The sequence below is a fragment of the Tachyglossus aculeatus genome, chromosome 11 (assembly GCF_015852505.1).
Source record: "Tachyglossus aculeatus isolate mTacAcu1 chromosome 11, mTacAcu1.pri, whole genome shotgun sequence".
Classification (NCBI taxonomy): Eukaryota; Metazoa; Chordata; class Mammalia; order Monotremata; family Tachyglossidae; genus Tachyglossus; species Tachyglossus aculeatus.
This window is the reverse complement of record NC_052076.1, coordinates 48,844,968-48,988,427: the sequence shown is the minus strand read 5'-3', so window position 1 is coordinate 48,988,427 and position 143,460 is coordinate 48,844,968. Positions and strand designations below refer to the sequence as shown.

Below are 143,460 nucleotides of genomic sequence, written 5' to 3'. Positions count from 1 at the left end.
TTCCTGTCGCTGTTATATGCATTAGATTGCAAGCCCCTCAAGAGCTGGGGCCATGCCCTATACTTAGTGGTGATGATATAATAATAATAATAATAATGATAGCATTTATTAAGCGCTTACCATGTGCAAAGCACCGTTCTAAGCGCTAGGGAGGTTACAAAGTGATCAGGTTGTCCCACGGGGGGCTCACAGTCATCATCCAGGAGACCAGGAGGCCTTCCCAGACTGAGCCCTTTCCTTCCTCTCCCCCTCGTCCCCCTCTCCATCCTCCCATCTCACTTCCTTCCCTTCCCCACAGCACCTGTATATATGGATATATGTTTGTACATATTTATTACTCTATTTATTTATTTTACTTGTACATATCTATTCTATTTATTTTATTTTGTTAGTATGTTTGGCTTTGTTCTCTGTCTCCCACTTTTAGACTGTGAGCCCACTGCTGGGTAGGGACTGTCTCTATATGTTACCAACTTGTACTTCCCAAGCGCTTAGTCCAGTGCTCTGCACACAGTAAGTGCTCAATAAATACAATTGATGATGATGATGATGATGATCATCCCCATTTTACAGATGAGTTAACTGAGGCTCAGAGAAGTGAAGTGACTTGCCCAAAGTCACACAGCTGACAAGTGGTGGAGCCGGGATTTGAACCCATGACCTCTGACTCCAAAGCCCGGGTTCTTTCCACTGAGCCATGCTGCTTCTCTAAATGATGGCATTTGTTAAGCACTTACGATGTTCTAAGCACTGTGGGGGGATACGAGGTGATCAGGGTTGTCCCACGTGGGGCTCCCAGTCTTCATCTTCATTTTCCAGATGAGGTAACTGAGGCTCGGAGATGTTAAGTGACTTGCCCAAAGTCACACAGCTGACAAGTGGTGGAGCCAGGATTTGAACCCCTGACCTCTGACTCCAAAGCCCGGGCTCTTTCCACTGAGCCACGCTGCTTCTCGATATTCATTGACTACTGTGGGACGAGGACTGTGTGTACTATGTGATAGGGCATGTAGCTTGGTGGAAAGAGTAAGGGCTTTGGAGTCAGAGGTCATGGGTTCAAATCCCAGCTCTGCCAATTGTCAGCTGTGTGACTTTGGGTAAGTCACTTAACTTCTCTGGGCCTCAGTGGCCTCATCTGTAAAGTGGGGATTAAGACTGTGAGCCCCCCTGTGGGACAACCTCACCACCTTGTAACCTCCCCAGTGCTTAGAACAGTGCTTTGCACGTAGTGAGCACTTAATAAATGCCATCATTATTATTATTATTATTATTGTAACCTCCCCAGAGCTTAGAACAGGGCTTTGCACATAGTAAGCGCTTAATAAATGCCATCATTATTATTATGTGCAAATTAACCAGATCAGACACAATCCCCACCCTACATGAGGCTCACAGTTTGAGAGGGAGAACAGGTATTTTATCCCCATTTTACAGAAGAAGAAACTGAGGCACAGAGAAGGTAAGTGACTTGGTTCACAGCAGGCAAGTAGCAGGGCGAGACTAGAACTCAAATCTCCTGACTTCCTGTGCCATACTCTTTCCTCTAGGCCAGTATGCTCCGAGGTGCTTAGGACAGCACCTACTCAAGGGGAAGCACTCTACTAAACATTTGGGAGAGTACAATAGAGTAAGTAGGCATACCACTGCCCTAAAGGAGCTTACAATCTAGTTGGGGAGAAAGATGCTAAAACCATCTACAGATAGGAGGAAGTAATATAAATTAAAGATATGTACATAACTCATAATAATAATAATAACGTTGGTATTTGTTAAGCGCTTACTATATGCCAAACACTGTTCTAAGTGCTGGGAGGATACAAGGTGATCAAGGTTGTCCCATGTGGGGGTCACAATCTTAATCCCCATTTTACAGATGAGGGAACTGAGGCCCAGAGAAGTTGTGACTTGCCCTAATAATAATAATAATGACAGCATTATTAGAACAGCAAAGCACTGTTCTAAGCACTGGGGGGGAGACAAGGTGATCAGGTTGTCCCATGTGGGGCTCACAGTCTTAATCCCCATTTTCCAGATGAGGTCACCGAGGCTCAGAGAAGTTAAGTGACTTGCCCAAGGTCATACAGCAGACATGTGGCGGAGCCGGGATTCGAACCCATGACCTCCGACTCCAAAGCCCGGGCTCTTTCCACTGAGCCACGCTGCTTCAAACATCTGTTGCATTGGCCGGGAATCGAACCCGGGCCTCCCCCGTGGCAGGCGAGAATTCTACCACTGAACCACCAATGCTCACATAAGTCACACAGCTGACAAGCGGCGGAGTAGGGATTAGAACCCGTGACCTCTGACTCCAAAGCCCGGGCTCTTTCCACTGAGCCACGCTGCTCATGGGCCACACTGCTTCTCCAGCTCCCTCCTTTCCCCTGAATCCTGATCCCTTTCCTCCTGCTGCTGGAATACCCTTCCCGGAACTCACCCATGCATTCTTTCCCAAAGCTTAATAGACAGTAGGTGCTCAATAAACACGATTACTACGACTTCAACTCCACTGAACCCTCTCTCAAGTTCCCAAGTCATCATCATCATCAATCGTATTTATTGAGCGCTTACTATGTGCAGAGCACTGTACTAAGCGCTTGGGAAGTACAAATTGGCAACACATAGAGACAGTCCCTACCCAACAGTGGGCTCACAGTCTAAAAGGGGGAGACAGAGAACAAAACCAAACATACCAACAAAATAAAATAAATAGGATAGATATGTACAAGTAAAATAAATAAATAAATAAATAGAGTAATAAAAGCTGGCATTCTCTATGAAACCTTTCTTGCTTCGAAGGGAGGAAAGGCCTGGTTTCCTCCTGTCTCCTCGCTAATAATAATAATAATAATGGCATTTATTAAGCGCTTACTATGTGCAAAGCACTGTTCTAAGCACTGGGGAGGTAACAAAGTGATCAGGTTGTCCCACGGGGGGGGCTCACAGTTTTAATCCCATTTTACAGATGAGGTAACTGAGGCCCAGAGAAGTGAAGTGTATATATGTATGTATGTATATGTATGTATATATGTTTGTACATATTTATTACTCTATTTATTTTATTTGTACATATCTATTCTATTTATTTTATTTTGTTAGTATGTTTGGTTTTGTTCTCTGTCTTCCCCTTTTAGACTGTGAGCCCACTGTTGGGTAGGGACTGTCTCTATATGTTGCCAATTTGTACTTCCCAAGCGCTTAGTACAGTGCTGTGCACATAGTAAGCGCTCAATAAATACGATTGATGATGATGATGATGATGATGATGATGAAGTGACTTGCCCAGAGTCACACAGCTGACAAGTGGCGGAGCCGGGGTTTGAACCCATGACCTCTGACTCCAAAGCCCGGGCTCTTTCCACTGAGCCACGCTGCTTCTTGCTACTCCCCCAGTCCCTCCCTCCCCTGGCCCCTGCTGCCCACCCTGCTTCTGCTCTGGAGACGGGGAGCCATAAAACACAAACAAACTGACCGCAAATCAGTAAACCCATAAATAATGTACACCTTTAATCTTTATTATTTATCTACTCAGTTATCTCTAAATCTTGGCCAGGATTGTTCCAGGTTTTTCTAGGTGACGGTCAGACTGTGCCCCTGCGGAATCAATCAATCAGGGGTATTTGCTGAGCGCTTACTGGGTGCAGAACACGCTTCTAATCACTTGGGAGAGTCCAGTACAACAGAGTTGGTAGCCGCGTTCCCTTCCCACCCTGAGCTTCCAGTCTAGAGGACTTTATGTTGGATTTCAAGGTCCGGGAGGGCCAGGACTAGGCCCATCTGAATTGTTCTGCTAAATAAAACATCTTATACAGCACTGTGCACAGCGCAGGGGCAACTTGAAGTCATGGGAAGCAGCGTAGCTCAGTGGAAAGAGCCCGGGCTTTGGAGTCAGAGGTCATGGGTTCAAATCCCGGCTCCGCCACACGTCTGCTGTGTGACCTTGGGCAAGTCGCTTCACTTCTCGGAGCCTCAGTTACCTCATCTGGAAAATGGGGGTGAAGACTGTGAGCCCCACGTGGGACAACCTGATCACCTTGTATCCCCCCAGCGCTTAGAACAGTGCTTTGCACATAGTAAGCGCTTAACAAATATCATCATCATCATCATCATGGTAGTCGCCAAAAGCCCGGGGAACTTCCCAAAGTAAAATGTATCCCTCCCTCCCACCCACACTGGAACACGGGGGCAGTCCTACTTCTGGGCCTGGGTTTGCTTCTCTTCTTTGCCAACTTGTACTTCCCAAGCGCTTAGTACAGTGCTCTGCGCACAGTAAGGGCTCAATAAATACAATTGATTGATTGATTGATACTTCCTACCCAGCAGGGGTAAGAAAGAGCAGGTGTGGGGAGCGGGGGCCGAGGGGATGACTGCCACAGGATGGTCCTGGGGCAGCTGCACCTTCTTCCCAGGTGGCAAAGTGGGTTGATACGACTGTTTAATAAATAAGAGAAGCACAGTGGTCTAGTGTCTCACGGGCCTGGGATTCAGAAGGACCTGGGTTCTAATCCCAGCTCTGCCACTGGTCTGCTGTGTGACCCTGGGCAAGTCACTTCACTTTTGTGTGCCTCAGTTACCTTATCTGTAAAATGAGGATTAAGACTGTGAGCCCCATGTGGGAAAGGGACTGTGTCCAACCTGATTAGCTTGTATTTTCCACAGCGCCTGGCATATAGTAAGTGCTTAACAAATATCCTCCCCAAAATAATAATAATCCTTGTCCCCAACAGGTCTTTCTAAGCTTTTGGGAGGTCAGGGAGACTGTCCCACCCACCTTCAACTTGTGTGTTGTTCTCATAAATTGAGATCATCAGACTTCAATGCCGGTCCCCACAGGAATAATAATAATAATAATAATAGTATTTGTTAAGCGCTTACTATGTGCAAAGCACTGTTCTAAGCACTGGGGAGGTTACAAGGTGATCAGGTTGTCCCACAGGGGGCTCACAGTCTTCATCCCCATTTTATAGATGAGGCAACCGAGGCACAGAGAAGCTAAGTGACTTGCCCAAAGTCACACAGCTGACAAGTGGCAGAGCCCGGATTAGAACCCATGACCTCTGACTCCCAAGCCCAGATTCCTTCCGCTGCTTCTCTAATAAAAGATGGATATTTTTTTAGACATCTTCCATTTCAGTTAGCCAAAGGCCATTGGAAGAAGCTGTCTGTCTATAACTATAAATCCTAAAGAATATGCAGTAATCGATAGTTCTATATTGACGGAGGCACATGCGGATGACATCTTTTTTTATAATCTCAAATTTTAGGAGAAAAGAGGAAAATAAGTTTCTCAGTCATTCACAACATTCACAGTACTTCCTAGGCAACTGAACTGTCCGAATAGCAGCATCAACTGCTACGCTACCAACCCTACCCATTCCATTCAACTAGGGGGTTGAGATATTCATAATTTTATTTATTTGTATAGGAGAAGCAGCGTGGCTCAGTGGAAAGAGGCCGGGCTTTGGAGTCAGAGGTCATGGGTTCAAACCCCGGCTCCGCCAACTGTCAGCTGTGTGACTTTGGGCAAGTCACTTCACTTCTCTGTGCCTCAGTTCCCTCATCTGTAAAATGGGGATGAAGACTGTGAGCCCCCCGAGGGACAACTTGATCACCTTGTAACCTCCCCAGCGCTCAGAACAGTGCTTTGCACATAGTAAGAGCTTAATAAGTGCCATTATTATTATTATTATTATAAATGTCTGTCTCTCCCGCCCCGCTAGGCTGTGAGCTCACTGTGGGCAGGGAATGTCACTGTTTATTGTTATATTGTACTTTCCCAAGTGCTTCGTATGGTGCTCTGCACACAGTAAGTGCTTAATAAATGACTGACTGAATGAATTAACTCTGTCACATTGTACTTTCCCAAGTGATGTGACCTGCCCAAAGTTATGCGTGGCTCAGTGGAAAAGAGCCCGGGCTTTGGAGTCAGAGGTCATGGGTTCAAATCCCGGCTCTGCCACTTGTCAGCTGTGTGACTGTGGGCAAGTCACTTCACTTCTCTGGGCCTCAGTTCCCTCATCTGTAAAATGGGGATGAAGACTGTGAGCCCCCGAGGGACAACTTGATCACCTTGTAACCTCCCCAGCGCTTAGAACAGTGCTTTGCACATAGTAAGCACTTAATAAATGCCATTATTATTATTATTATTATTATGCAGCAGACAAGTGGCAGAGCAGAGATTAAAACACCCATGCTGGTCTTGCTGCTTCTAACTCCTGTGGCTACAAAAACCACTGACTTATTTGACCCGTAGACTTTGAAGGTGACTCTCTCAGACACCCATGGCTTGACCTGGGTAAAAGATGACTCCTTTCTGCCGGGAAGCTACCTTTTTAAGGGCAGAACCGTGCTGTCCCAGGCTGAGGCTGGAGGGGAGGGAGGGGAAAGGAGAAGTGGAAGAGGGGAGGAAAGGAGGACAAAGTCTCAGGAGTGGCTAAGGTCCAGTCAAAGCCAATACCTATGCAGGGAGGCTGATGAGGGCGGTGGCAGTTGTTATTTCCCTCATTCAACACAATGCCAGCTCACCTCACCCCACCCAAACCTGCATTTGGACAGTAGTTGTCCTAACCCAACTACAATTTTGCAGTGGGGGCCTGAAGATTGGGTTGGGGAAAGCATAGATGTGAAGGATTCCGAGGAGGTGGTGAAACAACAGCTGTTGCAGCCATGGAGGAGGAAGAGGAAAAGGAGGAAAAGAAAGCTACCCTCTGACAGACCAGGAGTCCCATGTGAGACAGGGACTGTGTCCAACCTGATGATGTTGTAGCAACCCCAGAGCTAAGTATAGTTTCTGGCACATAAATTCTATTAAAAACAAAAAATCCAACACTTTTGTCCCTCTTCTCCTCTCTCCCATATCCCCTTCCCTCCCTTCCTTTACCCCTACCCTACTCAAAGTGACCAGATTTCTTGCCCCTTCACTCCTTTTTATTTGGGAGAGGCGGTAAGAGTGAAGTGGGGGGAATACTTTTGGCTCCCTCTTCAAATAAACATCAATCTAGGAAGTTTCTAGACTTATCAGACTTGATCGTCTTGTCTTAGAAATGCGAGTAGACATTTTTCCTGGCTGTTATTAGAACATCAAGCAAATAAGCAGAAACCAAATGCCAAAAAAGGATGATTCATTTGGCTTGCCATTGCCATACTTGTACATAAAATCATGGCATCCCAGAGCTGGAAGAAGGCATGAAGGATCATTCAGCACACTCCACCTCCCTGCCCATTCCCTCAATCAATCAAGGGTTTTTGAGTGCTTACTGTTTTCAGAGCACTGTACTAAGCACTTGGGAGGGTACAACAGAGGTGGTAGACATATGAACTGCCCACAAGCAGCTTACTGTCCAGAGGAAGAGTTTCCAGTAACATCAAACCAATATGGCATACTCCCTGTGTTCATTTCTCCAGAGAAGAAGCATGGCTCTGTGGAAAGAGCCCGGGCTTGGGAGTCAGAGGTCATGGGTTCAAATCCTGGCTCGGCCGCTTGTCAGCTGTGTGACTTTGGGCAAGTCACTTCATTCATTCATTCAATCGTATTTATTGAGCACTTACTGTGTGCAGAGCACTATACTAAGCACTTGGGAAGTACAAGTTGGCAACATATAGAGACGGTCCCTACCCAACAGCGGGCTCACTTCTCTGGGCCTCAGTTACCTCATCTGTAAAATGGGGATTAAGATTGTGAGTCCCACATGGGACAACCTGATCACTTTGTATCCTCCCCAGCACTTAGAACAGTGCTTTGCACATAGTAAGCGCTTAACAAATACCAAAATTGTTATTATTATTATTATTCTCCCTCTGGATTTGCTAGGATGGACGGCTATCTCAGAACCTCACCACTTCCCTCGGTTTTCTATCCCAGGATCTCAGCGGGAGGGTCAAATTTGCAGGTCTGCTCCATCCTCACCTCCCATAACAACCCTGATACTGGTCGGGGAATCCCTAAACTGGGAGGACAGCAGCCTAACCCAACGCAGCTCCCGACCAGAGAAGAGTTCCCAGGATCTCCCGCTATTATTATTATCATTATTATGACACTGGTTAAGTGCATACTATGTGTCAAGCACTGTTCTAAGCACTGGGTTAGATACAAGTTAAGTTGGACATGGTCCCTGTCCCACATGGGCTCACAGTCTAAGTAGGAAGGAGAACAGGGATCGAATACCCATTTTGCAATGGAGGAAACTGAGGTATGGAGAAGATAAGTGTCTTGCCCAGGATCACATAGCAGGCAAGTGACAGATTTGGGATTAGCAGCCAGGCCCATGCTTTATCTGCTAGGCCATGCTGCTTCCTTAATTAGGGAAGGCTTCTTAGAGGTGGTCGGATTGTTAGGAGGGCTTTGAACCTGGGGAGAGCTGTGGTCTGGCAGATTAGAGTGGAGAGGGGGTTTCAGGTCAGGGTTCAGAGCATGAGAAACGGTGTGGCCTAGCGGATAGATGAACTTTTATCTACCCCAGCATTTAGAACAGTGCTTGACACATAGTAAATGCTTAACAAATATCATTAGAAAAAAAACAAACTTGAAAAACCTTGAGTCATATCAACTCCACAGCCTCCACTAGCATTTATCTTTTTACTTACCTAATCAACTGTATTGTTTCTATTGTATTTATGCTACTTATTATGATTAATCTCTTGGCAACAAGTTATGTTGCCAACTTGTACTTATGTTGCCAACTTGTACTTCCCAAGCGCTTAGAACAGTGCTCTGCACACAGTAAGTGCTCAATAAATATGATTGATTGATTTGCTGGTATTTCTATATCTGTCTTCTTCTGTTAGAGTATAAGCTCTTGTGGGCAGGAAATGTGACTCACAGATCCATTATTCTTTCTCAAATTATTGGTTTCATGCTTGGTGGATGCCTAATACATTCCATTATCATTATCACTCATTACTTCCCTTTCACTCTGCTCTCCCCCTCCCTAAACTGACCAAATTCCTCGGGATATAAGACAGTGCTGGGTGGGCTTTCCAAGGAATGTGGCTGAATAAAGCAGGGGGAAGCAGAGAAGGGTGTAGAAAGAGAAAGAGAGATGGGGGAAAGGAAACCAAGAGGGAAAGATGAGAGGACAGAGTGGGAAAAGCAGGAAGAGGGAGAAATTGTTGGGACAGAGAGAGTCAGATCAGCTCCAGTGGCAACAGGGCCAATATTCACTATTTCTGCTGTTGAGAAAAAGGGAAAAAAGAAGAAGGATTTACCTAACTTCCCACTATACTGCCACCTCAGGTCTTTCAAGTGGTGGAACAAAGCCTCAGAAAGTGTGATAATGTCGACTAAATAGGGCTTCTGGTCACCCTTCTGTTCCCAGCCCACCTGCCCTCTCATGACTGAGGTGCCCTGAGCTATCCTGCAACCTGAGTCTGACAGGCTTATCCATGTGGCTCCCGGGGGATTCATAGCCAAGAACAAGCGGCCCCAACAGGATTTCTTGTTTACCTCTCAATCAAATGCACGCTGGGCCTGGAAAACCCTAGATCTGCATCTTCCCCATCACCTTGGGAAAGAAACAGCTGAACCATGACCGCTTTTCAGTCTCAGAGGAGGGAGAGGGCATCAGTAACTTGCCCAGAGACTTCTCATCCAGCAGCTAATGGCAGGATAGAGTCTTCACTCCCCAGCTTCATTCCTCCCACCCAAGCCTCAGCCCTCACCACACCTAAACTCACACTGTGCCAGAGTCAGGAAAGGGAAGATGAGATCTCCTCCCAGAAGCTGTTGAAGCAGAGTCAGCCACACCTGAGAGCAACTTTTCTAGAACCTCAGGTGACATGAATTGAAACTGGCCCAGCCTGCCCTCCTCTCTGCACTGAAAACTTTTGGGATAGGACTCAGTGTGATTGGAAACAGGGGGGAAGGCTCGTTATGGGGGAAAAAAACTGGAATGTTCAATCTTATGGGGATTTCACGTGTTTTAGCTGGAAATCAGAAATTGATAGGTCTATTTCACACCCCTGGCTCTGTCCCAAGCCTTAGTTCAGCACACACAGTAAGTGCTCAATAAATACATTTGACTGATTGATTTGTTCTAGGGAATATACTAGTCAGTGTCCGCCCCTATTCTATAACCCAGAAAACAGCTCTGCAGGCCTCACTGCCTGACTAAACCCAGCCAAGTGGACCAAGCTTAGAATTTGAGTATACAATCAATCAATGGTATTTATTGAGTTCTTACTCTATGCAGAGCATTGCACTCAGTATTTGGGAGAATACAATCTGTTCCCTGTCCATAAGGAGTTTATAGACTAGAGGGATTTACTACTTCATTTATATACTCATTTTTGTTGCTATCAGTTGCATTTGTTAAGTGCTGGGTTAGATACAAGCTAGTCAGGTGAGACTCAGTCCGTGTCTCACTTGGGGCTTAAAATCTTAATCCCCATTTTACAGATGAAGTAACTGAGGCACCCTTTCACCCAGCCCCCCAGCCCATTGGCTGTCCCACCCACATCTTGAAACCACTGGTTGTTCCATTCAACCCTCCAGTCCATGGCTGCCTCATTCAGACCCCCAAACTAAATAACAATAATAATGATTATCATATGTATTAAGCACTTACTATATACCAGGCACTGTACTGAGCACCGGGGTGGATGCAAGCAAATCGGGCTGGACATGGTCCCGGACCATGTAGGACTCACAATCTCAAATCCCATTTTATAGATGAGGTAATTGAGGCATCGGGAAGTGAAGTGACTTGTCCAAGGTCACACAGCAGACAAGTGGTGGAGCTGGGATTAGAACCCATGACCTTCTGACTCTCAGGCCTGTGTTCTCTCAACTATGCCATGATGATGATGGCATTTATTAAGCACTTACTATGTGCAAAGCACTGCTCTAAGCACTGGGGTAGATACAAGGTAATCAGGTTATCCCAGGTGGGGCTCACAGTCTTAATCCCCATTTTACAGATGAAGTAACTGAGGCACAGATAAATCAAGTGGCTTGCCCAAGGTCACCCAGAAGACAAGTGGTGGAGCCGGAATTAGAACCCACATCCTCTGATTCCCACACCTGGGTTCTTTCTACTGAGCCACTCTGCTTTTCCATCCATCCCATTGGCTGCACCAGCCAGACCCCCAAACTAGATAATAATAATAATTTTTATGGTATTTATTAAGCACTTACTATATGCCAGGCCCTGTACTAAATACTGGGGTGGATAAAAGCAAATCAGGGACAGCATCCCTGTCTCACATGGGGCTCACAGTTTCAATCCCCTTGCATATTTGCAAGGGTCCAGATCTGAAGTGGAGTGAAAAGAGGATGGGAGGAGGGTGGCGGAGGGGCCCGGGGAAATAGGAATAGTGACTGGCCGCCTCCTTTCCTGGGAGGGTAGGGTTTTTTTAAAATATAGCATTTATAGTAATGTGTCAAGCACTGTTCTAAACACCAAGTTAATCAGGTCAAATTAATCAGATCCCATGTGGCGCTCACAGTCAAAACAGGATGGAGAACAGGGACTGAATCCCCATCCCAGCGCTTAGAACAGTGCTTTGCACATAGTAAGCGCTTAATAAATGCCATTATTATTTTAGCAGTTGAGAAAAGTAAGGCACAGGGAGGTCCAAGCCCCAGAGCAGGCAAGTGGCAGAGCCAAAATTAAAACCCAGGTCCTCTAACTGCCAAGCCCGGGCCTTATCCACTGGGCCATGCTGGTTTCTGCTTGAGCCAGAAGGAGGATGAAATGCTGGGGAAGCTTCTCTCAGGGGGAGATTCTGGGATCTGAAATCTGGGATTTAGGATCTGGGCTCTGGTCCCTGCCTCTGTCGGGCAGCCGCCCATGGCCTGTCCACAGAAAGGGCTTTGCTGCAGTTTGCTTTCACCCCTTCCCAGCCCCAGCTGGGCCCAACCCATAACCTCAGATCCGCTCCGCCCTAGGGGATGGGGGAGCTGAAATTTCCATTTGCTCTTCTTTATTTTGCTTTTTCTCCATCTGCTTCAGCTTGGGGCAAGGGTGGGGGCAGCCCTCCTTGTCCCCTCTCACCACCCCGCAGATCAGAGTGGTGGCCCAGCTGCCCACATCAAAAACAATGTTCATTCAATCATATTTATTGAGCACTAACTGGGTGCAGAGCACTGTACTAAGCGTTTAACTTAAAAACTTGAACTTAACCAATTTAAAAACTTAAAAAACTTAAAAAAGTTTTAAAAAATTAAACAACTTAAAAAAGTTTTAAGATCTTAAACAACTTAAAAACAATAGCCCGCCCTCTCCTTCTTTGCCACCATTTCACCTCCTGTCCCCATCAGTTCATCTCCTTCCTCTCACCTGGGTTTCAGGGAACCAGGACCTGTGTTCTAATTCCAGCTCCCCGACTTGTCTGCTGTATGACCTCGGACAAGTCACTTAATTTTTCTGGGCCTCAGTTGCTTCATCTGTAAAATAATAATAATAATAATAATAATAATGTTGGTATTTAAGCGCTTACTATGTCCCAAGCACTGTTCTAAGCACTGAGGTAGTTACAAGGTAATCAGGTTGTCCCACGTGGGGCTCACAATCTTCATCCCCATTTTACAGATGAGGGAACTGAGGCCCAGAGAAGTGAAGTGACTTGCCCAAGGTAACACAGCACATAGTAAGCGCTTAATAAATGCCATTATTATTATTAAGTGGCAGAGCCGGGATTAGAACCCACAACCTCTGACTCCCAAGGCTGTGCTCTTTCCACTAAGCCACGCTAAATGGGGATTAAGACTGTGAGCCCCATGTGGGACATGGACTGTGTCCTTCCTTCAATCGTATTTATTGAGCGCTTACTGTGTGCACAGCACTGTACTAAGCGCTTGGGAAGTCCAAGTTGGCAACATCTAGAGACGGTCCCTACCCAACAGCGGGCTCACAGTCTAGAAGGGGGAGACAGAGAACAAAACAAAACATATTAACAGAATAAACTAAATGGAGTGTCCAACTTGATAAACTTGTATCTACCCCAATACTTAGCACAGTGCCCGGCACACAGTAAGTGCTTAACCAATATCATTTAAAAAGAAATAAAAAGAAACCGAGGGGCTCCTCCAGACCCTGGATTGGCCTTTGTCCCAAATTGTGTGTAGTGTCATCAGGGACTCCATGAGAATCTCCTCAAATTGCTGCAGAAACTGCTTGAAGCCAGATGCCCGCCCACCCCAGGGATGTTGGGATTTTCTGGGCACAAGGTGGTAAAGCCCAAACCCACTGTGGATTGTGGCCTTTAATAATGATAATAACAATAATGGCATTTATTAAGCGCTTACTACATGCAAAGCACTGTTCTAAGCGCTGGGGAGGTTCCAAGGTGATCAGGTTGTCCCATGGGGGGCTCACAGTCTTCATCCCCATTTTACAGATGAGGGGACTGAGGCACAGAGAAGTGAAGTGACTTGCCCAAAGTCGCACAGCTGACAGTTGGCGGAGCAGGGATTTGAACCCATGACCTCTGACTCCAAAGCCCGGGCTCTTTCCACTGAGCCACGCCTTTCATGGGGGAATCACACGGGCACCCTGACCTGAGCAAGATTCAGGCACCAGCTCAGCACGACCTTGGTACAGTGCTCTGCACACAGTAAGTGCTCAATAAATACGATTGATTGATTGACTGACCAGCTTGTGGGGACGGCTGTGGGGGCCCCCTTTGGGAGCAGGAGTCTCCCCCAGGTCAGGGACCTGCTCCCTGAAGAGGAAGGATTAATCTTGTCTGTGAACTCCTTAATTGATAGTAATAGTGGTAATAGGACTTAAGCACCTAATTGTAGTATTTCTTGTAGCATTTATTAATTGCTTACTACTGCCAAGCACTGTTCTAAATGCCAGGGTAGATACAAGTTAATCAGTTCGGATTAATCAAATCCCATATGGTGCTCACAGTCGAAACAGGATGGAGAACAGGGACTGAATCCCCATTTTACAGTTGAGAAAAGGAAGGCACAGGGAGATTAAGCAGCGTGGCTCAGTGGAAAGAGCGTGGGCTTTGGAGTCAGAGGTCGTGTGACTTTGGGCAAGTCACTTTACTTCTCTGTGCCTCAGTTACCTCATCTGTAAAATGGGGATGAAGACTGTGAGCCCCCCGTGGGACAACTTGATTACTCTGTATCTACCCCAGTGCTTAGAACAGTGCTTTGCACATAGTAAGCGCTTAATAAATGCCATCATCATCATCATCATGGGTTCAAATCCCGGCTCCGCCAGTTGTCAGCTGTGTGACTTTGGGCAAGTCACTTCACTTCTCTATGCCTCAGTTACCTCATCTGTAAAATGGGGATTAAAACTGTGAGTCCCCCCTGGGACAACCTGATCACCTTGTAACCTCCCCAGCGCTTAGTACAGTACTTTGCACATAGTAAGCGCTTAATAAATGCCATCATTATGATTATTATTATTATCATCAAGATCATCAAGTCCCAGGTGGGGTTCACAGTCTAAGTAGGTGAGAAAACAAGGGTTGAATTACCATTTTACAGGAGAGGAAAAGGAGGCACAGAAAAGTGAAATGACTTGCCCAAGGTCACACAGCTGGCACATGGCAGAGGTAGAATTAGAACCCAAGTCCTCTGAATCCTAGGCCCACTAGGCCACACCGTTTCTCTAAAACCTGTGTGCAAAGCACTGTACTGAGAAGTGCTAGGGTAGGGACTGTCTCTATATGTTGCCAACTTGTACTTCCCAAGCGCTTAGTACAGTGCTCTGCACACAGTAAGCGCTCAATAAATACGATTGATTGATTGATTGATTGAAACCATCATGGCCTAGTGGGAAGAGCACAGACCTGGGAATCAGGACATCTGGGTTCTAATCCCAGCCCTACCACTTACCTGTTGTGTGACCTTGGACAACTCACTGAATTTCTCTTTGCCTCTATTTCCTCACCTGCAAAATGGGGATTAAATACCTGTTCTTCCTCCTACTTAGACTGTGAGTCCCATGTGGGACAGGGACTGTGCCTGACCTGTTTATCTTGTATCTACCCCAGCCCTAGTACAGTGCTTGGCACCTAGTAAGCGCTTAGCAAATACTACGGTTATAAAGGATTGTGACTAAGCACTGGGAAAAATGACCTGGGTGAGAATTAGACAAAGTCTCAGAAGGATAAATGACAACAGTAGAAACACGAAAATAATATAAAAGGCAAAATTCAGAGTGGCAAAGGGGACAGACAGGTAGAGAAGCAGCATAGTGCACGGGCCTGGGAGAAGGATCAGGGTTCTAATTCTGACTCTGCCATTCTTTCATTCAATCATATTTATTGAGTGCTTACCGTGTGCAGAGCACTGACAGCGTTTGGGAAGTACAAATCGGTAACATACAGAGATGGTCCCCACGCAACAACGGGCTCCCAGTCTACAAGGGGGAGACAGACAACAAAACTAAACAAATAGACAGGTGTCAATACCATCAGAATAAATAGAATCATAGCTATATATGCATCATTAGTAAAATAGAGTAATAAATATGTATAAATAAAATAGAGTAATAAATTTGTACAAATATATATATAAGTGCTGTGGGGAGGGGAAGAGGGTAGGGCATTCATCTGCTGAGCATACTTGGGCAAGTCAACACTAGGCTGTAAACTTTTTATGGGCAGGAAATTTGTCTGTTTATTGGTGTATTGTACTCTTCCAAGCACTTTGTACAGTGCTCTACACACAGAAAGCGCTCAGTAAATATGATTGACAGACTTTACTTCTCTGTGCCACAGCTGCCTCATCTGTAAAACAGGGACAAATACTGTCATCATCAATCGTATTTATTGAGCGCTTACTGTGTGCAGAGCACTGTACTAAGCTCTTGGGAAGTACAAATTGGCAACATATAGAGACAGTCCCTGCCCAACAGTGGGCTCACAGTCTGAAAGGGGGAGACAGAGAACAAAACCAAACACACTAACAAAATAAAATAGAATAGATATGTACAAGTAAAATAAACAAATAAATAGAGTAATAAATATGTACAAACATATATACATATATACAGGTGCTGTGGGGAAGGGAAGGAGGTAAGATGGGGGGATGGAGAGGGGGACGAGGGGGAGAGGAGGGAAGGGGCTCAGTCTGGGAAGGCCTCCTGGAGGAGGTGAGCTCTCAGTAGGGCCTTGAAGGGAGGAAGAGAGCTAGCTTGGCGGATGGGTGGAGGGAGGGCATTCCAGGCCCGGGGGATGACATGGACTGGGGGTCGATGGCGGGACAGGAGAGAACGAGGTACGGTGAGGAGATTAGCGGCGGAGGAGCGGAGGGTGCGGGCTGGGCTATAGAAGGAGAGAAGGGAGGTGAGGGAGGAGGGGGCGAGGTGATGGATGGACAGCCTGGAAGCCCAGGGTGAGGAGTTTCTGCCTGATGTGCAGATTGATTGGTAGCCACTGGAGATTTTTGAGCTCAGTAATTATGATTGCCAGAATTTACTTCTCTGTGCCACAGCTATCTCATCTGTAAAACAGGGACAAATACTGTGAGGCCAGAGAAGCAACGTGGCTCGGTGGAAAGAGCCCGGGCTTGGGAGTCGGTGGTCATGGGTTCAAATTCCTGCTCCGCCAGTTGTCAGCTGTGTGACTTTGGGCAAGTCACTTCACTTCTCTGGGCCTCAGTTACCTCACCTGCAAAATGGGGATTATGACTGTGAGCCCCCCGTGGGACAACCTGATCACCTTGTAACTTCCCCAGCGCTTAGAACAGTGCTTTATACATAGTAAGTGCTTAACAAATACCATTATTATTATTATTATTATGTGGGACATGGACTGTGTCCCACCTGATTAACTTGTGTCTACCCCCAGCACTTAGTACAGTGTCTGGCACATAGTAAGCACTTAACAGATACCATTAAAAAAAAGAGGCTGGGATGCTGCTGCCACCGCCCCCCCCCCCAGCCCTACCTCCTTCCCCTCCCCATAGCACTTGTATATATTTGTACCGATTTATTACTCTATTTATTTTACTTGTACATATTTACTATTCTATTTATTTTGTTAATGATGTGCCTATAGCTATAATTCTATTTGTTCTGACGATTTTGACACCTGTCCACATGTTTTGTTTTGTGGTCTGTCTCCCCCTTCTAGACTGTGAGCCCACTGTTGGGTAGGGACCGTCTCTATATGTTGCCAACTTGTACTTTCCAAGCGCTTAGTCCAGTGCTCTGCACACAGTAAGCGCTCAATAAATACGATTGAACGAATGAATGAATGAATAAACACGATTGAATGAATGAATGAATGACAAGGACCGAGCGGCCCCGGGCTGCCCCCTGCCGGCCGCCCCCTGCAAGCGCCTTTGGAATAATAATAATAATAGTAATAATAATAATAATAATGGCATTTGTTAAGCGCTTACTATGTGCAAAGCACTGTTCTAAGCGCTGGGGAGGATACAGTGTGATCAAGTTGTCCCACGTGGGGCTCACAGTCTTAATCCCCATTTTTACAGATGAGGTAACTGAGTCTCAGAGAAGTTAAGTGACTTGCCCAAGGTCACACAGCAGACTTGTGGTGGAGCCGGGATTCGAACTCATGACCTCTGACTCCAAAGCCCGGGCTCTTTCCCCTGAGCCACGAATACCGCCGGGAACCTTCAATTATTATTGATGGTATTTGTTAAGCGCTTACTATGTGCAAAGCACCGTTCTAAGCGCTGGGGGGGAATACAAGGTGATCATGTTGTCCCACGTGGGGCTCACAGTCTTCATCCGTCTTTTACAGATGAGGTAACTGAGGCCCAGAGAAGTTAAGTGACTTGCCCAAGTTCACACAGCAGACGTGATTCGAACCCATGACCTCTGACTCCCAAGCCCGTGCTCTTTCCACTGAGCCACGCTGCTTCTCTGTCTACTGTATTTATTGAGCGCTTACTGTATAGCGTGGCTCAGTGGAAAGAGCACGGGCTTGGGAGTCAGAGGTCTTGGGTTCTAATCCTGACTCCGCCACTTCTCAGCTGTGTGACCTTGGTCCAGTTACTTAACTAATCTGGGCCTCAGTTCCCTCATCTGTAAAATGGGGGCTAAAACTGTGAGCCCCCCGTGGGACACCTGATCACCTTGTAACCACCCCAGCGCTTAGAACAGTACTTTGTGCATAGTAAGCGCTTAACAAATACCATTATTATTACTATGCAGAGCACTGAACTAAGCGTTTGGGAGAGTACAACACAACAGAATTGGTAGACACATTTTCTTCCCACAACGAACTCACAGCCTAGACAGGGACCCGCCTGCCTTTAGATCCATATTTGTACATATTTACTACTCTATTTATTTTACTTGTACATATCTATTCATTTTATTTTGTTAGTATGTTTGGTTTTGTTCTCTGTCTCCCCCTTTTAGACTGTGAGCCCACCATTGGGTAGGGACTGTCTCTATATGTTGCCAACTTGTACTTCCCAAGCGCTTAGTACAGTGCTCCGCACACAGTAAGCACTCAATAAATATGATTGATTGCTTGACCTTGGTCCAGTTACTTAACTTCTCTGGGCCTCAGTTCCCTCATCTGTAAAATGGGGGCTAAAACTGTGAGCCCCCCATGGGACACCTGATCACTTTGTAACCTCCCCAGCACTTAGAACAGTACTTTGCACATAGTAAGCGCTTAACAAATACCATTATTATTATTACTATGCAGAGCACTGAACTAAGCATTTGGGAGAGTACAGAATTGGTAGACACATTTCCTGACCGCAACGAACTCACAACCTAGAGGGGGACCCGCCTGCCTTTAGATCCTGGTAATAATAATAATTATGGTATTTGTTCAGAGTTCACTGTGTGCCAAGCACTGTTCTAAGCGCTGGGTAGGCAGGTTGTCAGCCTTCATCCCCATTTTACAGAAGGGGTAACAGACCCTGAGAAGTTAAGTGGCTTGCCCAAGGTCACACAGCAGACAAATGGCGGATCTGGGATTAGAACCCATGTCCTCTGACTCCCAAATCGGTGCTCTTTCCACTAAGCAACACTGCTTTTCAAAAGGGTAAAGGGTTGCGGGTGGGGCGGCCTGCCCCCCAAATCAGGTGTATTTATTAGGAAGGGGGTCGGCTTTTCGGAGGGTTCCCTCCAGGATCTGTCTGCCCTGAGGCAGCCCGGAAAATGGGCTCTTGCCACCTAACCTGGGGTGGGGGAAAATGACAAAGGCTGACGGAGGTTTACTAATTGCCTTTAAACATACGAATCAATCAATCAGTGGTCTTCATTGAGCACTTACTGTACAAAAAGCACTGAACTCAGCTCTCAGTTGGGAGACACACGATCGCTGCCCTGGGGGAGCTTACAATAGAAGGGATTTTTATGAGGCTAGTTTTTCCCATCCATGCAGAATTGAAGGGGAAATGGCTTTTAATTGTAGCAGGACAGGATGTAAAATGATAAAACATTGAAACAAGCTTCGAAGGGGCATGTGGAGTTTCAGTCAATTAGTCATAGTTGTTGAGTGTGTGCTGTATGCAAAGCACTTGCACTAAGTGCTTGGGAGACTACAATATAACAGTTGGTAGACACGTTCCCTGCCCATAATGAGCTTACAGTTTAGAGAGGGAGGCAGATGTTAATATAAAAAAATTATGGATAGGTATATACATCCCGTGGGGTTGAGGGAGTGGTGAAGAAAAGGTGAAAATCCAAGTGAAAGCATGGTGCAGAAGGGAGTGGGAGAAGAGAAAATGAGGGATTAGTCAAGGAAGGCCTCTTGGAGGAGATTTACCTCCAACAGAGCTTCGAAGGTGAGGTGAGTGACCATATGTCAGATATGAAGAAGGAGGGCATTCCAAGCCAGAGGCAGGATGTGGGCAAGAGGTTGGTGGTGAGTTAGAGGAGATTAAGGTCAGTCATGTATTTATTGAGCACTTACTATGTGCAGAGCACTGTACTAAGCATTTAGGGGAGTATGCTATAACAACATAACAGCCTCATTCCCTGCCCACCGGGAGTTCACAGTCTAGAGGGAGGAGACAGACATCAATATAAATAAATGAGCAGAGAGGCAAAGTAGGAGAGGGCAAGGTGATTGACTGTTATAAAGTTGATGGTAAGGAGTTTCTGTTTAATGTGGAGGTGGATGAGCAACCACTTGAGGTTCTTGAAGAGTGAGGAGTGGGGAAAAATGGACTGAACATTTCTGTAGAAAAATGAACCAGGCAGCAGAGTGAAGTGTGGATTGGAGTGAGGAGAGACAGGAGGCAGAGAGGTCAGCAAGGAAGCCGATACAGTAATCAAGGTGGTATAGGATAAGTGCTTGGATCAACATGGTAGGAGTTTGGATGGAGAGGAAAGGCAGGCTTTACCCATGTGGGGAGGTTGAACTGACAGGATTTAGTGACAGATTAAAAATGGGAGTTGAATGAGAGAGATGAGTCATGGATAACACCAAAACAGGAAGAATGATGGTGCTGTCTACAGTGATGGGAAAATCAGAAGGAAGACAAGGTTTGGGTGGGAAGATAAGGAGTTCTGTTTTGGACATGTTAATTTTGAGGTGTTGGCAGGACATCCAAGTAGAAATGTCCTGAAGGCAGGAGGAAATGAGAGAATTCAGAGGAGGGAAATGCAGATTTGGGAATCATCCACATAGAAATGGTAGTTGAAGGCATGGGAGCGAATGAGTGCTCCAAGGAAGTGGGTGGAGTTGGAGACTAGGAGACCCAGAATTAAACCTTGAGGGACACCCACAATTAGTAGGTGGGAGGCAGAGGAGGACCCTGCGAAAGAGACTGAGAATGAGCAGCCAGAGAGATAGGAGAAGTACCAGGAGAGGACAGTGTCTTTGGAGCCAAGTTGGATAATGTTTCCAAAAGAAGGTGGTGGTTGACAGTGTCAAAGGCAGCTGAGAGGTCAAGGAAGATTAGGATGGAAAAGAGGCCATTGGATTTGGCAAGAAGGGAGATCATTTTTGACCTTTGACAGGGTGGTTTCAGTGTGGAGTGAAGGGGGTGAAAGTCAGATTGGAGGGATTCATAGGGAGAACTGGAGGAGAGGAACTGGATACATCGGGTATGGACAACTTGCTCAAGGAGTTTGGGGGCACAGAACAGATTGTGGGGAGGAGGAGTGTTGGGAGAGAAGGCAGGTGAGGAGGTTGTAGTTGGATAGAGGGATTTCAGAGTTGGTGAGGGTAGAGATCGTACAGTGGCTAGAGATGACGAGATCGACTGTGTGTCCAAGTTGAGTGGACGAGGTGAGGTGGAGGAGGGGGTCAGTGGTGTGAGGAGTGCTAGGAATTGGGCCGTGGAAGGTCCACCTAGGTGGATATTGAAGCCCCCAAGAATCAATGTAGGGATGGAGACAGAGAGAAGGAATGTGAGAAAGGGATCAAAATGGTTCAAGCGGATGGAGGTGGGGCCTGGGGGGTGGGGGCAGTAGATCCCTCAAGATCTTTAAGAAAATAATCTAGTTTGGAAGATTTAGGCCTTACCTACTTGGAGTGGCAATCCCAACCAGATGGCTGTCAGGATCCTCTCCAGAGCTGGGATTTTGAGACCCGACACCCCAGGCTAGAGCCAAAGGCGCCACTCCAGGTGGAAGTGTTTCTGATGATGATGGAGACGTCATTATAAAAAACATGTGAGTCTGAGCCTCGGTCTGATCTTGAAGTATTTAGGGATGGCTAGCAGAGCACAGACAAACCAAAACATTTCTAAGATCCATATCCACACTTTCTTCTCCAAATCTGATGAATTCAGGTATTGTAGCCACTGTAGAATTGTTCAGATTTGCCCCCAGGTGACCCTGGGGAGGAGGCTGCTCTCGGCCTGTGGGCAGAGTTAGTAGCTAAATTCAGATGTGAGCTGTGGGACAGTGTGGTATTGTGGAAGGAACAGAGGACTGGAAGGAAGGAGAGAGACCCGGGTTCCAATCCCACCTCTCACTGGTGCTTTGCACACAGTAAGCGCTTAACAAATGTCATTATTATTATTATTATTGTTATAAAGAGCAGGGGCTGTGGAGTCAGAGGTTATGGGTTCAAATCCCGGCTCCTCCACTTGTCAGCTGTGTGACTTTGGGCAAGTCACTTCACTTCTCTGGGCCTCAGTTCCCTCATCTGTAGAATGGGGTTTAAGACTGGGAGCCCCCCGGGGGACAACTTGATCACCTTGTAGCCTCCCCAGCGCTTGGAACAATGCTGTGCACATAGTAAGTGTTTAATAAATGCCATCATTATTATTTTCCTCTGCTCCTCCTCCCTCTACCTTACCCCCTTCCCCTCCCCACAGCACTTGTATATATTTGCACATATTTATTACTCTATTTTATTAATGATTTGTAGCTATAATTCTATTTATTTTGACGGTATTGACACGTGTCTACCTGTTTTGTTTTGTTGTCTTATTTCCCCCTTCTAGACTGTGAGCCCGTTGCTGGGTAGGGATTGTCTCTATATGTTGCCGACTTGTACTTCCCAAGTGCTTAGTACAGTGCTCAGCACACAGTAAGTGCTCAATAAATACAATTGAACGAATGAATGAATGGTGGGGTCCCCCTGTTTCCCCACACTGAGGGCAGGATTCATTACTGACCGGAGCCATCTTCTTCTGCCCTAAAGGAGTGGGGATTCAGAGTCTATGTGGTTCAGTGCCCTCTCTCACCCTGACCTCTGGAGGCCTGGGCCTGTGGGATGGGGGACTGTGCCATGGCAAACAAAGCGTCACTTGGAAGCATCTCCAACCGAGGCCCAGGCAGAACAGGTTGGGCGGGAGAGAGGATCAGCAACTTCTCCCTGTCTGCAGGCAGGCTGATTGAGCCCACCTTGGGACCATGCTCTGCAGCCTCTGTATCCTGCTCTACCTGCTTGCTCAGGTAAGGACAGCTGCTTCTATCCTGTGGAGGCGGGGCTAAGGATTTCAGGAGGCAGCAGAACTCCCTAATACAACTACTTACTACTACTACCGATGAATTAGCATTATTATGACATTTATTGAGCTGTGCCTAAGCCTTGGGGGTAGATACAAGTTCGTCTTTTCACCCTGGCAAACACAGGCCTAGCCTGGGAACTCTGGGTAATAAATGGACCAACCCATTTATTTTCCAAGGAACTAGGCCCAGGGAGCAAAGGATTGGGTTGAGGGACCTACAGGGAATTTAAGAAGATGATTAGTTAGAGCTGGATGGCCATTCCCTGGCCTCTGGAGCTTTGCTGCCCTGCCCTTTTGTTCCTCACTAGGACAGATTCTCCCTCGGCCGTGGGAATGGGGACTCCTGGTTCCTCCCCATAGTCCTCCGTTGTCGGCTTTTAACCCAGGCTGCGGCAGCAGCAGTGTAATCCGGCATCAAGGCGCTCAGTTTAATTTCCTCATTGGGCAGTAATGATCAGCGTGGGAATTTGCATTTGCAGACAGGGGCAGCTATGGCCCCTGGCCGAGCTAGGCCCTCTCCTTAATCCCAGCAACCCTGACCCCGGTCCGCTCTTCCTGGGACAGGTGGGAAGAGGGGTCTATGGGGAGGAGACAGAGCCATGTTGGATGGGCTTCACCGAATCCAGCTACCTGTTCCTAGTGCCCCAGAGGGACCTGGAGCCGAACCAAGCCCTGGGCAAAGGTCAGAGTGCACACTTTCTCCGGCAACTGTCTCCCTGCTTTCTCCCCCAAACTAATGGCCCATCTGTCCCCTTTTCTGTATAGTGGGGTTTGCTGAATGCCTAGGACGCAGGCTAGTACTCCTCAGGACTTCAGACTCCCGCTTCCGGGTGCTTCCAGATGGGACTGTCCAGGCAGCCCTCTCCACGCAGCTGGCCGGGGGGCCTGAGAGCTTCACTGTGCTGGCTCAGGACACAACTGGGGAGGGGTTCTCTAGCCGGGTCTACATCCGGAGCAGCCGACAAGAGGGGACGTGGGTAAGAGCACGCGGCCCAGGAGGGTCCCGCCCGCCTCCTCCTCCTCCTCCCTTCACCTATTCCGTCCAGCCGCTCCCGTAACCCGCCATCCTGGGGAAGGCTGGGCATTCTCCGGGGCCGGGCCGGGCTGGCCATGCCTGCCCCTTCCTGCTGCCAGCCCCCTGCCAGCTGAGCGAGCCCGACGTGTGACTTTGGGAACTCACCTCCACTCCAAAGCAGCCCGTGGGACCGATCCTCTGCCATGGGAGCTGAGTTGGGGACATCCAGGCCTGTGCGTCAGCAGGGAGTGTGACGGGGAGGTGGTTGAGATTCAGTGCTCGGTTCTCTTCTCCCTTCAGGAATCTTCTCCTGAGGCTCAGGCCGAGGTCCCGGTGCTGCTGTTCCCTGAATCCCACTCTGGTCTGAAGAGGCAGAAGAGGGACTGGATTATCCCTCCCATCAACTGTCCTGAGAATGACAAAGGACCGTTCCCTAAAAGTCTGGTTCAGGTATGATGGAAACCTTCTCCCACTTCAGCATGGGACCGTCAAAGAGCTAAACCTGGAGGGAGTGTTTTGATGAAGCTGGGAAGGAGGAAATTGGGACTACTAGGTTTTTCTTTTTTTAGTGGTATTTTTATGTGCTTATAATGTACCAGGTATTGTAATAATAATAATAATAATAGCATTTATTAAGCGCTTACTATGTGCGAAGCACTATTCTAAGCGCTGGGGAGGTTACAAGGTGATCAGGTTGTCCCACGGGGGGCTCACAGTCTTCATCTCCATTGTACAGATGAGGTAACTGAGGCCCAGAGAAGTTGACTTGCCCAAAGTCACACAGCTGGCAATTGGCAGAGCCAGGATTTGAACCTGTGACCTCTGACTCCAAAGCCCGTGCTCTTTTCACTGAGCCATGCTGCTTCTCTAGCAGCTTCTGTACTAAGCACTAAGCGGAGATGTACCAGGTAAGCGGAGAAGCAGCGTGGCTCAGTGGAAAGAGCGTGGGCTTTAGAGTCAGAGGTCATGGGTTCAAATCCCAGCTCCGCCAATTGTCAGCTGTGTGACTTTGGGCAAGTCACTTAACTTCTCTGGGCCTCAGTTCCCTCATCTGTAAAATGGGGATTAAGACTGTGAGCCCCCCATGGGACAAGCTGATCACCTTGTAACCTCCCCAGTACTTAGAACAATGCTTTGCACATAGTAAGCACTTAATAAATGCCATCATCATTATTATTATTATTATTATTACAAGCTTAACAGGTTAGACACAGTCCCTGTCCTACAAAGGGCTCACAGTATTAATCTCCATTTTACAGATGATGGTACTGAGGCCCAGAGATGTTAAATGACTTGCCCAAGGTCACACAGTAGACAAGTAGCAGAGTCAGGATTAGAACCCAGGTCTTTCTGACTCGCAAGCCTGTGTTCTATCCACTAGCCCATCCTGCTTCTCTTTGGTTTGAAGGTCCAAAACCTAACCTCCCCCTTTCCTGCCTCTGCCTGCTTTGTTTCTAGATCAAATCCAACAGGGACAAAGAAACCAAGGTTTACTACAGTATCACTGGCGAAGGAGCAGATAAGCCCCCCGAAGGGGTCTTCACAATTGAAAGAGAAACGGGGTGGATGAAAGTGACGCAACCGCTGGACAGAGAAAAGATTCCAAAATACACGGTGAGTCCCTCCCTGGGTGGTCTGCAGGCTGGGGGCCCAGCGGACGCCGTGCGACTCCCTGCTTGCTTTGCAGCTTTATTGCTATGCAGTGACTTCTAATGGGGATTCCGTGGAAGAACCTATGGAGATTGTGATTACCGTGACTGATCAGAATGACAACAGGCCCAAATTCACCCAGCAGATCTTCGAGGGCTCAGTAGTTGAAGGATCACCTCCAGGTAGTGGAGAGGAGGGCAGTTTCTTAGAATGCAGCTATTAAACCCAGAGGCTACATGACCGTGTATAATACTAATACTAATGATGGAATTTATTAAGTGCTTACTATGTGCAAAGCACTGTTCTAAGCGCTGGGGAGGAGGCCTTCCCAGACTGAGCCCCTTCCTTCCTCTCCCCCTCGTCCCCCTCTCCATCCCCCCATCTTACCTCCTTCCCTTCCCCACAGCACCTGTATATATGTATATACATTTGTACATATTTATTACTCTATTTATTTTACTTGTACATATCAATTCTATTTATTTTATTTTGTTAGTATGTTTGGTTTTGTCTCCCCCTTTTAGACTGTGAGCCCACTGTTGGGTAGGGACTGTCTCTATATGTTGCCAATTTGTACTTCCCAAGCGCTTAGTACAGTGCTCTGTACACAGTAAGCGCTCAATAAATACAATTGATGATGATGATCAGGTTGTCCCACGGGGGCTCACAGTCTTCATCCCCATTTTACAGATGAGGAAGCTGAGGCCCGGAGAAGTGAAGTGACTTGCCCAAAGTCACACAGCTGACAATTGGCGGAGCTGGGATTTGAACCCATGACCTCCGACTCCAAAGCCCGTGCTTTTTCCACTGAGCCATGCTGCTTCTCTACTACATATATGTAGTATATCTCTACATATACTACATGACCGTGTAAAAACTCATGTCTACTGCAGATTTTTAGTATGAAACAGTTGGTTTGAGGCCCCAAATCATCTCTTCTTCTGGACAGATAATTTCTCTGAAAACTATGGCTGGGTCTTCCCAGTGCCGTGTCCTCCCAAAGGCCAGGGGAGAATTGAGCTTGTGGCCAGCTCAGTAATCAGGGCCCCAAATAGGACCCAATCCCAGCTGGCTTTCTTCTAGCAGGTGTGGCTGTTTTAGCCCCAGTGACTTGGTAGTGTTACAGGTTTGGGCTGTTGAAGAAGGGGAACTGCATCACTACAAAAAGAAAAGCAACGGTTTGGAGGAAAGACGTGATTCTGAAAACCCGTTCAGGAGATTCCATCCGAATTAGAGTCCCAAGTCATTGTAATGACTTTTAAAGACCAGGGCCAGGAACGAAGGTGCCCGACGCAACACCTGAGAAAACGTTCCTCATTGCCACAGCCTTGGGTCTGCCTAGCGCAAGCAGTGCGGTTTCTCCCTCTTTTCGGTCTCACTTGAACACAGTTTCCACGTGCGTTGAGACCAAAGTCTAAGGACTCATTAGGCTGAGCATCACGTCCTGAATGATCAAGTAGAACTTGAAACACAATACATGATGGCACTGGAATTTTAGTGGGCGAATTTGTCAAATAGAAGTGATCTGGTTACGATTTTACAACCAGAATAGGGAGACATTACAAAGAAAAATAACCGACATTTAGGATGAGCCTGGATTGTACTCAATCCAGGCATTCAATAGTATTTACCGAGCACCCACTGAATGCAAAACACTGTACCAAGCTCCTGGGAGAGGTCAAAGATGCGACAGTCTAGTTGCGGGGAGATGGACACTGAAGTAATTTACATTTAGGAGGAAGAAGGAGAAGTGAGTTAGTGCTTTAATAAATTTTTGTAGATCCTGGGAGATGTCTTCCTTGGGCAGGGTTCTCGAAATCAGGTTTAGCCTGAAGAGATACAAACCAAGAAGAAGCTGGGGACTGACCATTAAGGAAGGACAGGTGAACCCACACTAATACAGAACTGAAGTTCCCCCCGCCCCAGCGACTCCAAGAGACAAGATGGGGACTCGGTTGCTGCCTGGGAAGATGGAGTCATTTTGGGTTTCCTTCAGCTTTCAAGAGCAGGGCTCAGGAAATAATCAATCAATCAATCGCATTTATTGAGCACTTACTGTGTGCAGAGCACTGTACTAAGTGCTTGGGAAGTACAAGTTGGCAACATATATAGTCCCTACCCAACAGTGGGCTCACAGATCAAGATTTTGATCTTGGCAAATACGATTTCCGACCCAGGATTGAAAGCCATTTATATTTTCTAAATGATATTCTCCCTGACATCTGCACTGAAACTGAATTGTAGCCGCAGACCCAAAAATATAAGTGGGGGAAAAAATCTCATCTCCTAGCTCTGGCCTGGAATGCCCTCCCTCCTCAAATCCGCCAAACAATCATGCTTCCCCCCTTCAAAGCCCTAATGGAGGCTCATCTAATAATAATAATGATGGCATTTATTAAGAGCTTACTATGTGCAAAGCACTGTTCTAAGCACTGGGGAGGTTACAAGGTGATCAGGTTGTCCCATGGAGGGCTCACAGTCTTCATCCCCATTTTAAAGATGAGGGAACTGAGGCCCAGAGATGTGAAGTGACTTCCCAAAGTCACACAGCTGAAAATTGGTGGAGCTGGGATTTGAACCCACGACCTCTGACTCCAAAGCCCGGGCTCTTTCCACTGAGCCACGCTGCTTCTCTCCAAGAGGCCTTCCCAGACTAAGCCCTCCTTTTCCTCAGCTCCCCCTCCCCATCACTCCAACTCGCTCCCTTTGCTCTACACCCCCTTCCCACCCCACAGCACTTGTGTACATATCTATAATTCTATTTATATTAATGCCTGTTTACTTGTTTTGATGTGTATATATCTAGAAATTCTACTTATACCGATGCTAATGATGCCTTTTTACTTGTTTTGATGTCTGCCTCCCCCCTTCTAGACTGTGAGCCCATTGTGGGCAGGGATTGTCTCTGTTGCTGAACTGTACTTTCCAAGCGCTTAGTACAGTGCCATGCACACTGTAAGCACTCAATAAATACAATTGACTCCCCACAATGAGTTTACAGTCTAAAAGCTGGGGTAGAAGCAAAATAATAAGGTTGGGTACAGTCCCTGTCCCATATGAGAAGCAGAAGCAGCGTGGCTCAGTGAAAAGAGCCTGGGCTTGGGAGTCAGAGGTCATGGGTTCTAATCCCGGCTCCGCCACTTGTCAGCTGTGTGACTTTGGGCAAGTCACTTAATTTCTCTGGGCCTCAGTTACCTCATCTGTGAAATGGGGATTAAGACTGTGAGCCCCCCCGTGGGACAACCTGATCACCTTGTATCCCCCCCCAGCACTTAGAACAGTGCTTTGCACATAGTGAGCACTTAACAAATACCACAGACTGTGAGCCCACTGTTGGGTAGGGACCGTCTCTATACGTTGCCAACTTGTACTTCCCAAGTGCTTAGTACAGTGCTCTGCACACAGTAAGCGCTCAATAAATATGATTGATTGATCTTTATTATACGAGACTCCTAGTCTAAGATAAGGTGGCTGGTGGATTGATTGACCGATTGACTAGAATAGCTGAGTCGAATGGGGAAAATCTCTTCCCTGATTCATGGCCAAGACGGCCTAGGCAATACAGCTCCTTATCTAAAGCGCTTGGGATGTGCAAATTGGCAACATATAGAGATGGTCCCTACCCAACAACAGGCTCACACTGAAGGCCCCTCTGCCGACTTGTACTTCCCAAGCGCTTAGTACAGTGCTCTGCACACAGTAAACACTCAATACGATTGATTGAATGAATGCCCCCCAGCCCCCATCACCCAGTTTCTCAGGACAGATGGGGACTGTGGAATATGGGTCAGGGAACTGAGTCAAGTCTGCCTGTCCCTAACATCTTCTCCCCTTCAACTTTCTTAAGGAACCTCCGTGATGCAAGTCACCGCCACAGATGAGGATGATCCGAACACTTCCAATGCAGTGCTTGCATACGCTATCCTCAGCCAGGAGCCCAAAACAGCCTCAGGATAACCTATTCACCATTAACCCAGCTACCGGCGTGATCAGTTTGCTCACCTCAGGGCTGGACAGACAGGTTAATGTGCAGAGGGTGAGACAGCATTGCACGCTCACTGAAAAGACTTTCTGGGGCAGTTGCATCTAGTCCAGGGCCTGTGTGCAATGCCCTCCCTCTCGACACTCCTAGATAGCATAACCTGGATCCGAGAGAGAAGAGGCCGTGCTGTCTTTAGCTGCTTCACCAGGCGTGGAGTGGAATTGATGTCTACTGGTATTTGCCTGAGCTCAATTCTGATCGTTTCAGGACAGTTTGATCTGTCAGAAGGAAGATCGCCTGAGGTGGGAATTGTCTTCATTAGTCACATCGTTATTATTTACCCAGTACTGCTCTTCCTCCTGTGAGAGAACTGCACTGTGGGGATTGGTCAAGATGATTTCTGTTGAGGGATTATTGGCATCCCACCACTAAATAGGCTCCACTCACAGCCCAGGTGCGGTTGGGATGGGCTTTGAGGTGAGTCTGTCAGCATTTCCTCAGTTCTAACAGAGTGGCTCATCTCAATCTACAGAGAGAACAGTAGCTATGAATTCCCCAGTTAGCTTTGTGTGACATACGGTCATTTTGGAGGGAAGCATTTAGAAGCACTTTCAATATCTGTCATGATCGTAATGCTATTTTAGTAGCCTATGGTTAAGCCCAGCAGTTAACCATTATTTTTACATGTGCTTGATCTGCAGACCGTCTCACGGTATACATTGACCGTTCAAGCCGCTGACATGAAAGGCCAAGGCTTACGAACAACGGCCACAGCAGTAATAAACGTCAGTAACCCGGTAATGTCTAAAACTTTGCTGGTCTCTTCCTATAATACGGTTCCCTTTGCCTTTCTTGAAATAAGTTCTACAGGTGCTCGTGAGCCAGAATCAGAGAGAGGCTGATGTCCTTTCATTCATCATCATCATCATCAATCGTATTTATTGAGTGCTTACTATGTGCAGAGCACTGTACTAAGCGCTTGGGAAGTACAAATTGGCAACATAATATTCAGATATTTGAGAATCTATCTCTCGCTGAATAAGAATCTATCTCTCGCTGAATATTTAGAAGCCAGCCCACAAAGTCAGAGACCCTTTGAGGTGGGGGAATCTTGTAATCTAATTCTATTGTCCTCTCCCAAGCAGTGAGTTCAGTGTTTTTGCACAGTAGCCACCCAGTGAATGCTATTTATGGATTGATGGATTGACTTTATCTGGGGTATCTACTTTCCTTCTTTAGAAGCTCTCTTTCCCTTTCTATTTCCTCCTCCCTGTGCCTCTCCCCTTTTCCCCTCTCTCCTCCATCGCCGGCTCAGACTCAGACAATGTCTCTTTAATTGTCTGAGCCATAGCCCTCCGGTGGAATTCCCCTTCCTGTCTATCTGGCTGGGGAGGAGTCTGCTCTTCGGCTCACTCACACCTACCCTGTTAGTTGGCAACAGCTCGTCTGGGAAGGGTTTTCTTCTCCGCCGACCATCCTTCTGCTGGCCAAAGTGGGCAAGGCCACCAATCCACCTTCGTGCTCAGCTCCTTCCTCGCTGGGGTGGGTAGAGAGAGAGGCAAGAATTTCAGCTGGGCTGAGGGGAGGGCCCAGACACTGGTATCGGCTGCTTGCGTCTGGGACACTCCAGTGAGATAGTTCAGGCAGGGGCAGTGCCAAGCAGGAATCGTTGGGGTGACATTTGGTTTTCTCTGGGCACTTCTCTGGTGGCAGGAGAGGCACGGGCAGGGGTGTGTGTTTCACTTCCCTGGCACACAGCATGGCTTTCCTGAAGTCCCCAGCCTCAAAGTTGGCTCTCGAGGTAGGCCCCAACTCACCCCTAACCCTGATGGAGCCAGAGTGGCCGGTCTCTGGCTTCTTGCCCATCTGTCCCTGCCCACTGTTGGCCTCGGGGCACCACCTCCAGGTTTAACTCCCTCTGATCCGGAAGCAGCTGGCTCAGTGCTGGCACGGGGACGGGCTGGCTCACACAGCCACTGAGCCCAGCTGCAGTGGTCCCATGAGTGCTCGTCGTCTTGGGCACGTGCGGCAGCAGCTCGTCCCCAGGGAGGTAAGACGGGGCAAGTCCCCGCGGGCCGAGAGGGACGATAGCCAGAAAGCCAACTGTTGCCCCCAAGCCAGCCTTGAAGAACCTGGGGTCCTGGGCTGACTCTCTTTCTGTATGCCACGGTGCTGTTTTGGTACCTTGGGGTTTTGCATTAATTTTACAACTTGAAACACATAATGGGAGTGTGCCTGTGTATGCTGCCGTCAAGCACGTGAGTGAAAATTAATTTTGGTGTGGGGGGACAATAAACCCTTAGTGTGAACACCTGGGCTTGAGCAGTCCAGCCTATGTAGGCTGAGTTCATGTTTCCCATTTTTAGGAGTGGAATGCATTGGAGTGTCGGGGAGGGAGGAGGTGTGTGAGGACTTTTTCTTGTTGGAGAGTGTTTTTCAGGCCTTTGAGCTCAGCAGCCCAGCACCTCCCTCCTTGTGTGGCAACAGCCCCAGTATTTCCAACTGGGAAGTTGATAACCACATCAGTTTTTATTTCCAGTGAATTCGAATTGCCCTGTCACCCACCTCTGCATGGCTTTTCAGGTGGGAGGGAAAGAATGTTTTTTGAAGGGGAGATTGAAAGAACTTTGACCAGTTTTTCCATCTGTTTACTATCGACTCTCTTACATCACAACATAGGTCAGTGTTCCCCGATTCTATTTGCAATCGGCAAACAAAACTTACAGAGGTGTTGGGAACGGGACCTCAACGGGACACGGTTTCAGGGGAGGAAATTGGAATTCAGCTTCTTACTGTACATTGCCTTTTATTTTTTTGCTGCTGGCCAGGCTGGAAGCATGGAGCCAACGGGTTCTCCCTTGACTACTCACGTGTTGGATACTGCATCAGGTATTCCTGCCCAGGGTCTTCTGCTGCGCCTATCCAGGCTTGAAAATTCAAACCAGCAATGGAGCGAGTTGCGGAAAAGGTACCCTGGGAATTCAGGGTGGTGCTCACGGAGGACGACCACCCAGCAAGGCCTCTAATGCTGCCACAGGCGGAATTGGAGATAGGTTAACCCAGCCACCCTTGGGGGAGGAGGAGATGAAGATAGGATTTTGGACAGGTGGGAAGATGATCAAAAATGACTTTGCAGACCCCAATCTCCATTAACTTCATGTTTCCTGACCCCTGGATCAACATTCTCAGGGTGCTCAGGCTGTGGTGGGAAGTTGTGGCTGCCTAGAGATAGCAAGATAATCAGGCCATCAGCTCCCCTGTCCCAGGTCCCTGGAAGCAGACGGACCCTACAATTATCAGACCTCCTAAGGGATATGTACTAATAAGCCCCAGCACATATTCCTGTTCCATCAGGCCCTGAGGAATATATTGAAAGATTTCGCTCTGGCTGAGTTCTTGACCCTTCCCTAACGTCAAATAGTATGAAGCATCAGACTCGACCCAATCTCCCATGTGCATTCCAAAAGGAGAGCTCTCAGCCCAGGTTTCTCGGGTCCTGAGTTAATTAATTAATTAATAATGCCATTTGTTAAGCGCTTACTATGTGCTTAACTGTTCTAAGCGCTGGGGGGGGGGATACAACGTGTTCAGGTTGTCCCACGTGGGGCTCACAGTCAATCCCCATTTTACAGATAAGGTAACTGAGGCTCAGAGAAGTTAAGTGACTTGCCCAAGGTCACACAGCAGACATGTGGCAGAGTTCTGAATCAAAGCCCTCTTCTGTACGAGAGGAAATGGACCCACAAGATTTATTTGCTGCCCCGTGATGGGAAGGGTCCAAGATATCGGAGCAAACCCCGTAGAAACTCTGGTCCATCCCTAGCTCCTTAACAACGCTGTTCTTTTAGGGGCCACTGTGATGGTAATAAACCCAAGGTGAATGGGCCTGGCTTGCTGCTTTGCTCAGCCTGAATTCTCACAAGCTGCGGCATGTATTTCTTCTAAAGCCTGGGGTCCCCTCTGGTGGAAACTGATGCAGAACTAGGACTATTTAATTCAAGTAAACTACTGCTGGGAGAGAGGTGGAGGGTGGGAAAGCAGAACGACAATTCCATCAATCAGTGGTACCTACTGAGCGCTTACTATGTGCAGAGCATTGTATTAAGTACTTGGGATTTTACAATACAACAGAATATTATTTGCCTGTCTCCTCTAGACTGTGAGATCGTTGTGGGCAGGAAAAGTGTCTGTTGTATTGTCCAAGTGCTTAATACAGTGCTTTGCACACAGTCAGCGCTAAATGAACACGAGTGAATGAATGAATTAGCAGACCCATTCCCTGCCAATCATGAGCTTACACTCTGGTGCCTATTCTGGCAGCTTCTCTTTGTCTTGGTCTCCTGTTTGCTTTGTAACTACCAGAAAAACTGAAGGAGCTATTGGCTCGGTACAAGAGAGATTGTGCTCTGTACACAGTAAGCACTCAGAAAAAAAGAGAGGCAGTATTTCCTAGTGGTTACAGCACAGGTCTGAGAGTCAGGACCTGGGTTTGTCCCGGCTCTGCCACTTGCCTGCTGTGTGACCGTGGACAAATTACTTGTGCCTCAGTTGCCTCATCTGTAAAATCAATCAATCGTATTTATTGAGTGCTTACTGTGTGCAGAGCACTGTACTAAGCGCTTGGGAAGTACAAGTTGGCAACATTATAGAGACAGTCCCTACCCAACAGTGGGATTAAGACTGTGAACCACCTGTGAGACATGGACTGTGTCCAACCAGATTAGCTTGTATCTAGCCCAGTGCTTAGAACAGTGCCTGGCACATAGTAAGCGCATAAGAAATGCCATAAAAAAATAAATAACATTGATTGATGGACCGAGACAGGTATGCTGGGGATGGGCGAATCCAGTGCCCCAAATCCCTTGAAAATTAAGCTGCTTTTTCATCTCCCTCCGTAGGAAGGATCAAGAGCAGAGCGGGCAATGGCCCGCGGGGGTTGGAATATAGGTGTTTTATGGTGGATACTCAGGTGGAATGTTTGACAGACCAGATCCTCTTGAGGGTCCCAAGGGTCAAGCATAATGCGCTGAGCTAATGCTCAGCCAACAGATGAAAGTGACCAAGGGCCCATAGTTAAAAGTATTTCTGTGACAGAGAAAGGAATGTGACTTTCCCTGCTCCTAAATCTACGCTGGGCCAATGGTGGCCAGCATAGGTCACCCCTTCTCTAGTCTGGGCGATGCTAATTACAGATAGTATAGTTTTACTAGATGCCCCCTGGGCTCTGATGACTGACCTAAGCAGGTTCTGAGTGAGTCTCCTTCAATGAAGCTTCACCTTTTTCTCCCAAACATGAACCAACTCCCCAAACCGCGTATTAAACCCGCGAACTCCTATGACAGGGCCCTGGCTGAAGGATGGGGTGAGGATCCACAGGGGAAACAGCTAGGGTTCGATGCCTGTTCCATTTTCTAATCACTCAGTTTCTGCTTCTCCCAGTTACACCAATGCAGATGGCCGCTGCCCTGGGCTCTTAACTTCTTCTTCCCAGCTGAAGCCTGGTACCTACAAGTTGTTCTTTGACACAGGAAGTTACTGGAATCAAATGGGACAAACAAGCTTCTACCCATATGTGGAGGTAAAATTAATTGGAAAGGGGTGGGGGGGAGTGTGTGCGCATAAGCTTAAAGGCCCAGAGGTCTAGGAGGTAGAGCCCCATTAGACTGTAAGCACTTCAGAGACAGACGGGAACCTCAGCTTTCTTTTTGTCCACATTCCCTCGGCACTTAGAAGTTTGTTTGCCTCAAAGAAGGATTTAATAAATATTTGCTGCTGCTTCCAGGCACTGACCGGACTCGGGATCATCATTAGATGGTCTAGAGCAACTCATTAACCTCTCTGTGCCTTAGTTTCCCCATTTGCTTAATGGGGTTAGTAATTTCCTGCCCCTCCCTATTCACAGGGAAATTGTGAGAATAAGTGAGGTCATAGATGGGCTATAAAGGTATTATAGCAATCCAAGCTACTAATTTACTCTGTAGCCCATATGCCCTCAAGGAGATCTTGCCTCTTGGGGTGGTGCCAGTGGAGAGGAAGGCCAAAAGTCGTTACTCATTTTTCCCTTACAAGGATAGGATGTTCAACAAAGCTCCAAATTCAGCTTGCCTGCTCTTCTCGCTTCTCCAGTTTATTCCCAGCTTCTAGTTCAAGGGCTTAGACGGAACCGGACAGACAGCAGAAGACCAAAGCTTTTCATTTTCTTCTGATCAAAACGGAGAGCTTTTTCAATGGGTCATTTCTCTCCTCTCGTCATAAACGCCGCCTCTGGTTCTCACTCCCACCTACGCTTGCCAATCCCTCTCTTAGGTATCACATAATAATAATAATGGCATTTATTAAGCGCTTACTCTGTGCAAAGCACTGTTCTAAGTGCTGGGGAGGCTACAAGGTGATCAGGTTGTCCTACGGGGGGCTCACAGTCTTAATCCTCATTTTACAGATGAGACTGTGAACCCGCTGTTGGATAGGGACCGTCTCTATATGTTGCCAACTTATAGCGCTTAGTACAGTGCTCTGCACACAGTAAGTGCTCAGTAAATACAATTGAATGAATGAATGGGAACTGAAGCCCAGAGAAGTGAAGTGACTTACCCAAAGTCACACAGCAGACAAGTGGCGGAGCCGGGATTTGAACCCATTTGAACTCCAAAGCCCGGGCTCTTTCCACTGAGCCACGTTGTTAAGTCTCCTTAATATACTAAGTAATAATAACTGTGGTATTAAGTGCTGACTTGGTGCCAACCGCTGAACTAAGCACTGGGGTAAATACAAGATAATCAGATTGGACACAGACCATGTCCACACAGTGAGAGGGAGGGAGAAGTGATATTCTGTGTCCATCTTAGAGAGTACAAGTTGGCTTAATATAGTGATTGGCACATAGTAAGTGCTTAATAAATACAATGCATTATTATTACTATTATTATTATTCTCTCCCAAGAGCCTAGGAGAGTGCTTTGCACTCAGTAAACACTCAAATACCGCAGATTGACTGATTATTTAACCTCCCCTCTGATTATCAAATTTAGTCAGCATCAGATGTACAGGATTCCTTGAGAAATTCAACTATCCCATTCCACGATATAACCTCTCTCACATGAATCTGACTTCTTTTTTCCAGGTTATCTTCACCGTTACAAATGAAACCAAGAAGCTTCATGTGCCCTTGCTGTTGAGTCCATTCTCCTACACCACTTACAGGGGCAGCTAGGATGCCAACAACCCAAAAAAACAAGTGAGCAGAAGAAGGAAAGGTCCACGAGGCTAGCCACCCAACCTCTTACAAATCTTATGCCTCACCCTCTTCCTGAGCCTGTCACTAATGTCGAAAAGGCTGCCTGTGGTAATCACAATAGAATATACTTTGCATTCGTCTTTCTTTCATCTCAAATATAAAATCTCCTGTTCTCCCTCCGTAGTAGTTTTCCAGCTAGTTGCTGTGATAAAGCGGCTGAGATAATCTGTGGATCCTTGTTGGTATCTTTGGCAGTGAAGGGGGGGACTTTTTTTTTTAATGGTATTTGTTAAGCGCTTACTATGTGCCAAGCACTGTTCTAAGCGCTGGAGGGGATACAAGGTGATCAGGTTGTCCCACGTGGGGCTCACAGTCTTAATCCCCACTTTACAGATGAGGTAACTGAGGCACAGAGAAGTTAAGTGGCTTGTCCAGGGTCACACAGCTGACAAGTGGCTGAGCTGGGATTCGAACCCATGACCTCTGATTCCCAAGCCTGCACTCTTTCCACTGAGCCATGCTGTTGTCTCTAAGTGGCACACTTTAATCTATGAAATTTCCTCTTCTCCAATAACTACCCTTGCTCCCCATAACGGGAATTCACTGTCCCTCCTTTCACCCAAAGGATTTCCCAAAATGTTCAACTGCAGATGGCAGAATGGAAGGAGATGAGAGCTACAGAACTGAGAGGGATTCAGCTTCCCAAAGCTTGCCGGAAGAGGTGGGGGCGGAAAAGGGAATTTATTCAGAGCAATCCTGGAAACAGTAGATGGAAAACCAAGAACATGGCTAAGGGGAATATTGGGATGAAATATGTAGGGTTCAGCTCTTCAGGGGAGCAGCGTGGCTCAGTGGAAAGAGCTCGGGCTTTGGAGTCAGGGGTCATGGGTTCGAATCCCGGCTCCGCCACATGTCTGCTGGGTAACCTTGGGCAAGTCACTTCTCTGAGCCTCAGTTCCCTCATCTGTAAAATGGGGATTAAGACTGTGAACCCCGTGTGGGACAACCTGATCATCTTGTATCCCCCCCAGCGCTTAGAACAGTGCTTTGCACATAGTAAGTGCTTAACAAATACCATCATCATTATTATTATTATAATGGTACAGAGAGAGTTTCATGAGCATACGCCTGGGAGTCAGAGGATCTGGGTTCTAATCCTGACTCTGCCACTCGTCTGTTGTGTGACCTTGGACAAGTCACTTAGCTGCTCTGTGCCTCAGTTTCCTTATCTGTAAAATGGGGGTTCAGTACTTGTGTACCTTCCTACTTCAGACTGTGTTCAACTTGATTAACCCATATCTACCCCAGTGCTTAGTACAGTGCTTGGCACATAGTAAGCCCTTAACAAGAACCGTAATAACAATAAATTATTAATGCGAGCTAAGCAGGAGCACCTCAAGAGGTCATCTGATCCAGCCTTCTGCCTCTGGGCAAGTGTTTTTTCTTTTTCTCCTTACCTTCACGGCTGTTTCCATGCTGTCCTGGGCTCCAGAGCTAAGCAAGGTGACTTTACCGTTCAAGATAAAAATTTTTCATTTACAGAGAACACGAGTTAATAAAAAAAAAAAATCAGCATCTTTAGGTCTGCAAAGAGGGACAGCGATGTACCACCATGATCAGCGCTCCAGTCTAGCCTCCTATTCCCCGGGCCACACTACGGCATCAGCAGCAGGCTTCGGCTGGTGGCGGAGGGGTCATGTGGGAATGGTGACGAGTCCCGCGGGGCCCTGCCCCAGCGTCTGCCCGCTCACTGTGGTCTCCAGGGGCTTGAATCCCATGTTGTCTAGGGGGATTCCAAAAGCAAGGAGCTTGGCTTCGTAGGTTCGCAGCAAGTCATTGTGAGCCTGAAATGAGGAAAGGTTTGATGAGGTCTCAGAGAGCGGAACGGTTCGCTTGCTGGGGACGGGGATACCTTTGTCATCCCCTTCACCGGCTTCTTCGCAAGGAGACGCTCTTGGAAGAAAAGCTAACACAAACCCAGAGAGGCACAACCGTGTCAGTGAGGATCAGGGCTAATTTGGGTAATTAAAATCCCACACTTCAGACCCTTCTTTCAACCACTTTATACTTTTATGCCAAAGCTACTGTGTCACTAAATGGATGGTATGACATCTCCTATTATTTCATTTGTGTATCCTCTAAAGGAGGTGTTGGTTTGGAACCCAATAAATAATACATAGCCAGGAGGAAGAGAATTAGAGGGCACGGATAATTCACAGATAGGAAACTGTCAGCAAGCTTTTCTCCTTTCATACGATCTTAGAGCTGGCCTTTTGGGCTCTGCCCGATTAAGCCCGGCCCCAGGGGAGAGGAAGGCCGAGCAGTTATCCTATCGGTTTGCTCAACGCTTAGCGCTCAGTTGGGTAATTCAGATCCCATCACTGACTTCTGACTGTCTACCTAGAGCCCATAAAGATCTAGTAAATGAGTCCTAGAGCTCTCACAGATGAAATGGGACTGGGGTAGTCTGATGAGGGCTGAATATGGGGGCAATTGGCCCACCTCCTCCCTCCTCAGGGTGAAGTGTGAGGGGTTATCTGGTCTGGCTGTGGGGAGAGAAGGGGAGACACATAAACACAGGCACCAAAGATACACAGCAACACGTGGAACGAGAGAACTGTAGCTCTTGCCCTTAGGAGTTAAACTTGTCACATTCACTTTGTCACACGTGATGTTCACCCAATCATCCCCAACAGCACCTTTCATTCATTCAATCATATTTATTGACCATTTACTGAGTGCAGAGCACTGTACTAAGCGCTTAGGAAGTACAATTCAGCAACAGACACAATCCCCGCTCACAACGGGCTCACAGCCTAGAAGGGGGAAGACAGACATCAAAACAAGTAAACGGACCTTGGCCAGCAAGGAAGCACTGGAGGTAGGTGGGGCCCTCTCCCTACATGTATTTTCAGGAGCAGAGGCAGGAATATGGTAAAAATCAACATTTCAATAAATTGGCACTTATCTGGCCTCCCCATAAACTTTATCAAGGAATCTGAGGGGAAAGAGTCTTCTACTTGTAGAGTACTGAAACACCCTACAACAGCAGTATTTTCACCAAGGACACCTCACCCCTATGGAGAAGGGGAAGCTGGGGTGTGTGTAGGGAAAAGAGATCCTAAAGAGGACTAAAGTCCAGGACTGATGGACAAGAAAGGAGGCTAGAAATGAAATGGGGAAAGTGGTGACTTTAGGTAGATTAGAGAACAGGGTCCAGGACTGGAGAGCAGGAGAGCGGCATGAAAAATGGAATGTAAATCTGGAAAATTGAGCAGGAAAACAGAACTGGGAAGGTGAGGGTTGGTGCAGAAAGGAGCTAAGGAATTAAATAATTGATCCATCCCCAAACTTGTCTTTTTCTGTGACTTTTTAAAACTGGTACATCTTTAAACCACTGTATTTGGTGGCCTAGGCTAGGAGTCTGGAATAGCATAACGTCTGTCCTGGCTGGCTAATTCATAAGCTGGTAAATGACATGAAACTGGCATCCAGAAGCCACTACTGTAAAATGCACCCCAAAATAATTAAGAGCTTAGACCATCCACATTTCTTTTGTCCCGTTGCTCTTCAATAAATCCCTCTGTTGCCTAGCACTGATGAAAACAGGCAAGATTGTATGAGTCTGCCATTCCGGCTGTGTTATACAAACAACGTACAAAAGGCCATAAGGTCAAAGCAGTCTAATCAGCTGTCCTTAATTACTGCACAGTCTCCAGCAACCGTTCTAAAAGTTCAATCTAGGAACCCTACAGGGCCCGGCAATTCTGCAGAGAGTCAGCTAGGGAAAACCTGTGGTCAGGGTGGCATGGGAGATAAGTGGCGGGAGGAAAGAAATAGAGATAAGGGGAAGTTCCCAAAGGAAAGGAGGAAAATTCAGGGGTGATCTGTGAAAAAGCAGAGCACTGGCTAGGGGAGCAGGGGAGGAGGAGAAACAGGCATGAATACCCAAAAAAGATGCATGACATTGAGTCAGATACCCTCTACACTGTGGGCACGGAATGTCACTGCCAACTCTGTTGCACTGCACTCTTCCAAGTGCTTAGTATAGTGCTCGGCACACAGTAAGTACTCAATAAACACCACTGATTGATACCTAAGAGATGCTTGACAGAAAGCTTTGAGAACTTGCATTAAAATGACTGAAGTCTCACATGGGGGCTGGGGAAAAAAGCTATGTTCCTGAACCTTATATAATACAATGCACATCATCAAATACTGACTGACTGCCTTCTGGATGCATGGAACTGTATCAAATGCTGGGTCCTTTCCCTAGTAAATTTCTTCCCTATACCACGTGTATTTCTTTTTTTCCGCTATACTGTAAGCAAGTTACGGGTAGGGAACAGGTCCACTAATTTTGCTGGATTGTACTCTTCCAAGTACCTAGTAGAGTGCTCTGCACAATGTAAGCGCTCAATACAAACCATTGATTCCACTTGAGACAAACTACACAAGTTAAATTCTTCCCTGGGGAACATGAAATTCCCAGGGAGGAGTCTATACTATTCCAGAATCTCCTGAAAAGGGATCAGGGTCAGAGAAGCTGAGCAAATGAGAGTATGCTGGGAAAGTGTTTGAAAAACAGGGGTGATTCTGGAACAGCTATCACTGCTAGGCATGAATCCCTCTCTCACTTCCACCCTGGCTTAAGCCACAAATTTTTTGTCCTGGAGTAGGGAAAAGGGGTGGTGAGATAGGCAATCCTCTTACAGTCCTCTACACTGTAAGTTTGTTGTACGCAGGGAATGTGTTTATTGTTATATTGTACTATCCCAAGGGCTTAGTACAGCACTGTGCACATAGTAAGTGCTCAATAAATATGACAATGAATGAAAGAATGAATGAATAAGCATTAGATTAGCCAGGGGATAGAAGGATCTGGAATCCTTGACCACAAAACCTCTGCCCTCTTTTTCAACCATCCCATGTTCTTTTTTTTAAAATGGTAACTGTTAAGCGCTATGTACTACACACTGAACTAAGCGCTCGGGTAGATACGAGCTAATCAGGTTGGACACAGTCTACGTCCCATTTGGGGCTCACGGTCTATCCCAATTTTATAGATGAGGTAACTGAGTCACAGAGAAGTTAAATGACTTTTCCAAGGTCACACAATAGACAAGAGGCAGAACTAGGACGAGAACCCAGGTCCTCTGATTTCCAGGCCTCTTTCCACTACGCCATGCTACTTCTTTAACTCTGTTGTCCTCTCCCAAGCACTTAGTACAGCGTGCTGCAGAGTGGATGCGCAAGAAATTCTACTGACTGCACCACAGTATACACGTGGGAAAGGACAATCGATGCCCCAAGGACAATCCCTGCCCATCAGGCGTTCCCACTCAAACGAGGGAGACAGGCGTAGACATTTACACACAGGGAAGTGCATTTTGGCAACGAGGTCATGACATGCTGGAGGCTAGACTCCCGCCTGTCACCTGCATTCACTCTGTTGCGATCTCACCTTGCAGACCCGAGCCAGTTCATACTGAAGGTCCTTGATGGCGTTGTTTTTGGAATCCAGAACATCCTGAAAAAGAAATGAGTATTTTGGGCTTAGGGGTTTTCTTCCGATAGAGGCTGTTGAACTGAGAGTTGCTCAACCCAAAAGGGGAAAGGCCCGGAGTTCTGGGGTAAATACCCGCTGCCTCCACAGAGAAGCCGGGTGACTTGGTGGAAAGAGCCTGGGCTTGGGAGTCGGAGGTCGTGGGTTCTAATCCCGGTTCTGCCACTTATCAGCTGTGTGACTTTGGGCACATTACTTAACTTCTCTGTGCCTCAGTTACCTCATCTCTAAAATGGGGAGACTGTGAGCCCCACCTGGGACAACCTCATCACCTTGCATCTCCCCCAGTGCTTAGAATAGTGCCTGACAAATAGTAAGCGCTTAACAAATACCATCATTATTATTATTATTATCTCTTCCAACTCCCTTCTTGATTCTCTGGCTTCCACCCCCTTCACTCCACTGAGACTGCCCTCTCCAAGGAAACCACGAACCTCCTTCTCGCTTAATCTAATGGACTGGATTTAATGGACTGGATTTAGACTTGCTCCTCTACAATTTTTCTTTTCTTCTCTCTGATAATTACTTTTAATGTCTCCCCAGCCAGACTGTAGGAAGGCCCTTGAAGGCACTCTTCCAAGCACTTAGTAGAGTGTCCTGCACAAAGTAGAAGCCCAACAAATGTTGATTAAATGATTAATCGACTGAGGAGAGGCTCTGTTCAAGAATGCAGGGAGAACCCAAGTTAGTTGCTCCTTTACCTGGTTTGACTTCATCATCATCATCAATGGTATTTACTGAGTGCTTACTACATGCAGAGCACTTAACTAAGCATTTGGGAAAGTGCAATACAACAGAGTTAGCCGACATGGTCCCTGCCCACAATGACATGGAGATTTTTCTTCTCCCTCTGGTGGGAGGGGTTCAGAGTTTTATTTCTCCATGAAGTTGGCATGTAGATGTAAAATACATAGAAAATGTCTGCCAGAAACAGCTGCTCTACTAGATCAGCTGAGTTTTCTCCCCGGCCTCCTTTACATCATTTGTGCTCTAGAGTCTTTCATTGCAAAGGGATTCATTCAGTCATATTTACTGAGCACTTACTGTGTGCAGAACACTGTACTAAGCGCTTGGGAAGCTCCGAGGGGGTCTCTCAGGCTGGTTTTACTCGTCAGATTTTCACCAAGAGCTCCTCACCCAGGCTATCCCCTGCAGTCATTTCACTGGGTACGTACATAAAGGCAGGAATGACAAAGTGGGGATGATACAAAACAAGCCCCACTCCACTTAAATCATGTTGACCAGACGCCCTGCTCACTGTGGAAAGTCCAAAAATGGCAGAGGAGTCTGTCACTCGAGCCATACGCTATCCAGGATCACAGGAACATTTCTACCAACTCTGTTGAAGTGGATTCTCCCAAGCACTTAGTAAGTGTTCTCACAATAGATGCTCAATAAATACCACTGATTGACACCAACACTCTCCACCTGGGAGGAGATCACATTATTCAGTTGACTTCAACTGTTTCAGTTTCTGGAGTCAGCCTGAGCTGTCCTACCCAGGGACCTCGGACAAGTCACTTAACTTCTCTGTGCCTCAGTTACCTCATCTGTAAAAATAGGGATTGCGACTGTGAGCGACAGGGACTGTGTCCAACCCAATTACCTTGTATCTACCCCAATGTTTAGTACAGGACGTGGCACACAGAAAGCGCTTTCCAAATACTATTAAAAAAAAAAAAGATTAAACGGAAACATATTTTTAAAAGGAAGAAGTTTTCAGAGAAACCACTGATTACCAGGGCTGAGCTGGTAATCTGCTTTAGGTTACAAGCAGTCCAAGTCCCAGAATAGGGTGAAATTAACTTTGGAAGGTGACCCTAAACCTCAAGATGGATATGCACCTCCTTACCAGACACAGGCTTGGGGCACTAAGTTTGGGAATCAAAGGACTAAGCCTGCAGTAAGATAAATCCTTTCCTCCTCTCCTTCCCCTCTCCCCACAAACAGTCTCTCTGTCAAGGCCGTGACTATTCCTGTGACATGCAACGAGAAGGCTCAAGACTCAAAACTGGCTGCCTCTGAATGCGAACCATTTAGACCTGTTGTGATCCCAGTTGATGGCAACAGCTGCATGGAACCAAGACAGCACCCGGCCTTGTTTGAATCTAAAGTGTTGGATTCTAAAGCTCCTAGGCCCCTCCCTCAGAGTGAGAGAGATGGGGCTACCATTTATTTGCGCCATTCAGCGGCAAAGTTGACAGTAAACGCTTTTCCAGGTTAGGAAACCATTCTTGTTGACACTGCCACCAGTCTCCTCAAAATAACCATAAAATTCCAGGCTGAAAAGTTTTCCTCCGCAGCCCCCCAATTCTCTCACACGATCCACCCAATCCTTCGAATGAATCATTAACCATGTCCTAAAGAGTCAGTCTAACCTGAATCACAGGAGCTATTTAGTTGACTGGAGCTCAGGGTAGTCTTCCCTGAAGCTGAGGAGCTCGCTGAAAGGTCAAGAGCCACAGATTCCCGTTGTGATTTTCACTGTCAACGTGCGAGCTTGAGTCAATCTACTCTCATTGATCAGTTTCCCTACCTGTACCCACCTGTTAGCACTGTTAATCTATTCTCTTAGATCTTTCCTGGAGCTAATTAAAATGCCCTGAAAAGACTTTGGAGGTTCTTCAGTATATTCCTCTGATTGGCCACTTGACTAAGTTGTGTGTGCTTATACTCTCCCAAGTATTACAGTGCTCTGCATAGAGTAAGCACTTGATAAATACCACTGATTGACAGCAACTTCCCACCAAACCACAGTAGCATCACTGACAGTTGCTGTTCCAAAGAGTCACAGATGGAAACAGAAGATGGCAGCACTGACCTAAGTTATTTCTTTATTCCATGATTATTTCTGTTTTTCTGAGGGAACCGAAAATGTAGCAAGGATGCCCTGCCCAAGGTCACACAGAGAGTCCATTTCAGAGCTAAGAATTTAAGGCTTTCGCGAAGATTTCAAGATCACCTTTCCCTCTTCTAGCCCGACTGACATCAGACACTGGGCTGGTGACACTTGGCTGACTTGGATTCCAATATATAAAGAGTTAAGAAAGACACACTAAAAATCAGAAACCATTGTGGCATAAACCAGGTCATACACAATAACAGAGCCACTGCCGCTGCTTTGCTGGAGTCTCTGATTTCCCTAACCCTTGCATGGGGAAGGCTATGAGACTAATGAGTATTCCTGATGTTACTGTCTGTCTTTTCCTCTAGATTGTAAGCTCTTTATGGGCAGGGGATGTGTCTATTATAGTGTTATATTATACTCTCCCAAGTGCTAGTACAGTGCTCTGCATACTGACTGATTGATGTTTCCCCTTTGTCCCACCTTCCCAGCCCCAGACTATGAGTTCCTTGTGGGCAGGGACTGAGTCTACCAACTCTACTACACTGTACTCACTCAAGCGCTTAGGACAGTACCCAGCACAAAGTAAGCGCTCAGTAAATACCACTGACTGTGAGCTTCCCCCTATGTCCAATCTTGCCCTCCAGGGAACCTTGGCTGGTCACGATACCTCTAGTTTGTGGGTGACTATGGAGAGGGCACTCGGATCCAAGTTGGAGGCGGAGAGGACCTCACTGAGCTGCACTTCCTTCTTCTCCAGCACATTTGAGAGGGCGTGTAGTTTGCGCTCCAGGATCAGGTTCTTGAAGCCGGTCTTCTGCTGCACTTCTTGAATGGCTTTGGTGAATTTACTGTATAGCTCATCTCGCTCTACCTGAACCTGCTCAGGACACACAGGGGGTGTAATAATCAACAAAATCCTCATGTATTGGGAAAATTTCAGGGGTTTCTGACAAGAATCTCCAAAGCCCATGGAAACCAGAGGAGAAACCGACACATGTCCCGGCTCCAACAATAATCAATCGCGCCTTCTGAGAAGGATACCCAATTTCTAAATGGACAATACAGGCTTAGGAAAAAATACACTATTTGACGTTTAACTCCCTGACTATATAAACAGAGTGTCACTGACAAGGCAGACTTTCCCAGGCTGGAAGGCAGAAGGGAAATGTTGGCAGAAGGCATCTGCACAGAGTTCTTCTCTTTCAAAAAAGCCATGAGGGCTAACAGTGAGAGATGGTCAAAACTAGAAGAGTTGGGACTCTGATAGCTGAGCGTCTGGGTGGCTTGGGGCCAGACTCTTGCGGTGTAATCTCTGGCAAGCCACTGAATCCTCCTGAACCTCAGTTTCCCCCTTCTAAAGAATGGATAATAATTTCCGCCTCTGGGTTACATTTGTAAAGGGAGTAATTTCTCGATGGGAGCTTCTGAAAATGACTATTATTACAAACAGATCACTGAGTGAGCTTAGCCAACTTCAAACCTAGCCCTCAGCCACTGGGGCTGACAATTCCCCATAATTAACCAGCTGAACTGCCTGCCAATTAAGCTTTTCTTTGAAAAAAATCTGCAGCCAAATAGCAGTTCTGACATCTTTGTTTCTCTCAGCAGAGGAAGATACAGGTTATCGTTTAGATCTGCACACTTTAAAAAATAAAAAGTACAAATTGCTAAGTCATATTGGGAGACATTCATACGGGACTTTAATGGTTTAAAAAGCTCTCAGGGCTGACCCCGTGCCCACCTCCCTTCTACCAGCTTAAGTCACATTTTCGGTCCCTCCTCTAAGAACTAAAAAAAAGTAAATTTTTTTTAAAAAAAATTGGACCTGAGAGTTTCAAAGAGTGAGGTTCTAATTTGAGTCTGTGAGATTCTAAATTAAGACATCGTGCTTAATGTCTGCTTCTGAAGAGCTGAATTTGTGATGTCCTGTTAATGAGGGGCTGGGATCCAGGTTGCCGTTCCTGGGAATTCTTCACCAATCTCTAATTAGTTTCATTTGGACTTAAAATTTAATTAGGTTAAAAAGGGAAAAAAACCCACGGAATGCCTCATGAAGATAAAAATTCACCAGCTCATCATCTGCAAAAGGAATGTATTTCCACAACCCAAATTTTGTTATAATACAGTGAGTTGGTCACTTCCAGTACAGTCGGGTAATGACGGTTCGGGCACTTAAACCCGACAGCCCCGGTGAAAGAGCTCACAATTGCATCTGTTTCAGTTGCAGGCCGGGATGGGACCAGCCCAGCAAGCAGAATTGTTTCAATGAGAACAAAGCCAGGCTTGTCAGCTGAGCCTAAGAGGAGACGGGGCTGCAAGAGACACAGAGACAGCCAGGCAGCAACCTACATAAGGGACTAAACAACTCTGCAGATGACGGTCTGGTTTCCCAGCTGTGTAAAATGAAAGCCCTAGTGTGTGGATCAGGGTGGTTGCGGGGAAGAATATTTCTTGGGTGGCAACACTGGCCGGGTGGTTCGGTTTTTAACAATGGCCTCTTAGGCGATCATCTCTTCGATCTTTAGGGCTTTTCTTCAGAAATATTATCTCGTTTTTCCTCGCAGCCTCTCTAGGTTAGGAAGGGACCAGGGATATTTTCCTTACTACATAAATGGGGAAATCAATGCACAGAGTAATTGTCTTGCCTTAGGGTTGCACGGCTGACTAGAAAATTGAGCCAGGATTCTCGCCACTAAATTCTGTTGCCTCTCCTTAAAGATGTGAAGGCCTCAACTTCGCTCTTTCCAGTGGCAATGGGGAACTGCTTCAGTGAGACCTCTTGCCTTCCCTGCCCAGAGCCTAAAGCCCAAAGCATGTGTCTGTCCCCACGCTCTCCGCTGCCATTCCCTCTGGCCCTCTCACCTTGATGAACCGTTGTTCCAGTACTTCGTGTTCCCATTGCAAGTCTTTCAGTTCTCTCTCAGTGACTTTCAAACAGGCTTTTGTACTCTGGAGAAAAGAGAAAAAATGTATTTAGGGCTAATAGGCAGCAGCATGGCACAGTCTCGTGGGAGATGGAAGGGCTAAAAATAATCACTCAAAAGGATCAGCTCCAACGGGCAAGCCCTAGCAAGAGAGGGTCTGCAGGGAAGACAGCGAGTGGTGTTACCATCAAGCTCAGTACCCCCCTGAGATCCGGGGTGGCATTTTATTTCCCTTCCTGGTTGGATTCTCTGGATCTCAAAGGTCTCAACCACCTCTCCTCCCTACCTTTTGGAGAGCCACATGAAAAAAAAGTATAAACCTCCCGCCTCGTGTTGCTCCTTTCTGTCCAACAGAAGACCCCAAGCTTCCTTTCCCTAGGCTCATGGCTCAGTGGAAATAGCCCAGGCTTTGGAGTCAGAGGTCATGGGCTCAAATTCCAGCTCCGCCAACTGTCAGCTGTGTGACTTTGGGCAAGTCACTTCACTTCTCTGGGCCTCAGTTCCCTCATCTGTAAAATGGGGATTAAGACTCTGAATCCCCCGTGGGACAACCTGATCACCTTGTACCCTCCCCAGCGCTTAGAACAGTGCTTTGCACATAGTAAGCGCTTAATAAATGCCATTATTATTATTATTATTGAATGCAGTATCTCTACAACCTGCCCTTCATTAGGTGTGCGAAAAAAATCTGAGTTCAGGCTTTGGACAGCACATCAACCTCAGATTTCCTCTTTTTCTTCCAAAGAACCTCGAAGAATATGATGAATTAGAAATCCAAAATTCAAACAACCCCATCCACCCTGACCCTGAAAAGGGCCCGAGTTAGGAAGAGACTCACAGCCAAAGATGCCTTGTCTTTCTCATAGTTGGCTAACCTCTTTTGCAACTCAGTAAGTTCTTCCCGGGCCCGCTGAAGGGGCTCTGTCAGTCGCTTATTCTGTAGCATCACTTCTGCCATCTCTTTCTCCAGGTGATCCTCCTTCTTCTTCATCTCTTCCATTTGCTCCTGGGGTCCAAAACACAGACGCATGACCTCAGGCAGACTAACGAGGTCCGGACATGCAAGTGGATTTTTCCCAACTCCTAGAATTGGCCCTGCTTCTCCCCCAAATCACTGGCAGTTTGATGATGGTTGAATTAGCATAAAATTGTCTTAATTAGCTGTTCAATCCATCTGTTCAGAGCTATGTTGGAGAGGAACACACACCTAGCCAGTAAGTCACTGGGGGAGTCAACGCTCAGTTCATCATGAGATTACCTGGGATGGAATTTGAGAGTCCCATCATTTTCATGGGACTGTTGGTTTCATGGGATGAGGGGAACACCCAGTTGAGTGGCACCTGGGACAAAGAAGCGCAAGAGCTGCTGACGCGAGGTAGGGTTACCTTGAGAGAATTAATGAGTGCTAAGTTGTTAAGCGTGATGTCATTGTAGTAGTTCTTGATGTCACTGAAAGCTTTCTCATGGTTTTTCATCAGGGTATTGATCTGGCCATTCTTCCTCTCCTCGACCTCATGGATCTCTGTCTTCCTTCTTAGCTCCAGCTCATCCCGCAACATTTTCATCTTCTTATCGTACTTGGCCTCGATCTCTGAAAGGAGGCAGCGTAAAAGGCACCTTAGCAAGGGCTGAGTGATCATCATTGAGGCTCCACCGTGCAGCTGGGACCGGATTGAGACATTCTCTCTCGAGCACAGTACATTCCTCTATAAACGTACTGAAAATCCTGGTATTAGCCTATGTGAAGCTAAAGCTGTAGGGGGTTTAGAAGTAGACAGAGTAACGATTATCGGGAAATGGGGCCATTTCAGATCATGTTCACATGAGGACTGGGATCATGGAGGGAAATGTTCTGAGGGTTCTAACTGAACATTTCTAGCTGACTCCCACCCACCGATTATCTGCCTATTTTTGACCAAGGCAGAGACAAGTGTTTACCCTGAGTAGTTACGTCAGCCCTGTAAACAGCCAACTTCTGTTTTCTGCATCACGGTGGTGAAAACAGACTGCAGACCACTACTTTCCTCTTCGCCTTGGACAGATAAGCCCCAGGGATGAGAGAAGAGGTTTCCGGAAGAGGAGAGAGAAAGACCGCTGACCTCTCACTTGTCTCTCGAAGTCGTTCCGCATCCGAGTAGTCTCCTCATCATGTTTCTAACAGGAGTAAGCAGGAGAAGAAGAGCCCCCATTCAATATGGCAAGCGTAATCACGGTCAGGTCGATCCAATCGCTCAGTTGCCTGGAAAGAGTTACGTTGACAGGCCCGCAGCTGCTTTAGTTTAGCGAGGGGAGACTGCTGTTACGTTCAGCTCCATATTGTGGAGGAAAGTCCTTGTAAATGTAATATAGCATCTAGAATGGTTTCTGGAAATACCCAAGAGCTGAAAATCAGGGTTTGGTAGATAAAGGAAGCAGCATGGCCTAGTGGAAAGAGCTTAGGGCTGGAAGACAGAGGAGGTGAGTTCTAATCCCAGCTCTGCCACTTGTCCGCTGTGGGACTTTGGGCAAATCACTTTACTCTGCCTGTTTGCTCAGCTGTAAAATGAGGACTCAATACCTGTTTTTCCTCCTTCTTAGACTGTGATGACCCCATACTGGGCACAGACTCTGTTTGACCTGATTATCACCTATCTACCCTGGCACTTTAGAACAGGGCTTGACACACAGCAAATGCTTAAAATATACTACAATTATTATTATTTTAAATTCATACATGGACTTAAAAAGTCATCCGAGAGAAGGTTTGGTCCCCCCTCATAGTGGTTTGGGCTTTAGTCCCTCTGCTTTTCTTGTCTCACAAACTGGAAAATGAGCCAGATTTATCTACATGCTGCATTTTTCTATTAGCATGGTATGGCTTCTATCACTGGCGAGTGTCAACCTGCCTCTGCTTTTGTTTACACACCTGCAATCTTTTAACAGGAGGTGGACTCAGCCTAGCAACAGCAGACCTGGGTTCTGGATCAGGTCATCAATATCCACCCCCAAAATGCATTCTACCAATGAGTTCCTGAGGAGAAAACTCTAGGAGTAATAGTATTTACTAACCTCTTACTGTGTGCTGAGCGCTGGGAAAGAATAACTGCAAGAGAAATAGACACAGTCTCTGTCCCTTGGGGACTCCCAATCTGGGCAGGGATTGTCTCTATTGCTGAATTGTACTTTCCACGTGCTTAGTACAGTGCTCTGCCCATGGTAAGCACTCAATAAATACAACTGAATGAATGAATGATTGAATAAAAAACTAAAATTAAAAAACTAAAAAGCTCTAACTCTGATTAGGAGCTAAGGTAGCCAACATGTTGGGGAAATAGTTGGGCATTTGGTTTTGCAAAATGTTACAAGAAGCTCTGGGTAGATATACTCCCTACTCCTCCTCATCCACCACCACAAAATAAATGAATCACAATTGGTATCAAAAAAGGCCCTGACACACTGCCTCGCTTGCTGAAGTTCTCCATATTCACTAAGCTTAGCCTTGATTTTGCTTTTCAAAAGTATCTGCCACTAATTTCTCAGGAAAACTTTCTGTTACCAAACACCAGGACGGAATAAAAAGCAAGGGTGAATGACTTTTCCCTACGCTCTTCTGCATTCTATGTTTTTCACTCAAGGGCCCTCTAATCATCTTAGTGCTGACATGACTGCAGAGACTGCTAACCCACTTGGTTATCCCTTTAAGAACCTTTCATTCACAGTTCTTCATAAAAGATGGTCCTCTCACCCCAGGTTTTTTCATCAGGGATTGTGTGGCACTTACCAGTCGAAGGTTTTTCACCACCACCTCATTAGCCAGCTCCTGCTCCTTTAATTCCACCTTCAAAGTGCGCATGTCCTTACGTAGTTCGCTTTCCTGGGTCCGGTGATCTTTCTGGGCCAGTTTCATGGCCACTGTGCCTTCAGCTTTCAGCTCTGTCAGGTTGTTCTGATGCTCATACAGCAGATGCTTCACTTTCTGTTTGTAAACCTGAAACAAAGAAGGGAAGGGCCCAGAGGCTGAATTTTAATCCTAGCATCATTGCGGCACAGGGAAGGGGGGAAAATGAAGAGTCACTCCCATTCTCCCATTCCTTTTGCCTTTTCAGGACTCGGTTCTGTTTGCTCTCACTCAAGAGACCCGTGGGCTATAAAGCACAAAGGACTACGGTGCAATAATGCGACACGATAAAGTCTATAGAGCCCTAGAACTCCACCCGTACCCCTCTCTGGACATCAGTGGATTGAAATGGCACCCTTTTGGGTCTACATCGCTGGGTTCTTGCTCACTTTTATCTCTACTTGATGCCTGTCCTCTGCCTCTTCCATCTCACGGTCCTTATTACGCAATTCCGCCTTCTTCTCCTCCAGCTGTCGGCGTGTGATCTCCCAGAAGGTGTGGATCTTGTCCCGTTCCAGCTGGAAATAGTTGCGTTCCTCCCGTTCCCGGTCCAGCTCTTCCCTAAGGCGCCCCATGTGTTCCTCCAGCTGCAGAATCGAAACCGGAGAGGGCGGTGAAAGAAGAGCAGAAGCAGGAGAGGTAGGGAAGACCTCCAGCAACCACACCAATTAATCAACCCATAGCACTCATTGAGAATCTACATCTTCAAATCCCAGCTCTGCCAAATGTCAGCTGTGTGACTTTGGGCAAGTCACTTAACTTGTCTGGGTCTCAGTTCCCTCATCTGTAAAATGGGGATGAAGACTGTGAGCCCCACGTGGGACAAACTGATCACCTTAGAACAGTGCTCTGCAGAGAGTAAGCGCTTAATAAATGCCATTATTATTATTATTATTATTATTATCACACTGTATAGAGCATTGTACTAAGCACTTGGGAGAGGACAATAGAGTTAGCAGACCTGAACCCTGCCCTCAAGGAGTTTAGAATCTGGTGGGCAAGACAGACACTAAAATAATACAGAAGACGGAAACAGAGGTTATGGGCATAAGCAATCACACAACAGGCCATGTGAGATATGTACTTTGCATAAATGCTACAGAAGATTGAGAGTACTATACTGTAATATTAGGTGGTAAGGAAGTGCTGAAGTGGCAATTGAGGGACTATAACCTGGAGAGAGAAGAAATTCATCATAGAAACCTTCTTAGAGGAGATGTGATTTCATGAGGGACTTGAATATGGAGAGAGCTGTAGTCTGTCAGATTTTAAGAGAAAGGGTGTGGGAAAGAGATAAGAACGAGGCCCAATGAGTAGGTTAGCATGAGAGGAGTTAAGAATGTGAGCTGAGGTATAGTGGGAGAAGAGAACGAAACTGCAGGCAACATCAGCTTATACGCTGGCAACAGCTTTTCTGTTGATCTTCCAAGCTTTGGGATTTGCTAGGCTTTTAAAAATAAGCTTAAAGTTAAGAGACATCTGTACATGGTTTTAATTATCGTACTTTCAAACAACCTTGAAACAGCTACGCAAATCCCGAGCAATAGGTATTTTCCTCCTTATAGTATGGATTTGGCAGAGCAAACAGTGTTAAAGTACAAGGAATTCCAAGAAACTCTCACCTGCTCTTTGTTCATCTCATCTGGCGAGAGTCCGTCGATAACTGATGGGGTCTTTCCTGGCTTTCCTTTCTTCCCTGCTTTCTTTTTGGGCGGCTGAAATTAGAAAACAAACATGACTGATGGGCACAGTGAGGAAAGGCATGATGCCTATTGATGCATATTCTTTGACAAGCAACTTTATGGGAAGTGGACACAGCTGAATAGTTTCCACAGGCCTGCTGAGATCAATCAATAAATTAATCAATGGTACTTTCTGAGTGCTTACTCTGTGCAGAGTACTGCACTAAGCACTTGGGATACTACAATACAACAGAGTATTAGAGTATTGTAGTATTCCAGTCCTCTATAGACTGGAAGCTCCTTGGGGTCAAGGAACATGTCTACCAACTCGGTTACATTTTACTTTCCCAAACACTTAGTACAGCACTCTGCACACAGTAACTGCTCAAAAAATACGACTGATCGACGGAGAAAGTTCACTTGCATGTTAGAGTTGTTCTTCCTCCCAACAAAATGTCCACGACAAAGACACTCAATTTCACAAGTCATTTGTAATCTATTGTCTATTATAAAACTATTATATTATTATATTACATATTATAAAACTATTATAAAAACTATTGTCTTTTATAAAAATTTATAGGTTTCTTGGTATCTTTTCGTGTATTTCCTACTTGATCTGGTTGGCAAGGTACCCTATGGAAATGTTTTTAGATTTTATTTAGGAAAAGGTGGAACACAGCTTTGGGGTAAATATTCCATCTCTTACTATTGAAGCATCGGTCTTCTTACAAGCAAACAGATGAAAAGCTAAAAAAGAAAACAGCCCTACCTTACCTTGGCAACCATAATATTCTGAAATGTTAACGAGTGTGGAATGCTTAGCTTCCAAAGCAGAAACACTGCAAGTGAAATTTAATAGGTCAGGGACAAAACACTTTCCTGGCAGGACTCAAATGAGAAGCAACTGAGGAGAGATCAGCTCCTTTTGCACAGGGTAGTGAACACTGAATACACTCAAAGGATAACTGCTTTGTAAGCAATATTCACTCTTGGGCTCTATGGCCCTTCACCTATCCAATCAATCAATCAATCAATCAATCGTATTTATTGAGCGCTTACTATGTGCAGAGCACTGTACTAAGCGCTTGGGAAGTACAAATTGGCATCACATAGAGACAGTCCCTACCCGATAGTGGGCTCACAGTCTAAAAGGGGGAGACAGAGAACAGAACCAAACATACCAACAAAATAAAATAAGTAGGATAGAAATGTACAAGTAAAATAAATAAATAAATAAATAAACAGAGTAATAAATATGTACAACCATATATACATATATACAGGTGCTGTGGGGAGGGGAAGGCGGTAAGGCGGGGGGATGGAGAGGGGGACGAGGGGGAGAGGAAAGAAGGGGCTCAATCTGGGAAGGCCTCCTGGAGGAGGTGAGCTCTCAGGAGGGCCTTGAAGGGAGGAAGAGAGCTAGCTTGGCGGATGGGCAGAGGGAGGGCATTCCAGGCCCGGGGGATGACGTGGGCCGGGGGTCGATGGCGGGACAGGCGAGAGCGAGGTACAGTGAGGAGATTAGTGGTGGAGGAGCGGAGGGTGCGGGCTGGGCAGTAGAAGGAGAGAAGGGAGGTGAGGTAGGAGGGGGCGAGGTGATGGAGAGCCTTGAAGCCCAGGGTGAGGAGTTTCTGCCTGATGCGCAGATTGATCGGTAGCCATTGGAGGTTTTTGAGGAGGGGAGTGATATGTCCAGAGCGTTTCTGGACAAAGATAATCCGGGCAGCAGCATGAAGTATGGATTGAAGTGGAGAGAGACACGAGGATGGGAGATCAGAGAGAAGGCTAGTGCAGTAGTCCAGACGGGATAGGATGAGAGCTTGAATTAGCAGGGTAGCGGTTTGGATGGAGAGGAAAGGGCGGATCTTGGCAATGTTGCGGAGCTGAGACCGGCAGGTTTTGGTGACGGCTTGGATGTGAGGGGTGAATGAGAGAGCGGAGTCGAGGATGACACCAAGGTTGCGGGCTTGTGAGACGGGAAGGATGGTAGTGCCGTCAACAGAGATGGGAAAGTCAGGGAGAGGACAAGGTTTGGGAGGGAAGACAATTGTCAGGGGCATGATGTTTTGGCATCTAGGGGCTTCATCAAATCTTCTCACTAGATTCATTCATTCATTTCATTCAATCGCATTTATTGAGCGCTTACTGTGTACAGAGCACTGGACTAAGCACTTGGGAAGTACAAGTTGGCAACATATAGAGACTGTCTCTACCAACAACGGGCTCACAGTCTAGAAGGGGGAGACAGACAACAAAAAACAAAACATGTGGACAGGTGTCAAGTCATCAGAATAAATAGAAATAAAGCTAGATGCACATCATTAACAAAATAAATAGAATAGTAAATATGTACAAGTAAAATAAATAGAGTAGTAAATCTGTACAAACATATATACAGGTGCTGTGGGGAGGGGAAGGAGGTAGGGTGGGGGGGATGGGGAGGAGGAGAGGAAAAAGGGGGCTCAGTCTGGGAAGGCCTAGATCCCACCTCTCACCCATAATCCACAGACTTGCATGCCCTCAATCAATCAATCAATCCATCAATCGTATTTACTGAGGACTTACTGTGTGCAGAGCACTGTACTAAGCGCTAGGGAAGTACAAGTTGGCAACATATAGAGATGGTCCCTACCCAACAGTGGCTCACAGTCTAGAAGGGGGAGACACAGAACAAAACAAAATATATTAACAAAATAAAATACATAGAATAGATATGTACAAGTAAAATTAATAGAGTAATAAATACGTTAAACCATATAATATATACAGGTGCTGTGGGGAAGGGAAGGAGGTAAGGTGGGGTGGATGGAGAGGGGGAGGAGGGAGAGAGGAAGGGGGGTGCTCAGTGTGGGAAGGCCTCCTGGAGCAGGTGAGCTCTCAATAGGGCCTTGAAGGGAGGAAGAGAGCTAGCTTGGCGGATGTGCGGAGGGAGGGCATTCCAGGCCATTGGGATGACGTGGGCCGGGGATCGACAGTGGGACAGGTGAGAACGAGGCACTGTGAGGAGATTAGCGGCAGAGGAGTGGAGGAGGCGGGCTGGGCTGTAGGAGAGAAGAGCGGTGAGGTAGGAAGGGGCGAGGTGATGGACAGCCTTGAAGCCGAGGGTGAAGAGTTTCTGCCCTCCTGCATGAGAGACATTTCACACAGATATCCCGCTGGGACCTCAAGCCTATTATGTCAAAAAACCCGAACTCCTCATCTTCCCTCCTAAATAATCTCCTTCACCTAACCTTCTCAACGCAGTTGGCAAGACCACCGATCCCTCTGTTTCTGAAGGCTGCAACCTTGGCATAGTCCTTGCTACTTTGCTCTCTATCAACAAAGCACCACCATGGTCCAGTGACTTGTCATAACCCAGCTTGATATGTTGGCCTCTCCCGACCCATCCCTGCTGCCCAGGTCATCTTTTAAAAAGGTCTCTCCAGCCCTCAAAAATCTCCAATGGCTAACAACGCATCTTCATGCAAAAAACCAACTCCTGACCACTGGCCCTAGGGCAGTCCCCCTCTCCCCCTCATACCTAGCCACTCTCTTACACTACGCCCCAGCCTGCACTCTTCATTTCTCTTCAGTCCACCTTCTCACTCTGCCTGGTTTTTGACTACCCCATCTCAGACCCCTGAACCATACAGCCTTTCTTCTTGTCTGGAACTCGCTCCCCTTTCAAATCCGCCGGACCACACCTCTCCCCATCTTTGAAATCCTACGGAAATTCCACCTACTCAAGCCGGTTTTCCCATTCATTCATTCAATCGTATTTATTAAGTACTTACTGTGTGCAAAGCACTGTACTAAGTGCTTGGGAAGGTAAAACACAACAATAAACAGTGACAATCCCTGCCCACAAAGAGCTCACAGTCTACACTTTCTTCTCCCCAGGTCACATCCTCCCCACTATCCTCTCAAACTTTGGCACCACCTTAGCTTTTTTGTACTCACCACTTCCAGTAGCACTGTTGCACATATATTACATAATCCATTATTTGGGCATTTCTTCTTTTTTGTTAATTGTTTTATGTCTCCCCATCTAGATCATAAATCCCTTGGGCAAGGACTGCATCATCTTCTATGTCCTCTTCCAAGTGCTTAATACAGTGCTCTGCACCCAGTAAATGCTCAAAGACTTTTTCTTGGTTTTTAAATAAACAAAAAGCCTGTTCAGCGCACTTTCTTCCTTATATTTGAACCTTTTTCCTGAACAAGGTGACAGACAATAGTCATTACAATTCTGCCCTGTTCAACTAGACCGTGAGCCTGTTGTGGGCAGGGATCATCTCTATTTGTTGCTGAACTGTACTTCCCAAGTGCTTAGTACAGTGCTCTGCACACAGTAAGCACTCAATAAATATGACTGAATGAATGAATGAATTAACTAGACTAGAGCACTGACTGACTGAATTTAACAAGGGCGGGTCCTTTTCCCTCAGACTTTCTTATTTGCTTTTATTCCCTTCACTGGAATGGAATTTTCATCCCTCTTTGGATTGTTTCTCCCACTCTCATTTTTATAAAAATAATAACAGCAACAACAATAACCTTCCTTCCTCCTTTGGATGACTTCTCCCACTCCTATTTTTATAATAATCATAATGCTATTAATAATGGTGATATTTGTTAAGTGCTTACAAATGTGCTAAGCACTGCACTAAGCCGTGGGGTAGATCAAGGTATCATGTCAGACATGGTACCTATCAACCTTGGGGCTCACAGTCTAAGTAAGAGTAAGAACAAGCATTGAATCTCCATTTCACAGATGAGGCACAGAGAAGTTACATGACTTGTCCAAGGTCTCCCAGTAGGCACGTGGCAAAGTTAGGATTATAACCCAAATGATCTGACACTCAGGCCCATGCTCTTTCCACTAGACCACAGTGCTTTCATCCATTCTACCCCAGTGGAATAAACAATCTCTATTTTCTCACTTTTTGTCCATAATTTAATTCAGAAATTCCATTGCATGGTAAGCCTCTACCTACCTAATATCATCTATCTAATTAGAGATATTTAATGCAAACTTGCCACTTCTAGACACTTCAAAATCTTGACTCCCTCCTGCTTTGCGGGCTGCTTCCGGAAGCTCTTGCCCTACAGGGGCCTAAATCGGGGTTTGCCTACCATAGCCCCCAATCCCTGCACCCTCGTTATTATTATTATTATTATTATTATTACTATGGTATTTGTTAAGCGCTTACTATGTGGCAAGCACTGTTGAAAGCACTGGGGTAGATACAAGGTAATCAGGTTGTCCCATGTGGGCCTCACGGACTTAATCCCCATTTTACAGATGAGGGAGCTGAGGCAAAGTCTCAAAGTTAGCCAAAGTCACACGGCTAACAAGCGGCAGTCGGGATTAGAACCCATGACCTCTGACTCCCAAGCCTGTGCTCTTTCTGTTAAAGCCACGCTGCTTCTTGGGATCTAGAGGTCCCGTGCTGGTAGTTTAAAGGCATGTTCACTCTCCCAAGCACTTAGTAATAATAATAATAATAATAATAATAATAATAATAAATAATGATGGCATTTATTAAGCGCTTACTATGTGCAAAGCACTGTTCTAAGTGCTGGGGAGGTTACAAGGCGATCAGGTTGTCCCTCAGGGGGCTCACAGTCTTCATCCCCATTTTACAGATTAGGTCACAGAGGCTCAGAAAATAATAATAATAATTTTGGTATTAGTTAAGCGCTCACTATGTGCCAACCACTGTTCTAGGCGCTGGGGGATATACAAGGTAATCAGGTTGTCCCACGTGGGGCTCACAGTCTTCATCACCATTTCACAGATGAGGGAACTGAGGCCCAAAGAAGTGACTTGCCGAAAGTCACACAGCTGACAATTGGAGGAGTCTGGATTTGAACCCATGCCCTCTGACTCCCAAGCCCTTGCTCTTTCCACTGAGCCACACAGTACAGTGGGAGAGAAGCAGCATGGCTCAGTGGAAAGAGCACGGGCTTGGGAGTCAGAGGTCATGGGTTCGAATCCCAGCTCTGCCACTTGGCAGCTGGGTGACCTTGGGCAAGTCACTTCACTTCTCTGTGCCTCCGTTACCTCATCTGGAAAATGGGGATTAAGACTGTGAGCCCCATGTGGGACAAGCTGATCACCTTCGCACATAGTAAGCGCTTAACAAATACCATCATTATTATTATTATTATTACAGTGTTCTGCGCATGGTAAGCGCTCGATAAACACCATTCATTTGTTCAATCGTATTTATTGAGCGTTGTGTGCAGAGCACTGTACTAAGCGCTTGGAAAGTACAATTCAATAACAGGGACAATCCCTGCCCAACAGCGAGCTCAGAGTCTAGAAGGGGGGGAGACAGACATCAGAACAAGTAAACAGGCATCAACAGCATCAATTCATTCAATCATTCATTCAATCGTATTTATTGAGCGCTTACTGTGTGCAGAGCACTGTACTAAGCGCTTGGGAAGTACAAGTTGGCAACATCTAGAGACGGTCCCTACCCAACAGTGGGCTCACAGTCTAGAAGGGGGTGACAGAGAACAAAACAAAATATATTAACAAAATAAAATAATTAGAATAAATATGTATAAATAAAAGAGTAATAAATTCATTCATTCAATCGTATTTATTGAGCGCTTACTGTGTGCAGAGCACTGGACTAAGCACTTGGGAAGTACAGGTTGGCAACATCTAGAGACGGTCCCTACCCAACAGTGGGCTCACAGTCTAGAAGGGGGAATGGCAGATGTCAAAAAAACTGCTGGCCTCCACCTTTATCCTGAAGCAGTGTTGGACTTGTTAATTAATTAATTCATTCAATCGTATTTATGGAGCGCTTACTGTGTGCAGAGCACTGTACTAAGCACTTGGGAAGCACAGGTTGGCTACATACAGAGACGGTCCCTACCCAACAGCGGGCTCACAGTCTAGAAGGGGGTGACAGAGAACAAAACAAAACATATTAGCAAAATAAAATAATGAGAATAAATATGGACAAATAAAATAGAGTACAAAAATAGAATTATAGATACATACATCAACAGCATCAATAGAAATATAGATACATACGCATCACTGATTGATTAGTCGATGGATTTCCCCATCGGGAAGTCACTGCTAAGGGCAAAGCCCAGAATCCTCCAGGACAGAGGTTCAGGCTGGCCCTGGGGACTTGGCTGCTTTGCTTGGGGAGCCCTGGCATCTGCCCACCGTAACCCCGAGTCCTCCTCCTTTTTGGGGGGCAGACTGGGGTGGGGGTTCCCTGCTGTGGGCCTGGAGCCCCCCGAATCCCACCCTGGGGGCCCCGTGGTGGCTCTCACCATGGTGGCTGCGGCCTAGCCTGCCTGCGCTGGGCCTCGCTGCCCACCAAGCTCGGTTACCAAGCAACCGCTGAGGAGAGAGCGCGAGGCATCTTCTCGCGAGACTTCCCATCTTCTCCCCCTGTCGCCGCAGGTAGTTGTCATGGCAACGGCGGCTGGGGCGGCCTGTGCAGCCGTGCGTGGCCGACGTCCGCCCCGAGAGAGGTTGCCGCTACGCGCAGGCGCGAAAGTCTCTCGGGCTAATCAATCAATCAATCAATCAATCGTATTTATTGAGCGCTTACTGTGTGCAGAGCACTGTACTAAGCGCTTGGGAAGTACAAGCTGGCAACATCTAGAGACAGTCCCTACCCAACAGTGGGCTCACAGTCTAGAAGGGGGAGACAGAGAACGAAACCAAACATACTAACAAAATAAAATAAATAGAATAGATAGCTACAAGTCAAATAAATAAATAAATATAAGCTAAAATAAAATAGCTAGCTAAAATAAAATCATAAAAAAAGAATTTGTTAAGCACTTACTATGTGCAAAGCACTGTTCTAAGCGCTGGGGGGGGTACAAGGTGATCAGGTTGCATGGGGCTCACAGGCTTCATCCCCATTTTACAGATGAGGTAACTGAGGCTCTGAGAAGTTAAGTGACTTGCCCAAGGTCACACAGCAGACACGTGGGGGGGCCAGGGTTCGAACCCATGACCTCTGACTCCAAAGCCCGGGCTCTTTCCACTGAACCATGCTGCTTCTCTGCTCTCATAACAACAAAAATAATGATAATAATGGTATATGTTAAAAGCTAACTATGTGCCAAGCACTGTTCCAAGCGCTGGGGTAGATACAAGGTAATCAGGTTGCCCCACGTGGGGCTCCCAGTCTTCATCCCCATTTTACAGAGGAGGGAACTGAGGCACAGAGAATCAATCAATCAATCAATCAATCAATCGTATTTATTGAGCACTTACTGTGTGCAGAGCACTGTACTAAGCGCTTGGGAAGTACAAGTTGGCAACATATAGAGACAGTCCCTACCCAACAGTGGGCTCACAGTCTAAAAGGGGGAGACAGAGAACAAAACCAAACATACTAACAAAATAAAATAAATAGAATAGATACGTACAAGTAAAATAAATAAATAGAGTAATAAATATGTACAAACATATATACATATATACAGGTGCTGTGGGGAAGGGAAGGAGGTAAGATGAGGGGGATGGAGAGGGGACGAGGGGGAGAGGAAGGAAGGGGCTCAGTCTGGGAAGGCCTCCTGGAGGAGGTGAGCTCTCAGTAGGGCCTTGAAGGGAGGAAGAGAGGTGAAGTGAGTCGCCCAAAGTCACACAGCCGGCCAGTGGCAGAGGCAGCATTAGAACCCATGACTTCTGACTCCCAAGCCCGCGGTCTTTCCACTAAGCCACGCTAATAATAATAATAATCCCAAGCGCTTAGTACAGTGCTCTGCACACAGTAAGCGCTCAATAAATACCATTGAATGAATGAATGAATAATTCATTCATTCAATCATATTATTGAGCGCTTACTGTGTGCAGAGCACTGTACTAAGCGCTTGGGAAGAACAAGTTGGCAACATAGAGACAGTCCCTACCCAACAACGGGCTCACAGTCTAGAATAATGATGATGATGGCATTTGTTAGGCACTTACTATGTGCCAAGCACTGTTCTAAGCACTGGGGGGATACAAGGTAATCAGGTTGCACAAGCGGAGCTCATAGTTGTAATCTCCATTTTACAGAGGAGTGAACTGAGGCATAAGGAAATTAAAGTGACTTGCTCAAAGTCACGCAGCTGGCCAGTGGCAGAGGCAGGATTAGAACCCATGACTTCTGACTCCCAAGCTCGTGCTCTTTCCACTAAGCCACGCTAATAATAATAATGATGATGATGATGGCATTTGTTAAGCGCTTACTATGTGCAAAGCACTGTTCTAATCACTGGGGAGGATACAAGGTGATCAGATTGTCCCACGTGGGGCTCACAGTCTTCATGTGGAAGTGGCGTGGCTCTGTGGAAAGAGCCCGGGCTTTGGAGCTCAAATCCCGGCTCCACCACTTGTCAGCTGTATGACTTTGGGCAAGTCACTTCACTTCTCTGTGCCTCAGTGACCTCATCCGTAAAATTGGGATGAAGACTGTGAGCCCCCCATGGGACAACCTGTTCACCTTGTAATCTCCCCAGCGCTTAGAACAGTGCTTTGCACATAGTAAGCGCTTTATAAATGTCATTATTATTTTTATTATCCCCATTTTACAGATGAGGTAACTGAGGCCCAGAGAAGTGACAGCTGACAATTGGCGGAGCCGGGATTCGAACCCATGACCTCTGGCTCCCAAGCCCGTGCTCTTTCCTCTGAGCCACGCTGCTTATCTAATTGTTGTTGGCAGTGTGATGTCCCAGAGGAGGCCTCTTTGAAGACAGACTTCTCCCACAGGTGCTTTCCAAAGAGTTTCTTTGGGTTTCCCTTGAGAACTTTTCAGTGCTTTTTGTGTTGACAGCGTTCAGTTCAGTAACAGTAAAGATTTTCTTTGCCTCAGGTCATTCAGTGGCCCTATTCCCTGAGGGATTACATTGATTAAGAAGCGTTCTAAACTTCAGCTACACAAGTTATCAATCCTCAAACACGATAACAGAGAATCAGAGAATCAGCCTGGTTTAGTGGAAAGAGCCCGGGCTTGGGACTCCGAGGATGTGGGTTCTAATCCCGGCTCTGCCCCTTGTCAGCTGAGTGACTTTGGGCAAGTCACTTAACTTCTCTGTGCCTCAGTTACTTTATCTGTAAAATGGGGATTAAGATTGTGAGCCCCACAGGGGACAACCCTGATAACCTTGTATCTATCCCAGGACTTAGAACAGTGCTTGACACATTCATTCATTCAGTTATGTTTATTGAGTGCTTACTGTGTGCAGAGCACTGTACTAAGCGCTTGGAAAATACAAATCAGCAACAGAGACAATCCCTGCCCACAATGGGCTCACAGTCTAGAAGTGGGGGAGACAGACATCAAAACATAGTAAGCCCTTAACAAATACCATCATTATTATTATTATTATATTATTAAAATGATGGTATTTGTTAAGGGCTTACTATGTGTCAAGCACTGTGTGCTCTGCACACAGTAAGCGCTCAATAAATACAATTGAATGAATGAATGAATCTGCATTGGGTTAGATACAAGCTAATCAGATTGGACACAGTCCCTGTCCCACATTTACCGTGAGACTTTTATAGCACCCATCCAACTGAGCTGACAGTTACGTAACCTGAACACTAAGACAAGCACCTGCTTCTCTTCATTTACCTGGAAATCAAAAGGTGTCACACTTGCCTCCTCTCTTCTAGGGATTTCAGACAACTTGTGTGGACAGCTCTCCTTCACCCACTCAAACTTCACCAATCACAGAAGTGACGGAGTCAGTATATTAATAGCATTGATTGAGCATTTACTCTGCGCAAAACAATGTAGGAAGAGCTTGGGAGAATTCAGCAGAGTTAGTAGACACAATCCCTGTCCTCAAAGAGCTCACCACTCTAGACTTCAAAGACTCATCTTTCCTTTGTTTTTTTTTTTAATGAAAAATCCAGCATACTGTTTAGCTATCTACTTCCTGAGAACTACTACATCAACCTCCTGGCTGGCCTTCTTGCCTCCTGCCTCTCTCCATTCCAGTCCCTATTTCACTTCACTGCCATGATTATTTTTCTAAAAAAAGATTCAGTTCATGTTTCCCTGTTCCTCAAGAACCTACAGCAGTTGTCCACCCATCTCCACATCAAACAAAAACTCCTTACCATTGGCTTAAAAGCACTCAGTCACCTTCCCCTCTCCTACTTTACCTCACTTCTTTCCCACTACAATTCAGCTTGCACACTTCACTTCTCTAACACCAACCTACTTACTGTACCTGGATTTCCTCTATCTCACCTCTGACCCCTTGATCGTGTCCTTCTCTGGCCCGTAACTCCTTTTCCCTTCATATATGAGAAACCACCACTCCCCCACATACAAAGCCATATTAAAATCACATCTCCAAGTCCATACTTGTTTACTAAATATCCTCTTAAGAAGAGAAAGAAGTAAACAACCCAGGATTTTTTTGTGTGTATGTGTGAGGGAATGAATGAGAGAGAGAGAAATCTATAATTCTGTTTATTCTGATAGTATTGATATCTGTCTACATGTTTTATGTTGTTGTCTGTCTCCCCCTTCTAGACTGTGAGCCCGTTGTTGGGTAGGGATTGTCTCTATCTGTTGCCGATTTGTACTTTCCAAGCGCTTAGTACAGTGCTCTGCACACAGTAAGCGCTCAATAAATATGATTGAATGAATGAATGAATCTCCTCCAAGAGGCCTTTCCCCACCAAGCCCTCATTTCCCCTACCAAGCCCTCACTTCCCCTATGCACCTGGATCTGTACCCCTTTAATAAATAATAATAATGACATTTATTAAGCACTTACTACATGCAAAGCACTGTTCTAAGCACTGGGGAGGTTACAAGGTGATCAGGTTGTCCCACAAGGGGTTCACAGTCTTAATATCCATTTTACAGATGAGGTACCTGGGGCACAGAGAAGTTAAGTGACTTGCCCAAAGTCACACAGCTGACAATTGGCAGAGCTGGGATTTGAACCCATGACTTCTGACTCCAAAGCCCCTGCTCTTTCCACTGAGCCACGTTGCTTTAAGCACTTGATATCACTCCCACCTCAAGCCCCTCGGCACTTACGTACATATTCATAATTTATTTTCAAGTCTGTCTCCCACTCTGCTTATAAGCTCCTTGTGGGCAGGGGATATGTCTACCAACTCTTGTACTCTCCCAGGTGCTTACTTAATGCAATTCTTCTGCACGCAGTAAGTGCTCAATAAATATTATAGATTGATTGACTTATTGAAACTTTTTCCTGAACAAGGTGCTTGGTCAATATACATTTAGAGTGGCAAACTCGAGTCAGTATCATTACAATTCTGCACAATTGGACTAGAAATAGTTGACAGTAGCACATCCTGAACTCCGTGGCCCCGGGGTCATGAGATGCTCTTTGGGAATTCTGCACCATAGTGCTCTGTGTCCCAAAGAGAGGGGTCTGAAATTGCCCTGGAAGAATCAGAGAAGGGAGTTTTCAGAAGCAGAAGCAGCAGCAGCAGCAGCGACAACAGAATTCTTGATTTGGGGAATGTGAGGTTCCTTAACGGAAGGCTTCTGTTAATAACATAGCTGTGTGACTATAAAGAGAGTCGACACAGGGTGACTCATACAGTCACGTCCCAATTTATTTGTTTTACTTTTTAACCTTCTATTCTGAGGAATTCCCAAGATTTAACAATTTTCAAAGCTCAGAGTCTTTAGAATGTGCATATGGCAGAAGAATTTAGGAGTTAACCTGGCAATCCAGAAAGACGGATACTGAAGTTTATCCCAACAAAACAGTCCTCGGCAATTAGGCAAGTTCACGCATCATCTAGAATTTAACTTACAACATCTTCATCTTTGGTGCTTTTCCTACTTTCCCACTGCAGGAAGCCCACTGTTTCAATCAAGTCAGGGACAATATGATGCAGAGGATGCTGAAATGTTCATTCCCAGAATAACCGGACTGACAGAGCATGTAGCTTGTTTCCAGAGGTAACAAGGGATCCTATAAATTGAATATTTATTTAAGGTGAGCTTAAAGCTCATGTGAGTATTGTGCATTAACAGAAAGACCGGGTTAAAGGTATCATATCTGTCTGAGGCCCTTTGTGCTGAAGGAGATCGATTTGAGTGAGCTTTTCTAATTCTAATTCATTGATCGGGATCGAGACTCAAGGAGTAGTAGTAGCAATAGTATTTATTCAACACCCATTGTGTGAAGAACACTGCACTAAAGGCTGATAAAGAGAAGCAGTGTTGCCTAATGGCTAGAGCAAGGGCCTGGGAGTAAGAAGGACCTGGGTTCTAATCCCGGCTCTGCCATTTGACGAGAGTGTGACCTTGGGCAAGTCACTTAACTTCTCTGCACCTCAGTTACCTCATCTGTAAAATGGGGATTAAGACTGGGAATCCTACATGGGACATGGATTGTGTCCAACCCAATTAGCTTGTATCTACCCTAGCACTTAGTTCATTGCCTGGTGCAGAGTAAGCACTTAACAAATACATATATTAGAAAAAGGGTATAGAAGTGGAAATTAGACACGGAATCTGTCACTTGAAGAGCTTTCAATCTATGAAGCTTGAGATGAAGAAGAAAACTGACCCACACCTGTCCAAATGTGGTTTAGTTTCTGTTGCTCTGCTTCATTAGGCCCCCTGAAGAGGAGCAGGGGTGTCTCCATCATGTTGCCCTTGGGTCTATCAGAGTTCCCACTTCTCGACTCTGTAAAGAAACCCTTTTCTCCCTGAGTGGTAGCATTGCTTTAGACAGATTAATAAAGCGTGGGAACAAGGGACAGCAAACTCCATACCGAGCTGAAAGTTTATTTAACTGTTGGGTGTGTCCAACTTCATGGAGACAAAGTCACATTTAGCTTCTTGGACAGTTTCACCGAGGTCACAACAAACCATTCTGAACACCAAATGGCAGAACAAGATTACCAGCAAGAGAGGCCTGGAATCCAGCACACCGGCACTAAAGCACCGTTCCCAGACTCGCTGAGCAAAACAGGAGAGAAGAATCGACGAAAGCCAGATGCCCAAATAGTTGTGGTAGGGTGAAATGAAGAGGGGGCACATAAAAGCCAGAAAGCCAGAATGAAACAATTTAAAGACAAAATGAAGCCCCGATTCAAACAATGCAACCTACCAGTGTACTGATGCGGGGATGGGCGTTGGGGGGATTGAAGGGCGGCAATCAGGAGAGAGATCTTGCTCTCCCCGTGGCTTGGCAAAAATCAGGATACTGAAAGGCCTGCTGGAAAAGAGGCAAGCTCTGAATGGGACAAATGCATTAGTGTCATGAGAATAACTATCTTTACATGTACCCAGAGAGGAGAGAGGCTTGGTCCCTCATTGGTCTTTCGCGTTATACTCACTATGCATGGATAGCGAGCTCATCAGCAGCAGCATAATTTTCAAAAATAAAGGATAGTTCTCTCTCCCCTTCTCTCTCTCCAAGCAATGAATCGACCAATCGTATTTACTAAGTGCTTACTGTGTGCAGAGCCACTGTACTGAGCGCTTGGGACAGTACAATGTAACAGAGTTGATAGACACATTCCCTGCCAATGAGCTTACAGTCTAGAGGGGAAAACAGACATTAATATAAATAAATAAGTTTATGATCTGTACGTTGGTGCCAGGGGACTGAGGGAGGGGTGAATAAAAGGTGAAATCCAAGTGCAAGGGTGATGCAGAAGAGAGCGGGAGAAGAGGAAATGAGGGCTCAGGGTGAAACATTTATTTTGGTTGGTTATTAATTATTAATTATTTGGGTTACTGACCATTCATTTTCCCTCCGAGGTATTCTGTGATGCACCATGAAATAGCCTTTCGATTTGGAAATTGCCTTAGAGTCCTGGCTTAAATGATAAATGAAATTAGTTCGGGAATCTTGGCCAACTTCCAATATTCCCAATATTGTTCCATCCTTCAGAAAAACTGACAGCCTCCGATCAGGGCCGCAGTGTAATAGGATGCTGGGGCCCAGAAACACAAGAGGGAGGTTTGTTTTAGCACTAACACCGTGGTAGTTAGTATTTAAAGGAGCTCAGGCAAGTGTGACTCAGAATCAGCTTTTGCTCGACCCCAGAACCCTAGAGGTACCTAACTTTTGGGGTAAAAGATGGTGAAGAAGTTACTACAACCGCAAGGGCTATTTTCTGATACTTTTTTTTTTTTGGAACCAATCTGTGATGCCCATACATAATTGCCCAGAATTCCAGTTCACCCTATGCACTTGGATCTGTAATCGGAAGCCTTCGCATACTGAGCCCCCTTTTTCTTCTCCTCCTCCCCACCCCCCCACACCCTACCTCCTTCCCCTCCCCACAGCACTTGTATATATGTACCGATTTATTACTCTATTTTATTTGTACATATTTACTATTCTATTTGTTTTGTTAATTATGTGCTTATAGCTATAATTCTACTTGCTCTGACGATTTTGATACCTGTCTACATGTTTTGTTTTGTTGTCTGTCTCCCCCTTCTAGACTGTGAGCCCGTTGTTGGGTAGGGACCGTCTCTATATTTGGCCGGCTTGTACTTCCCAAGCGCTTAGTCCAGTGCTCTGCGCACAGTAAGTGCTCAATAAATACGAATGAATGCATGAATGTGCCTCATTTCCCTCATCTGCGAAATGGGGATTCAATACCTGGTCTCCATCCTACTTAGACAGTGAGACCTGATCATCTTGTCTCTCCCCCAGCATTTCGTACAGTGCTTGACACATAGTAAGTGCTTAACAGATACCTCAAGTTTTATTAATTAGAACCAGATCGCCTGAGCCCCAGGCCCCTGCTTTTTGAATTAAGCACCCCCCTGCTTGTCCTGGGCTTAATTTTCCAACAGCGGATCCTGAGCCCTGCCCGGCTTGGCTTGCAGTGCAATCCTGTCCGGGCTCCAGCGATAGCCCCAATCAATCAATCAATCGTATTTATTGAGCGCTTACTGTGTGCAGAGCACTGTACTAAGCGCCTCACCATCGCTGCTCTTGCCCAGCCATGTCTGCTCTGGCATGGAGGCCCCTCCTGCCAGGCCTCAGCATCCTCCCTCCTCCCCTTCCTCCTCCTCCCTTTCCTGCTGCTGCTGCTGGTTAATTCGGCTGGACCGCCTTAAATGCCTCTGGGATCCACACCGATTGTCATTTTTTAAACAAACAAAACCAATGTGCCTGACAAAGAAGTCCAGGAGGGGGGAAAAAAAAAACAACAACCCACCAACCCAGATGGGAGTTGACTGTAGTGAAAATGGCTGGGGGGAGTTGGGGGGAGAGAAGAAAGGGGAAGGGATGTGTGTGTGTGTGTCTGAGGGGGGGGGGGAGGGTGTGTGTGTGAGATTGTGTGTGTGTGTGTTTTTTTTTTTTGCAGAAGGCAGGGCAGGCGTTAAGGCCGAGCCACTGCAGGCAGAGAAGGGGCGTGTGAAATATTGATGAGAAACACCTCCCCATGGAAGCCCCCCCAGGAGCGAAGCTGCGGCAGGCTGGAGGGGGGCGGGGATTGGGGGGCTCCGGGGACCCTTCCCGGGAAGGGGGAGGCGTCTCCCGGAGCCTCAGCTTTGCCACCGGGGAATGGGCTCCAAGCTTTGTCACGGCAACACACACCCAGACACCCAGACACACAACCCCCAAGGGCCCCCCTCCTCTCCCTCCCAGCCTGGGCTGCTGGCCAGAGTGTCTCTCACACTCACTTTCTCACCCTCCCTCTCCTCTCTGCAGTCTCTCTCTCTCTCTCCGTGTTGCCTTTTGCTCATTGGCAATGCGATGCTTACTTTGCGACAGGGCTCTGCTCTGTGCGAACTGATCTTCCCCGCTCCTCCTTCCTTTGCTTGGCAATGTGTATTTGCGCTGGTGCGGTCCTCCCGGGCACACAGTTCTCAGGGCAGGAACGGGCAGGCTGGGCCTGGGGCTGGGGGCTGACACCTCCTCCGGCTGGCTGGCACCATCCCGTCCCCCCACTTCGCCTTCGCCAAGCCGGGAAGAAGCATCCGACCCCTCTAACCCGGCCCCATGGAGTCTCCGGATGGGCCTGGCACCTTAGGTAAGTGACCCTTCTTTCCCTCTTAGACTTGGCATTGGGAATTTGGCAGCCCCGCATGGGCAGAAGGATGATCCGTCTGTACCGATGCTCCGAAGGGCTTCCTTCCCTGGGTTTAAATTCCCTACTGCGGGTATCACAATCATTAGAGAAGCAGTGTGGATCAGTGGAAAGAGCCCGGGCTTTGGAGTCAGGGGTCATGGGTTCAAATCCTGGCCCCGCCAATTGTCAACTGGGTGACTTTGGGCAAGTCACTTCACTTCTCTGGGCCTCGGTTACCTCATCTGTCAAATGGGGATGAAGACTGTGAGCCCCCCGTGGGACAACTTGATCACCTTGTAACCTCCCCAGTGCTTAGAAAAGTGCTTGGCACATAGTAAGCACTTAATAAATGCCATCATTATCATAATAATAATAATAATGGTATTTAAGAGCTTACCATGTGTCAAGCACTGTAAGATAATAAGGTAATCAGGTTGTCCCACATGGGGCTCCCAGCTTCTATCCCCAAGAGCCCCCGAAAGAAAGTTCGGCTTGCAGAAAGCAAGTCCCAACAGCCGTAGGCTCTGAGTTGGGGTGAACCCAGCACCCTGATATTTTCCCCTGGACGGGAACGGAGCAGAACCCCTCTGCCCCCCTCCACCAGGCATCTGTCTTTTTCCAGCACCTCTCCAGACACCCATCTGCCTCCTGACCCCCATTCAATCTCTCCCTGGGGTCAAACTTGGAGGCCGATACACCCGATGCAGAACGAATAGCCTCAGTACGGAAGGAAGGACCGGCCTCCATGGTACCACCCTCCTGCCCAGTTGTTCAGCCGCAAACCCGCAGGAAAAAGCCAGGTTGCACCCAGAGGCCCTTAGAGTTTGCCCTGCCCCCGTGGGTGGCAGTGCCATCTCTGCCTCTGGTCTCCGACTCAACCCGGTTCTGCTTTTTTTTTTTTAATCCTGAAATGCTTTCTTTCTCAAATGGTCAGGGGTGGGAAACTGGCCCACCCCAACTCTTGCAGCTTTCCTGCAGTTTCTTTTCAGCTTGGAGGCACAGAGCTGGCCTCTAGATTGGAACTTTTTGATTAGTGATTCCTGCCGCTTCTCCTGCCTCCATGAATATGCTCCTCAGCTGTAAGATGCCAAGCGGTCTTTCAGAGGAGCCTTTCAGAAGCCGGCAGGTGGGAGGAGATGAGGAGAAGAGGCAGCCCCACCGGCTCATTGAATGAGGACTTTTTGCACTGAACTAAAATCTCTTAGCTACCCATCGATGCCCATGGCCGATGGATGGATCCATGTTACCCTGAAATTCACAAGAATTAAGGCACTCTGAATTCTTGACTCGTGGTTGGAGTAGGGCATGGGAGGGTGGCTGGGAGAGAGTAGTATGGGTGGGGAGTGGTCTGGGGGTGGAGAGTGGACTGGGGGGAGTGGGGAATAGCCTGGAGGAGTAGGGGAGTGGGCTGGGCGGGAGTGGGTGGGAATGGGGAGAGGGCAGGGGATTTGGGAGTGAAATGGGAAGTGGACTGGAGAAATTAAGATTGGACTGGGGAAATGGGGAGTGGACTGGAGAAATGGGGAGTGGGCTGAGGGAATAGGGAGTGGACTGAGGGAATGGGGAGTGGGCTGGGGGAGGGAGAGTGGGCTGGGGAGAAAGAATGGGCTGGGAGTGAAAGTGGGCTGGGGGTGAGAGAATGGCTGGGGAAGACAGAATGGCTGGGGAAGAGAGTGGAGTGGAGGAATGGAGAGTGGACTCGGGGAAAGACAGTGGGCTTGGGAAGAATGGGATTGGGGAGAGTGGGCTGTGGGGGAAAGGGACTGGGGCAGTAGGAGGCTAGGATCAAAGATGGTCCAAGCAGCTCCAGAGTTTCATGCTAAGCCCTTTGTGGTCCTCTAGGCTGAGGTTTTCAACCTGCTAGTCACCCTTTGCTGTGGGGCTGCTTTGTTTTTTGCTCAGTAGCTGAGGAGAGCAAGCCCCGGGGAAGGGTGCGGGTGAGGGAAATGAGGCAGGCACTCGAGCTCATTAGCTGCCTGGAAACCATATCGACAGGCTGGAGAAAGCCAGAGGGAGGGACCGGGACTGGGCTGGGAGGATGGGAGGGATGCATGTGTGAGGGTCTGGAGTGTCGGGGGTGGGGGGGGGTCCTAGTGTTTAGGGTCAGACAGGGCGTACAAGGCAGGTGTATTCCCCCCAGAGAGGGTGAGGAGGAGGGGACAGAGTCCAGGGAAAAAAGCCAGCCCCTCTTAGTCCGCATTTCACCCTGCCTAGAGGGAGCGAGGGATGGCATGATTTCTGGAGAGGGGACCAGATCCATCTGGACTTCTGAGACAACAAGCTGATGTGGAAGCCGAGAGCACACCCTACCCTGCCCGTGTCCCCCCGTACAGCTGAATATCTGTCAGCGTCACAGAAACAGGCAGGCCAGCGTCAACTCCACGCCCTCATCCCCCAGCCCATCCTTCTCTGTCTGGCGGTTGCTGCAAACCCCATCGTACTGTGTTCGGAAGCAAAGGGCCCTGCAGGCCACTGGGATGAAAGCTGCCGCCATGCCAAAGAGACTTTCCTCCCTCTCTGATGCCTCCTCCCAAGGCCCCGCAGACTTCTCAGCCGTTCAAATCCAGGGGTGGCACCTCATGGGAAATGAATTTGGCAGGTCCCAGCTTTGTCTTTTGTGCCTGTTGGCTGACACCCCAAGGGTAATTGGCAGTGAGCCAGACCAGCTCTGTTGGGAAAGAGCCAAGGTCCAGGTAGACTACAAATAGGGCAGAATATTGCCCAGTCTCCTTAGGCTGGCGTGGCTTTAGTCTGCAACTTAGCTGGGAGGAAGAGGTTAGAAATAGCAGGTACAGGGATCCCCCAGGGTCTTGTGGCTTCAAGAGCAGCCAAGGGGAGATGGTGGTTGCAAATTAAAAATCCCACTATGCCTCTTATAGCTCAAACCCAAGACCCAGGGTGACCACGGTCGGAAGCCAGACCACAACATTGTTCCCCAGCCCACCGTCTCGTAGCCTAGAGAACGCCGGGCTGAGGGGGGAGCCCTATGAGCCATTACCTCCACGAGCGCCTGCTAGCAATCAATCGATCGTATTTATTGAGTGCTTGCTGTATGCGGGACACTGTGCTAAGCGCCTGGGAGAGTACAATATAGCCGAGTTGATAGACATGTTCCTTCCCTACAACGAGCTTACGCTCTAGAGGGGCAGACATTAATATTAATAAATTACAGATATGTCCGTAAGTGCTGCGGGGCTGGGAGGAGGGCTGAATAAAGGGAGCAAGTCAGGGTGACAAAGAAGGAAGTAGGAGAAGAGGAAAGGAGGGCTTAGTCAGGAAAGGCCTCTTGGAGGAGGGGTGAATAAAGAGCGGAAGTTCAAGTGCAAGGGAGGGCAAATCCAAGTAAAAGTGCTATTGGAGTTTATTTTGTTAGTAGGAGGAGAAATCAGCTCTCCCTCCCCATAGTTCAGAAACCCCATCTGCAATTTCCCAAGAGGAAGGAAAGAACTCCCAGCAGCAGGATTCCCCACTGGCCCTCCTTTCTCAGTTTAGTTTCCACGTTGCCCTTGACCTTCCCTTGAGGGCAACTAGCCAGATTCACCGATGGAAAATCCCCACTGCCTCATCCATTCATAAAGCGAGCAGGGGTTCAGTCATTCATGGATTTGGGAGCTGGGAGGGAGCGGGCGGTCCGTCCCCCCACAATCCAGCCCCTTGAGACCCTTCAGTGTTCTCTTCCTGCAGCTCAGACAACTGTTTCTCTCATGGTCCTCCCCACCACTAGCCTGGGGGTAAACTCACCATCTCTAGTGCTTGCCATTGTCTCAAAATGCCAACTAGCTGCCCGGTGTTAATTAAGAGTGGAGAACGGGTCAGAACCTTGGCAGAGATGAAATTAATTTCCTTTCAGCTATCAATCCCCAGGGGAAAACTGTCTGCCACCCATCGCCCTCCCCCTGGGTTGTAGTGGAGGGAGGGAGGAATTAACTGTAGGCTCAGATTATAGCTAGAAAAAGGGCATTTGCACCTCTAATCACGGATCTAGCACCAAGTTGTGCACCCCATGGGAGTTCAGTAAATAGCCGCTGCTGATGGTCAGCCGGGAGGTGATCCCTCTAGGGTCTTTCTGAGGAAGAGAGCCTGGCCCGCTCTCGCTTCCTTCAGGATCTGAACCCTTCGATGGTCTTGACCTAACCTCTGCCTCAGTGCCTGTTCCAAAGAAAGTAACCCTTTAAAATGGACTCCTACCTGGAGATGGGTCGGAGCCGTATCCACTGGGATGTGTCTTCGGGACTAGGAGGTGTGTTATCTGTCTCCGCTCCACTCTGCGTTGCTTCCTTCCTTCCTCCTGCCCCTGCCCTGTGCTGATTGCTTCTCCACTTCATCATCATCATCAATCGTATTTATTGAGCGCTTACTATGTGCAGAGCACTGTACTAAGCGCTTGGGAAGTACAAATTGGCAACATATAGAGACAGTCCCTACCCAACAGTGGGCTCACGGTCTAAAAGGGGGAGACAGAGAACAAAACCAAACATACTAACAAAATAAAATAAATAGAATAGATATGTACAAGTAAAATAAATAAATACATAGAGTAATAAATATGTACAAACATATATACATATATACAGGTGCTGTGGGGAAGGGAAGGAGGTAAGGTTGGGGGGATAGAGAGGGGGACGAGGGGGAGAGGAAGAAAGGGGCTCAGTCTGGGAAGGCCTCCTGGAGGAGGTGAGCTCTCAGCAGGGCCTTGAAGGGAGGAAGAGAGCTAGCTTGGCGGATGGGCAGAGGGAGGGCATTCCAGGCCCGGGGGAGGACGTGGGCCGGGGGTCGATGGCGGGACAGGCGAGAGCGAGGTACGATGAGGAGATTAGCTGGAGATCTCCACTTGTTCAGACGATTTCTAAGATAATAAATATTATTATTTTTATTTTTATTATTATTAGCTTACTGTGCTGTGCTATCTGGCGGTTCAGGTCTGGGACATCCAGGGTCACTGATGGCCTGCTCCGCAGCAAATCCATCCCCTCAGGTTGGCCTTGGAGCTGCTTGGGTGGCTAGGGAACTCTCACACAGGAGGCAGCATGGCTCAGTGGATAGAGCGGGGGTCAGAAGGACCTGGGTTCTAATCCCAGTTCCACCACTTGTCTGCTGCATGACCCTGGGCCAATCACTTAACTTCTCTGTGCCTCAATTACCTCACCTGCAAAATGGGGATTAAGACTGTGAGCCCCCTGTGGGATATGGACTATGATGATGATGATGATGGCATTTATTAAGCGCTTACTCTGTGCAAAGCACTGTTCTAAGTGCTGGGGAGTTTACAAGGTGATCAGGTTGTCCCCCCTGTCCAACCTGGTTACTTTGTGTCTATTCCAGTGCTTAGAACAGTGCCTTGCACATAGTAAGGGCTTAAAAAACGCCATTTAAAAAACAAACAAAAGAAGCAGTGTGGCTCGGTGGAAAGAGCCAGGGCTTTGGAGTCAGAGGTCATGGGTTCAAATCCCAGCTCCACCAACTGTCAGCTGTGTGACTTTGGGCAAGTCACTTCACTTCTCTGTGCCTCAGTTACCTCATCTGGAAAATGGGGATTAAAATTGTGAGCCCCCCATGGGACAACCTGATCACCTTGTAACCTCCCCAGCGCTTAGAACAGTGTTTGTCACAGTTTGAACAGTGTTTGTTAAGCGCTTAACAAATACCATTATTATTATTATTATTATTATTATTATTATTATTATTATTATTAAACAAAAAGAAACCAAAAGTTGGCCTGGGCCTAGTCGAAGCCCTGACTTGACCCATGCCCCGGTACTGGATTGGCTCTGAGTTGGCTTCCAAGGAAGTGAGGCGGGTGAAGAGACATTTGCTGGGACCAGCATCTCCTGTGGTTTGGGGCACTTGGTTGGACACTTTGCGTCTAGGTCATCCCGGCTCCGCCCATTGTCAGCTGTGTGACTTTGGGCAAGTCACTTAACTTCTCTGTGCCTCAGTTCCCTCATCTGTAAAATGGGGATTAAGACTGTGAGCCCCACGTGGGACAACCTGATCACCTTGTAACCTCCCCAGCTCTTAGAACAGTGCTTTGCACATAGTAAGTGCTTAATAAATGCCATTATTATTATTATTATTATCAATTGCAGAGACCAGGCATCAGGACAGGTTTCTCCTCAGCTTCACCAAAAGGTTTAAGGACAGACGGCAGTCACCCCCAGCCCAAGAACCAGCGTGGCTCAGTGGAAAGAGCACGGGCTTTGGAGTCAGCGGTCATGGGTTCGAATCCCACCTCCGCCATATGTCTGCTGGGTGACCTTGGGCAAGTCACTTAACTTCTCTGAGCCTCAGTTAGCTCATCTGTAAAATGGGGATGAAGACTGTGAGCCCCACGTGGGACAACCTGATCACCTTGTAACCTCCCCAGCGCTTAGAACAGTGCTTTGCACATAGTAAGCGCTTAATAAATGTCATCATTACTATTATTGCTTCCTTCCTCTCCCCCTCGTCCCCCTCTCCATCCCCCATCTTACCTCCTTCCCTTCCCCACAGCACCTGTATATATGTATATATGTTTGTACATACTTATTACTCTATTTTTTATTTATTTATCTTATTTGTACCTATCTATTCTATTTATTTTATTTTGTTAATATGTTTGGTTTTGTTCTCTGTCTCCCCCTTCTAGACTGTGAGCCCGCTGTTGGGTAGGGACTGTCTCTATGTGTTGCCGACTTGTACTTCCCAAGCACTTAGTACAGTGCTCTGCACATAGTAAGCGCTCAATAAATACGATTGATTGATTGATTGATATTATTATTATTATAACCAGAGACTGCCAGCCTCTTCTTTTTTTCTTTTTTTGTATTTGTTAAGCACTTACTATGTGCAGGCTCTGTGCTAAGCGCTGGGGTGAACACAAGCCAGTCAGGTTGGACACAGTCCCACATGGGGCGCACATTCTTTAACGCCATTTTACAGATGAGTTCATTGGGGCTCTGAGAAGAAAAGTAACTTGTCCGAGTTCATAAAGACGACAAGTGATAGAGCCTATTGACTTGTTTTGATAATAATGATGGTATTTTTTAAGCGCTTATTATGTGCAAAGCATGTCTGTCTTCCCCCTTTTAGACTGTAAACCTGGTGTGGGCGGGGATTGTCTGTCTTTATTGCTGAATTGTACTCTCCAAGTGCTTAGAACAGTTCTCTCCACACAGTAAGCACTCAATAAATATGGTTGAATGGGCGAGCCAGAATTAGAACTCAGCTCTTCTGAGTCCCAGGCCTGTGTTGTATCTACTGAGCAACGTTACTCCTCTAGAAGCGGCGTGGCTCAGTGGAAAGAGCGCGGGCTTGGGAGTCAGAGGTCATGGGTTCGAATCCCGCCTCCCCCACATGTCTGCTGTGTGACCTTGGGCAAGTCACTTCTCTGTGCCTCAGTTCTCTCATCTGTAAAACGGGGATTAAGACTGTGAGCCCCACATGGGACAACCTCATCTCCTTGTGTTCCCCCCAGCGCTTAGAGCAGTGCTTTGCACATAGTAAGCGCTTAACAAATACCAGCATTATTATTATTATTATTAAGCAAGTACAGACCGCTGCTGCTCTTCAACCGGGGCTGGGGTTTGGCGGGCTCCGTGACCTTGTCTACTCTTCCCTTTGTTCACCAGGAGTGGGGTCTCAGAACAGGGTTTCGGGCAGCAACAGATGTACTGCTACACCCAGAAACCACAGGACAAGCCTTGATTGACCCAACTGCTGCCACTCTAATGGCCGGTGCCTCATCTGGCCTTCCAGAAACATAACAATAATAACGGTGGTGTCTGTTTAATAATAATAATAATCATCATCATGGCATTTATTAAGCGCTTACTATGTGCAAAGCACTGTTCTAAGTGCTGGGTAGGAAACAAGGTGATCAGGTCGTCCCACGTGGGGCTCACAGTCTTCATCCCCATTTTCCAGATGAGGGAACTGAGGCCCAGAGAAGTGAAGTGACTTGCCCAAGGCCACACAGCTGACAAGTGGCGGAGCCGGGATTAGAACCCATGACCTCTGATTCCCAAGCCCGGGCTCTTTCCACGGAGCCACGCTGTTTCTCTAAACACTTACTGTGTGGCAGGCACTGTACCATGTGCTGGGATAGATAGAAGATTGGTTGGACCCGCTGTTGGGTAGGGACCGTCTCTATATGTTGCCAACTTGTACTTCCCAAGCGCTTAGTACAGTGCTCTGCACACAGTAAGCGCTCAATAAATACGATTGAATGAGTGAATGAATGGACACAGTCCCTGGCACACATAGGGCTCCCAATCTCCATCACCGTTTTACAGATGAGGAAACTGAGTCCCAGAGAAGTGAAGTGACTTGCCGAAAGTCACACAGCAGACAAGTGGCGGATTAGAACCCAGATCCTTCCTCCCTTCAAGGCCCTACTGGGAGCTCACCTCCTCCAGGAGGCCTTCCCTGACTGAGCCCCTTCCTTCCTCTCCCCCTCGTCCCCCTCTCCATCCCCCCCATCTTACCACCTTCCCTTCCCCACAGCACCTGTATATATGTATATATGTTTGTACATATTTATTACATATTTATTAATATATGTAATATATTACATATATTATAATATGTGTAATATTATACATATTTATTTATGTATTCATTTTACTTGTACATATCTATTCTATTTATTTTATTTTGTTAATACGTTTAGTTTTGTTCTCTGTCTCCCCCTTCTAGCCTGTGAGCCCACTGTTGGGTAGGGACCGTCTCTATATGTTGCCAACTTGTACTTCCCAAGCACTTAATACAGTGCTCTGCACACAGTAAGCACTCAATAAATACAATTGATTGATTGATCCTCTGAATCCCAAGCCCAAACTCTATCCAAACATGACCTGGGACCCAAGTCCTGACCAATACTGCTCTGGTGCTCTCCAGAAGCTCTGCTAAGGGGGATTAGTCCGAGAAATGACTTGCCCCGATATTTTTGGAAATAACTACCCAAAGGGTTGTCAGAGATTTGTGTTTTCCTCTTTTCTGGCGATCTCCAGGCTTTGGGCTTCTGTTCCAGAGTATGCCTGGGACTTGTTTCCAGGTCTTACCAACTCCAGGGGAGGGACAACTCTCTCCTCAGCCAGCTCCCTCCGAAGGTCGAGGGCCTAGGGTGGCCTCTGGGACCTGCAGGAAGCTTAGAACAATGCTTTGCACATAGTAAGCGCTTAATAAATGCCATTATTATTATTATTATTATTCTGAGAAGGCAGATTTTCAGTCTGACCTGTTCTTAGGCTGTGAAACAGAACTTCTGTGAGTTGTCATGGGCAAAAGCAGGAGAGGGGAAGGGTCTCTAAGAGAACAGGAAAGTCAGGCCAATGTCTTCCCATCCCCTTCTGGCCCTGAACTCACAGGGAGCTGGAGTGACTAAGACACACGCTGGGGTGAAGGTCAAGGAAAGATGAGAAGCAGCGTGGCTCAGTGGAAAGAGCCCGGGCTTTGGAGTCGGAAGTCATGGGTTCGAATCCTGGCTCTGCCACATGTCTGCTGTGTGACCTTGGGCAAGTTACTTAACTTCTCTGAGCCTCAGTTACCTCATCTGTAAAATGGGGATTAAGACTGTGAGCCCCCCGTGGGACAACCTGATCACTTTGTATCCCCCCCAGCGCTTAGAACAGTGCTTTGCACATAGTAAGCACTTAACAAATGCCAACATTATTATTATTATTATTATGTTGGTCTGTATAGTGGAAGAGGAAATTCACTAACCGGGGGGCTGAGGTCTGTAGGTTCGGGCTGTGTTAGCATCTAACTTAACCAGTGTGAGGAGGAGGGAGGGAGGGAGAGATGGAGGAGGAGGAGGAGATGGGGTAATAATAATAATAACTGTAGTATTTGTTAATTCGTTCATTCAATTGTGTTTATTGAGTGCTTACTGTGTGCAAAGCACTGTTCTAAGCGCTGGGGAGGTTACAAGGTGATTAGGTTGTCCCACGGGGGGCTCACAGTCTTCATCCCCATTTTACAGATGAGGAAGCTGAGGCCCAGAGAAGTGAAGTGCTTACTATGTGCCAAGCACTGTTCTGAGTGCCAGGGTAGATACAGAATAATCAGGAATAGGAGGGGCTGAGCAATGGCCTTATTGAAAGTCTGGGTCAAAAGCTTCTTCAGAATCTCAGCTGCCTGGTGTGGGCTGCCAAACCCTTCCCTCGCGCTTGCCTTAAAGCAGCGTGGCCTATTGGATCGAGCATGGGCCTGGGACTCAGGAGGACCTGGGTTCTAATCCCGGCTCCACCACTGGTCAGCTGTGTGACTTCGGGCAAATCACCTAACTTCTCTGTGCCTCAGTTACCTCATCTGTTAAAATGGGGAGTAAAACTGTGAGCTCCATGTGGGACAGGGACTGTCTAACCCGATTAATCAATCAATCAATCAATCGTATTTATTGAGCGCTTACTGTGTGCAGAGCACTGTACTAAGCGCTTGGGAAGTCCAAGTCGGCATCACAAAGAGACAGTCCCTACCCAACAGCGGGCTCACAGTCTAGAAGGGGGAGACAGAGAACAAAACCAAACATACTGACAAAATAAAATAAATAGAATAGATATGTACAAGATAAATAAATAAATAAATAAATAGAGTAATAAATATGTACAAACATATATACATATATACAGGTGCTGTGGGGAAGGGAAGGAGGTAAGATGGGGGAGATGGAAAGGGGGACGACGGGGAGAGGAAGAAAGGGGCTCAGTCTGGGAAAGCCTCCTGGAGGAGGTGAGTTCTCAGTAGGGCCTTGAAGGGAGGAAGAGAGCTAGCTTGGCGGATGGGCAGAGGAAGGGCATTCCAGGCCCGGGGGAATGACGTGTGCCGGGGGTCGATGGTGGGACAGGCGAGAACGAGGCACGGTGAGGAGATTAGCTGCAGAGGAGCGGAGGGTGCGGGCTGGGCTGGAGAAGGAGAGAAGGGAGGTGAGGTAGGAGGGGGCGAGGGGATGGACAGCCTTGAAGCCGAGGGTGAGACTACCCCGGCTTTTAGTACAGTTTCCTGGCACATAGAAAGCACTTAACAAATACCATTTAATTAAAAAAAAGAGGCTAACCAGAGGGATAACGAAATTCTACAGTGCTCACGGCCAATCCATGGAGACCTAAAATCACAGCCCCCTCCCTCTGTCTTGCTTGTCTAGTAAGCACTGAACTAGTACCGTAATCACCATCAAAATCCTCTTCGGCTTTGGGACCGGGCTGCCAACGAAACAGCGATTACTGCAAGCAGAGGCCAGCTCCTTCTGGTTTCCGCTGGCCCCCGGGGAGCTCTCCCAGCTGCGGGCTTGGTTCTCCGCCGTGGTTCCCCTCTGAGAGAGATCTGGGTGACCTCCCAGCCGTGAGAAAGTGCCGCTCAGAGGCATCTCTCCCCATTCCTCCTCCTCCGGGCTGTGCTGTTGAGAATCAAACGACAGGCGCCAGGAGACAGGAGAGGGAAAGAAAGGGCAGGTGCGGAGGCCGGCGAAGAAGACAGAGGATGTAGGATCGGGTTCTGTTGCTGGGCCTCTGAGGGCTCCAATTCCCGGCCAACCCTCTCTCATTGGCATCGATTTCGTTGTCCGCATGCGGTCTTGTGGAGGGAGCTAGAGGTGGGGTTGGTGCTGGGACCACCACATTCGTTCATTCATTCAATTATTGAGCACTTACTGTATGCAGAGCACTGGACTAAGCGCTTGGGAAGTACAAGCTGGCAACATCTAGAGACGGTCCCTACCCAACAATGGGCTCACAGTCTAGAGGGGGGAGACAGACAACAAAACAAAACATGTGGACAGGTGTCAAGTCATCTGAGTAAATAGAAGTAAAGCTAGGTGCACATCATTAACAAACTAAATAGAATAGTAAATATGTACAAGTAAAATAAGTAGAGTGATAAATCTGTACAAACATATATACAGGTGCTGTGGGGAGGGGAAGGAGGTAGGGTCGGGGGATAGGGAGGGGGAGAGGAAAGAGGGGGTTCAGTGTGGGAAGGCCTCCTGGAGGAGGTGAGCTCTCAGTAGGGCTTTGAAGGGAGGAAGAGAGCTAACTTGGCGGATGGGCAGAGGGAGGGCATTCCGGGCCAGGGGGATGATGTGGGCCGGGGGTCGACGGCGGGACAGGCAAGAATGAGGCACGGTGAGGAGGTGAGTGGCAGAGGAGCGGAGGGTGCGGGCTGGGCTGGAGAAGGAGAGAAGGGAGGTGAGGTAGGAGGGGGCCAGGGGATGGACAGCCTTGAAGCCGAGAGTGAGGAGTTTTTACCACATTCATTCATTCATTCATTCAATCGTATTTATTGAGCGCTTACTGTGTGCAGAGCACTGGACTAAGTGCTTGGGAAGTCCAAGTTGGCAACATATAGAGACGGTCCCTACCCAACAGCGGGCTCACAGTCTAAAAGGGGGAGACAGACAACAAAACAAAACATACTAACAAAATAAAATAAATAGACTAAATATGTACAAATAAAATAAATAGAGTAATAAGTACATACAAACATATATACATATATGCAGGTGCTGTGGGGAGGGGAAGGAGATAAGGCAGGGGGATGGGGAGGGGGAGGAGGGGGCTTAGTCTGGGAAGGCCTCCTGGAGGAGGTGAGCTCTCAGTAGGGCTTTGAAGGGGCACATCAAATATGTGAGCGGCTGCCGCCAGACCCTGTCACCTAGGTTCCTTGCCCGAGGAGGATTTTAAGGGCTCTGTGGTCCACTGTCTGTCCTTAGCCGGTGTCCGGCGGGCAGGGATGAGATCCCTGGGCTCTCTTCCGCTCAGCCCTGCCTTGGGGAATACTGTGTGCTGTGCCGGAGGGCGGGTTGAGAGGGGAATCTGGATGGTGGAGATGTGAATCTGTGCTCCCTCCAAGCGGATGTGCTTGGCAGCTCCTCATAATAGGCCTCTGTTCACGCCCAGTGTCTTTAATTATTTGCAGGTTGGGGGCTGCTAATAATATCCTCTCCCTTCCCCCCACCAGGATGCCCCTTGACGCATGCATACCCTGTCATTTACATAAATAATAATAATGATGGTATTTGTTAAGTGCGTGTTATGTGCAAAGCACTGTTCTAAGCGCCAGGGAGGTTACAAGGTGATCAGTTGTCAATCAGTCAATCAATCAATCGTATTTATCGAGCGCTTACTGTGTGCAGAGCACTGTACTAAGCGCTTGGGAAGTACAAGCTGGCAACATATAGAGACAGCCCCTACCCAACAGTGGGCTCACAGTCTAAAAGGGGGAGACAGAGAACAAAACCAAACATACTGACAAAATAAAATAAATAGAATAGATATGTACAAGTAAAATAAATAAATAGAGTAATAAATATGTGCAAACATATATACATATATACAGGTGCTGTGGGGAAGGGAAGGAGGTAAGATGGGGGGGATGGAGAGGGGGATGAGGGGGAGAGGAAGGAAGGGGCTCAGTGTGGGAAGGCCTCCTGGAGGAGGTGAGCTCTCAGTAGGGCCTTGAAGGGAGGAAGAGAGCTAGCTTGGCGGAGGGGCAGAGGGAGGGCATTCCAGGCCCGGGGGAACATTGTCCCACATGGGGGCTCACAGTCTTAATCCCCATTTAACGGATGCGGTAACTGAGGCCCAGAGAAGTTAAGTGACTTGCCCAAAGTCACGCAGCTGACCAGTGGCGGATCCATCCCCACACACAAATACACACAGTAGCTCACAACCACTTCTGCTTTCAGACATACAATGGGCTATGGGGTCTGCGGCCCCTCTTGTGCACGGTCATAAGGGCCTTCCCAAGTGCAGGAAGGGGGGCGGGTTCACCTCACTCACTCACTCAATCAATCAATCAATCGTATTTATTGAGCGCTTACTGTGTGCAGAGCACTGTACTAAGCGTTTGGGAAGTACAAGTTGGCAACATATACAGTCCCTACCCAACAGTGGGCTCACAGTCTAAAAGTGGGCTCATAGTCTATAAACACACTCATCCTCTGCATGCTTAGAACAGTGCTTTGCACATAGTAAGTGCTTAATAAATGCCATCATTATTATTATTATTATTTTATTACCTCCTAGAAGTAGAAGGGCTAGCTGGTGGAGGCTGCCCGGGCTGGGAAAGCTCTGTTCTCTTCTCGAAACCAGCACCCGTTCCGAGACGGGAGAGGCCATCCGCAGCTTTTCTCCGCTCTCCCCACTCCGGCTCGTTGGGTTGGAAGAAGGCAGTGCGGACTACGTAACATTCCTCAGAGCAGCCACTAATATTAATAACAGTCATAATAATAATTTTGGTGTTTGTTGAGTGCTATGTGCCAGGCGCTGGAGAGGCAGCGTGGCTCAGTGGAAAGAGCCTGGGCTTTGGAGTCAGTGGTCCTGGGTTCAAATCCCAGCTCCGCCAATTGTCAGCTGTGTGACTTTGGGCAAGTCACTTCACTTCTCTGGGCCTCAGTTCCCTCATCTGGAAAATGGGGATGAAGACTGTGAGCCCCATGAGGGACAACCTGATCACCTTGTAACCTCCCCAGCGCTTAGAACAGTGCTTTGCACATAGTAAGCGCTTAATAAATGCCATCGTTATTATTATTATTAGATAAATGTAACCTACCATTTACCTCACACTCCGAGCGATGCCTCAGTTACCGCCTCTGTAAAATGGGGATTGACTGTGAGCCGCCCTGTGGGACAACCTGATCACCTTGTAGCTTCCCCAGCACTTAGAACAGTGCTTTGCACATAGTAAGCGCTTAATCAATCAATCAATCAATCAGTCGTATTTATTGAGCGCTTACTGTGTGCAGAGCACTGTACTAAGCACTGGGGAAGTACAAGTTGGCAACATATAGAGACAGTCCCTACCCAACAGTGGGCTCACAGTCTAGAAGGGGGAGACAGAGAACAAAACCAAACATATTAACAAAATAAAATAAAGAGAATAATAATAATAATAATGGCATTTATTAAGTGCTTACTATGTGCAGAGCACTGTTCTAAGCGCTGGGGAATTTACAAGGTGATCAGGTTGTCCCACGTGGGGCTCACAGTCTTCATCCCCATTTTACAGATGAGGAAACTGAGACCCAGAGAAGTGAAGTGACTTGCCCAAAGTCACACAGCTGGCAAGTGGTGGAGCCGGGATTTGAACCCATGACCTCTGACTCCAAAGCCTGTGCTTTTTCCACTGAGCCACGCTGCTTCTCTAAATAATGGCATTTATTAAGCGCTTCCTATGTGCAAAGCACTGTTCTAAGCGCTGAGGAGGTTACAAGGTGATCAGGTTGTCCCAAGGGGCTCACAGTCTTAATCCCCGTTTTCCAGATGAGGTAACTGAGGCCCAGAGAAGTGAAGTGACTTGCCCAGAGTCACACAGCTGACAAGTGGCGGAGCTGGGATTTGAACCCCTGACCTCTGACTCCAAAGCCCAAGCTCCTTCCATTGAGCCAGGCTGCCGTATGTGAATAGAATACGTACGTGCCGTATAGAATAGCTATGTACAAGTAAAATAAATAAATAAATAGAGTAATAAATATGTACAAACATATATACATATATACAGGTGCTGTGGGGAAGGGGCTGCTCTCTGGATCTCACTTTCTGCCCCCGCTGGGCTGGCTCCTGGCCCTTCCTTCTCTGCTTTTAGACTGTGAGCCCACTGTTGGGTAGGGACTGTCTCTATATGTTGCCAATTTGTACTTCCCAAGCGCTTAGTCCAGTGCTCTGCACATAGTAAGCGCTCAATAAATACGATTGATTGATTGATTGATTGCTATTTTCCTCCTTCCTTCAGCTCTGTCTCCCCAGCTGTCCCAACAGTTCCTCCTCCCCCTCCTGCTGCACTGCCAGGGCAGACCCTACCATCTTCTCCGGGCGAATGTGAGTTGGGACGTGTGCCCTGGAGCTTCAGGGAGTGAAATCACCAAGGCAACTGAGGAAAGAAAGTGGGGGAGCATCCTGGGTCACTTGGTTCTCACAGCTTCTCCCAGGTCCCGAGCGATGCTGTCTTCATCATCATCATCATCAATCGTATTTATTGAGCGCTGACTATGTGCAGAGCACTGTACTAAGCTCTTGGGAAGTACAAATTGGCAACATCTAGAGACAGTCCCTACCCAACAGCGGGCTCACAGTCTAAAAGGGGGAGACAGAGAACGAAACCAAACATACTGACAAAATAAAATAAATAGAATAGATATGTACAAGTAAAATAAATAAATAAATAGAGTAATAAATATGTACAAACATATATACAAGTGCTGTGGGGAAGGGAAGGAGGTAAGATGGGGGGATGGAGAGGGGGACGAGGGGGAGAGGAAGGAAGGGGCTCAGTCTGGGAAGGCCTTGAGGCCTTCTTGAGGTGGCTGTCTTGAGGAGGCGAGTGAGTGAGGAGGGGAACGAGATGGCGGCGGGTGGGATGGAGAGGGGTCCCGGCCTCAGACTGACCCTTCCTGTTTGTACCTATTTATTACTCTATTTATTCATTTGTTTTACTTGTACATATCTATTCTATTCATTTTATTTTGTTAATGTGTTCTGTTTCGTTGTCTGTCTCCCCCTTCTAGACTGTGAGCCCGCTCTTGGGTAGGGACCGTCTCTAGATGTTGCCAACTTGGACTTCCCAAGCGCTGAGTACAGTGCTCTGCACACAGTAAGCGCTCAATAAATACGATTGATTGATTGATTGATGCGATGCGATCTCAGGGCGGTCCTCGCCTTCTGGCAGCGTTGGCGGTGAGGCTGCCCTCCTCCATGCAGGGAGTGAAAACCAGTGGAATTGGTGCTTCTAATGGAAGGAGACAGAAACAGGGTAATAATAATAATAATCATAGCGCTAACTATATGCCAAGCACTAGGGGAGATACAAGATAATCAGGTCGGACACAGTCCCTTTCCCACTTGGGACTCGCTGTCTTAACCCCCGTTTTACAGATGAGGTTACTGAGGCACAGAGAAATGAAGCTACTTAATCAAGTTCACACAGCATACAATTGATGAAGGCAGAATTAGAACCCAGGTCCTTATGACTTCCAGGCCTGTGCTCTATCCAGTAGGCCACACTGCTTCTCCGTGATTCATCACCCTGACTTGCTCCCTTTATTCACTTCTCTCCCGCCCCGCCCCACAGCACATATGTTCATACGTGTAATTTCGTTTTTACTAATGTCTGTCTCCCCTTCTAGACTGTAAGCTCGCTGTGGCCAGGGAAGATGCCTGTTTTATTGTTACAATGTGCTCTCCCGAGCACTTAGTACAGTGCTCTGCACACAGTAAGTGTTCAATATGATAAATAATATTAAATACAACAACTAAATATGACTGACTTCCTGGATAACTTTTACATTCTGTACCCTAGAAGAACTCCAAGAAGGAAGGACAGCCAAATGACATCCTTTTAAAGGGTTGCCAAAGTGAAGACAACCCCAGATTTCTTTTGGGGTCTTTAATACTGATGAAATAATTAATAATAATAATAATAATAATAACAACAATAATAATAATAATGGCATTTAAGTGCTATGTGCAAAGCACTGTTCTAAGCACTGATAATAATAATAATAATGACATTTATTAAGCACTTACTATGTGCAAAGCACTGTTCTAAGCGCTGGGGGGATACCAGGTGATCAGGTTGTCCCACGGGGGACGCACAGTCTTCATCCCTGTTTTACAGATGAGGTAACTGAGGCACAGAGAAGTGAAGTGACTTGCCCAAGTGACTTGCCCAAGAAATCTGGAAAGGGACCAGATTTCTGGTTAGCTTAGATGGGATGGGGGCAGGACACTCAGGGGAACAAAAAGAAAGAGAGGTGGGGAGACATAGAGGAGGAAGAGAAACAGAAAGAAAAAGGAAGAGAGGAAAGGGAGGATAGGGAGTTGTGGAGAGGGAGAAGAAAGATGGAGAAGGGAGGGAGGATGACGAGTGAGTCAGCACTGGTGTCACTCTCACTATCACCTTCCGCTGTTGTAGCCGCCCCTTTGCTACCAGGTGGTAATGGTGGCAACAGCTGGCTGGCAGCAGAGAAGGGCAAGGAAGAGATAGTGTGGAGGGCTATCTGTGTTTTTTTCATCGGCCGCAATAGCAGCTACTACCGTGGATCAGTTTTTTTTTAATGGCATCAATTAAGCACTTACTATATGCAAAGCACTGTTCTAAGCACTTGTGTTAACACGCGAGGAGCGAGGGAGACTCCCTTGTAATCGGGGAGACTCACAAATACCTCGTCAAAAATGAGAAAGAAGCAGCATGGCCAGGTGGATAGAGTGTGGGGAGGTTGCAAGGTGATCAGGTTGTCATCATCATCATCATCATCAATCGTATTTATTGAGCGCTTACTATGTGCAGAGCACTGTACTAAGCGCTTGGGAAGTACAAATTTGCAACATATAGAGACAGTCCCTACCCAACAGTGGGCTCACAGTCTAAAAGGGGGAGACAGAGAACAAAACCAAACATACTAACAAAATAAATAGAATAGATATGTACAAGTAAAATAAATAAATAAATAGAGTAATAAATATGTACAAACATATATACATATATACAGGTGCTGTGGGGAAGGGAAGGAGGTAAGATGGGGAGGATGGAGAGGGGGACGAGGGGGAGAGGAAGGAAGGGGCTCAGTCTGGGAAGGCCTCCTGGAGGAGGTGAGCTCTCAGCAGGGCCTTGAAGGGAGGAAGAGAGCTAGCTTGGCGGATGGGCAGAGGGAGGGCATTCCAGGCCCGGGGGATGACATGGACCGGGGGTCGATGGCGGGACGGGCGAGAACGAGGCATGGGGAGGAGATTAGCGGTGGAGGAGCGGAGGGTGCAGGCTGGGCTGGAGAAGGACAGAAGGGAGGTGAGGTAGGAGGGGGCGAGGGGACGGACAGCCTGGAAGCCCAGGGTGAGGAGTTTCTGCCTGATGCGCAGATTGATTGGTAGCCACTGGAGATTTTTGAGGAGGGGAGTAATATGCCCAGAGCGTTTCTGGACAAAGATAATCCGGGCAGCAGCATGAAGTATGGATTGAAGTGGAGAGAGACACGAGGATGGGAGATAGAGAAGGCTAATGCAGTAGTCCAGACGGGATAGGATGACAGCTTGAATGAGCAGGGTAGCGGTATGGATGGAGAGGAAAGGGCGGATCTTGGCAATGTTGCGGAGCTGAGACCGGCAGGTTTTGGTCACGGCTTGGATGTGAGGGGTGAATGAGAGAGCGGAGTCATGGGGGGCTCCCAGTCTTCATCCCCGTTTTACAGATGAGGGGACTGAGGCCCAGAGAAGTGAAGAGACTTGCCCCAAGTCACCCAGCTGACAAGTGGCAGAGCCGGGATTTGAACCCGCGACCTCTGCCTCCAAAGCTCGGGCTCTTTCCATTGAGCCACACTGCCACCACCTCAGCCACCCGTCCTGGGGTCGCTAGCATCAGTTTCCAGGGCAGCTGGAAGCCCGTCCCTCTGGCCTTACCAGAAACTGCCAGGACCCCCCTGGGATGGGTCAATTCACCTGCAGTGATGGATTCTCCTTGGCCAAACCACCACTGTTACTTGGGCTGCGGAGCTCTTTCCCAACACCTTGGCCTAAAGCAGAATTATAATGGCTGCAATCTAAGCGCTATGAGGGGCAGGACCGTCCCCCCAATCTGAAGAGCATTGCCGTCCCACCTATTGAGCCAACCGGACACCCAACCCCGTTTTTCCCCATCCCCAGGGTTCACAGTGATTTTTCTGCAGGGATAAGCTTTGGTCACTGAGCAGAGAAGTGGGATCCCCCATGGGTGCCCTCTCTGTTAGAAATGGAAGAGATCTGTGGGGGTAAGGAGAAAAAAAATGTTAACACGCAAGGAGCGAGGGAGACTCCCCTGTAATCGGGGAGACTCACAAATACCTCATCAAAAATGAGAAAGAAGCAGCATGGCCTAGTGGTTAATGATAATAATAATAATAATGGCATTTGTTAAGCGCTTACTATGTGCAAAGCACTGTTCTAAGCGCTGGGGGGGATAGAAGGTGATCAAGTTGTCCCACATGGGGGTCACAGTCTTAATCTCCATTTTACAGATGGAGTAACTGAGGCTCAGAGAAGTTAAGTGACTTGCCCAAGGTCACCCAGCAGACATGTGGCAGAGCCGGGATTCGAACCCATGACCTCTGACTCCAGAGGCCGTGCCCTTTCCACTGAGCCACGCTGCTTCTCCAAGATAGAGTGTGGGCTGGGAATCAGAAGGACCTGGGTTCTAATCCCAGCTCCATCATTTGTCCACCGTGTGACCTTGGACAAGTCACTTAACTTCTCTGTGCCTCAGTTACCTCATCTATACAATAGGGATTAATACTGTGATCCCAAGTGGGATGTGGCCTATGTCCAAACTGATTAGTTTTCATCTAGCCCAGTGCTTAGTACAGTGCCTGGCACAAAGTAAGTGCTTAACAAAAACCATGAAAAAATACCTTCTAAACCAAGAAGAGGCCAATATCCTTCTCGATGAGAGTCCGTGGATAATAATAATAATAATGGCATTTGTTAAGCTCTTACTATGTGCAAAGCACCGTTCTAAGCGCTGGGGAGGATACAGGGTGATCAGGTTGTCCCACTTGGGATTCACAGTCTTAACCCCCATTTTATAGATGAGGTAACTGAGGCCCAGAGAAGTGAAGTGACTTGCCCGAAGTCACCCAGCTGACAATTGGCGGAGCCGGGATTTGAACCCATGACCTCTGACTCCAAAGCCCATGCTCTTTTCAATGAGCCACGTGGATGAGTGTCGGATTTGGACGATCCACTCTGACAGCAGTAAATAATGGCCGGATTGAGGGTCACATTCTTGCTCAGCCCTTTCCCTTTCCTAAGACTATTCCTGGATCTCAGGATCTGCGATCTTCTAGACTGTGAGCCCGTTGTTGGGTAGGGACCATCTCCATATGTTGCCAACTTGGACTTCCCAAGCGCTTAGTACAGAGCTCTGCACACAGTAAGCGCTCAATAAATACGACTGAATGAATGACTTCCTCTTTGAGGGTCAGGCTATTAACACCCCTGGCCACGTGTGAGCATTCAGGAGGTACAAGACAGCTTTGTGGCTTGTAATCAGTCCAACGTGATGATCCCTTTATGAGGAAGTCGACCCACCGACCGGGATAACCGTCCCGGGTCAGCTTCTGGGGAATCTTTGTACTTTGAACTTCCCAAGTGCTTAGTACAGTGCTCTGCACACGGTAAGCGCTAACTAAATACGATTGAACGAATGAATGAATAGGGACCGTCTCTATATGTTGCCAACTTGTACTTCCCAAGCGCTTAGTACAGTGCTCCGCACACAGTAAGCGCTCAATAAATACGATTGAGTGAATGAATGAATGAATCTCTAGCTCCTTATAGTCCAAGAGCTCTTTTTTTTATATAATAGTATATTTGTTAAGCGCCTACTATGTGCCGGGCACCGTTCTAAGTGCTGAGGTAGATACAAGCTAATCAGGTTGGACACAGGCCATGTCCCACATGAGGCTCCCAGTCTTAATCCCCATTTTACAGATGAGGTAACTGAGGTACCGAGAGGTTGAGAGACTTGCCCAAGGTCATGCAGCAGACAAGTGGTGGAGTCAGCACCAGAACCCAGGTCCTTCTGACTCCCGAGTCTGTGCTGTAGCCACTAGGCAACAAGCAGCGTGGCTCAGTGGAAAGAGCCCGGGCTTTGGAGTCAGAGGTCATGGGTTCAAATCCCGGCTCCACCGTCAGCTGGGTGACTTTGGGCAAGTCACTTCACGTCTCTGTGTCTCAGTTACCTCATCTGGAAAATGGGGATTAAGACTGTGGGACAATCTGATCTCCTTGCAACCTCCCCAGCACTTAGAACAGTGCTTTGCACATAATAAGCACTTAATAAATGCCATCATTATTATTACTATATTATTATGTGGACAAAGATCATTTATACGTACTCTTTTGCACGGCACTCTCCCAAACTGTTAATACAGTGCTCTGCAAACAGCAAGCGCTCAATACATACCATGGATTGATTGACTGATTGAATGGGTTACGTTCTTTCAGCATAATAGAGGAGCAGCGTGGCTCAGTGGAAAGAGCCTGGGGTTTGGAGTCCGAGGTCATGGGTTCAAATCACGGCTCCACCGCATGTCTGCTGTGTGACCTTGGGCAAGTCACTTAATCAATCAATCAATCATATTTATTGAGCACTTACTATGTGCAGAGCACTGTACTAAGCACTTGGGAAGTACAAATTGGCAACATATAGAGACAGTCCCTACCCAACATTGGGCTCACAGTCTAAAAGGGGGAGACAGAGAACAAAACCAAACATACTAACAAAATAAAATAAACTTAACTTCTCTGAGCCTCAGTGACCTCATCATGTGGGACAAATTGATCACCTTGTAACCCCCCCCCCCCCCAGTGCTTAGAACAGTGCTCTGCACATAGTAAGTGCTTAACAAATGCCATTATTATTATTATTATTATTATTATAATACCTCTGGATATGTTTGATTTCAGAATTGACTAAAGAAGCCCAGACAGCACAGACGACCGTGGTGGTGCCAGGCCACCTCGGGCCCGGGGAAGAATCCCGGGCCCCTCTGGCCGAGGAGGAGGGAGGGATTCCCATTCCAGCCCCGGGACTCCTTCAAGTCACAGAGAGAAGACGTGAGTATCAGCCCAGCGCTCCCGGAACGCTCCTCCGATAAGCCCCCCTGAACCGGGTCACAGTACGGAGTAAATCAACCGGTACCGATTCCTGAGAAGAGGGCAGGGATTTTCCTGTTCCCAGAGGGAATGCTAGTAAACTGAGCTTTTGGGAGACAGTGGGTCTAGGACAGAACTACAGGCTGGCATCACCGGTCTGCGGGTCGTTCTCACTCCCTCTCTCCAACTAAGTGCTTGCGGACAAGTGGTGATATCGCTTGAGGGTTCGGCTACCCACTGGGGATGATTCCAGCGCTTAGAACAGTGCTTTGCACATAGTAAGCGCTTAACAAATGCCATTATTATTATGCCGCATTCTTCTCAGAGAGCCCTAAAATCTGAACTGTAAGGGACCCACTTGCCAATTCTCCAGGGTTTTGCTAATGGAAAATTGCTGGACACTTCCTACAGAACTCCGGGAATTTTTGGGAAACTCTGCTTTTCCCACAGGTCCTAGCTATGGAGGTGAGTGTGCATGTCAGCATCATTTGGCCCTGTGGCCCTTGAGACAGGGCAGGGCACAAGGGGCCCTGGCTTCCCACTCTGTCCTGCTCCAGAGTCAAGGAAGGGAAGGGAACAGCTTAGGCTGCATTACATTACAGTTCAGCCTGTAGACTGTAAGCTCGTTGTGGGCAGGGAATGTTTCTGCTAACTGTTGCATCGTAATAATAATAATGTTGGTATTTAAGCGCTTACAATGTGCAAAGCACTGTTCTAAGTGCTGGGGCAGGTGATTATTACTCCATTTATTTATTTAGTTTACTTGTACCTATCTATTCTATTTATTTTGTTAATATGTTTGGTTTTGTTCTCTGTCTCCCCCTTCTAGACTGTGAGCCCACTGTTGGGTAGGCACTGTCTCTATATGTTGCCAGCTTGTACTTCCCAAGCGCTTAGTACAGTGCTCTGCACACAGTAAGCGCTCAATAAATACGATTGATTGATTGATCAGGTTGTCCCACGGGGGGCTCAGTCTTAATACCCATTTTACAGATGGGGTAACTGAGGCCCGGAGAAGCTAAGTGACTTGCCCAAAGTCACACAGCTGACAATTGGCAGAGCCGGGGTTTGAACCCATGACCTCTGACTCCAAAGCCCGGGCTCTTTCCACTGAGCCACGCTGCTTCTTCTTCTTCGTACTGTCCCAAATGCCTCTACACATAGTAAGAACTCAATAAATTCCAGTGATTGATTGATTGATTGGGTTGGGCTGTTTTTAGGGAGGGACTAACCAGGAAGTGACAGAGCTGAATGGATATCTCTCTCCCTCTCTCTCTCCCCTCCTCTTTCCTTCTCCCCCCACCCTTTTTCTCTCGCCCTCTCCCTCTCAGAGCCCCTGAGCAGTGTCTCCTCCCTGGAGGTGCACTTCGACTTGCTGGACTTGACAGAACTAACGGACATGTCTGACCAGGAATTGGCTGAAGTCTTCGCAGACTCAGACGATGAGAACGTCGCCAATGAGTCTCCAGCAGGTGAGGAGGGCTAGGCCACCCAGGAGTTCCCTCCATTTCTTCTCTCTCTCTCTCTCTCCCCCCTTCCCCTGCCAGAGCCCTTGGACAGCATCTCCCACAGGTGATGCTCTTTTGACCTGCTGAGGTAAGAGCCCCGATGTTTAAGATACTAGCTGAAAAATGAAGTCTCACTTTTAGCTCTGAAATGCCTTATCCCAGCATAGTAATAATAATAATAATAATAATAGCATTTATTAAGCGCTTACTATGTGCAGAGCACTGTTCTAAGTGCTGGGGAATTTACAAGGTGATCAGGTTGTCCCACATGGGGCTCACAGTCTTCATCCCCATTTTACAGATGAGGGAACTGAGGCCCAGAGAAGTGAAGTGACTTGCCCAAAGTCACACAGCTGACGAGTGATGGAGCTGGGATTTGAACCCATGACCTCTGACTCCAAAGCCCTCGCTCTTTCCCACTGAGCCACACTGCTTCTCCCACTGAGCCACTCCTCAAGCCAATACATTTTCCAAGGGAGTTGTTTTCATTGATTTTAGTACTTGTTTCTCCCAGAAAGTGCAGCCTAGTCAGTGGTTTTGTGGGCTGGTAACCTTTATTCAAGTGCTTAGTACAGTGCTCTGCACACAGTAAGTACTCAATAAATACCACTGACTGATTGTTTCAAGATTGTCTTACATCCTCAGTTGCCTCTTCTGCTTTCCTGCCGTCAATCCGGCATGATCCTCCCATCTTCCCAGACTGAGCCCCCTCCTTCCTCTCCCCCTCCTCCCCTTCTCCATCCCCCCACCTTACCTCCTTCCCTTCCCCACAGCACCTGTATATATGTTTGTTCGTATTTATTACTCTATTTATTTTACTTGTACGTATCTATTCTATTTATTTTATTTTGTTAATATGTTTTGTTTTGATTTTTTCTCTGTCTCCCCCTTCTAGACTGTGAGCCCACTGTTGGGTAGGGACCGTCTCTGTATGTTGCCAACTTGTACTTCCCAAGCGCTTAGTATAGTGCTGTGCACACAGTAAGCGCTCAATAAATACGATGGATTGATTGACTGATCTTCACCTGGGAGGTGTGGCCTAATTCGATCAGTAGTATTGACTGGTGCTTACTCTGTGCAGAGCACTGTAATACTTAGCGCTTGGGAGAGTGCAATAGAGTTAGCAGATACAATCTAATTGAACTACCGGTTCACTCGTACCATTCAGTCGCTAAATTTCAGTCTCAGAGATCTGGCAGGAATCTCTCTTCCCAGATTGACAAGCTTTCTGTTGGCGATTCCAACATAGTCCTTCAGAAGTTCCTGAGGTATGCCCACTTCCTCGAGATGACCCCAGGCCCATGTCACTGGTCTATGCTCAGTCAGGCCCAGCAGGACCCTCATCCAAGGCAGTGATGCCTCCCTGAATCAATAGCACTTGTCAGGGGCAACTCAAAAAGGGATAAAAACCTTTACACTTCTGTGAACATATTATAATCTCACTTCAGGCCGTGCTACGTGGAGTTCCTCAAGGGTCTCAGTGTACCAGGATACAAGTTCCAGTTTCCAGGAGCTCTTTTTTCTTAAACGGCATTTGTTAAGTGCTCACCTCCCAGCGCTTAGAACAGTGCTTGGCACATAGTAAGCGCTGAATAGATACCATCACTATTACATGCCAGGCACTGTACTAAACGCTGGAGTACATACAAGCTAATCAAGTTGAACACTGTACCTGTCCCACATGGGGCTCGTGGTCTTAATCCTCATTATACAGATTATACAGAGAAGTTAAGAGACTTGCCCAGGGTCACACAGCAGACAAGTGCGGAGCCAGGATTGGAACCCTGGTCCTTCTCACTCTCGGGCCCTTGCTCTATTCTCTAGTCTGTAAGCTCCTCATTCGTTCATTCAGCCGTATTTATTGAGCGCTTACTGCGTGCAGAGCACTGTACTAAGCTCTTGGGAACTACAAGTTGGCAACATATAAAGACGGTCCCTACCCAAAAACGGGCTCACAGACTTGAAGTGTAAACACCTTGTGGGCAGGGAACCCATCTACCAACTCTGTTGTACTGTCATCATCATCATCAATCGTATTTATTGAGCGCTCACTATATGCAGAGCACTGTACTAAGCGCTTGGGAAGTACAAATTGGCAGCATATACTGTCCTCACCCAGGAGCTTAGTCCAGCGCTCTGCACAGAGTAAGTGCCCGATAAGTACCATCGATTGATGGTCCCTGGGCTGGCTAGCAGGCAGAGTCACCTTGGAGGAGCCGCTCTCGTGTCCCGCTCATGACAGCCGAAGTCTCTTGCCTTGTTACACATCATCATCATCATCAATCGTATTTATTGAGCGCTTACTATGTGCAGAGCACTGTACTAAGCGCTTGGGAAGTACAAATTGGCAACATATAGAGACAGTCCCTACCCAACAGTGGGCTCACAGTCTAAAAGGGGGAGACAGGGAACAAAACCAAACATACTAACAAAATAAAATAGACTAGATATGTACAAATAAAATAAATAAATAAAGTTAAAAAATATGTACAAACATATATACATATATACAGGTGCTGTGGGGAAGGGAAGGAGGTAAGATGGGGGGGATGGAGAGGGGGACGAGGGGGAGAGGAAGGAAGGGGCTCAGTCTGGGAAGGCCTCCTGGAGGAGGTGAGCTCTCAGCAGGGCCTTGAAGGGAGGAAGAGAGCTAGCTTGGCGGATGGGCAGAGGGAGGGCATTCCAGGCCCGGGGGATGACGTGGGCCAGGGGTCGATGGCGGGACAGGCGAGAGCGGGGTACGGTGAGGAGATCAGCGGTGGAAGAGCGGAGGGTGCGGACTGGGCTGTAGAAGGAGAGAAGGGAGGTGAGGTAGGAGGGGGCGAGGGGATGGACAGCCTTGAAGCCCAGGGTGAGGAGTTTCTGCCTGATGCGCAGATTGATTGGTAGCCACTGAACACAGGAATGACTGTTGTGTTGGTGCAGGAAGAAAAAGTGGGAAGCGGAGGTGGGTGTGCCTGATTGGTGCCCCAGTGCCCGAAAGAGGCTGTCATCGCAGGCGTTCAGGGACAAGATGAAGGCCCAGCTCCCTTATTCCTTTCACGCCGAGCTCTGCGCACCTCGATGTGTGAAAAGGCTTTTAGCCGGCTGGCTGGGCTGTCAAAAGCTGTTAGCTGCAGGAGGCGAAATCTAATCCTGGAAATCCACAGCAGCTGTTGCTTATCCTTTCTCCTGGCCTTCCGGGCGTCCTTCTGGGCAGCACATCTGCCCCCGTGCCTGTCGTGGGACTGGCCGTTCTGAGGCTTGCGGTTGGGCTTGGAGCCTCCCCGCCACAGCTGCACGGACAATACGACCATATCGGCAGCTTCGTGAGGAAACAGATTGAATAAATATGTAAATCGATCCCCTGAGCATCCGTGAGGAGGGGACTGTGTGACCTGAATTAATGATCAGCCAGCCTCTTCAATCTCCTGCAGGGCCTACCGATGGAACAAGGGAGCTGAATGCTGCAGGGGAGGGAGGCCTCCTTACACAGAAAGGGAGGATGAGGGGAACACGCTAAGGGACTTTCTTATGTGATCCCTTCCCAATAATAATAATAATGGCATTTATTAAGCACTTACTATGTGCAAAGCACTGTGTTACAGTCCCACAGAGTCTGGCTGGAGAGTCCACCATGTGTTCTCCAGATGAAGAGCAGAACTTCAGATCCCATCATCATCATCATCATCATCAATCGTATTTATTGAGCGCTTACTGTGTGCAGAGCACTGTACTAAGCGCTTGGGAAGTACAAGTTGGCAACATATAGAGAAGTCCCTACCCAACAGTGGGCTCACAGTCTAAAAGGGGGAGACAGAGAACAAAACCAAACATACTAACAAAATAAAATAAATAGAATAGACATGTACAAGTAAAATAAATAAATAAATAAATAGAGTAATAAATATGTACAAACATATATACATATATACAGGTGCTGTGGGGAAGGGAAAGAGGTAAGATGGGTGAGTGGTTGATTGATTGATTGATTGATTCCTGGTGGCACGTTTTTCTTTGAGCCCACTGTTGGGTAGGGACCATCTCCATATGTTGCCAACCTGTACCTCCCGCGCACCCAGCACAGTGCTCTGCACACAGTAAGCGCTCAATAAATCAATCAATCAATCAATCGTATTTATTGAGCGCTTACTATATGCCCCTTGGTGAGTCATGGGCACCGTCCTAAGCTCCTGAGCCAGGAAATGCTGGGGACACCAGTGAGTGGCCAAGTCGAGGAAAGGCCTCTTGCTCTCCCAGCGCTGAAGAAGAGAAAAACCCCGGATGGAATTATCCTTTTGGGACCAAAAGTTGTAGACCGACTGCCGGAGGCTCCTGCATTTCTAGTGACTGAACCTAGACCCAGGCCAACACCGATCTGCCGGGGTTGGGAGGTTAGGCATTAATTACGTTAGCTGGGAAGGTTTTCTATTGCTTGCCCCAGCATACGCGGACCTGATCCGATTATCTGAATTGTCTCTTCAGGAAGAGCCTTGACAGGCCTGGACCTGGAGAAAGGAAAAACAGTGGATTGAATAATGCTCTCGAGAGTAGTAGAACATATCTATCCTATTTGTACATATCTATTCTATTTATTTTATTTTGTTAGTATGTTTGGTTTTGTTCTCTGTCTCCTCCTACTAGACTGTGAGCCCGCTGTTGGGTAGGAACTGTCTCTATATGTTGCCAACTTGTACTTCCCAAGCGCTTAGTACAGTGCTTTGCACACAGTAAGCGCTCAATAAATACGATTGATTGATTGATTGATTGATAGTAGAACAATTGGAGAAGCAGCATAGGCTAGGGGAAGGACCAAAGCCCTGGGTGGGGGCAGAGGACCTAGGTTCTAGTCCTGGTTCTGCCCATTGCTTGCTAAGTGACCTTGGGCAAGTCACTAAACTTCTCTGTGCCTCAGTTTCCTCAACTGGAATACCTGTTCTCCTTCCTACTTTAGATGGTGGGTCAGGGACTGTGTCCAACCTGATTAACTTGTGCCTATCCCAGCACTTAGAACAGCGTTTGACATATCGTAAGGGCCTAACAAAGAAACATTAAAAAACAAAAAACAAAACTGGATTCCTGTAAAAGATGGTAGTATTGGTTAGCGCTTACTATGTGACAAACAAGGTAATCAGATCAGGCACAGTTCCTGGCCCATATGGGGCTTGCGATCTAGGTAGGAGGGAGAACAGGTATTGAAGCCCCATTTTGCCAAAGAGGAAATTGAGGCACAGCAAAGTTAGGAGACTTGTCCAAGGTCACACCACAAGCAAGTGGCAGAGCTGGGATTCGATCCTAGGTCCTCAGACTCCCAGAACCATTTTCTTTCTGCTAGGCCACGCTGCTTTCTCCAAAATCTCTGAATGTCTGTGAGGGTCCCTCCCACCGAGGATCCAGCTGACGCCTGCTCTCCTGTCCCCCTTCTCCCCTAGATCTGCACTCGCACCCCATTCCTCGAGCGGGGTACCTGCGCTCCCCATCCTGGACCCGGGCAAAGGCCGAACAGAACAGGGAGAAGAAGCACCTCAGCGACTCTGAGTTGCAGGCGGGGATCGTGGACACTTTCCTAACGGTAGAGAGACCAAAGGAAAACTAGGCCGAGCCCACTGCGCCCTGGCTGCTTCCCTGAGGTGCCAAGAGAGAAATGCCGACTGTTGCACTAATCGCAGATTCCTGACAGTTTGTGACCTGAAAAAAAAATCCTCAACCCAGAGAGACTTTGGCCTACCGGTGATAGCTAATGCCGAATTCCTCCTCTTTCTCCCTTCTCCATCCTGTGGCTCTTCGTTTGAGAGTGACTCTTGCTTGCCCTCATGTCCCGATGACCTAGAAGTGGACCCTGCCAACTGAGCTGTCCCTCCAGGCCACCAGTGACCCATGAAGATGGACAAGACCACCAGGGAGGAGGGGTGTTTCCTGGGGGGACAAGAAGGCAAGAGTTTTGGCCCTTTGAGTATTTCCTGCTCATTCGGCCCAAGATCTGTCTTCACAAACACACCCAAAGGGAACGGCCACCACTACTTGAGCTGGAGTGCCCGCTGCGTTGGGGGCCAGCAAGGGGAAGAGGGAAACGCCCGTCCGCCAAAGTGGAGAGAAGAAACTCCTTCCTCCAAGTAGCTTTTGAGCCCAGGCCGACGAGCCTCCGACTTGCTTTGCGGGGAGCTTAGGGAGGAGGCGAATTGGAAAGAGGGAGAAACTCCAATCCAATGCGGGATCTCCTAAGATAAAGAAGTGTGGCAGCCGGGGCAGGGCCCAGCCACAAAGCCCCTCTGGCCATCCTTCGAAACAAGCACAGTCTCCTTCTAGTGGCCTTACTCCCATCTCTTCTTGTGCGCATTGGATCGAGATTATCGCACATCCTCTGTGGGATCCTCACCCACACAACCTTGATCTGATGCCTTACGGGAGGACAGGGACGCTCCCCGTCACCTGGTCAAGCGGCTTAACTTTCATCGGGTGTCTCCCGGGGAGAACCGGGGCACCTTGAGGACCGGAGCGAGATCCAGAACAATCCCAAGCACCGCAGGGGCAGGCTGGGAAACTGGATGTGCGCTGGCCACTTTCCTCAGGCCCACTGGCCCAAGGGACTCGGGTTTTATCGACTTATCAAATCACCTGGGAGGTTGGTGCTGACCGTCTGTTTCTGGGTTGGGGCCGGGCTAAGGCTCATGACTTTGGGGATCTGCGGAAAAGAACCACTAATCAAGAAGATGACGAGTATATCCAAATACGCCGTGGTTATTCCCGGTTTCAGTGGGGAGATCCTGGTTCCGTCGATGCTTTCTCACCGCCGGGGATGCCACCTCCTGAACTTCTCTCCACCAGTAGCCGCTCCGAATTGACAAGCTGGGGAGCTGGTTTCTCTTTACTCTCAGCTTTCGATGTTTTGCACTAATGGAGATCCAGATGATACAAAGTGGGATGAATGGCTTAGGCCCCACCTAGCTACGGGCTACGGACCTGCCTCGTTGCTAAGGTGGGGTGTCGGAGGAGGGTGGGTTTCAGGTTCCAGTCAAGTGGCCCCGAATTGGGCTGGTGCCACACGTGAAATCTCGAGGAAGTCAACTTCACAATTGTTGGGGGCTTAAAACCTGCCCGATAACCCTAAAGTCACTCACCTGCAGATAGCCAGGAGTGGATGAGAACAGCAGACAGGCATCTAGATTTGCATTCAGACTCTAGATTCGAAAAGGGCCCCTCGTACCGATCCCTTCTCCCCACCCGCCGAGGAGCTATTCGATCCCTGCCGCGCTTTCGGGCACCTAGGGGAAGCCTCCCTTAGACTTAGCCGGACCTCGACTTCCGCATTTCACGGACCCTTTGAGACCTCTCGGCCGCGTTTCCCCCGGCCGCTGCAGCGTTGAGACCCGAACGCTGAGGAAACCTTACCTTACCAAACCTTACCTTACTCCAAGCACCAAATAATGCCAAAACTGCCTCCAGAGACACGGCAACGCCCTTAGAGGGCCACTGAATAGGAGAAGGGACTCAATTCACTCGATCCACTTTAACCCTGTAGTTAATCTTCATGTCGGATCTCATGGAGATAGATCCAGTCTCTAGCTCATCTCGTGTCACATCTAGCCTCTTAGAGTAGCTCGGCGCTGGCAACTGCCATCAAATTCCCGTGGTCCTCTGGGCTCATGGACGATCATGCTCATGGGCACTCATTCTGTTCTCACCCGTTGTCTTGAGAAAGCAGGGCTGGGCCTGACACTTCCGCAGGTAAGGTGGGCTTACTTGCAGGAAAAGAGAGGGTCAGGGATTGGGTTCCCCTGCAAAATGGCAGGGGGGAAGGTGGAGGCCAAGATTCTTCCCCCTCACCACCCCCACAACCCCCTGCAGGTTGCTGCTCAGTGAGCTTTCTCAAAGACAAGTGGAAGAAGCAGGGCCCAAAGCAGATTTTTTTTTTGGACAAAAAGCCAAATTCGTTTTTCCTCCACTCCCTTCAGCCAGTTCTGGAGGTTCTTGCCCAATAATAATAATAATAATAATAATAATAATGGCATTTATTAAGCGCTTACTATGTGCAAAGCACTGTTCTAAGCGCTGGGAAGGTTACAAGGTGATCGGGTTGTCCCCCGGGGGGCTCACAGTCTTAATCCCCATTTTACAGATGAGGTAACTGAGGCCCAGAGAAGTTAAGCGACTTGCCCAAAGTCACACAGCTGGCAATTGGTGAAGCCGGGATACGAACCCATGACCTCTGACTCCAAAGCCCGTGTTCTTTTCCACTGAGCCACACTGCTTCTCTGTGTGCCCAAGTCTTCTTTTTCCCCTTTTAAGTCCCTTTTGAAGCCTCCACCTGGGCTCTTGCGCTTTATCCCTTTATCCAGCCTGAACAGAACTCAGATCTGCCAGTGAGTGACAGGAGGAAGGCTTCTGGAACGATTTCTGGGGCTCGGGTCTTGACCGCAGCCCCGCTTTCCCGTTGCTATGGAGCTCCGGCGAGCTGCCATCTGGCATGGATTTTCCAGGGTGTCTCATTCATGCTCAGACCCAAACCACGGGAGTCTTCCAGCTTCGGCTTCCAGAATGTCCTCACTGGACTCGTTTTCCAGCGTACACAGCCAGCTAGTTTCCAGCTTCAAACCAACTGTCTGTTCATGTCATCACTGCCCCCTAACTTTCTGCCGGGGCTTCCTTTTGGTTCCTAATCAAAAACGGCTCTATTAGACACGAACAGGAGGGAAGCCCTGCTTTCCCGTGGCCTGTGAAAGGGAACAGATGATGCGGTGCAAATCCCGATTTGCTTCAACTTGTTCGACCGCTCCGGATACCGGCGCAGCCAAGTAACGAAGCCAGCGGGTCCGAATACCGAGAGCAGTATGAGGGGTGGCCTAATGAAGATTTTCACTTCGTTTTGAAACTGTAACATTCAAAGGCAGCTACAGACGCCCATCACACACACACACACACACACACTCACAAACACACATCTGTTCTTTCCTCAGATTGTACTTTTCATTTGTACATGTAGTAGCTTTCTGTAGCATCATTAAAAAAAAAGTATTAAACCCCATCTTGCTAGTTTTAAGGTGTCCCCTTGGCTTCTTATTCACTGGTGAACTCAAAGGCGCGTGTCCAATTGGATTTCTTATGACCCTATCTGCTGCACCTGGCCCTAGGAAGCAACATGAGAAAACAACACCTGCATGTAGCCTTTGGTTGTGGCTACAAGGACAATGTGTCATCTGCTATTCCCACCGCTAATTCAATCGGACCTGGATTTTCAAGTTGCTCCATCCCCGTAGAATACCCTCGGGGAGGGAGAGTCTGCCGACTCCGAGGTTTCCAATCCAAGAGTGTTTCAGGTCAAAGGGATTGTTAGGAAGTGAAAACCCACTGCTATTTTGATTCATTCATTCAATCGTATTTATTGAGCGCTTACTGTGTGCAGAGCACTGTACTAAGCACTTGGGAAGTCCAAGTTGGCACCATATAGAGACGATCCCTACCCAACAACGGGCTCACAGTCTAGAATGGGGAGACAGACAACAAAACAAAACATGTGGATAGGTATCAAGTTGTCAGAACAAATAGAATCAAAGATAAATGAACATCATTAACAAAATTGATCAACTTGCCATCACCAGGAAGATCTGCAGCCAAGATCAGGATTGTAAAAGTTAAAAGCTATGTGAATGGGAAATGGAGAATGTCCCAGATAAAGGACAGCTTGGAAAAAAAAAAAAGACAGGAAGGAGTGGGAGAAAAGGTTATTCGATTGGACTAAAGATGGATTGGGAAAGTAACAGAAGATAATAATAATAACGATGGTGTTTGTTAAGATCTTACTGTGTGCCAAGCACTGTTTTAAACACTGGGGTAGATACAAGGTAATTAGGTTGTCCCACGTGGGGCTCAGTCTTAATCCCCATTTTTACAGATGAGGTGACTGAGGCACAGAGAAGTTAATGACTTTCCCAGTCACACAGCTGACGTGGCGGAGCCAGGATTAGAACCCACGACCTCTAACTCCCAAGCCCACGCTCTTTCCACTAAGCCATGCTGCTTCTCCAGTGAGAGATACAAGCAGAACTCTTCCGTTAAAGGGTCTTGAAGCGAAGCGTGAGCAATGTGAATTTGAAGCAGAGCCGCCGGAGAGCAAAGAAGAGGACTCCGATGGTGGTTATCTGATAGTGACTAGAAAGAAAACAGCGCCGGGGAGACCACTGAGAAGCAGGAGGTGAAAATCTAGGGATTAATGGCTTTAAGTAGAGAAGAGATGGATCCTGGATAGCGAAGCTTGAACACAGAGGGAATGAGGAGAGAAAGCCGGCTCCAAGATCGAGGGGGAGGTGACTCTTTGGCTCTCACTATAGGGGAAGGACAGTTGAAGCCCCGGCAAAGGCAGAATTTGCCAGGCCTCAAATCTAGCATCACAGAGCTTCAAAGCTTATACCTAACTGAAGAAGGATGTCCGGGGCATTAACAGAACCACAATAAACATTCCCTCGTACATCTGGAATGGCCTGTGGTTCTTCCCTTTCAGAACATGCACAATAGCGCACAGGATCTGAAAGAAATGCCAAAGTTTCTCTGGTCCTTATTCACAAGGGCGTTTCCTTTAAATATCTAGAGGAGAAGGAAACAGGATGAACGAAGAATACGGGACAGTGAGCCCTAGGGCCAGCCGACGGGCAGGGAGAAAAGATACGCTTCATAGAAGGGATGAAGCCGGTGGGATGGCCAGGGCTCAGTACTCTGGGGGAGAGTCCCATGTGGTAGCATTTCGATCTATTAGAATCAAAAGCTTCTCCTGGGTGACCGGGCGCAAGGGCTAGTGGAGATGGTGGGATATGGGCCTCTTTAACGGCCTTTCGTATTTCTATGGCAGGTCACCCCACTTCAAAGTAAGCAACGGAGGGGGTTGCTCAGCTGTCAAATGATATGAGGCCAAAAGAGCTCTATAAATACCTGAGCCTCCCAAGTGATACAGTCACTAACGCTGTTATTAACAGTGGCATTTATTAAGCGCTTACTATGTGCAAAGCACTGTTCTAAGCGCTGGGGCGGGGGTTACAGGGTGATCAGGTTGTCCCATGGGGGGCTCACAGTCTTAACCCCCATTTTACAGATGAGGAAACTGAACCACAGAGAAGTGACTTGCCCGAAGTCACAGAGCTGACAATTGGCGGAGCCGGGATTGGAACCCGTGACCTCAGACTCCAAAGCCCGGGCTCTTTCCACTGAGCCACGCTGCTTCTCGCCAAGTGGCTAAACTGACGTCTTAGAGATGACTTTCCTAGAAAGTGGAAGATAGCAAGACTAGAGGACCCCCATTTTTTGGTCAGGCAAATCAACTTACTCTGTACGACCTACCTCACTCCCCTGAGCAGGAGGGAGTTCTCTGTGCATCCCGGCCGGCCCGGAGGCCTCTCCGCCGACGCTGGCGGGAGCAGGAGGGCGGGAGGGCGGCGAGCTGGTGTCTGTCCCTCTCCTCATCTTATTGATCTAGCACCTTTCTGTTGAAGAGCTAACAGCGTTGCCCGGACAGGATCTCCCAAAGTCAGCAATACTCACTAATCCTAAAATTATTTTCCTTGTAAACGAGTGGTCCGGCAAGCCAGAGAAAGATCACTCAATGGTATTTATTGAGCACTTACTGTGTGCAGAGCACTAGAGTGTTGGGAATTACAATGAACACTTTTTCTGATGATGGCATTTGTTAAGCGCTTACTATGTTCAAAGCGCTGGGGCGGATACAAGGTGATCAGATTGTCCCACATGGGCTCACGGTCTTCATCCCCATTTTACAGATGGGGTAACTGAGGCACAGAAAAGTTGCGACGTGCCCAAAGACACACAGCTATTGGCAGAGCCAGGATTTGAACCCATGACCTCTGACTCTCAAGCCCGTGCTCTTTCCATTGAACCACGCTGCTTCTCTGCCCACAACAAGTTTAGTGTGGAAGACCTAGGAATTTACTCAGGTCATCTGTCAAATGATATGAGGCCAAAAGAGCTCGATAAATACCTGAGCCTCCCAAGTGATACAGTCACTAACGCTGTTATTGATCTAGCACCTTTCTGTTGACGAGCTAACAGTGTTGCCCAGACAGGATCTCCCAAAGTCAGCAATACTCACTAATCCTAAAATTATTTTCCTTGTAAATGAGTGGTCCGGCAAGCCAGAGAAAGATCACTCAATGGTATTTATTGAGCACTTACTGTGTGCAGAGCACTAGAGTGTTGGGAATTACAATGAACACTTTTTCTGATGATGGCATTTGTTAAGTGCTTACTACGTTCAAAGCGCTGGGGCGGATACAAGGTGATCAGATTGTCCCACATGGGCTCACGGTCTTCATCCCCATTTTACAGATGGGGTAACTGAGGCATAGAAAAGTTGCAACGTGCCCAAAGACACACAGCTATTGGCAGAGCCGGGGTTTGAACCCATGACCTCTGACTCTCAAGCCCGTGCTCTTTCAATTGAGCCACGCTGCTTCTCTGCCCACAACAAGTTTAGTCTGGAAGGCCTAGGAATTTACTCAATTTCCCGATATCTAGCTTTGTACTCTTTGGCGTTGGCAGTTTCCACCCTTCTGCCTAAACTCGTAAACTGCTCGGTATGAGCAGGGAATGTGTCTGCTAATTCAGGTGTATTGTACTCTCCCAAGTATGACGCTCTGCACGTAGTAAGCACTCAAATACCATTGATCAATCGACTGATCGCTTCTTTGGCTCTCCCCACTCTGTCTCGGGGCGACGTTCCCGGCCAGCCGTGGCACCCGGAGCTGGGATTAGGCTGCCTTCCACGGCGATGCAGCAGCAGGGTCCGAGCCAAATTCGATGTCCATCCTGCATTTGAAACTAGATTCCGGGGCCGCCGAGGGAGGGACGCAGCTCTCTCATTGAGAAAACGGGGTTAAAGCCATCGAGTCCATGGCCAAACCCCCCACGTGGGCCTTCCTTCCATCCTCTGCGCTCAGGGACAAGATCTGCAACAAGGTCCTCGGCTCCCTCATCCCGGCTTGTGCTCAATTTTAGCGGATCAAACGTGGGCTTGGGAGTCAGAAATCCCGGCTCCGCCACTTGTCTGCTGGGTGGCCTTGGGCAAATCACTTCACCTATCCGGGCCTCAGTTCCCTCATCTGTGAAATGGGGATTAAGGCCGTGAGCCCCACGTGGGACATGGACCGTGTCCAACCTGATCGGGGAGCAGTGTGGCTCAGTGGAAAGAGCCCGGGCTTGGGAGTCAGAGGTCATGGGTTCTAATCCTGGCTCCGGCACGTCTGCTGTGTGACCGTGGGCAAGTCACAACTTCTCTGGGCCTCAGTTACCTCATCTGTAAAATGGGGATTAAGACTGTGAGTCCCATGTGGGACAACCTGATCACCTTGTATCCCCCCCACCAGGGCTTAGAACAGTGCTTTGCACATAGTAAGCGCTTAACAAATGCCATATTATTATTATTAGCATGTATCTACCCCAGTGCTTAGCACAGTGCCTGGCACATAGTAAACGCTTAACAAATGCCATAATGGGATGGGAGAGGCAGCGTGGCTCAGTGGAAAGAGCCCAGGCTGTGGAGTCAGAGGTCATGGGTTCAAATCCCAGCTCCGCCAATTGTCAGCTGTGTGACTTCGGGCAAGTCACTTAACTTCTCCGTGCCTCAGTTACCTCATCTGTAAAATGGGGATTAAGACTGTGAGACCCCCCCGTGGGACAACCTGATCACCTTGTAACCTCCCCAGCGCTTAGAACAGTGCTTTGCACATGTCTATTCTATTTATTTTATTTTGTTAGTATGTTTGGTTTTGTTCTCTGTCTCCCCCTTTTAGACTGTGAGCCCACTGTTGGGTAGGGACTGTCTCTATATGTTGCCAATTTGTACTTCCCAAGCGCTTAGTACAGTGCTCTGCACATAGTAAGTGCTCAATAAATACGATTGATGATGATGATGATGCTTTGCACGTAGTAAACGCTTAATAAATGCCATCATCATCATCATCATCATAAAAAAAATCTTTCAGGACAGTGGGTGCTCACAGGTGCTAGGGCAGGGAGATGGCAGGAGTGGCCCTGCAGATCTGCTTTGATTTCCCTCCCTTCGTGGGTGGCAATGGTCAATTTGGTTCAATCAGACTGCTGAAAAGACCCAAGATAACCACTGTTCCCCCTTCTCAAGGTCGCACCTGGGGAGTTTTCAGTCCTCTACCAGTGTCGACTACGGAAGGGAGAGTCAGGAAGAGGCATAACCATTCCATTCCACTCCGAGCTTGGGCACTGATTAGCGAGTGGAAGGCAATCGGCTACAAATCAAAACTCACCTGCGCCGGGCAGCAGTGGCAGGGGAGAGAGTCGAGGGCGGAGCTTGATCTTCTCAGACGTGGGCTTGGCCGAGGATTCGGAACAGATTTACTGGAGCGTTTTTCAACGCAGCAAATCTTTTATTTTTAAATAACGAAGTCGGGAGGTGGCTGAACCCAACTGGAAATTCAGTTGCTGCCCGGATACTTGGCTGTGTGAGAACTGGGAGAGAGAGGGCTGGCATCTGGGCAATTCTTAAGTCCCAACAGGTTAACCGGGGATGCCGAACTTACCTTTAAACTGAAACTTATTTGAAAACACAGCAAAAAGTCTCCAGGATAGCCAGGCACTTAGTAGAGCTGAATTCCCCTGATCTCGCGGATCTGCTGCTGACCACGATCAGGAACCGGAATTATGGACCATTCAACTGTATTTATTGAATGAACGTGAACTGCGTGCAGGGCACTGCACTAAGCGCTTAATGCACCCCAGGTGCATTGTTCTCTTTGACGCTGTACCAGACCCAGCCAAATCAGGGGTTAGATGGCCCATCCACAGCCTCAAGATAGACGGCTCAGGGAGGGCAACCACAAACTTGCATCCTGTTGCCCTCGTAAGGCAGACTGCTGGCCTTCACTGACCTCTGGTCCACCCCAGTCATGGCATTTTTTAATGTTTTTAAATCTCTAGCAATATGGAAATGATTGTAGGCTCCAGGGACTGGCCAGCCACAAAATCATGCCAGGACATTTTCTCTTTAAATCCCACAGCACCCGGGCCTAACTGAAGAGCTTAAGAGGCAAAGCTCCCTTCCAAAAAATAAGTTGTCTCCATTTTCCGTGCCATCGATTGGCTCGATGGCTAAAAACAGGAGAAAACATCCAGGGTAGCTGAGCATAAGCGGGGCTGAGAGAAAACTTCGATCCTTTTTCCATTATCAGAGCTGAGATCTACCCCGTTTCAGGAGATATTTTTTCAAAATAGACTGACATTCTGAGAAAAAGTTAACCAGCCCAGGAACCACAGGAATCAGAGAGGGTTACAAACTAAAATGACTACAGGATTTATCAGCATAAGAAAGGAAGATGGTAGTTCCAACTGAGTTGTAGAGGAGGAAGAGGAGAAAGAAGGTAGCGGTTCTAGCTATTCTTTCATACCAGGTTCCTAAGGAGGTCGCTGGAAACTAGGCCCCCCACCTGCAGGATATAATCTAGTTCCTGTAAAACAGGGAATAAAATATTTGTTCTTCCCAGTGGAGGAGCTGGATTGCCAGAATTCCCTTGGGAGATTGGATTTGATAGGTCTTATCAAGACTAGAAGAGTGCAGCTTTCCAGATCGCTTACCTGTGCTTTGATTTAATCTCCAATCACTTGAAAGCCTTCTGGAACATGGATCTTATTGCATGATCTTATTATCTTAATTATATTATTTATTGGGTTAGCCTCAGTGTTCATATTATCAAACAACTTACACCCCCCGCCCCAATCCCTCCCCACCCATCCAGTCACATTCTCCAAGCTGCTTGGAGAGTTTACTTGCTGTATTAAGCAAAACATCAGTAGAATAGAGTAAAAAAGTAACAAACTGAAGGAATGGTATGGAAATCTTAACCCACTAAAATCCCAGGAAATGAGGCACAATCAGTACACAGACTCCCAGCCTCTTAGACACTCAGGTTAAAGAATCAAAGATTCCACTCGTTCTAGTCCATCTCTCGGCCTCTCCTGCTTGTGGGTCTTTCATTTTACTCTAACGATAGGCTTACCCAAATCTTTTCCTTTCTTCGTTCTCACTACATTCCTCCCCTCCGATAAAATTCCTCTCTGTCAGGGGTGTTTGTACTTTAAGGTCAAGATGTCCAACAGCTGATATGTAGTAATCATATCGTGGGAATTTTCTGCCAAGCCACATAGACAGGTGGGGACGCTGAGGAGGGCCAACTTGTACTTCCCAAGCGCTTAGTACAGTGCTCTGCACACAGTAAGCGCTCAATAAATACAATTGAGGAGGAGGAGGAGGAGGAGGAGGACGGGACTGATGAGTAGGTCTTATCAAGACTAGAAGAGTGCAGCTTTCCAGATCGCTTATCTGTGCTTCGATTTAATCTCCAATTTTGGCGACTCTTACAAAGTGCTAGTGAAAGTCTCTTTTTCCTCACAGTCCAGATGGATTCCAGCACATGAGACTTCTCCAGGTGGGAGCATATTCTTTTCTTTTCATGTCCATGGGGAGGCCGAAAAGCAATCACTGGTCGCTTTTCAAAATGGAATTTTGCCTTCCAAAAAAATAGGATTCTTACCCAAATTCAACCTCTTTCCTTACACTCAGTGCCTCTCCATCCTACCATTCTGTCCCTCTCTCCTTTCCTTAAAACAGGAACTGAGAATTGTAGAAAGTTAGTCTGACGATTATTTTCTGCTTTGACCCAGTCACTTGATTGCTGGTTATTAACTTCCTTAATGTTTTAGACACAGGGAGCTCCTGTCTCTGCTTTACTACTCCCCTCCCATCCCCTCCCCCATCTCAAACACCCGTTTGTATTCAGAGCACGTTTAATTCGATTTCCAGTGAATCCGGCAGCTGTTCTCCAAAGGCCTCTGGCTCACGGGTGGAAGCGGAGAGATAAAATCCCTTGGGTTCGAGGAAGGTGGCCCACAGTAGATGTTACACAGTACTTTCCTGGACTCTCTTGTCAGTGCTCTCTTCTTCCCGTTCTCGGTTCCAGTCCTTTAGCCCCTCGGGGAGGCTGGTGTCTTCGTCCAAGCTCCCCGTGCCCTCCACGAACTCTTCGTACGTGGATTTTTCCGCAAAGGGCCTGGGGCCCAGGAGTTCAACCATGTCTGCTTTCTCTAGGACTTCTTTCTCTAAGAGCCGTTTCCCAACCTGCAGAATGCAAGCCGACCTGTTGGTCCCCCGGCTCGACAAATGCCTCAGGGTGCCCCCCTGTTTCTTCCCCCAGAGTGGCATTTCCTCCTGGGGCTCTGCCCAGATCCCTCCTGCAGGACCCACCTACCGACTAGGCCCGTGAACAATCAATCCACGGTATTGATTGATCACTCACTAGGTGCAGAGCACCGTATTAAGTGCTCGGGGGAGTACGATACGACGGAGTCGGCGGACAAGTTCGCTGCCCACAACAAATACCAACATTATCCCCTCCCCACCCCCCCCAGCCTTATCTCCTTCCCCTCCCCACAGCACCTGTATATACGTATATACGTTCATATATGTATATAATTAACAAATTAATTTGTTAATTTGTTCATTATCTCCTTCCCCTCCCATAGCACCTGTATATATGTATATATATGTATATAATTAACAAATTAATTTGTTCATTATCTCCATCCCCTCCCCATAGCACCTGTATATATGTATATATGTATATATGTATATAATTAACAAATTAATTTAATTTGTTCATCAACAAATGAACAAATACCGTCATTATCCCCTCCCTATCCCCCCGCCTTACCTCCTTCCCCTCCCCACAGCACCTGTATATATCAATCAATCAATTGTATTTATTGAGTGCTTCCCGTGTGCAGAGCACTGTACTAAGCGCTTGGGAAGTACAAGTTGGCAACACATAGAGACGGTCCCTACCCAACAGTGGGCTCACAGTCTAGAAGGAGACAGAGAACAAAACAAAACATATTAACAAAATAAAATAAATAGAATAGATATGTACAAGTAAAATAAATAGAGTAATAAATACGTACAAACATATATACTTATATACAGATACTGTGGGGAAGGGAAGGAGGTAGGACGGGGGGATGGAAAGGGGGAGGAGGGGGAGAGGAAGGAGGGGGCTCAGTCTGGGAAGGCCTCCTGGAGGAGGTGAGCTCTCAGTATATCTGTTTGTACATACTAATTATTTATTTTACTTGTACATATTTATTCTATTTATTTTATTTTGTTAGTATGTTTTGTTTTGTTGTCTGTCTCCCCCTTCTAGACTGTGATCCCCCTGTTGGGTAGGGACCGTCTCTCTATGTTGCCAACTTGGACTTCCCAAGCGCTTAGTCCAGTGCTCTGCACACAGTAAGCGCTCAATAAATACGACTGAATGAACGAACGAGCTTCTAGTCTAGACGGGGCCACCAACTCAGGAAGAGGTCTACCTAGGAATCCCTTGGCAGGGTGAGAGTTCCCCAAAGCAACAGTCTGAGTTGGTGAAGCAACATCCAAGTCCCACTGAGAGGTAACAACCAATAACCGCCCTCGTCCCGCCCATCCCCACACCACATAACTGTGATTTATCTACCTATCTGTATATATCTAATTTATTTATTTATTTTTATTAATATCTGTCTATATCTAATTTATCTATTTATTTATATTAATGTCTGTCTCCCCCTCTAGACTGTGAGCTCGTTGTGGGCAGGAACGTGTCTGTCTGTTGTTCTACTGCACTCTCCAAGCGCTCAGTACAGTGCTTTGCACACCGTAAGCGCTCAGTAAATACGGCTGAGTGAGTGAATGAATGGTGGAATGAGGGCTGAGGCCTCTCCGTGCCATTCCTACCGCCTCAGGCTCCCGGACGGCCCCTCCCTCTCACCTTTTCCACTTGGTCGCGGCACCGCGTCAGCAGGTCCGTGGTCCTGCCGTAGGCCGCGTCGATCAGGTGCCGGACCTCCTCGTCGATGAGCTGCGCCGTGGCCTCGCTGTACGGCTTCTCCACAACCACCTCGCCCTGCCGGGGCAAGTCGAACGAGACCTGGCCCAGCTTGTCGCTCATCCCGAACTGGACGATCTGGGGGCGGGGGGGGGGACCGAAAAGGCGGCCGGCCGGTGAGCGCGAGGCACGGGCCCGCCCGGCCGGCGGAAGCCCGGGGCAAGGGGCCGCCCCCGCGACCCTGTTACCTGGGCGTAGGCGCTCTGGGTGACCTTCCTCAAGTCGTCCTGTGCTCCCGTGGTGATGCGTCCGAAGAAGAGCTGCTCAGCCACCCGGCCCCCGAGCATCATGCACATGCGATCGAATAGCTGCTCTCGGGTGTACAGGTACTGCTCCTTGGGCAGATACTGGGCGTACCCAAGCCCCTTTCCTCGGGGGATGATGGACACCTGCGGACACGCCACATCCAGAGTCAGGTTCAACGCTGGCTTCTCTGGCCCCCGGTCAAGCCCACCTCCTCTGAACTTGTTTCACCGCAGTTGGGACCTACTGAGGAAAAGCGGTCCAGCCCCACTACTCTTCCACAGGGGTCAAGGAATCTGAGACGTTGGCCTTACTTAAGAAGGACTGCACCTTGCCCCGCTGACTTATTCTAACCAAACAGTCACTTCCTTCATTCATTCAATCGCATTGATTGGGCACTTACTGTGTGTAGAGCACTGTACTAAACGCTTGGGAAGCACAATTCGGCAACAAATGAGGGGATTTAAAACAGGCAAGCTGCCTTTTTCATTCATTCATTCATTCAATCGTATTTATTGAGCGCTTACTGTGTGCAGAGCACTGGACTAAGCGCTTGGGAAGTCCAAGTTGGCAACATCTAGAGACGGTCCCTTCCCAACAGTGGGCTCACAGTCTAGAAGGGGGAGACAGACAACAAAACATATTAACAAAATAAAATAAATAGAATATGTACAAATAGAGTAATAAATACATCTATACTTAGAAGAAGAAAAGTCCCTTTTCCAGGAAGGGACTATGGGAAAGGGGGTGGGAAACAAGCTGCTCCGGAAGAAGAATTTCTAGGATTTCCTGCGGCCTAAGGCAGGACTCACCCGCGTTCTTCTCCCTCCTCTGAGGCCCTGGATCCCCGGATGGATGCCTAACTCCTGAACACATGCACTGATAAAGGCGGCAGAGATACAGAGGAGCAGGGCAGAGGTGAAGGCTTGGAAGTGGAGAGGAGCGGGGCTCTAGGAGCAGCAGTCCCCGGCCTTGTCGCCAGAAGTCGAGGGGATGGCCCTGCATGCATATCAGTGGGCAAGATATCCATGTGGAATCAACCCTCCTGTCTCCCACTCATCAGGCCTTTTTGAAATCAGTTGGCCAGTGGCAATTGTGGCTCCTCCCGACAAGGGCCCTCAGCTAGACGGCCTCAGTCATCCTGGAGAGCTAGGAGGACACACACACACACCCACCATCACCCACCCACCTACACAAACCCCCTCACCGCCCTCCCCGGCTACACACACCTTCAGCAGAGGATCGGCGTGCTCCAAGAACCAGCCCACTACGGCGTGGCCAGCTTCGTGATAGGCCACTGTTGTCTTCTCATTTGGCTGGAGAACCTGGGTCTTCTTCTCCAAGCCTGGAAATCAGGGGTTTGAGAAGTATTTTAAGAGGAGTGGAAGACATGTGGACCCCGAAGAATCGACACCCCCAAGCAAAGGCAAAAAATAATAATAATAAAGCAAAGCATCAGATTTTATGTTTGAACGTTTTTAAGTCAGCCCGGGGGGATTTTTTGGTTTTTTCTCCCAGCCGATCACATTTGCCGGGGAATGTGTTGAAATGTGGTGCTGGGTCTCACCTTTTCCATCCCATGAATGCCGCTCCAGAGCTGACCCAGAGCTTCAGTCCTTGTCCTAATCCGTCACCCTACTCCTCCACCGAGTCCTGGTTTGCAAAGACCAGTCCTATTCCATTCCTAAACCTCACGTAATACAGCACTAAGCTACATCATGGGTTGGAGAAGCAGGCAGATGTAACAGAAGCGGCTTGCTTAGTGGTAAAAGCCCGGGTTTGGGAGTCAAGAGGTCATGGGTTCTAATCCCTGCTCCCTCACATGTCAGCTGTGCCTCAGTTCCCTCATCTGTAACATGGGGATTAAGACTGTGAGCCCCACGTGGGATAACAGTGCTTGGCATATAGTAAGCACTTAACAAATACCAACATTATTATTATTGTTAAATCAAGATTTCAGTTAATGGGCAACAGGGAAAAAACCATCACCTGATCTGCTGCTGCTGTTGGGCTCTGAGCCACCTGCTCACTCCCACAGAGATGGGAAAGGTCAAGGTTTGGATTATTATTATTAATAATCATAATTATAAATATATTATATATTTATAATATATTTATATATATAAATATGTTTGATATATTATATAATATATAATGTATTATAAATAATAATAATAATAATAATATGGCATTTGTTAAGCGCCTACTATGTACGAAGCACTGTTCTAAGCACGGGGGTGATCAGGTTGTCCCACGTGGGGCTCACGGTGTCCCCATTTTACAGATGAGGTAACTGAGAAATTAAGTGACTTGCCCAAGGTCACATAGCAGACATGTGGAGCTGGGATTAGAACCCATGACCGTTGACTCCCAAGCCCATGTTCCTTCCACTGAGCCACGCTGTTTCTCTAATTAGATTAAAGATTAGACAACTCCCCTTATATCCAAAACTACTAGATACTCCCAATCTGCTTTTCCCTTTGACATTTCACCAAGACAGAACTACGGAAAAATTCCTGACTTAATAATAATTATAATGATGGTATTTGTTAAGCACTTACTATGTGCAAAGCACTGTTCTAAGCGCTGGGGAGGTTACAAGGTGATCGGGTTGTCCCACGGGGGGCTCACAGTTTTAATCCCCATTTTACAGATGAGGTGACTGAGGCCCAGAGAAGTTAAATGACTTGCCCAAAGCCACACAGCTGACAGTTGGCGGAGCTGGGATTTGAACCCATGACCTCTGACTCCAAAGCCCATGCTCTTTCCACTGAGCCACTCTGCTTCTCAGATAAGACTTCAGATAAGACTTCATCTTATCTGAAAAGAGGGAGACACCGAGCCCTCGGACGGCTATGGAATTCCTCACCTGCCCATCCTTGTCGAAAGATCACTCCATTTTGGGAGTTAAATGGGGTCTCTTTTTTATATGGGCTTTAGCAGCTGACGCAAAACTGGGAGAGCCCAGAGGAAAAGTGGAAATCGGGCATGACAAGGAGATGCTTCTTATACCCAGCTCATAAACATGTCATGGAGGCAAATTGGAGGCTATAAAAGAAGCAAACGAGGAATGACAAAATTTGCTTGATTCTGTTTTCTGATTAACTACAGAGAATTCTGCCCATCTAGGATTAGAGAAGCAGAGTGGCTCAACGGAACGAGCACAGGCTTTGGAGTCAGAGGTCATGGGTTCAAATCCCAGCTACGCCAATTGTCAGCTGTGTGACTTTGGGCAAGTCACTTAACTTCTCTGTGCCTCAGTTACCTCATCTGTAAAATGGGGATTAAGACTGTGAGCGCCATGTGGGACAACCTGATCACCTTGTATCCCCCCAGCACTTAGAACAGTGCTTTGCACATAGTAAGCGCTTAACAAGTACCATTATTATTATTATTATTGTTATTATGTCTAGTGACAAATTAGCTTATTAGAACTTCCTGGAAAATAAGTTTGTTGTGGGCAGGGGATGTTTCTACTAACTCTGTTATATTGTGCTTGCCCAAGTGCTCAGTACAGTGCTCTGCACACAGTACGTGCTCAATAAATACAGTTAATTGATTAGGAAGGAGTTTTGGAAACCCTAAAATTGCACAACTTTAGCTCTCCTGTCCTGCTGCTACATGATGGAAGATTCCTCTGAATCTGCACACTTTCTCTCCCCCAGCACCACCAGGGGCAGGGGATGTTTCTACTAACTCTGTTATACGGTGCTCGCCCAAGTGCTCAGTACAGTGCTCTGCACACAGTACGTGCTCAATAAATACGGTTAATTGATTAGGAAGGAGTTTTGGAAACCCTGAAATTGCACAACTTTAGCTCTCCTGTCCTGCTGCTACACGATGGAAGATTCCTCTGAATCTACACATATTCTCTCCCCCAGCACCACCAGGGTCCTGGCAGTAATGTCAGCAGAGTGGAGACGGGGGTTGACAATTGTGCACAGCCTGACTGTCCAGTTGCTTTTCCCTTCCCGGGGGGGAATTTCTCTGATTTTCCTTATTTGTGATCGCAGCTCCGCAGAGGGATCCATCTGCTTCAGGACCCTTCCCGCCCCGATAATTCCTGGCCTGGCTCTCCTGAGACTCTCCCAAGAGTGGATAGCCTCGGGTGGGCCTGGGAAGCTCTCCCAGCACTAAGCTGCATGCACTGCAGGGATCTACCCTGTAACGGGCCCTGTGAACAAACGCTTCCCTCTGCGGGTCGGGAGGAATCGGAGGCGGAGGGAAGAGGGAGCATTTTCCAAACGGAAAGAAAACGAGCGATCCTATTTGCTCGTTTAAAAGCAGCCCTGCCTGAATAAAGTCTGTTTCACAGGGTTCCCTGGGAATAGCCATATGCAGCTTCCTTATCAGCCTCTCCCAGGGACCCTTATTCAGTGCCCTCTTCCCTTCCTCCCGCCCAGTGACCTCTTCCCTTCCTCCCGCCCAGTGACCTCTTCTTGGTTGAGATTCAGGGCCTCGCTTTCTCATGCATAGCCTAAAGGCAAGATGGAAGCCAGGACCCCATGGTACAACCCCATAAAAGAAAAAAAGAAATCCAGTACAATTGTAAGAAGAGCAATCAAGGTCAAATCCCAGCCAAGAGGGGAATATCTACCACTCAGACACTCAGCCTTCTTTTCTTTTTTTCCTCTGAAAGGCCAGCTGCTGCCCAAATCGCTCCTCGGGCCCAGAGCTCACCTCCAATGACTCTCTCGATGGCTTGCTCAAAGTGCTTCTCTTTAACAGACGGATTCAAGTGGCGAGCAGCAATCAGGGCGGCTTCATTACAGACATTCGAGATATCAGCGCCTAAACGGAACAGAAAAGCTTAGAGAGTCAGTGCACTGGCCCGGCATACCCAAATTAACTGCCCCTTCACAGTACGGCCCAAGGAGTGGCAAACTAAGCTCTTGGCAATGACCGATCGGGTTTCCATTTTGGGGGGAAAGAAATCTTCAGTGCTGTGAGAGCTGTTTCCCCAGACACCAGGTCTAAAACTGCAGCACAGATCTTGAAAGGAAATTGGAACGACTTTAAAACATCATTATTTTTAGGCGGCTCCTTAGGGCTTTTTTTCTTTTTTTTCCACTTTGAAGAGATATGTCCAACCTGATTACCTTGACTCTAACCCAGCACTCAGAACAGTGGCTGGCCCACAGTCAGCGCTTAACAAATACCATAAAAAAACAAACAAAAAACAACAAGACCACGAAGGAGAGAAACCAAAAACCAGGACTATTAACTGAGGCCAAAGAGGGTGAGAAATGTAGAGATTCCCCCACTCACACTTTCTTTCAGAGGATAAGACGTGAGCTTGTCCTCTGTAGTAAAGGTTTATATTAATTGAGATTTAAAACAGGACTCCAGGTTGATAGGATAGTAACCTGGAAAGCTACTACGATCTACTATTTGGTTACACTGCCAAATTGGTTCGAAGTCACAAAGGCGGGGAGCCTGCTCTGGGTTACGGTGCTAATATACTCTGTACTCGCCCACCCAAACTCTACCAGGGTGGCGGCAAAACAATTCCAGCCACTGAGTCCCACGAAGGATTTGCCTTGATGCGCACCAGTGAATCCCGGAGTCAGGGCGGCCAGTTTCCTCGCCAGGGCCTCTTTACCCAGATTTTCATCCAATTTCAGCGGACGAAGGTGGACCTTAAAAATAGAGGATCGGCCTTTAATGTCGGGGGGCCCTGGAAGACAGAAAAAATATAGTCAGGTCCTGAACGGTAGACTGTTAAGGCAGAGACAGGGACTCACGATTGCGTGGAGCCTCTGACATGCGGTGGGCATTTGATAAACAATAATGGGGCCCATTTCACTAGGGATTTGGCTCCACTGTGGGTCGAGTCAAATCCCCAGGACCCAGACTCAGTCCCGAGGCAAGTGGGCAGCGTTTGTCAATCAATCAATCAATCATATTTATTGAGCGCTTACTGTGTGCAGAGCACTGTACTAAGAGCTTGGGAAGTACAAGTCGGCAGCACACAGAGACAGTCCCTACCCAACAGCGGGCTCACAATCCAGAAGTCCTGCAGGGACCTCACACAGACCAGTGTGACCCCTGCCTCCCTCCCTGATAGGAAAAGGAATATCCATCCTGAAAGGAACTGGTGATTTCTGTTTGATCCCGCCAATAAGGAAGATTTCTCTGCCCTTCACCTCCCCCAACCCCAAGCAGCGTGGCTCAATGGAAAGAGCACGGGCTTTGGAGTCAAGAGATCATGGGTTCAAAACCCAGCTCTGCCAATTGTCAGCTGTGTGACTTGGGGCAAGTCACTTAACTTCTCTGTGCCGCAGTGACCTCATCTGTAAAATGGGGATTAAGACTGTGAGCCCCCCACATGGGGCAACCTAATCACCTTGTAACCTCCCCAGCGCTTAGAACAGTGCTTTGCGCATAGCAGGCGCTTAATAAATGCCATCATTATTATTATTATTATCCATTCACAGAAGCAACCTCCCTCTAACAAGAGTATATTAAATTCTGAAGGATAGTTGTTCTAACAAGTGCTCATTAAATCCAAAATGAATCCCATGCCTTCGCTTTCTTTTACTAGAAGAGCTTCTCACCGAAGGCTGTTCTTGTTGAGATTTCACTTGTAGTCTTTTGGCTCCTTCCTCCCACCACCTCCCAAATTCCAAGCGTTCCTCACAGCTGGAACCATCTGCCTCTCTTCATTCCCCGACATCCCCTCCCTTATCCTCTTTCTCGATTTCTCCCCGGAGAAGCCTCTCCTGCAGCAAAACCAAAGGGCCTCACGCTTCAAAGCTTGGGCCATATGCTTGTTGCTGGCATATTTTACCCCGCTCCTATCCAATTTAGACTGTAAACTGTCAGGGTAATGATATGGGTTGCCTTCTGTGTCTTTTCCAGTTTCATTCATCAGATACTCATGAAGCCATAAAGATTAGAGAAGCAGCGTGGATCAGTGGAAAAGAGCCCGGGCTTTGGAGTCGGAAGCCATGGGTTCAAATCCCGACCCCGCCAATTGTCAGCTGTGTGACTTTGGGCAAGTCACTTCTCTGTGCCTCATTTCCCTTATCTGTAAAATGGGGATGAAGACTGTGAGCCCCCCGTGGGACAACCTGATCACCTTGTCACCTCCCCAGAGCTTAGAACAGTGCTTTGCACCTAGTAAGCGCTTAATCAATGCCATCATTATTATTATTATTAGCCCAGTTCCGCGGGGCATGAGAAAGCAGGCCGGGACTAAAAATAATTGGGCCAAATACGTTCTTCCTTCCAATCCTGACACTGTGTCCCTCACTTTCTTCCTCCCCTTCCTGTGGTCTTTAACAAATATCCTAAAGTGACCGCTTTCAGCGGGGCTTCCACCTCCACAACAATCTCTCGCCAGAGTCGTTACCTATGTAAATCTGCCGATCAAAGCGCCCTGGCCTCATCAGCGCTGGGTCGAGAATGTCCGGGCGGTTCGTACCGGCGAGCACTACCACGTTGGTGCTGGAGTTGAACCCTGAACAGAGGAGGAGACAAAACATTCCCAGGTGGGAAACCCCGCGGCTCGGGAGGGACGGGCCCCGGAAGGAGCCGAGTGGCTTGTTGCTTGGGAGGCAGCCGGGTCTGGACTGTCGGAGACCTTGGGGGGCGAGGGACGACGGCACTTTGAGATCCCAGACCGACGAGAGCTCGTCTTCAGAAGTCAGGCGAGGTCCCACGGGCTGCCCCTTCTAGATTTAACCCAACGGTGGGATTTCTTTCGCCCCTAATCTCAAAGCATTTCATGGACCACCAAGGTCCCCGCCCCTCAGTGGCATAACTCAGCTTGATTCCTAGGGTACGGTTAAGAAAATGCAGGCACTGAAGGGCTGGGCTGGCAGTGATTTACTCAGGCTGCTAGGGAAAACTGGCTGAAAGATCCCTGGCAGGTGTAGGAGAAAACTCCACCTGCCGCTGTCCCATCTGAGGTCAATTCTGTCCCCAGGGCCCCTTCTAAAGCCATTGGAGTCTGCTGTGGCGGTCCTCATTCATTCATTCATTCATTCAATCGTATTTATTGAGCGCTTACTGTGTGCAGAGCACTGGACTAAGCACTTGGGAAGTCCAAGTCGGCGACATCTAGAGACGGTCCCTGCCCAACAGTGGGCTCACAGTCTAGAAGGGGGAGACAGGTAACAAAACAAAACATATTAACAAAATAAAATAAATATGTACAAATGAAATAGAGTAATAAATATGTACAAACATATATACAGGTGCTGTGGGGAGGGGAAGGAGGTAAGGCGGGGGGGATGGGGAGGGGGAGGAGAGGAAGGAGGGGGCTCAGTCTGGGAAGGCCTCCTGGAGGAGGTGAGTTCTCAGTCCCCCGCCTACTGCCGGGCTCTTCTGGAAGGAAGGAGGGGACGTGGGGTGGGGCGGGAAACAAAGCTGCAGGCTGCTTCCAAGCTTTGGGTCTCAGACGTAACCCCCCCGGAGAGGCGGGGGGTCCCCTGGACCCCCTTATCAGGGGTTGGTTCTAAGAGCCAAAGTGTCACTAGGGAGAGCTTGCGGTGCCTCTCTTCCCCACTACCCCTGTACCTGCCAGATTCCAAGTGGCCTCACCCACTTTCCTGCTTCTCCCATCACCCAGACGCACCCTCTGTCTGCCTTTGGCCCCAAACCAGCCACCTCACTGCCACCGTTCTACGTGGCCCGGCTGCTCGCTGCTCTTCTTGCCTTTGGCCTCGGTCCCTCCACCTCTCTGCTACCTCCCCTCACCTAATGGACGATGACCTTTGATTGCTGAGCGGCCTACGACCTTGTTCTCGCCTGTCCCGCCATCGACCCCCGGCCCACATCATCCCCCGGGCCTGGAATGCCCTCCCTCTGCCCATCTGCCAAGCTAGCTCTCTTCCTCCCTTCAAGGCCCTACTGAGAGCTCACCTCCTCCAGGAGGCCTGCCCACACTGAGCCCCTTCCTTCCTCTCCCCCTCGTCCCCCTCTCCATCCCCATTTTACCTCCTTCCCTTCCCCACAGCACCTGTATATATGTATATATGTTTGTACATATTACTCTATTTATTTATTTATTTATTTTACTTGTACCTATCTATTCTATTTATTTTATTTTGTTAGTATGTTTGGTTTTGTTCTCTGTCTCCCCCTTTTAGACTGCGAGCCCACTGTTGGGTAGGGACTGTCTCTATATGTTGCCAACTTGTACTTCCCAAGCGCTTAGTACAGTGCACTGCACACAGTAAGCGCTCAATAAATACGATTGATGATGATGATGATCCTTGATGATCGTTCCTTTCCAATCAGAAGTTCGACATTTAACGACACGTGGTACGCTATTCCCCTCGGACCTTTGATTTTTCTCCCGTAGCAAAATAAAAAATGAGGGGAAAAAAAACAACAACAAACGCTACTCACTTACCGTCCATTTCTACCAGCATCTGGTTCAAAGTATTTTCCTGTTCACTCTGGCCTCCAAAGTTCCCACGGCCTCGCTTTCTTCCAATCGCGTCAATCTCATCAATGAACAATATACAGGGAGCATTTTTGCGAGCCAAGGCGAACATGTCCCGAACCTAAAGACAGGGATCCACAGTTGAGTTCCACAATACACACGGTCTCCCAGTGGTAGTGAAGGTATTTATTGAGCTCTCACTGGGTACAATGCATTATTTCCCGGCACTTGGGAAATACAGCAGAAGCAAGACATACGCTCCCCTCCTATGAGGAGATTGTGTTCTAACGGGGAAGACAGGCATAAGAGCATTTACAAATAGAGAAATCAGAAGTAGAAGCAGTGTTGCCCAATGGAAAGATCACGAGCTGAGGACCTGGGTTCTAACTCCAGCTCCACTCCGTGTCTGCTGTGTGACCTTGGGTGAGTCACTTAACTTCTCCGTGCCTCGGTTCCCTCATCTGTAAAATGGGGATTAAGAATGTGAGCCCCACTGTAGGACATAGACTGTGTCCAACCTGATTAGCCTGTATCTACCCCAGTGCTTAAAACAGTGCCTGGCACATAGTAAGCGCTTAACAAATAGCATTTAAAAAAACCCTCGATTATATGTATACTGAGGGGAGAGTAAAAGTGACCATGTAAATGCTCGCGGTGGCTAACAGGTTGATATGATTTGGGGAATTATATAATAATAATGATGGCGTTTGTTAAGCGCTTACTATGTGCCAAGCACTTGGGGAGGCTTGTTGAGGAGGTGGGATTTTTATGAAGGCTTTGAAGGTGATGGGGAACTGTGATTGATCACATTGGCGCGGGTAGCAGCAACTGGTGACTGTGACATGAACAGGTTTTACGACGTACTTAAAAAGACTGCAAAGCACTCTGCAGGAGACTGGCATAATCGGCCATTTGACTCCCGCCCTCTCTCCTGAAAAAGCCCATACTCCAACTCAGTATCCTGCATATGACCCTTAAACCACACCTCTCCTACTGCTGACACAGAGAAACATCTGCGGTACAACTCATTATTCCCCACCCCGATGCCTCCGAGCTTGAAATGAACATTTCAGCAACATCAGGCATTAGGTACGCTGTCGACACCTCAGGCCTCCAAATGGAGCACTACAGCCTGGAAAGCAGGAGTCTTTAAATTAACTCACTCTGGCAGGCCCAACTCCAACGAACATCTCCAGGAATTCGGATCCGTTCACGGTGATAAAAGGCACGTTAGCTTCTCCTGCTGTGGCTTTGGCAAGGAGGGTTTTCCCAGTGCCGGGTGGACCTGTGAGCATAGCTCCCTGAAACAGGAGGGTGGCAAAGAGTTCTAGGAATAACATGGAATGGCGTTACGACAAAGCAAGGTTTCAAAAGATTGACAGCTCCTCTGCTAGATTCTAAGCTCCTTGAGGGGCGGAACTGTGTCCAACAACTCTACTGCTCTGTATTCCCCCGAGTGCTTAGTTCGGTGCTCTGCACACAGTAAGCACTCAATAAATACCAGTGATTGAATGCCTTCACTAAGAAAGTGCCCGACTTGGAGAATTCGCTGTTCAAGCTTCAAATCCAAAGCCATTAGACTCCAGGGAGAGCTCAAGGTGTGTGAATCAGCGACTCAACTTCTTAGAACAGGTTTTGCATTCCATCTTATGATGATCCTCCTACTGTGACCACAATGGAAGGCAGTGGAGTTTCTTATTGCTTATCCGGAGATAATATTGACATTAGAAAATGGAAGCAGTGTGGGTCAGTAGAAAGCGCCCGGACTTTGGAGTCAGAGGTCATGGGTTCAAATCCATGGGCAAGTCACTTAACTTCCCTGGGCCTCAGTTACCTCATCCGTAAAATGGGGATTAAGACTGAGAGACACCTGTGGGACAACTTGATCACCTTGTAACCTCCCCAGCGCTTAGAACAGTGCTTTGCACATAGTAAGCGCTTAATAAATGCCATTATTATTATTATTATTCTGTAAATTGGCAGTTAGCCGGTCTGTGAATATCACACCCCCGAGGAGTTCAGCTCATAGGTAGCAGGTAGAATGGTAGGAACTCCCGACTGAACTTCCAGCCCAAGCATCACAGTCAAGGCATTTTCCAGGTCCCTGCAGTGCAGAAAGGAGAGGTGATGTTGATTTGATATTGCTAGTCTTCTTCCAAGAGCGGGGCATTTCTCCCCAGTCAAAAGCAAAACAAATCATCCAAACATAAACATACACTCCAGAGGACATAAACAGATTGGCAGAAGCATTCGTTGTATAAGAGTCATTCAATCGCATTTCTTGAGCACTTACTGCATGCACAGCACTGTACTAAGCACTTGGAAAGTCCAATTTGGCAACAAATAAGATGAGGATTGAAAACAGGCAAACTGCCTTTTTCCAGCAAGGGACTATGGGAAAGGGGATGGGAAATAAGCTGCTCTGGAAGAAGAATTTCTAGGATATCCTGCAGCCCTAGGCAGGACTCGCCTGCGTTCTTCTCCCTCCTCTGAGGTCCTGGGTCCCCACATGGATGCCTAACTCCCGAGCACATGCACTGATAAATGGGGGAGAGATACAGAGGAGCGGGGCCAGAGGTGAAGGCTTGGAAGTGGTGAGGAGGGGGGCTCTAGAAGCAGCAATCCCTGGCCTCTTTGCCAGGAGTTGATGGGATGGACCAGATGGATTGGAATGCTGCTCTGTTACTCTCAGGCACGAGGGCCTGGGGCTACTGATGCGTCACCTACAATTTCCACAACCACGAATCTGGCTCAGACTTTACAGCCTGGAGATTATGTAAATACAAAATAATGCAAGTTTTACTTTGCTTTCCCTATCGTCCCCGTGCTGTGCGTCTCGGCCCGGCCCGAGGTCACGTACACTAAGAGACAGCGAGCTGCTACACAGCATTCACATGGCGGGCAATTTAGCGGATTGAAACTAAATAGCTGTTCACTCTGCAAGGCCACTGTGAGTGGAAGAAGTTTCAGAACAGCCATGAAGCTGCAAAACCAGGCAGCTGGCCTTTGCATTTTGTGGTTCTCCTGACTATAGGAGGTATTCAATTCTAATTTTTTCTTAAGATCAAGTCACCAAAGAGTTCTCCACTACCATCGCCCCAGCGCCCTCGACTTGAACTCTAACAGCTCAGAAGAACTCAGAAAACTCCCCGTGGAAATGATACCTTAGGGATTTTTGCTCCCAGATCCTGATACTGCTTGGGGTTTTTCAAGAAGTTGACAAACTCCATGATTTCCAACTTGGCCTCTTCGCAGCCAGCCACGTCGCTGAACCGTACTTCGATGTTATCCTTCAGGATTTTGGCAGTTGTCTCGCCGACGCTGAAGAGGCCGCCTCCTCGCCCTCCGCGTCCGGCTCCCATGGGGCCTCGTCGTACAGCATAAAGGAAAATCCCAATCAGCAGCAGGGTGGGCACCAAGCTTTTGATGAAAGAGCTGCAAAAACCAAACCAAAGGACATGCCCGTCACCCTCCTCGGCAAGGTATGAAGAATGCCACCATCGGGGTCAGTGGATTCAATCTTGGCAGCGGACATCTGCCTGCCAGAGACACGGCAGAATTCCCTTAAAAAAAGACCACCGTGCGTCTGATCTGTCTTTCCCCGACTGGGCTCTTCCCTGGACCGATGCCTCAGCTCATCGTGCCCCGCTTCCGATCGCTCCCATTTCCTTCCACGCTCGGCTCTTTGGGGTAAGCTCCTTGTGGGCTAGAAGCATGGCACTTTTTAAAAATTCTGACATTCACCCCCAACCCCACAGCACTTACGTACAGACCTGTAACTTATTTATATTAATGTCTGTCTCTCCCTCTAGAACGAAAGCTCATTGTGGGTAGGAAATGTGTCTACCAACTCGGTTGTATCGTACTCTCCCAGGCACTTCGAACAGTTGCCCTCCACACAGTAAGCACTCAATAAACACCAATGATTGACTGATTCAGTACTTCCCAAGTGCCTTTTACAGTGCTCTGTACCAAGCAGGTGGGCGATGCATACTAATACAACTACTATTATTCTACTTTAATAGGACTGGTATATACTGAGCACTTTCTGAGCGCTTGGAAAAATACAATAGACGCACGAGACAAATCCCCTGCCCACAAGGAGCTTCCATTCTAAGGGGAAGACAGACATAAACATATTTACAAGTAGTGGAATCAGAATAAATTGAAAGTTCAATCGAATATACATATTTCCACAACTGCTGAGACTAACACCTATTCCTTTTTCATCTCCCAGAGTTTCTGCTCCTTTCCTCCCATCTCTTGGTTCCAGACCCCACACAACTCCTGATTTTTCCCCTTACCCTGCCTTCCCACTTTCTCCATTCTTAACTTGTGTTTAACTGTGTTTCACTTGTAGAGGAAGCATAAAAATAGAGAATGTACCCACTAGGTGATAAAGCCGTCTATGTGAATAAAGAACCCTGGATAATGGCGTGTTTTTTCCTGGTTTGGTACAAGGCTTAGAACATTTTTGTGTCAATAAATGTATCATCATCATCACCACCATCAAATATTTAAATGCTTATGCTCTACCGTGCACTGGGGAAATTACCTAGAATGTATAAAAGCCGATCGCTGACTTCACAGAGCTTCTAATTACAATTACATAAGTGTAAACTGAGAACAGACCGGTGGCTTGAAAGAGCGTCAAAGGGCTGCAAATCGTAGTTCTGATTCAGCCTTCCGAGATCATGGACAAATGGTCCGCTTCAGTTTTCCCAAATGAAAAAAAAAGCTTAAGTTTTTTTTCATAAAGACACTATAAAGATTAATCAGTTTGGAAATGCTAGAAAGAAGCAATAACGTCACACCGGTTCAAATGCCAAGAAGCCCTCGCTCTTACCCATCACTCTCCGTAGTATAAATCACTGCCACCTGATTGGCTGCTTCAATCCCCAGCTCCCACTGGGCAGTTTCCAAATTTCGCTCAAACGTATCGACGCTGCCGATGTTGAACCACACCGATTTCTGCAAAGAGCAAGATCGTCTTACTAAATGTGGCACAAGACGATAAAGACAAATGGATAGGGCCCACCGTTACATCAACTAGGCTTCCCTTCAGCCTCACTTCTTCAATTTAAAAGCTTCTCTCCTCCAGCAGTTCACCCTGCCTATAACTGATCATTCGACCTCATCGGTCACACCTCACGATGAGAAGAGATTTAAGTTCCCCTTTCCCCCAGAACATTAGCACCGAGGCAGCCGTTCTAATATCCCTAAAGACGTTTCTTCTCTTAGTCCGTGAAACTGCCGGCAGTTTCAGTTTTGGAGACAATATTTGAGGGTATTAAGCAGCCTCTCACCATCTATTTCCTCCAGATCTCTTCAGCGGAACAGACAGCAACGTAGTTACTAACGTCCCAAGGGACGTCTGCCCTGGCAATCAGCTTTAAACCTTTGATCTTTACCTCCGAAGACGCTCCAGGAGTAGGGATCACACGCACGAATTGCTTGTTCACTACTTCGAGTCGGTCCACCTGGAGAATACCGAAAACCAGTTATAAATACACAATCTCCTTCTAAAAAGTCAAGCTGGGGTCAGAAATAGGACACTCAGCACTGGAGTGGGGTGCTCTGTACGGCTTCAGTCGGTACCGTGGACGGCAGACTTCCCAAACCCTCCGAACTTCTCTGTACATTTCTCTGTTGAATGTGATCTTTATCCTCCTCCACCTCAACTGTAAATCCCTAGCCGGAGGAAGTCTTTTATATTTTAATCAACAGCATTCCCTTCAAGGAGAGGAAGTAAACCCAAATTTTACAGTCTTTGAAATCAAAAATGAAGGTGAACGCTAGGCTTCAGGTCAGATGTAGCAAACAGAGTCTTATGTGCATCGTTAACCCAAGAAAGTTTAGGTTCACCCAGCTACAGGTGCCATGAAACAGAAGGGGAAAAGAAAAGGATTTTATTCCGAGGAACACTGCAGCTATGTAACTCCATAAACATAGTGATACCACATCATTTCAAAGCAAATTACTCATCTATTTGGTAAACTCCAAAGAGACGCAGATGATGATGAATAGAACACGTGTGTTTGTTAATACAGTAACAATAACGACAGATGAATAATTACTGTTTTCTCCTTCAACAGAATGTTAAAGTGCAAGAAGAACTTGCATTAACTAAATTAGGACATCTCCTGGAGTCAAATTCATATTTAGGGCTATATATCAACTTTGATATTATCCTTAATTGCAATGCTGTGACACCACCCTCTGACACAGTGCTACAGGTGTTTCACTCATGAACAAACAAGGGCTTCTAAAAACTGCGAGATGTCTGAAGAAGGGCAATCATTTATTCTGATGTTTTTGAAACCCCAGAAAGGGGTTAAGTAACCCCTCTTCTGTGACATGTAGGATGACATTAGGAGTTTCTAAGTACATAATGGAGAAGCAGCATAGCATAGTGGATAGAGCCTGGGAGTCCGAAGGTCATGGGTTTTTAATCCCAGCTCCGCAAATGTCTGCTGTGCATCCTTTGGCAAGTCACTTCACTTCTCTGGGTCTCAATTACCTCATCTGTAAAATGAGGATTGAGACTATGGGCCCAATGTGGGACAGAGACTGTGTCCAACCCGATTACCTTGTATCCACCCCAGAGCTTAGTACAGTGCCTGGCACACAGTAAGTGCTTAACAAATTCCTCAGTTACTACTATCATTATTATTATTCTGTTGAGACATGAATCAAGTGGCTCTTAATATCTCTTCAATGACGGGTAATCTAACACTGACTGGAAATAACAGCCCACTTGGATTAACATGCTTTTACCTAATACCATGTTTGGATCCATAAAAACCCCTCTGAACTGTTCTATTGCTAGTCTTTGGGATCAATGTCTATACTATCTTTAGATATTGAAACTGCTTTCAAACAGCCTAACAAATGGAAGGAGTGTTAGGGGATGGGTTGATTCCTTTGGGACTTTCACGCTGCCTGCTAGAAAATGTCAACGAAGATGCCAAAAGTGGGAATCGGTGGGCAGTCTAGAATACACCGCTCATCAAGAACATTTAAAATCTTTCAGAAATATCAGGTGGGCTCTTACCTTGTATAAGCACTTCTGTGACTGCGGATTGTAAGCTCCTCGAGGGCAGGAGTTGTGTCTGCCAACTCTACCGAACTCTTCCAAGCTCTCAATTCAGTGCTTTGCACACAAATGCCACTTATTGACTGACTGATTCACTGGGCCCCTGGTTACTACCATATTCCCTTGACTCTGTTCCCCCAGACGGCTGGGCCACCCCCTGATTCCACTTCCATTAGGGAGAAGTGAAAACAGCGAAGGAACTTTATTGCTGTTTCCAATGTGCCAGGCTGCTTTAAAATAACAAACCCAAAAGAAAGGCATCAGACAGTCTGAGGCCTCAAAAACAACGCACTCTGCTTTACCACCTGAGATAGCCGAAGCCAGCCCGGATTCCACTTTACAAAGCTACCGGGAACACTTAGCTGTCTGATCCTTTTGGGAATGTGGACGGAAACTGAAGAGGAGGAAGAAGAAGAGTTTGATACCTGGATTCCCTAGCAAATTGTCTGATTTGGGGAGCCCAAAACACAGCTGTTTCAACTCATCTGGTTAATAGCAGAGGATTCTGAATGAAGATCTTCGAGATGGGAACAGTTATTCGAATAGCAATCACCCAATCAGTGATAATTATTGAGCATTTACTGTGTGGAGAACAGAGTACCAAGCGCTTGGTAGGGTACAATACAGTAGGGCTGCTTATGTCTCCTACTCACCATTCCCTCTGCGTCACCTATGCATTCAGATCTGTACCCCTTAAACATTTAATGTTAATAGAGACACGGCATGGCCTGGTGCACAGAACATGGGCCAGGGAATCGGAAGGATCTGGGTTCTATCCCAGCTCCGCCACTTGTCTGCTGTGTGACTTTGGGCAAGTCGCTTCACTTTTCTGGGCCTCAGTTCCCTCATCTGTGAAATGGGAATTAAGACTGTGAGCCCCATGTGGGACAGGGACTGTGTCCAACCTAATTTGCTTGTATCCACCCCAGGTCTTAGTTCAGTGCCTGGCACATAGTAAGCATTTAACAAATACCACAATTATTATTATATTCACTCCCGCCCCCAGCTCCAGAGCACTTATGTACATATCATTACTCTGTAATTAATTTTTATCGTCTAGACTGCAGGGTCCTTGTAGACAGGTTTCACGTCTACTCTAATGAATTCTATTTTCCCAAGCTTAGTACAGTGTTTTGCACTCATAAGTGCTCAATAAATACCCCTCTGATATGGACTGACTGATTGAAGGAGGTCAGAGTCTACAGAAGCAAGGTTGAATCTGGCTCTATTTCTTCTGGATTGACTGGGGGAAAGTGAAAGGGTGAAGAGCAGCAGACAAGACCAGAACTAGGACTTCCTTGATTAAAATAAAAGCCTCACCACTTCTTTCTCCTAAAACTATTCTTCTCTCAAACGCTTTACATCCAGGGAGCACTCGATGATGAGCGATCATTCAGGTTCAACGTTATTAGGTCATTAGTGGTTCCCAATAATCAGTTCTGCAGAACAATCTGTTGCCGAACTGTACTTTCCAAGTGCTTAGTACAGTGCTCTGCACACAGTAAGGCTCAATAAATATGACAACGAATGAACAATGAAAACCAAAAGGTCGTATTTTCTCCCTCCTCTACCCCCAGGGCTGTTTTGGTTTTTTTTTTTAATTCCTCACCAGTCCTCTGGACAAGTAGTACTGGACAAAATGCTTCCAGGTGATTTCTCTTCCAGGATCTCGGAAATAAAAGTAGAGAAATCCCGAGGCAAAACCTGCTCCCATGACCATCAGGTAACGGAAATCCTTGTCATCCCAGGGGAAGTCTCCCTGCAAAAGAGAAGTCAAAAAATTTTCCAGGACCAAACCATTTTCTCATCTTCCAGATAAGAGGAGAAATCATCCATCTGGACATTAGCTTTTTACTTTTATAGCTGCCTCCAAATCTCACCTTCACCCACACCAAGCCTCTCTACTGTTCTGGCTGTACTGTACTGTCCTGTAAACTGACTGGTTTACAGGAAGGATTGCTCTTACTGGGAAAAGTAACTTCATAGCATCTGAGAGGTCACGTGAGGGAAAATTAAAGAGGCAAGTGATGCGGAAGTCAGAAGTAGGGGAATTTCAATGTGAAGCAGAGATTCTAAACTCCGCTCTTCTCTTCCCTGGCTCTCTCTGCAGACAATATGTATATCTCAATCATTTTTTTAAAACGTATTGATCAAAGCTCCTTGAATAACTTCAGCAGCTTATTGTATGTCATAACTACTGTGGAAATCAATTATATTTCAATCAATCAATCGTGTGGAAAATGAGTTCCTCGCTAGCAAACCCTCTTTTGGGGGAATAATTTCATAAAGCAGGAATACTGTCAGGAGGGTAGCAGTAGGTCCAAACCATGAGTCTTACAAACCTTCTGCATCCGCTTCCACCACCCAGAGTCATCCTTCTTTCCTCCTCGCTTGCCACCACTTCCTCCATTTCCCCCAGACTCAGGTTCCTTTGGTTCACCAGCATCTAGGGGGAAAGGCATTTAGCTGAGAAAAGCAGTTACGTGTGCCTTTTAAAGAAGGCACACTCCACTGGCCCTGATGAAAACCAAGACGATGACATCGCACTAAGGTTCTTAGGAGAAAAATATACAACAGTGGCCTGCACTCCTTTTCGAAAAGGTTAATCATTCCTGATTCTGGCGTGTATATGAGGAATGTACTCCGCTCTCGGGTAAAGGAGTTCTTTTCGAGCCAATTTCCACCAGTAAAAGTTACGGACTTACCTTGAGAGACTCAGTGTCTTTAAAAGCTGATAATAATGATGGCAGAGAAAACATCGAGCCAACAAAAACACTGTTTTGAGATGAGGCGCGACGTCTAATTCCCTCTGGTGAGATACTTGGATGAAAGGCACTATGTAAAGAGGACGTTTGGCCTGGATGTCCCCAGAAATAATCTTGCTGGGCCAGAAGAAGAGGGGGCTTCGGAGATAAAGGCCAGGAGCGTACAAGAAGAGGGGCAAAGTAGGTGGGTCAGATCAGCAAGCCGGGAGGCTAAGGGATACCAAAATTCTTCCTGCTTTTCTGAGCTCCTCAACCTGAGCCAACTGGTTCCTTCCTGGGCTCCCCAGGCTGGGTTTTGATTTTTTAATCAATCAATCAATCGTATTTATTGAGCGCTTACTGTGTGCAGAGCACTGTAGTAAGCGCTTGGGAAGTACAAGTTGGCAACATATAGAGACAGTCCCTACCCAACAGTGGGCTCACAGTCTAAAAGGGGGAGACAGAGAACAAAACCAAATACATGGTATTTGTTAAGTGCTTATTATTGTTCTAAGCGCTGGGGTAGATACGCAGTCATCATGTTGGACACAGTCCCTGCCCCACAGTAATGATAACAATAATAGCAATAATAATAAGAAGAACGATGGCATTTATTAAGCACTTACTATGTGCAAAGCACTGTCCTAAGCGCTGGGGAGGTTACAAGGAGATCTGGTTGTCCCATGCGGGGGCTCATGGTCTTAATCCCCATTTTACAGATGAGGCAACTGAGGCACAGAGAAGTGAAGTGACTTACCCAAAGTCACACAGCTGACAATTGGCAGTCAGCATTTGAGCCCATGTCCTCTGACTCCAAAGCCTGTGCTCTTTCCACTGAGCCACGCTGCTTCTCAGTAGGAGGGAGTAGGACTTAATCCTCATTTTACAGTTGAGGAAACTGAGACACAGAGAAGTTAAGTTGTTGAGTTGTTGCCCAAGGTCACACAGCAGAGCCGGGATTAGAATCCAGGTCTTCTGACTCCCAGGCGCAAGCTCTTTTCACTAGGCCTCGCTGCTTCTCCATCTTCCCCATCCCTTGCCCATATGCACATTCCTCTCACACTTTTCCTTCGCCCACAAGCCCTAAGTAGGACTGAGAAGGCTGGACTGCTAAGAGGTCAAGCGCAGCGGGGTTTAGGGGGACCAGGAACAACACGAGTGTGGGCCAGACGGATGGGACTCGCTGGGTGGGAGAGCCAAAACCGGGACCCGAAGGGTGAGTGGGGTCAGAACGGAAGGTGAGCGAGGCAGAGCCCGAATGAAAAGCACGGACCAGAACAACAGGGCGAGAAGAGTCGGGATCTGGACCAAGAGCAGGAAGGGTGGAAGAGAGGCCAGCTGCGTTTTAGCTACTTCATTCATTCATTCATTCAATCAATCAATCAATTGTATTTACTGAGTGCTTACTGTGTGCAGAGCACTGTACTAAGCGCTTGGGAAGTACAAGTTGGCAACATATAGAGACAGTCCCCACCCAGCAGTGGGCTCACAGCCTAAAAGGGGGAGACAGAGAACAAAACCAAACATACTAACGAAATAAAATTCATTCATTCATTCAATCGTATCTATTGAGTGCTTATTGTGTGCAGAACACTGTACTAAGCGCTTGGGAAGTACAAGCTGGCAACATATAGAGACGGTCCCTACCCAAAAGCGGACTTGCAGTCTAGAAGGGGGAGACAGACAACAAAACAAAACGTATTAACAAAATAAAATAAATAGAATAGTAAATATGTACAAGTAAAATAGAGTAATAAATATGTACCAACATATATACAGGTGCTGGGGGGAGGGGGAGGAGGGGGAGAGGAAGGAGGGAGAGTGATTGATAAATGATAAATAAAGGGTATGACTCAATAAGTCAATCAACTGCACTCACTGAGTGCTCACTGTATACAGAGAGCGTACAATATAACAGAGTTGGTAGACGCATTCCCTGCCCACGACGAGCTTACAGCCATGAAAATAACTGCAAATCAATAAATCAGAATTGAAAGAAGGCAGTCAGCAAATTGGTATTAATCAGTCAATCGTATTTATTGAGCGCTTACTGTGTGCAGAGCACTGTACTAAGCGCTTGGGAAGTACAAGCTGGCAACCTATAGAGAAAGTCCCTACCCAACAGTGGGCTCACAGTCTAGAAGGGGGAGACAGAGAACAAAACCAAACATACTAACAAAATAAAATAAATAGATAGGTACATGTAAAATAAATAAATAAATAGAGTAATAAATATGTACAGACATATATACATATATACAGTTGCTGTGGGGAAGGGAAGGAGGTAAGATGCCTCCCCTCCCCCAAAAGCTATGCTATTCTCCCTCAGAACCAAGAGGGTCGATGATCTTGATCCCTTTCATTCGAATGGCCATGCTAGTACCTTGAGACCACCGGTCTTGGACTCCATTGTTGGACACATTGGTCATTTGTGATTTGGGCCGGAACAAAGCAACCTGTGTTGCGGTGGCTCCATTCCTACTTCCAAAGAAGACCCAGAGGTGACATTTGGATATTATTCTCTTTGTAGGATATCCCAGGACTATCACACCACCCTTGCATTTAAATTTTGGAGGCAAATTCTCCTTCTTCTTTCATTCATTCATTCATTCATTCAATCGTATTTATTGAGCGCTTACTGTGTGCAGAGCACTGGACTAAGCACTTGGAAAGCACAAGTTGGCAACATCTAGAGATGGTCCCTACCCAACAGCGGGCTCACAGTCTAGTCCCTCTGCCCATCCGCCAAGCTAGCTCTCTTCCTCCCTTCAAGGCCCTACTGAGAGCTCACCTCCTCCAGGAGGCCTTCCCAGACTGAGCCCCTTCCTTCTTCTCCCCCTCGCCCGCCTCTCCACCCCCCTCATCTTACCTCCTTCCCTTCCCCACAGCACCTGTATATATGTATGTACATATTTATTACTCTATTTATTTACTTATTTTACTTGTACATATCTATTTAATTTATTTTATTTTGTTAGTATGTTTGGTTTTGTTCTCTGTCTCCCCCTTTTAGACTGTGAGCCCACTGTTGGGTAGGAATGTCTCTATGTGTTGCCAACTTGTACTTCCCAAGTGCTTAGTACAGTGCTCTGCACACAGTAAGCGCTCAATAAATACAATTGATTGATTGATTGATTAGAAGGGGGAGACAGGCAACAAAACATATTAACTAAATAAAATAAATAGAATAAATATATACAAGTAACACAGAGTAATAAATATGTACAAACATACATATACGCATGTATACAGGCATACTTCTCTCAGCAAGTAGTCCTAGCCACAGTCATCCACGCTTTTGAGACTTCTACATTAGGCTATTTCAGAATTATTCTCCCTGAAGCTACCACTAAAGGCCACCCAAGCCCCCTGGCCAGTGGAGAATGGACTGCCTCAGCTGCAAGTAGTTCAAACCTTGGGCAGGACCATCATATCAGTGCTCGGGAATTTACATTATTCAGCGGCATCATTTTCCAACCAAGGAAAACTTCAGAATTAATTGAATCACGGGCCCTGAGAAATGTCGCAGCAAACCCTAATGCAAACCAGTATTACTACAAATCCAGCGCGCGGAAGCATAATCCCACAGTGAGCTGCTATAGACAGCTAGGTCAACAAAAATACAGTGGTATTATGGGACAGCGCTAAGTCATAATTAGACCAGATTTATTTGGATTTCCATGTGCTCACATCCCAAAGAAACTGGGAAGCTGTACAACATTAGACAGGCCACATGGATCAATGGGAAAAGGCCAAGTGATCCCCAAGAGCAATCCACCAAGCTTTCCGTCTGGAGAAACCGTCTCACCTAAGCCGTAACACTACTATGATTTCCAAGGTCTCTAGGTTGAAGAGGAAATAATAAGAATAATGTTGGTATTTGTTAAGCGCTTACTATGTGCCAAGCACTGTTCTAAGTGCTGGGGTTGATACAAGATAATCAGGTTGTCCCACGTGGGGCTCACAGACTTAACCTCCATTTTACAGAGGAGGGAACTGAGGCACAGCTGACATGTGAGGGAGCAGGGATTAGAACCCGTGACCTCTGACTCGCAAGCCCGGGCTCTTACCACTAAGCCACGCCGCTTCTCTTACATCTGCCTGCTTCTCCAACCCATGATGTAGCTTAGTGCTGTACTACGTGAGGTTTAGGAATGGAATAGGACTGGTCTTTGCAAACCAGGACTCGGGGGAGGAGTAGGGTGACGGATTAGGACAAGGACTGAAGCTCTGGGTCAGTTCTGGAGCGGCATTCATGGGATGGAAAAAATAAATCCCAGCACCACATTTCAACACATTCCCCGGCAAATGTGATCGGCTGGGAGAAAAAACCAAAAATCCCCCCGGGCTGACTTAAAAACACTCAAACATAAAATCTGATGCTTTGCTTTATTATTATTATTTTGTTTTTACCTTTACTTGGGGGTGTCGATTCTTCGGGGTCCACATTTCTTCCACTCTTAAAATACTTCTCAAACCCTTAAAAATAAAATGATTGGCATCCTGAACTTTGGAAATGCAAATCATTCCCGGGTACACATTCAAAAAGCGTTGTGAAGCAATGGGAGACGGGGAAGGATTCGGGTCGGAACCGTCGCTCGGCCTCTTCCTTGCTGCAGTTTAGACAAACAGGGTGCAAGAATCACTCTCAGCTGAATCCTATTCAAGAACTTAAAAGCTTTTCTCGGACTAATGAACCATTCTAGTGGGCATGGTCTATTATCCTCTCTGTACCCACCCAGTTCTCTAGAAGGTAGGGTTCCTCTCTAACGTATTTCCCATCTAGATTTATACTCATTCCTCCTTGCCGTGTCTCCCCTCCAGGAAGGGTCTATTATTCTTTTTGTTTGTTTGTTTGTCAACCGGACTGCGACTCTGCTCTCAGTGTGAGCTGCCGAAGAGGGTACCGTCACTCAAAGCAAACTCACGGGACAGAGGCTCTCAGATAAAAGGGGGCGGGGGTGTGGCCGCATCTCCGCGGCCCTCACTTCAAACGGGATCGACACCCCGAACCCCGGAGCTTTTATTGTACCCTGCTTTTCCGTGACTCATCCTAGCCTTGCTTGGTTTATTCTCGGGGGAAAATGAGTGGTTTGGGCCCCGCTCAGAAGATCAGCAATCAATCAATCGTATTTATTGAGCGCTTACTGTGTGCAGAGCACTGTACTAAGCGCTTGTACTCAGCACTTACCTTTAGGTGGTTTGGAGAAGAGCCAGTGGGAAGACGCCAACAGCCTACCCTGAAGGGCCAGCTGCTCGATGCGGCTCCCCTGAAGACACTGAAACGTTTAAGATCGTCAGTCTCCGGTCGCCCATCCATGGGGAGCAGATCAGAGCTCTTTCTCACTATTTCTCACTCAAAAGAGGGTGAGGCCTCGGCCTGACATTTGCCATCTTTATCATCATCATCATCAATTGTATTTATTGAGCGCTTACTGTGTGCAGAGCACTGGACTGAGCGCTTGGGAAGTACAAGTTGGCAACATATAGAGACAGTCCCTACCCAACAGTGGGCTCACAGTCTAAAAGGAGGAGACAGAGAACAAAACCAAACATACTAACAAAATAAAATAGAATAGATACGTACAAGTAAAATAAATAAATAGAGTAGTAAATATGTACAAACATATATACATTATTGTTATTATTATTATTACTACTAATAATGGTATTTGTTAAGCATTAACTACGTGCCAGGCTCTGTGCTAAGTGCTGGGGTGGATACAAGCAAATTGAGTTGAACAGTCCCGGCCCCATGCGGGGCTCCTAATCTCAACCCCCATTTGACAGAAGGGGTAACTGAGGCCCAGTGAAGTGAGGTGACTTGCCCAAGATCACACAGCAGACAGGTGGCAGAGTCGGGATTAGAACCCATGACCTTCTGGCCCCTAGGCCCGTGCTCTATCCACTACATCACGCCGCTTCCTTCTTTTATGTAATCCCCCCCACCAAAACAGGATCAAGAGGAACTAGGATTTTACACTAACTCCTTAATGGGAATTCCTGACATTCTGAGAAGCAGAATTTATACTGTACTAACCACTAGTGTAGATACAAGAAAATCAGACCAGACAAAGTCCCTTTTCCACATAGGGCTCATGGTCTCATCATCATCATCATCAATCGTATTTATTGAGTGCTTACTATGTGCAGAGCACTGTACTAAGCGCTTGGGAAGTACAAATTGGCAACACCTAGAGACAGTCCCTACCCAACAGTGGGCTCACAGTCTAAAAGGGGAAGACAGAGAACGAAACCAAACATACTAACAAAATAAAATAAATAGAATAGATATGTACAAGTAAAATAGAGTAATAAATATGTACAAACATATATACCTATATACAGGTGCTGTGGGGAAGGGAAGGAGGTAAGAAGGGGGGGATGGAGAGGGGGACGAGGGGGAGAGGAAGGAAGGGGCTCAGTCTGGGAGGAGGAAGAGCAGGGATTGAATCTCTATTTTACAGACGAGGAAACTGAGGCACAGAGATGCTAAATCTCTTCTCCAAGGTCACAACGGGCAAGTGATGGAGCTGGGATTAGAACCCAGGTCCTCTGACTCTCGGGCCCAGGCTCTTTCTCAAATGAGAGGGGTATCCGAAAGGAGCCAGGGCATAAGCAGCGTGGCCCAGTGGAAAGAGCCCGGGCTTTGGAGTCAGAGGTCATGGGTTCAAATCCCGGCTCTGCCAACTGTCAGCTGTGTGACTCTGGGCAAGTCACTTCACTTCTCTGTGCCTCAGTTACCTCATCTGTAAAATGGGGATTAAAACTGTGAGCGGTCCCCCGGGACAACCTGATCATCTTGTAACCGCCCCAGCGCTTAGAACAGTGCTTTGCACATAGTAGGTGCTTAATAAATGCCATCATTGTTATTACTACTATTTGGGCAAGTCACTTCACTTCTCTGGGCCTCAGTTCCCCCATCTGTCAAATGGGGATGAAGACTGTGAGCCCCCCGTGGGACAACCTGATCACCTTGTAACCAACCCAGCGCTTAGAACAGTGCTTTGCACATAGTAGGTGCTTAATAAATGCCATTATTATTACTATTATTTGGGCAAGTCACTTCACTTCTCTGGGCCTCAGTGCCCTCATCTGTAAAATGGGGGTGAAGGCTGCGAGCCCCCCTGTGGGACAACCTGATCACCCTGTAACCTCCCCAGCGCTTAGAACAGTGCTTTGCACATAGTAGGCGCTTAATAAATGCCATCATTATTATTAGTATTATTATTAAATGCCATCGCCCCTCAGCAGAGTGTCTGTCAGAGTAGGCCGCAGCCTGGCATCGGAGGCCCACATCCGGGTCCCCGCCGATGACGTCACCGCCGCCTCGCGTGGGAGCCGAGCGGGCCGCCCCATCCGGGTCCCCCCGCTGGTGACGTCACCCGCCGGCGCCTCAGGCGAGCCTGCCGCCCGGACCTCCACATCCGGGTCCCGCTGATGACGTCACCCGCCGCCCCATCTCCGCCGTCGACCCGCTCACCCGCCTGAAGACGGTCAGGTCCCGCGGGGCCGCCCTCGCCTTGCCGCCGCACCGCCAGAGCCCGGCTAGCGGGACGGCGGCGGCCGCCACCGCCAACGGCCGGGACATTCCCCGCCCCCTGATCTCGCGACACCCGGGCGCGCTCGCGCGGCGCAGGAGCCCGGCCCTCATTCCACTGCCCCCCCGCCCGACCTGCGCGAGCGCCTGCGCATGCGCAGAGAGCGCCGGCCCTCATAACAACCTTCGCGAGCGCCCGCACATGCGCACAGAGCGCCGGCCCTCATAACAACCTGCTCGAGCGCCCGCACATGCGCAGAGAGCGCCGGCCCTCATTCCACTGGCCCCCCCCAACCTGCGCTACCGCCTGTACGTGCGTAGGGAGCGCCGGCCCTCATTCCACTGCCCCCCCCAACCTGCGCGAGCGCCCACACATGCGCAGAGAGCGCCGGCCCTCATTCTACTGCCCCCCCCCAACCCGCGCGAGCGCCCGCACATGCGCAGAGAGCGCCGGCCCTCATCCCACCCCCGCCACCCCAACCTGCGCGAGCGCCCGCGCATGCGCAGAGATCGCCGGTCCTCATTCCGCTGCCCCCCCCACCTGCGCGAAGACTTGCGCATGCGCAGAGAGTGCAGGCCCTCATTCCCTTTCCTTCCTCTCCCCCTTGTCCCCCTCTCAATCAATCAATCATCATCATCATCAATCGTATTTATTGAGCGCTTACTGTGTGCAGAGCACTGTACTAAGCGCTTGGGAAGTACAAGTTGGCAACATATAGAGACAGTCCCTACCCAACAGTGGGCTCACAGTCTAAAAGGGGGAGACAGAGAACAAAACCAAACATACTAACAAAAAATAAATAGAATTGATATGTACAAGTAAAATAGAGTAATAAATATGTACAAGCATATATACATATATACAGGTGCTGTGGGGAAGGGAAGGAGGTAAGCTGGGGGGATGGAGAGGTGCCCTCATTCCACTGGCCCCCCCCCCAACCTGCGCGAGCGCCCGCGCATGCGCAGAGAGCGCCGGCCCTCATTCCACTGCCCCCCAACCCGCGCGAGCGCCCGCACATGCGCAGAGAGCGCCGGCCCTCCAATCAATCGTATTTGTTGAGCGCCTACTGTATGCAGAGCACTGTACTAAGCGCTTGGGAAGTCCAAGTTGGCAACGTATAGAGACAGTCCCTACCCAACAGTGGGCTCACAGCCTAAGAGGGGGAGACAGAGAACAAAACCAAACATACTAACAAAATAAAATAAATAGAATAGATATGTACAAGTAAAATAAATAAATAGAGTAATAAATATGTACAAACATATATACAGGTGCTGTGGGGAAGGGAAGGAGGTAAGATGGGGAGATGGAGGGGGGGCCCTCATTCCACTGCCCCCCCAAACCTGCTCGAGTGCCCGCACATGCGCAAAGAGCGCCGGCCCTCATTCCACTGCCCCCACCTCAACCTGCGCGGGCGCCCGCACATGCGCAGAGAGCGCCGGCCCTCATTCCACTGCCCCCACCGCAACCTGCGCGGGCGCCCGCACATGCGCAGAGAGCGCCGGCCCTCATTCCACTGCCCCCACCTCAACCTGCGCGAGCGCCCGCACATGCGCAGAGAGCTCCGGCTCTCATTCCACTGCCCCCCCCAACCTGCCCGAGCGCCCGCACATGCGCAGAGAGCGCCGGCCCTCCATTCATTCATTCATTCATTCATTCATTCATTCATTCATTCATTCATTCATTCATTCATTCATTCATTCATTCAATCGTATTTATTGAGCGCTCACTGTATGCAGAGCACTGGACCAAGCGCTTGGGAAGTCCAAGTTGGCAACATCTAGAGACGGTCCCTACCCAACAGCGGGCTCACAGGCTAGAAGGGGGAGACAGACAACAAAACATATTAACAAAATAAAAGAAATAGAATAAATATGTACAAATAAGATAAATAGAGGGTGCGGGCTGGGCTGGAAAAGGAGAGAAGGGAGGTGAGGTAGGAGGGGTTGAGGGGATGGACAGCCTTTAATCAATCAATCAATCAATCAATCGTATTTATTGAGCGCTTACTGTGTGCAGAGCACTGTACTAAGTGCTTGGAAAGTACAAGTTGGCAACATATACAGTCCCTACCCAACAGTGGAGGATGAGGAGATTTTGCCTGATGCGTAGGTTGATTGGTAGCCACTGGAGATTTTTGAGGAGGGGCGTAACGTGCCCAGAGTGTTTCTGCAGAGCATTTATGTGCCTGGAAAACCCTTTCCTTGAGAAGGACAGAACTGGCACTGATTCTGCGGCCAGGGATATAGAGAGGGCAACAGCTGGAATGTGGCCTGGAGGAAATGGAAGCAGAGAGGCAATCTTATTTATTGACTGCTTACTCTGTGCAGAGCACTGTACTAAGAGCTTACGGTGCCACAGTGAGCTTACAGTCTAGAAGGGACAGTATGGGGCACTACAGAGTAGGTGATTGGGACCCATCTTCCCAATTGGGAGAAGACCATTCATTGGATTGGGAATTCTTCCCTCGTCAGTGAAGCCATCCCAGCCAAAGTGTGAAATGGAAGGAGAGCTGACAGAAGGAGGAGAGCTGACCTTGCAGTGCACATCGGCCTCAGGCACCAAGCCCATCACCTACCATTGGCAGCGTGTCGTAGAGATGGAAGGAGGTGACCCACACCTGCCCCCCAAATCGCAGATCGGTATGTCCCTTTCCTGGACATACTTCATGCTGCTGCCCGGATTATCTTTGTCCAGAAACGCTCTGGGCATGTTACTCCCCTCCTCAAAAATCTCCAGTGGCTACCAATCAATCTGCGCATCAGGCAGAAACTCCTCACCCTGGGCTTCAAGGCTGTCCATCCATCACCTCGCCCGCTC

General features: G+C 47.7%; 4 protein-coding genes and 1 non-coding gene across 6 annotated transcripts; 2 read left to right on the top strand and 3 right to left on the bottom strand.

Annotated features, from left to right (window-relative positions):
* Positions 1–2,176: 2,176 nt before the first annotated feature.
* Positions 2,177–2,247, bottom strand: TRNAG-GCC. The gene has a single exon. It is a non-coding gene; the product is annotated as a tRNA-Gly (tRNA).
* An 11,218-nt stretch (positions 2,248–13,465) lies between these two features.
* Positions 13,466–36,919, top strand: LOC119934790 (cadherin-1-like). The gene is given in 11 exon segments (XM_038754328.1): positions 13,466–13,529; positions 22,696–22,751; positions 24,123–24,272; positions 25,281–25,436; positions 25,510–25,654; positions 29,320–29,408; positions 29,410–29,493; positions 30,156–30,251; positions 32,283–32,422; positions 34,894–35,032; positions 36,575–36,919. Coding segments are annotated over 11 exon segments (1,209 nt in total). The 3' UTR covers positions 36,665–36,919.
* A 1,326-nt stretch (positions 36,920–38,245) lies between these two features.
* Positions 38,246–60,918, bottom strand: GAS8 (growth arrest specific 8). Its single transcript, XM_038754628.1, has 11 exons — positions 60,876–60,918; positions 53,526–53,618; positions 52,293–52,490; positions 51,787–51,993; positions 50,126–50,180; positions 49,412–49,617; positions 48,865–49,032; positions 47,965–48,051; positions 45,770–45,979; positions 42,153–42,218; positions 38,246–38,532 (listed from the first exon to the last, which is right to left on the bottom strand). The coding sequence occupies exons 1-11, from the start codon at positions 60,876–60,878 to the stop codon at positions 38,383–38,385; spliced, it is 1,443 nt and encodes a 480-aa protein (XP_038610556.1). The 5' UTR covers positions 60,879–60,918; the 3' UTR covers positions 38,246–38,382.
* A 9,280-nt stretch (positions 60,919–70,198) lies between these two features.
* Positions 70,199–102,616, top strand: DBNDD1 (dysbindin domain containing 1). The gene is made up of 4 exons (XM_038753980.1): positions 70,199–70,566; positions 93,006–93,155; positions 94,526–94,666; positions 100,114–102,616. Exons 1-4 carry the CDS (start codon positions 70,536–70,538, stop codon positions 100,275–100,277), a joined length of 486 nt encoding a protein of 161 aa, XP_038609908.1. The 5' UTR covers positions 70,199–70,535; the 3' UTR covers positions 100,278–102,616.
* A 7,837-nt stretch (positions 102,617–110,453) lies between these two features.
* On the bottom strand, positions 110,454–140,711 carry LOC119934456 (AFG3-like protein 1). 2 transcript variants are annotated; one of them, XM_038753955.1, is made up of 17 exons: positions 140,583–140,711; positions 138,291–138,378; positions 137,513–137,578; positions 132,698–132,801; positions 131,965–132,114; positions 128,671–128,739; positions 128,106–128,230; positions 126,424–126,694; positions 124,423–124,560; positions 123,227–123,380; positions 121,220–121,327; positions 119,417–119,542; positions 118,546–118,656; positions 115,095–115,210; positions 113,811–114,011; positions 113,506–113,700; positions 110,454–111,824 (listed from the first exon to the last, which is right to left on the bottom strand). In XM_038753955.1, exons 1-17 carry the CDS (start codon positions 140,688–140,690, stop codon positions 111,606–111,608), a joined length of 2,349 nt encoding a protein of 782 aa, XP_038609883.1. In that variant the 5' UTR covers positions 140,691–140,711; the 3' UTR covers positions 110,454–111,605. The 2 variants fall into 2 exon arrangements, with proteins under 2 accessions (XP_038609883.1, XP_038609884.1); XM_038753956.1 differs by having other exon boundaries at positions 113,506–113,640.
* Between the last annotated feature and the right edge of the window lie 2,749 nt (positions 140,712–143,460).

Excerpts from the sequence above, each read along its gene's own strand:
- GAS8 (XM_038754628.1), bottom strand. Across the intron at positions 52,491-53,525 it reads ATGAGATGAACAAAGAGCAG|CTGGAGGAACACATGGGGCG; the intron begins GTGAGAGTTTCT and ends TCGATTCTGCAG. Across the intron at positions 51,994-52,292 it reads GGCATCAAGTAGAGATAAAA|GTTTACAAACAGAAAGTGAA; the intron begins GTGAGCAAGAAC and ends TCTTTGTTTCAG.
- DBNDD1 (XM_038753980.1), top strand. The coding sequence starts at position 70,536 with ATGGAGTCTCCGGATGGGCCTGGCACCTTAG. Across the intron at positions 93,156-94,525 it reads TCAAGTCACAGAGAGAAGAC|AGCCCCTGAGCAGTGTCTCC; the intron begins GTGAGTATCAGC and ends TCTCCCTCTCAG. Across the intron at positions 94,667-100,113 it reads CGCCAATGAGTCTCCAGCAG|ATCTGCACTCGCACCCCATT; the intron begins GTGAGGAGGGCT and ends CTTCTCCCCTAG.
- LOC119934456 (XM_038753955.1), bottom strand. The coding sequence starts at position 140,690 with ATGTCCCGGCCGTTGGCGGTGGCGGCCGCCGCCGTCCCGCTAGCCGGG. Across the intron at positions 126,695-128,105 it reads TATACTACGGAGAGTGATGG|CTCTTTCATCAAAAGCTTGG; the intron begins GTAAGAGCGAGG and ends TGGTTTTTGCAG. Across the intron at positions 123,381-124,422 it reads TTGGAGTTGGGCCTGCCAGA|GTTCGGGACATGTTCGCCTT; the intron begins GTGAGTTAATTT and ends CCCTGTCTTTAG.